This window comes from Ixodes scapularis, unplaced genomic scaffold (genome assembly GCF_016920785.2).
Source record: "Ixodes scapularis isolate PalLabHiFi unplaced genomic scaffold, ASM1692078v2 PGA_scaffold13__105_contigs__length_92229423, whole genome shotgun sequence".
Lineage (NCBI taxonomy): Eukaryota > Metazoa > Arthropoda > Arachnida > Ixodida > Ixodidae > Ixodes > Ixodes scapularis.
Window position 1 is genome coordinate 88,729,681 of NW_024609839.1, and position 102,843 is coordinate 88,832,523.

A 102,843-nucleotide genomic window follows, 5' to 3' on the forward strand; every position below is an offset into this window, starting at 1 on the left:
ATTATATTGCAACATAATAATATGACTTACAGAGAAACGGTCCTCCCAAGCACGTCACGTAGTTACTGCAGCACATCCAATTAATGTGAGCAACGAATATTTTCAAGCCAATTGTGAATAAGGGCGTCTAGAAAGCAGCACGTTAACATCAGGCCTTTGCCTTTCTTAGTTCGAAGTTTCAACAAAAACATGGTACAACATGTTCCAGGTTGCTGTTGAACGTGCCAAACAAACACAAATGCCAACGCTAATATGCTGCTCGACAGAACATATTTCTTTCCGAATTGCTGCCGAAAGTCAGACACTTTGTTTAATGTAATTGACAATGCCTCAGCAAAAGTGTGACCAAGCTGCATGAAACCCTTAATATCTACATGGGAATACTGCAATACGTTTGAGGAATCGTTATGCGTCTGCTACACCGAGCGTTTTTTTTTTTTTTTTCTTACAGTTTTGTTTAAAAAAAAGTCATGAAAGCTACACTTATCCGATTTGTGCGAGTGAGTTATACGCCCAGGGGGGATTTGGGGGTGGTTAATCTTCGCGATAAGTCGGCTAATTAATTAAAATTCGTTAATTAACTTTTTAATTACTGAAAATAGTCATATGGTTTCAATTAGAAATTTGCTGAGCGTCGTCCAAAACCCCTAAATCAGTAATTTTTAGAAAGAGTTTGGTCGCGTGAAAAGAGCAACAGTGCGCTGAAGTTACTACTCGTGGAGCAGGTACAAGACTGGGGCTAAATAAGAGACAGAAAAATCGCACAGGCGCCTTACCGCGACAGCTAGCTTTGTATGTGCTCCACGAGTTGTAACTTAAATGCACTACTACGCTTCTCACGCGCTGAAAGTCTTTCTAAAAATGACTGATTTAGTGGTTTTTGATAACGCTCAGCAAGTTTCTAATTGGAGCCATATGTCTATTTTCACTAATTAAAAGTTATTTAACAAATTTTAATTAATTAGCCGCGACTAATCGCAAAGATTAGCCACCCACATAATGTCCCCATTGGCGTATAACTCACTCGCAGAAACCGAACAAGTGTAGCTTTCATGGCTTTCTTTAAACAAATCTGTAAGAATAAAAAAAAAACGCCCTGTATATGTACAGTACTCACCAAAGGAACACGCTACTGTATTACCTCTGGAGATTACATCAATCCATGACGTAGCGCACAAAATTGTAGCATTAAGCAACATGTTATAGTCGTCGTTCGGCCACCGACAAGTTAGCACTTTTATGAGGTAATGAACAGTTGGTGTGTTCCTATAGACGATTGCAAGCTGGGCGACTGGCCGCCGCCATGTCTCTGCTCGAGCAGGCACGCCCGTGCGATTACGAGCTTGCCAAAGCTACGTTCACCCGCGCGTTGCACGCGCTTGCACGCATGGGGCACCACTTGTGGCGCCATGCTTGCAATTGTCTATAAGTTTCGGAAACATTGCACATTGCCAAATGAAAACAGAATTTGAACTTTTTTGACTTGTACCATATTATATAATGTAAACGAAATATGTTTCGAGGGCTCCATATTTCCCGATTGAGGTCAAAGTTGAAGTTTTGGAATAATTTGCGGGTTCTAATTTTCACGATGCGGTGGGATCTCAATATAGTTTCCAATGTGTTTATATTTTACCAGAATTGTTCGCGGGACCTTTTTTTTTTCAAATTGTAGGCGATTTGCGAAAATTAGGTTCTTGCGAAAAATAAGTCGATTACAGTCTTCGAAATTTCTAATTTTGAGCCAAATTGGCTTTGCCGGAAATACGTTGAAGAGCACACCATCATTCAAAAGTATGCCAAACTGCTTAGGATGTTGGCAAGGACACGATAACAGATTAGCTACATAATTTATTGCTAACGGCCTATTATGTCATTAACGCTGTCAAAAAGTATTTAGCAGTTATCGCTGTTTCCCAGACAAAAAAATCGCCTATTTATTTCTTCATGAAATGCAATATCCACTAGACAATTCTACCACCTGAAGGAATTAGAACTGTCCATACGATACATTTGTCCAAAGCAAATTCACAGCGCACATTTTCAAGGCACATCTATAGTTACCTCTAAACGAACTTCAACGCTGCTATCAGCTCAGCAGGGTACTTTAGGTATGTGGCGTACATCAGCTCCATGGCAGAGAGGAAGCTGACTCCTTCGAAGCACCTGGTGCCATCCAGTGGCAGTCGAAGATGCTTCTGCCTGAAAAAAAGTCGATTTTTTTAGTCATAAAGGAACGCTGAACCGAACGTTTATGATTTTAACTGTGTTTGAGAGCATTAATACCTAGGACTTCGGGAGTTATAATTGTTTTCAAACATGGCACACCTTTTCAGTTTTTATCTGGGGAGGAGATTCTCAGTTTCTTCCGGTTAACATATATATCCACGAGTTTTATCGCTTTATTCCGGTGATATATACAGTATTTTCCTTTAATTCACAAGGAGAAATCGCACTCCGTTGAGGTGAATGAACTTGATAAGCGATAAAAACAAGTAAAATCCCATCCTCAAAAAAAAAAAAAAAAAAAGTGAACTTGACATTTAAAACCCAATTACAATTCACGAGCATGCTCCTGAATGTGTGAGGCTGCATGCATAACGCGCGACTCTGGTCGCATATTCACGAGCAAGCTCGTGAATTGCGAGGTTGGTTAGGTCATGATGGGGCGAAAATATTTGTTTGAGGAGCTCTACAGTAATTTTTATTGGCAGAGCAAAGCTCTGCCACTATGGCCAGGATTCGGGTCGTCCAATCAAAGAACATCAACGCGCGTCGTGCGTACAGCCACTTCCGGTTGAGCTGCACGACGTCGTGCATGTAGCATTACTCTACATAGAAAGGGTGTCCTCTGGCCATAAGCGGGAGTTCACTCTGAGCATGCGCAGCGTTCAGAGAGCTCCGATGTGGCGTCCAGTGAATACCACCTATTACAATAAAGGTTTCAACTCGACCGGGGTAATTTCGAAGTAAATTCGTTTATCAGAAGCTCAAGTTATTTAGGAAATATCAGTCCTGAAAAAATGGCATTAATTTAGTACGCAAAACGCCCGGAGCATCCGCGGCACGCACACGAGTATTACCACGACGATGATTGATTACTGGCTCAGCGCGGATAAGTTTACTGGGCGACTCAAAATATCGCACGATAATGCGTTACTATTCCTAAGATGCAAAAGCCTGCACTATTTCTATGCATCAAGCAGGTGCCACCCTTATTTCACCGCATATTTAGCAAACTGCCAAGATCGCTCACACGGTCGAGTAGCAGAGGAACGCAGTGCTCCATTATGCTTTCAGACGCATTTAAAAAAAGAAAGTTAAAAACAAGCTCCGTTTCTCAAACGCTGTATTGAGAATATATTACGCTTTCGACCTTATGAAAATACTTCGTTCCTTAAAACATAACTGACCAATGTTCACGCCTTCTAATCCAATCTTCCCTCATCCTCCAATTGCCCCATCCCCCTCCCCGATCAAGCGCTAAACTTTGAACCATGTGAGGTTGAACTTGGCGGCGAAACAAGTTTAATTCGACGCGCTGAAGCACGCATGTTGACAGCGGCTTGGCATAATAATGCGGGAGTACTGCGAAAACTGTGCCCTCCTAGTGCCCAACTACTAAGTAGGAATAATGAATGCTTGGAGTTGGGCTAGTTGGTTTGACATTGATGGTATGCTGCACTGCGTAGTTACGCGGAAAAAAACTGGAGAAATGAAGTTAATGCAGAAGGACAGACAAAAACATGCATGGATTGGCGCAGACTAACAACTGTTTAATTTCTTTCTCTTTTTTCTCCCCCGACCCGTATTTCCAAAATTGCGGCTAAGAAAACGAATGGTTGATGTCTTGAATTTGTTGGCTTCTGAACTTGATGGTGTTTGCTGTAGCTGTCTCTTTGATATACGGACTGGATGGTGTTTTTTTTGTAGCGTTTACCTGGGGCCTGATGTTTGCTCCGACAAGTTTGGTATCTTATTGAGTAGATCTATTTCTTCTTGTCGCAAAGCTAGTGATGGCTCACTGACGCATGCATGGCAATTGTGATTTCACATACACTTCACGACACTGTTAGCGCTGTTAAGAATGGAACCTTCGGCGACCTTCTTCCGAGTTTCAACGCTGCGGAAACGAGTCAAGACGAGTCCGGGACCGTCGCCCGCTTGTCGGGGCCTGCGCGAAACGAGTCCCGACGAGTCCGGGACCGTCGCCTGCGTGACGGGGCCTGCGGCAACAAGTCTCAACGCGCCCGTGACGTTAGCGGGACGTGTGTGTGTGCGTGGTGGTTGGTGCACAATTTTTCACACAGGATAAAAAACATCGCCGCAAGGTACGAAGTCAGAGTGTCACTATCTGCCCCTTTCAGGCTCAAAGGATTATGCAGGAGGGTCAACAATGAAGTGGACGAGACTAACAGCAAGGCACTGTGTCAAGTGAAACACAGGAGTAAATTTGTTGAATGTGTCGAAGGTGTGGTATACAAAATACCACTGTTGTGTGGAAGATCCTACGTCGGGCAGACAGGGAGATGCCTTAACGAGAGACTAAGGGAGCACAACCATGCGTGCGGACAACTGCAAGCACCTGGCAACCTTGCAGCGCATTGTTCAAAATGCAACTGCAAAGCTCTCCTTGACACTACTTCCATCTTGGCCAGATCAAAGGGCAGAACAAAGCGTGAAATAATCGAGGCTTTTCACATGGCCTCGGGTAGACACGGAGCGTGCGTCAGTTAGCTATCAATAGCTTTGCGACAAGAAGAAATAGATCTACTCAATAAGATACCAAACTTGTCGGAGCAAACATCAGGCCCCAGGTAAACGCTACAAAAAACACACCATCCAGTTCGTATATCAAAGAGGCAGCTACAGCAAACACCATCAAGTTCAGAAGCCAACAAATTCAAGACATCAACCATTCGTTTTCTTAGCCGTAATTTTGGAAATACGGGTCGGGGGAGAAAAAAGAGAAAGAAATTAAACAGTTGTTAGTCTGCGCCAATTCATGCATGTTTTTGTCTGTCCTTCTGCATTAACTTCATTTCTCCAGTTTTTTTCCGCGTAACTACGCAGCGCAGCATACCATCAATACTAAGTAGGGTCGGGCAGTATGCCGCCTTGAATCAGGAACTATAAAAGGCCTAGCTTTATGCAGCTGGGAAGACGAGACGCTACACGCTGGGCATCCCGAACTTGGAATATACGACTCTCTTAGAGATAGTAAAATAACACTGCGTTAGGAACAACTTAACGTATACGTACCTTGGAAAAAAAGCCGTCTACGCACCGCTGAACGCCTCTGACGACGCGATAACAACGTCGAACTCGGCTTCCGAACGGGCAACAGCACTCCGCAGCTCGCTGGCCCACACCGGCCGGCAGCGGCTTGCGCATGCGCGGGTGAGAGATGTCTTCCTGCGCGTGGCGTAACACGGCTCACGGGCACTGTACTTCCGCGGTCTGATAGAGTTCCATAAAAATTGCTGGATATCCGGCACTTTTGGGCGCGTTCAATCCGCTTATACCAGTTGAACCGACTATAAACTGTAGTCTTGTAAGGCTTTTTTTATTTATACGGATAAGCTCATACTTATTGCCTAAATAGCACATTTCAATGCATATGGTACAGTTCCCGTTTTTGAAAGCAAACAGCACATTGTATGCATTTCCAGAAAACGGGACATGTTCTATTCGGTTTTTCCACGTAGATTGATGGAATTTTCTAACAGTGTATTTGTAGCAGTGTTGGCATAAAAGGTCAGATTCATTCACTGTCCAAGGAGCCAGTAGCTTTCTGACCGTACTTTGTTAAGTCTCCCTACCGGTACGAGGTGCTTAACGCTATATATTTTCTTCTCGTATCTCCGTAGATAGTCCACACAGAACAATCACACGGTGCTCAATCATTGGGCCATAACTGTTCGACCCGACACTAGGCTCTTACTCGCTTCGTCAATGACAAAACTTGAAAAGTCCTCGCCAACGCCTATTTGAGAGGTTCTAAATCCCTCTCTCCCGGCTCCGAATATCCGGTTAGAGCGACAAAAGAAAATGTCCTTGTGGTTTTCAACTTCTGTCTTCCCTTGTAGATATAATCGGTGCGTCGCGCACGGTTAAGCTGGTGTTGTTTGTTTGCGTTCCACTCATTGAGCACCAAAGGCACAGAGTCTCCTCTAAGCATAGCGATAGGCAGCCGTCTTTTGTTTTGCATTACCCTGTAAATGTTTCTTTTATGTTAATGCTTTTGGCGTTTTTGGTGTTGGAGTGCAGTTTGTGTGTGTGCGCGTGTGCGTGTGTGTGTATTGGGGAAGGGGGTTACGGCAATAAAATGGGAGAGGGGGTTAGGGATTCTGTCTCGGTCGGTTCACATAGCGTGGTGAAACTCGTCTGTTTAGGTTCTTGGGAGAGGTGCCCGTTCCCGTTGCTGTCCTTAAAGGGAAGGTGAACCGAAATTTGGATTTCAGAAAGCAATGCAGGAGCTGTATGCGGGACGCTACAATCCCTACAACACTACTCGTAAGGCGATATTTCGGATGGACGACCGTATTTTTGGAAAAAGAGGTTGAGATTGAACGAAGCCGACGAGGCGCGTGACCTTCAAGATATCCTCGCTTTCTCCTCTCTCCGCTTCACCTCGTGTTTTGTGGAATCCAGATTTCGGTTCAGCATCCCTTTAAACTTGGAGTGGCTTAGCTTGTCCGGTTAGGTTCGGTCAAGTCTTTACGGTCGCATGTTTTTACCTTCCTTATTCTCTCTTTCTGTGTGGACATGTATTTATAATCGTTCTTCTTGTGAAGAAGCTCAGCCGCGTTTGAGATTTCGTTTTGTCCCGTCTGTTTTTTTCCCTCGTCTCATGGTTTAGATTGCAATGTTTCCTGACCAACTGACCTGCATAGTTTTCCTTACAACTACTCTCGCCTTAATTTCCCGTAACTGACTGTTCACGTTTTTAGCTTTGGGTTTCAAGGTAATGTGTTGTGCTTACGATTCCTAACTGCCGCTAGAAGTGACGTTTGCAGGCATTTCTTGTTCGAGATGACGGACGTGGGAAGAAGGGGGTAGGGGGGGGGGGGGGGGGGGGGTATGGTCACAGAACAATAAAGCAATGCTCAGAACAGCAGGACTTTCCACTCTCTACGACAGAGTCCCACTTTCCAGCTTTTGACGCTTCCATGAAGGCGACGTTATGCGGCAAACCACTATAACGAACACGTCGACTTACTCCCAGTGAAGGTTTGTCGTAGCTTTTTCCGTGCGGAGGTCATATGTTACTCAATGTTTTGCCATCACAGGTCAGTTCAAGCCACTGCAAAGTGCCGAGGAGAGTTTAAAAAAATAAAACATGGAGTTTTCTTTTTTTAATAATGACGCCCAATTTGGCCACATTTTGAGAAATTAGCTGCATTTCCGCGTTTATAACAAAAAGACAATTAAGAGTGAGCATATTATCTTTATATATTCGGAAAGAACATTTAAAGACGCGCGCGTTTGTATGTTTTGTGAAGTATTATAAAAGATGGTTTGTTTACAAAAAAAATGTTGAATATGTCTCTAAGACGCAGTTTTATGGCATGTTTGATCATTTTGTTTGCTTAAAAATATTTTATTGATAATTTTGATTTTTTGTGGATGTGTTGTATACCTTTCTGTAAAATGTATTAAAAAAGTTACGGTGACGGTAAAGCTTTGATGAGAAAATGACGACTGTGCAAAGTAGCATTGTGAAATCTTCTCAATTTCCACGCATCGAGCTTCTCTATTTTATATCTCAGCGAAGAAAAAATATGTTGCGGCGTTAATATATAGCTGAATGTTTCTCCCAAGAACTTGGCTTTCATATGCAGTTTTAACAAATATATCTAAATTATGACCCGGACCATCATTGCATGAACTGACGTGGAATCACCCAGCTATAAAAATTATGCAGCGTTTTTTTATTCGGAGCATAATTCGTCCACCCTTAATCAATGTTAAGCATCTCATAGTTTAGCGTGGAAAGTGATTGAACCTAGCGGCCCATGGCTTTGGCCTTTAGTCCATCGTAGGATGAGACAAAGTGTAAGTGCTAGCTTAAAGTAGACTTTTCTCATTGACATACCTACGAGAAAACTTATCCGAGAATTGGAAGGCTTCTTCTCAATCTGAAAAAAAAAAAGACAACTTCTCTTGCCGGGCTTGACTGATGCGTCCGGGTTTCGCGAACCTCTAGAATGCCCTCACTGACCACAAAGGGTCCGCGGTCCCCCATTTGAGAACGACTCATCTAGAGAATGCTTTTTTTTATCCTCGTGTGCTCTAAGGGGTGAACCAAAACATACAAATTAATGTTTTCTTATAAGAATGCATTTCAGTGACAGTATTTCAATCCCATCAAAATGCATTCCTCTTTTCGCATTTACAAATACTTTTTTTTCAAATGTATTTCTGATACCTGTCGCGATACATTTTTAAAAATGTATTTCAGTATCAGTATTTTAGCTACATTTTCGATGTATCCCAGTATTTCTTTTCCACAAACGTTTGAGGGTATTTCGGCCCAAGCCTGCGTTGAAGGACAGTCATCAAAACTACAATTATAGTGGAATGTGCTCAGACGGCGTAGCAACCTAACCAGTAAATGGTGATATCGGCCAGTAATCATTCGAAGTAAAAAGCGAAAAAAAAAACCGACAAAGTCGTGTTCCCGCAAACATTACCCGCCCAGTGTGCTGCCATCTATTAAACTATGTGTAAGCAACGTGAGACTCCGATTATCTACTGTGATACACTTCAAATGCCAAAAGTTGTCAGTTTTACTGCACTTCACTGACGTTCCATCCATAACAAAGACACCAGGACTATTTTTAAAGTCAAACGTTATGCTATTTATTGAAACATTTATACATGTTGAAGGGAAAACAGTGCTAACGTCAAGGACAAAGCTAAGAAGCATACACGACTGTACAGGCGCTAACTCACAACTCCACGATTTATTTGAAGAAAACGAGGATAAAGCATAACACCACATATCCTTCACACGTGCGTCCGGCACACAACCCCCACGATAGCAGGTCCCCCATTTCACGGAGGTACGTGCGAAACCTTGATCGGACTCCTTAGAAATTCGAACTCCTTTTCTGATAATGCTCAATTCAACAAACATTGGGTTTGACTTAACTTCTGCGTAGTGAACGTTAAATATCGCAGGTTATACAAGCAGGTGCTAGATTGCCCTTAAAATCGGGAACGTACGACTAGAGATGTCGTAGGATAAACACATACAATGTACCGATAGTAATCTCTGGAGAAGGGGAACAAAGGTGGCAAAGGACAAACACAAAATCCTCAAACACAGCTAGGTGACTGGCGAGTGACTGAAAAAATCGACCTGCTCCTAATAACCACGACCAGGCGGATTTTTTCAGTCGCGCACAAGTCACCTAGCAATGTTTGGAGATTGTGTGTTCGTCCTTTGTCCTCCTTGTTCCATTTCTGAGGAAATTATTATCGTTATTCTCGTAAAGCTCGCTTGCACATTTGCATTCCTTGATTATCATATGATGTAGATCGCCTTTAGAAATTGCCACAAAGCTGATTGGGCATGAACAAGTTCACCGTGTTGGTGCAGAGTTAGTGAATTTGGGTTTGAACCTCAGCGAGAGTAGGTGAACTCATGACTCATCTGTTGTGTTCCAGCGGCTCCATTATATTCCCGAGGTTTCCTTTTTTTTAAGTTTGCAGATAAAATTAAAAAGTGGAGAATTCACAACGCATATGAAATGACAATTTTCGAACAAATTAGGCGTCTCTCTGCTATTGCACAAATCAAATATCGAATTAATTAGAGTCGGTGACAGGTTAAGAATTAAGGGGCAACCCCTCCCACAGTTTCGCACTTTCCCAGAGCTAACGCTGGAGAGGAGGCGGCCTCCTCTCCAGCGTTCGCCCTCTGAAAGTAGAAAAAGGTGGGCCTGCATTCTTAATCTGTCACGGACATATAGGATGCCATTCGTCCCGTGCAGAATTCAAAATCGGCATCTCTTATCTTCATCTCCACCTCGCCGAAAATGTAGATGTGGATACCATATGGGGTCAGTCCTCTGTGCCACGTAATATCAAAGGTCGGTTCAGGTTTCCAAGGATCAAGAATGCTTCTACGTCCATTAAGATTCGAGAAGCTGCAGCCGCCGCTAGACCACCAGCCACCACTTCGTACTGCGTAGCAATTGTAGTAGCGATATGTGTTTTCACGACTCCCGATGACGAACGTGTTTCCGTTCATTAATCCAAATGCGTCGTAATCTGCACGTACACAAACACAAGGTTCATAAATCAATGATGTTATCCACTCTGAGATTACAATATTCTCACAACACGCAAATACGAACTGATATGTTCTAATGAACGAACATATATCAAAACCTCTTGCTGCATCAGTGGAGTGAAAATGTTATTTTTAACATCCCAACTCTTTATAGAGTGCCCGTTCATATGTCCTGAAATGGGTTGTTGCTTCTACTATCCAACTCTACACGTATGTCTGTGTACGAGCTAAATAGTTGAATAAATTAAGCGGGCAGAAAAAGTAATACTTTAACATTAAATCACATTTCTACCGTTTGTTACACGCAACCTACACGCAACGAGCTCGAATTTTTACCAGAGGTGTACCTTGGGGCGTGATTTTCACTGTGTGAAAATCTAAGGCGTTACATTGTTTCTTTGTTAACAAAACGCCCTTCAGATTTTCAATGGCGTGCTTGATCACAGAGCTGTGCTTCAGACTCCATCTCCAGACCAGTGCAAAGAGCAAACTGGCGTTGTCTAGTTTCGACTTGAGTGCTCGCTATGGTTATTGGATGATGGCGCCACCAGCACAACTCTTACTTACTTTGGTCGTTTGCGTTGGTGCCATTGTGTTAGATATCTTACACCGGTGTTGGAGCTCGCCGACGAAAATGTAAAGGTTGTTCTAATTTTGTTGCAGGAATGGAACAGCGTCGTGAAAAAACATTGGGCAAAGTTTACCAGCAAAGATAAACCTTTGGAGAGAGGATGAGCTTATTACATGGAGGCGCTGATATATCCAGTGTATTTTAGAGCGACGCGCTAAGCTGATAACACCCTAATATATACAGGGTATTTTGTAACACAATACATGTTTATTTTCACCGTAACAGTAAACAAAAAATATAAAATATAATAAAGAAAGCCCACACGCTGACGGTTTGTGCCAGAGTGCATGTCTCGACTCTCTAACCATGACGCCGCGTCACGTGACACCATTACGTCACGTCACAATGATATCATGATGTTCCGTGACTCACGAAACATACAGGGTGTCGTCACGTGAGATAATGTCTTTATAGTGTCACATGACCTGACTCGACTAGGCCACGTGACGCTAAGTGGTGACGTCACGTCAGGGGACATGACGTGGCGTACTGATGCCAAGTAATATTATGGCGTCAAGTGACTTCAGTTGACACCATTACATAAAATGGTGACGTGATCACCTGACGTCAGGTGGCACCATTACATGACAAAGTGACATGCCGCCACGTGACGCTCCAGGTAATGCAATAACCGTGACGCCATGTGACACCATGGTGTCCCGTGGCACCGTGATGTCGCATGACGCCTTGTCGCCACAGTGTTACGACACACTGTGATGCTGTTTATTCACTGACCCTGGTGATGTGCCTGCCACAGAAATTATTACTCTGCCCGCAAAAAGAGGGGCGTGGAGAGACCCTACCAATGCTATGCATTTGGGACGCCTTTGGAAAATGCCAAAGAAAGCCAGTGTTGTCCGCCTTAGCCAAGAAAGGCGTCCTCTGTGACGAAGCAGTGAAGTTAGTTTTGCATGCTGCTGCAGCCTTTACATAATCACGGCCCGATAGGCTACCTTAACAACGCAGTATGCGAGCGGAAATTATGTTCCAAATTCGCGATCGCGGGAATCTGCCACAGAGGGCCAAGTGCAGTAAAAGCAGTTCTCAGCAGACTTGTACGTAATTCGTTACAAGTAACGAAATTCCTTGTAATCCCTTACATTTATCAGTAATTTTAGAAGGGAATATTGACATATTTTACAAAGTAATTTTAAAGTAATTTTCTTGCTTATTTACGTAAGGGAAGGGTTGTATTCCGTTACATTTCGTTTTCATTCACGGGGGAAAAAAACTGGAACATAAAACACGAACCACGAAAAATTGTTTCTAACAAAAATTGTTTCTTTCTAAGGGCAAGTTTTACCGGAAAATCATTTTTTTCACGTCACCGAAAGCCTAAATTCAAATTTTTTTTTTTTTTGCTGGCTTGGTGGTTTGCAAGTCGCAGCTCGTAATCTTGCTCGCCCAAGGCGCAGGGAAGAGCACACTGATAAAACGAACCACACTCCCGGTGCAAACAATATTAGGCAAACTCCCGAAGTCAAAATGCTCCCCCCCCCCCCCCCCCCCCAACCACAAACAACAAAAAAAAAAAAAAACACTGTCAAAGTTTGCGCGAGCGGGTTTGGCGGATCTGTGCGCGCCTTTCCTTTTCGTTCCTTCGCTCCTTGTTTGATTTCGAAGGCGCTGCGATGACACAAAACGATCGTCGACAGCGGGCCTTCCGTAAGCTCGAGACAATTAACTATTCCCTTCTCGGTTATAGTGACTACGACAGTTTGCATAATGTCACAACAGGAGGGGATGGTCCATTTTTCGCCAAATAAAATTCAACACACAAATCGACTGAAAAGGATGTGACATTGACTGGCTTGCTGCTCAAGATATATTAGAACACTTATCATCTTTTGGGTATACGAATGTTTATTTGATATTAATCTGCTTTTCACCTCATCTTCCCAAAGCTTCAGGTTGCCTACGTCCTTGTCACCCTTTTCGGACCGCATGTTTTCTTCTTTTTTTTTTCGTTTTTTGTTTTTTTACAACAGGACACGTTTTTGGTAATACACTGCAACTTTGAGCGTGAGAGAATCGCGCTGCCTAGGATCCTGGAGGATCGGCCTCAAAATGAAGGTGTTATTTACACCCCCAGACGTGGAAGTACGAGGAAATACTTATATAGACCCTTTCGATAAAAGAGCGCCATCTGTCGCACGGAAAGGCAACTATAGCCCCCGACGTCGTCTTGAAAGGCACCGTGTCGCTCAAGCCAGCCGGCGCATGTTTCAATGTTGCAACACTAATCGAAACACACTTGCGGTTTGTTGTGTAAAGTCAAATGAAGAGTGGCTTGGTTGCCCGAATCAGTAAATAAACTGTATTTGTCCTAAGTTTCGCCGTGATGTTCAGAGTGAAAGTCATCCACAATGGGGTTGGTGATAGCCCGTTCGACGTGACCGAAAACCGCCCGTTTTCCGCGTTTGACGCGGAGATTTGGAAGTGGGCCGGATGCAATACAGGAAGAGTTACTATTGTTATTCGCGAAGGTTTTTTTTTTAAATTTCTTAAGACGTTTCGATTACGGCTTTTTTTGTTTGGAGGTTTTACTCGTTGAGCGGTACGATATGTAAAACTACGGCCCCGCGTGCTTGTCTGGCAACAGCTGATTAATCGCAGCGTACAAACTTACAAGTATAATTCACATTGACGCTATCAAAATATTTATTACGTGTAACAATTGTTTTCCAAGGATCGACCGTTTTAGCAAATGCGTTCGACAAGACTTGGGAAAATTATTCGGACGTGAATACGACTTATTGATCAATAAATTAAAATTAATTTCGTGCAAAAGATTTTAAGTTGGTACTTTATTTGCGCAGGGCACTGGGTGAGTATGAAATTGTTCGCACGTTCACAACACAGACACCGCAGCTACCGCCGCTGCTGGTGCGAAGGCAGCCCACCGGGCGTGCCACTGGGTGTCCAGTCACGATGGTCTAAAAGTACATCAAGTACGTTTATGAAAGTACTTGAAAGAAAGTACAAAGTCAATCAGAGGTTATGTACTTCAAGTATCGTAAGTAGACCTGGAGCAATGTACTTGAAGTAAACTACTATAAATACAACATACTTTTTAAGTAAAGTACAAATACTTTTTTAAACAGTCTTTCACGATGGCCTTTCACAGTCTATTTTTTAACTTTATTTTATTTGGTGTGATCCCAGTCGTCTTTCGGAAATGGTGGCAAATATTGGATAAAATCAAGTCGCTACAGAGTAGTTATTTTACTCTCACTGACGAACTATTTAACACAATCTACTTATAAGGCACGTATTTCTATCGGTCTTACAGTTGCCATTACTTCTGTCAGAGAAATGACCAGATGACGTCTCAAAAGAGGACAGCGCGTTTTTACATGAGGATACGCCGTTTTTTTTGTAGTTTTTTTCCAGATCTGGGGATTGTACTTTAAAGTCGCGAATTTTACTTTCTACGGAAATTGCCAGAAAAAATACCTTAGCAAAGTACAAGTAGATGCTCAGAGAATGTACTTCAGGTAAGGTACACGTTTTATAATCTGACTTGAAATAGTACTTTAGGTACCATGTTCTTGAATTACTTCCCACTCCAGCTTGCATTTTTTTTTTTTTTTTTTTTGTAGAAACGTTAGGGGAGGTATTAAGCTCCTCGAACGATCCTTTAATCTTGAAAGACCTGTATATGCTGAGTTTTCGGAGGGATGGCAGCGCAAAGAGGTCACCTTTGCGTTCCCCTTTAGCACGCGATCCTTCAAGTACAGCCCAAACTACGGGAGCACCAGATGGGTTTCAGAGCAGATGGTGCATTTTGCTTCCGCCTTTGAGTGACACTGCAGTGTACACACATCCTGTATCTGGCGAGAATTCCTATGTTGGGGAGAACAGGGGACAATTTTTTTTTTTATTTAAGTGCGTCGAGTTTCATTGAGCTTCGGGACAGAAAGAAATGTGTTTTCAGCGCTAATCCCGCATTTATAGGGCCTCACTTGCGACGGTCTGTCGGCTCATCTTTGTGCAATAATGTTTTTTGATCAGCAAACCTACCTCTAAAATTGAAAAGTAATTTGTAATTTCAGTAGAGGTTACTCGGAAAAAGTAATTAAAGTAAACTACAAATTGCAGAAATAAAAATGTAATTGAGGGTTACTAAACTACTAAAATAGTTAAACTACAGTAACTTGAGTAGAGTAGTTAAACCATGTACAAATCTGGTTGGGAGTCGGGACATCCCGTCGCGCGTGCCTCAGTGGGGGGCAAGTTAACCCAACCGGTCCACCTATTCGCAGCGGCAGTCTGCAGCGGCTCATAACCGACTTGGCCCACCCGTACACGCCGCTTCGTGGCGACAGTTTGAGGAGAGTTGATACAAAGAAAGCGAATTTCAGCTGTCGATCTGTCGATCAAACGATCTGTCCGTTAAACAATTTGTCGATGAAACTTCGTTCAATGAACCGGTTGCTACTGCTGAGATGGACCCCCTCTCCAATCTAGGCTCTCTACTCGTGCGTCCCCATCACCACGATACCATCGGCAAGCTGGCAGCAACGCCACAACGGCGAAGGCCAGTTTATTCTTTGCGAATTCTGTTTGAAGGCCTCTTGATAGCCGGCCCTCTCCAGTCTTCCCCATTGTCTTTTTAAAGACTGCTCCATGTAATGGGTGCATGACCTTTGTAGAGCGTTCTGAGTCAGAGACTTCACTACCCCTGCCTTTACAATTTTAGAATGAAAACTCCGCTTTGATAGGACGGGTTTCGGCACCTGCTTCCCGGATTCCTTACACAGCCCACTGCCCACATAAATGCGTAAATCCAAAAATCGAATGACATTCTCCCCCAGATTTTCCACAGTGAAACGCAACTCCGGGGCCGCTGAACTTATTACATTTTGTGGGGAATTCGAAAGGTTATCTTGAAAAGTGCACACTATTATGTTGTCTACATATCTTCGAAAAAAGCCTAGATCTCGAGGCAACCCTCTCAGCTTCTCAGACAACAACTCTGTCTAGGGTGTTTAGATAAAACTCGGCCAAAAGCAGCGCGACCGACGAACCTATACAGACGCCCTCCTGCTGTACGTACACCCGCCGGGAATATGAAGGTGAACGCTGCGCCGTCGACCGCTCCGTGCTATCAGCGCGATGCCGCGGCTGCCGTGACGCCTCGCTTTCTTATCGCGATATGAAGGTGAACGCCGGACCGTCCACCGCTCCGTGCTATCAGCGCCATTACGTGGCGGCCACGGCAGCCGCGTCATGGCGCTGATAGCACGGAGCGGTCGACGGCCCGGCGTTCACCTTCATATCGCGCACGACTGTACATCCGTTCATTATACTGAATAATTGTTGACTGCAGGTATCGGTCCAGAGCTATGAGAAAACCATCTACCGACATCCCGACTCTGACTGAAATTTCACTAGATTTAGCTCTAACTGTTCCTTCACCGCCTTCATCAGTCTTTTTCTTTTCAAGAGTATAATATAGATCATTTATGCCCATTGAGAAAATTCCAGGAATGCAGTGCATGTCCAGCGAACTGGTCTGAGACAGAAATCGTACACAAAGAGCGGGAGGAGATGAGACGTGTTGTGCGAGCACTGTTCGTATAAAAACATGGGAAAATCGCATCAGCCAAGCGTCACAGCAACTTGGAAGTGAGTCAAAAACGTTTCTTCGACTGTAAAGACCTACTGTGGGGTGATCTTAGGAGGGGAGGGGTTTGCTTCGCAGAGTTGTTTGCTTTGTTGGGTTTGGGATCATAAGGGGGGGGGGGGGGGGGTGTATTGTTGGCGATTGTGTGTGATACATGGTTCAGTTCAGAGGAAGGGAAGGGGGTTAATCTTAAAAACGGTCATTGCGTGTTTTCCTCTGCTTCTGTTACACTGTCCGCATGGAAGTCCTTCCGGGTGCGGTGATGAGGACCTTGTGTTTCTGTTTGTATTGGACCCCGTGTACTGGGTGAAGGTGGAAACGATAGGGCACGCTTCTCTTTTGTTTTTTTATGTATTGTTTGCGGTTCAGTGTATTATGATTCTGGTGTATTGTTTGCAGTTCGGTGATCAACCGTTGTGGTGGTGGCGACGTTCGGGGGAGGTGTATATAAGGCGTAGAGGCAATAAAGTTTTCAGCTGAGTTTGAGACGTTGCCTGTCCCTTTTTCTTCCCACTTCACGAGTTTCCGGTTTCCAAACCAGCCTCAGGTTTCAATCATCATGTATAACTTACACCAGCTCGCCTGCACTTTAACCGTTCTTTCATTGACGTTTTACGCCTAGTCAAAGTCAAAGGAGATTAAACGCCATTTCGTGATTGTGTTTTACCAATCTCACTATGAAACCAGAAGGAAAACCTTCACCCCCAGATCGAAATTAGAATCTTGATTATTAATGCGAGAAGCGTTGTAAATGAACTGAAGAACTTGAGGCATGTTTTTTGAGTACCCAACCGTACGTAGTCATAATCCCTGAAACTTGGATATCACACGATATTCCTGATAGCGTGGTAGTCCAGCCAAACTGCTGATAATACGCAAAGACAGAGGCGGCGTGGTGGTGATTTTTATCAAGAAGTGCTATAAATTCACTGCAATGCCTAGCGATCTTGAAATTGATAGTGTATGGGGCAAGTTTATCTTTCAATATTATGCACGTTTTGTTGTCGCCCTGTATTGGCCACCAAGTGCGCCACCGAGGTACTTTGACACTTTGCACACACACACACACACACACACACACACACACACACACACACACACACACACACACACACATATATATATATATATGTGTGTGACATATCAACACTGAAGAATGAGCCATTTTGCCTGGGGACTTGAATGTTCCTGAAGCTTATTGGTACCGCCGCTACTTTGAGGAACCCTTTAAAGCCGAAACATTACTTGAATTCTGTTTTTGCTGTACGCTCGGTTAATCCCAACACATCGCCTTTTCTAGTTTCTGTAAGCGAACCTTTCGAATATCGCGATAGCAAGGTAGATGTTCTCGATGTCATTTCTGACCTAGCAAAGATCTGGCGTCTTTTTAAATACAGTAATCAACTAATAACTTAACTCAAAGATTTATAGTGGCAGATTATAACAAGGCAGATGACGTTATTATTCTCGATCACATTGATAGAGAGAATGATTATTTTTATAAGTTTCATTCGACGATCACTCTTCCGTAGACGGATGATGGAAAGTCTTTAAAGAGACAGTGAGTAGCTGTATAAGTACATCCTGACTAAAAAGAAAGGAACTAAGATGGCTACCCCTGCACGATTCGAGAGATCATTCAGTGTTACTGGGGTCAAAATTTACGTTCGGCACACGGGGAAGAAAACTCGGAACTTAAAGGGTTAAGAAGAAGCGTGATGACTTTATCGTGACCTGTCCACTTCCGAATGTTGCGACTTTTTGTTCTCTCTAGCACGTGACATACACGGCTCCCTCCAACGTTCTACTAAATTCTATTTTGATCTAGTAAGGTTGGCTGACACTAAAGTGACCAAGGTTCAAAACGTCGATCCTACAAAAAAAAAATGGGCAGGGGGAGGTAGGAGGCTTATAACCCGCTGATGGAAGCCTCTGAATTCGGGAATTTGTTTTCAAACCGCTGTAAGCAGTAGCTCACAAACTTCCAGCAATTACCGAGAAACGCAGCGCGTCAGGCAGAGGGAAAGGTATGGCGAATGCGCCAATACGTACCCGCAGCACCTCTGTGCTTGGAAAAGAGTATATTGTAGCCCTCCTCTTTGGAACCGACTTGAAATATACCATAGTCCACAGTGGTGTTCTTCTGTTCAGTTGTGGAGTTCATTTGGATCCTGAGAGCTTGTTGTTTATGTGGGTGGGTCGTGAGTGTATGAATATGCTTGTTTCCTTTAATAGAAGGTAGAAAGTACGTTTACGAATAAAGCAGGAACGCCTCTTTCAAAGAAAAATCTAACTTATCAACGACTGTCGTAGTAAACTATTTTAGGGCTGAGGCAGGGCTGAAGTATACTCCTAGCAAAAGCTGGATGAATAAGCGTCACGTTTTAATACTAAAATCGTTCGATCGTCAAAAAATACTCCTTGAATTCCTTAACCTGGCGTTGAATAGAGTTCGTTTCATAATAAAGGCAAGCTAAACAGAGTTAGAGGTAAATTCTAGCGTATTTTTGTCCCGTAAATTTTGAACATCACAAGCGGTTGGCCCAAATGTGCCAATGGACGCAAAAAAAAAAAAAGAAATCATAAAAACCAGCCGCTGAGTGTGACGTCATACCCAGAGGTTTCAACTGCCTCGCGCGTGCCTCTTGTGAGAAAACGCGTTGCGAGGTTTTCACTGCTCGGTTAAGGCTTGCGGAAAGCGAGGAAAGGTTCAGATCTCTGCATAATACGTCATGATATTAAAAGCAAGTGCTGTTGTAGCTGCTTGGCGCATTAATCTGAAATATAATTATGATATTAGTAATATTTGAGGCCAAACAAAGACGATTGAAGTGTTTGTTTTTTTCTCTCAAATACAGAGCCTCTTCAGCTTCCCTTTAAGTCAGAATGCAACCGAAGCAGCGAGTTGAGGGGACCAACCAGACGGCGTCAAAGGGGCACCATCATGGTGTTCGGCATGTTTCTCTACTTGTTCTATCATCGCTGAATTAATCGTAAACAGAAAAAGGAAAATCATGAGCCATTCCACTCTGTGAAGGTAGATGACCATCGAAGCTGTTTAGCACACGACACGGACGTGACAGAATTTTTAACGGAGGTACGAACACATTTATGCAAGATCTTCATCGGTGGTGTTTGCCGCCCGCCGCCGCCGCTGACATTCTCGTTGCCGCTCCCGCCGTTTCTCTTCGTAGGCGCTTTCCTCTTCGGGGGCCCGGACTATGCGCGGCCTCCCCATTACGACGGGAAAAGGGAAATTGGAAATGGAGAACGGCAACTTGTTTTCTGTATTTTTTATCTACATTCGCGTAAACGACTATTCCCGCCCCGAGGAGCCGGAAAAAACAGGACACGAGCGACGGGTCCGCCAGGGGTTTCCCCAGGAATTGAAATTAGGAAGAGGGGGGGGGGGTCAATTTTTTTTTGTGGGGAGGTGGGGTTTTGGGTTTTGGAGGGGGGGCATTTAGTACTGAGGAGTCGTTGCGAATGAAGGGGAGGCCTTGAGAATAGCAAGGGGGCTGTACACCCCCCCTCCCTCCCCCCCCCCCCCCGCCCCTTGTAGGGAGTCTGTAGGGAAATCACTGGAGACCGCCATTCGGGATGAGCGGCTTGAAACGAGGGACGCAATCGCATGAAACGACGACAAAGAGAGCGCGCTCCGGGTTTTTGTTGACGCATGTGAAAAATCCACGTAACCTTAGACATAAACAACTCCGCTGTAAAAAAGCTAGTGACTTGCTCTTTGACGCCGCTCGATTGGTCCCATTAGCTCGTATCGCACGCTAGTTTTGGACATAAGCTGAAACGAAGTATAGAAGCAGAGATTGAATCAAGATCAAGATAAGGCATTGAACGCAATACATTTTTACCACACGAAGAGCTATTCATATTTTTCATCGTAATACGATATATTTATATGCTCCCATAGCAAATGCCGACTCATGATAGTTTCATGATTGTTTGTATTCATGAGCAGAATCATATGCTCGCGAAGTAAATCTAATAGTGGGAGCTTGTTTTCAATCATAAACTATATGTATGCATATGAAGGCTACATCACCAGTCAATGCTGTCAGCTTACCGTAGTTTTACTAACTGGTTTTGTGCTAGGCCCAGACCTTATTTGTTATGCAAGAATACTTTTTAGTTTAACGCAAGCATACGTTTATTGGTTCGGCAGTGATTCTAGAGGGGCATCCACATGGGGCCGAGCTTTTGCGCGGCCAACACAAACGCTCCTCTCCTTGGAGGGGATCTCTTCGCAAGTGGCGATATATCCACGTGCGCCGCTGAGCGGGCGCGTACGTGGCCGAATGGTTACCGTGCTTGGCTGTCGCGCGGAAGACCTGGGTTCGAGTACAGGCAGCGGAATGTTTTTTTTTTTTTTATTTATTATTTCTCCTTGGCGTTCTCGCGAATTTAAGAACTTTCTTGTCTGATCGATCTACGGATGTTCTACGCGCCGAATGTTTTAGGCCGAATGTTCCAGAGACCAACGCGGCTACAAAAATTGCTTCGCGTGGCAAGCCTCAGTAAGTCTCGCCCCAGCGTTGGACCCTGCTGCCACGCCGCCATCGACACCCGCAGCGCTCAATTCTTATTATCTTCTGGTTCCTTTTTATTTTGGGCACAAGTTCGCCCCATTAAACGTTTAGTTTGTTTCAGTTTTCGTCACCTCATCAATATTGGTAACATATTGGTGGAGGCGCGGGGTAATGCATTCTATGCTAGTGAAACTTACTCCTCAGAAGATCTGTCGGGCGCGATTTTTTGGAAGTCCCGGAGGGCTGATTCCTGTTGACAAGCCCGAACCCCGAGCCAGCCGCCACACCTAGGGTCAGCCCCCTGAGTTTGAAACTTTACCCGACAAGTCGAAGACCCAGACGACGACGATGTCCCAGCAGAATCCGGTCGCCCTTGCCATCGTCTACCTGTCCGTCGCTCTTCGTACGCCGACACGCATCCACGGCGAAATTCACGAAGTCGTCGAGGACTGGATTCAACATTACGAGCGGTGGCACGCCACAACAGATAGACTGCGCAGCAGTGCCTGCAGAACCTCAACATTTCGCTGGAGGGTACTGCGATGCACTGGTGTGAGAAACACGAAGCTTCGTTTACGTCGTGGCACACCTGTGCGGCCGAGCTGCAGCGGACTTTCGCGACCCCACGCCGACGGGAAAAGGCAGAGGTCTGCTCCGAACTCTAACCCAAGGCCCATGGTAGCTTCGTAGTAAGATGTCCTGCACTTGAGCGCCCGTGCCGATCCACAAGCCACAAACGACAAGACGCTGCGGGTCCTCATGCGCGGAGTGAGGGACGAACTTTTTGGACGCCTCGTGCGCAACCCGCCTGTCAACCGTCGAAGCCTTCGTCACCGAGGCAACTAACATCAAGCGCGTACCCCAGGCGCGCGCTTCCCACTACCAGCGACATCCAAGCGTCGCTGCATAAACGCTGGTTAGCGGCGCAAACTCTCCTGGTACGCCGGACATCCGCGAAATTATCCGAGAGGTCGTCCGGGAGGAACTGCGAAGGTTGCTACCAACCGCAAGTTGTCCGTCAACCCTCTCAATTGTCAAAGTTGTCCACGAAGAAGTGCATCGGGCGCTCCAACCAGAGGTTCCCGTCACCATGGTGGCGCCAGAGGAGCCGAAGGCGAGCTACGCCACCGTTGCCGGAGGACCGCCGGAAGCTCCCCGCCAATCCCCGGCACCTCCCCGAAGAGACGCCCCCATGTCGCGTTATCCTCAGCGTCAGGAAGAACAAGCCCAGTACCTCCACCTGGAACGACCCTCGCCGAGAAAGACCGACATTTGGCGAACGGCCGACCGACGCCCACTCTGCCACCACTGCGGGAGAGAGAGAGAATGAACTTTATTTGTACTCAGGAAACCCTGGTCCAGGTCTCCTAGGGCCGACCACAACTAGCGTTGATGCCCCTACCGTCGACTTGGGCTGCGTGGTTTCCACCCGAACGATTCACGCCTGAGGTACGGCGAACGCCCTCGCGACATCGAGGAGTACCTCCGACGCTCGCCCTCCCCAGTGTCGTCTCTCCGCCGTGAAGCCCGCTCCCCATCGCCACGACGTTCAGCGTCCCCAGTGCCACGACTCCGCCAAGAAAGCGTGTCTCCCCTGCGTCGCCGGGAAAACTAAGTGCGGCAACGCCTGGAGGTGGCGTTGCCGAAGACGACCAAAGTAAAGAGCCTCCAAGGACGCCGGAGCGCACCCACTTTTCCGACGCCACTCATTGCCACGACGCTCCTGCAAAGGCGCCCAACAACTGAAAAGTTGTTATCGACGGCCACGACGCATCTGCCCTCGTGGACACCGGAGCAGACTACTCAATCTTGGGTGGGAGGCTCTCTCGCCGCGTGCGAAAAGTTACAACGACCTGAGAGGTCCATAAATTCGAACCGCTGGAGCATACCTTATTCCGGCCGTCGGAAGGTGCACTGCGCGAGCCGAGAATCACGGCGAGATGTGCACTTTGAAATTCGTCGTTCTACAAGACTGTGCCAGAGACGTTATTCTCGGCATAAACTTTCTGTGTGAGTACGGCGCCGTTATCGACCTTGGTGAGAACCAGATTGACGCTACGGACGCCTGTTCCGATTTCAAAGAAACCCGAAACAGCGCCAGCCGCCGTCCGCGTCGCTGCCGACGACGTGAACCTGCCGCCTCGATCAAAAGTTGTCATACCCGTCGTGACCGATGCAGCTACCTGTGCGCGAAGTGGTTCTGGAAGCAACCTTCAATTGCCCCTGGGAAGAGGAATAGGCGTCGCAAGAGGAGTGGCGGAACTTCAGGATGGGTGCACCGTGGCCCTTGAGCCGAACTTCCAACAAGAAATGCAACGCCTGACGAAAAGTGTCGCTGTGGGCCACATCAAGGAACTTCGGAACTCGGCCGAAATCCCCGCGATTGCTGAAGAATCATCACCACCTCTGCAAAACATTACGCCGCCAGCGCAGTGCGACATTTACCCCTAGCTTCCACGCCCAAAAGGACTGCAGCTGAGTGACCTCCATGCCGACTACAACAACTGCTTCGTGACGTCGTCGAAGTTGCGCCAAACCGCCGCTGCGCAGCATCGCATCGTTACTGAGGACGACGCGCTCTCTGTGCACCGGTCGCCGTACAGAGTCTCCGTAAAGGAAAGGAAGGCCATCCAAGAGCAAGTGCAAAAAATGCTGAACGACGACGTAATCCAGCCTTCAAGCAGTCCATGGGCCGGAACGCTTAGGTTCTGCGTGGACTACCGGCGGCTGAACGCCGGCTGACGGCTTCGTCAATGGTCTCTTGCGTCGCTGACACTCATGGCATGGTCTAGTGTAGAGGTGAACGGTCTTCGGTAGCCTCGGCCAGTAGTACTATTCTTGAATCCTGGCGAGCGTCTTGCTGTGGTCAAGGTGTCCAGCCGTTGGGTCGTCATGGCATCCTTGGAAGATTTCTTTTCGAAGACTCGGAGGAATAACCAACAGCCACGCTGTGTTGTTGTTGACGAAGTTCTTTTTGTACAGCACCTCTTGCCGTAGGAAGAAGCTAGGCAGGATTCGTAAGAAAGCACGGGGAACCGCACTCGTTTGTACCTCTATGTGTTCAATCAGCGCTCGAAGTTCAGGGTCGTCTTGTTGGAGGGCTGCCATGTCGCTGGCATTCAGAGCGCCGAGGAAACAATCATCGTCGTCGTGTTTGATGCAGGCAGGACAGGCCTCGACTGGGGCCCTTGACAGGCAGTCGGCGTCATTGTGCTTCCGGCCGGACTTATACACCACGGCCATGTCGAACTCCTGCAGTATACAGGCTCTACCGGGCAAGGCGTCCGGAGGGGTCCTTCAGACTCGCGAGCCAGCAGAGCGAGTGGTGGTCCGTGACCACGCGAAAAGGACTTCCCTAGAAATATGGGTGGAACTTTGTTCGTGCCCAGACGACAGCAAGGCACTCCTTTTAAGTCGTTAAGTAGTTCTTCTCCGCCTTAGACAGCGTCCGAATCGCGTATGCGATGACCCGCTCTGCGCCATCTTGCATTGGGCCTAGAACTGCGTCAAGTCCGCTGTTACTGGCGTCCGTGTGCATCTCGGTTTCAGCGAACTGGTCGAAATGGCCAAGAGTCGGCGGCGTCTGGAATCTTCGTTTCAGCTCATCGAATGACCGCTGGTTATCTTCTGTCTATTCAAACTTCACGGCGTCCATCGTGAGGTGCGTCAGCGGTGCAGACAGCTTGGCGAAATCCCGAACAAACCGTTTGTCGTAGGCACAGAGTCAGAGGAATCTTCTCACGCCCCTCTTGTCAGAAAGTGGCGTAAATGCTGCTGCCGCGCTGGTCTTCTCGGGTTGAGGGAAAACACATTTGTTGTTCACAATGTGGCAAAAAAATTTTAATTCACCATAGGTGAACCCACACATTGTTGGCTTGAGTCACAGGCCGGCGGTCTTGATGGCTTAAAGCACGGCTTGAAATCGTCTCAGGTGTTCGTCGAAATCCTGTGAAAATACCACGACATCGTCCAGGCAGACTAGGCAGTTCTACCATTTCAGACTTGCCAGCGCGGTGTCCATGACACGCTGGAAGGTGGCTGGTGCTCTACAAAGTCCGAACGGCATCACTTTGTATTCGTACAGTCCGTCGGGAGTGACGAAGGCAGTTTTCTCGCGGTCGCATCGTCGACTTCAATCTGCCAGTAATCACTCTTCAGGATCATCGACGAAAAATATCGGGAGTGGCGCAGTCGGTCTAACGCATCTTCGATGCGGGGGAGCGGATAGACGTCCTTCTTCGTCACAGCGTTCAGTCGACGATAGTCCACGCAGAACCTCAGGGTTCCGTCCTGCTTTGTTACAAGGACGACTGGGGACGCCCACGGACTTCTTGAGGGTTGATTGATGTCGTCGTCGTCGTTTGTCACGAAAACAGTTTTACGTTCTTCTTGGAGATCTGTTACGCCACGTGCGACGCCAATTCCTTTTTGAAGGAGCAGCTGGACGCTGCCTTCCAGAAGAGCTTCACCGTGCGTGGCCACGTCGGTTTTGAAGGTGACGAAAACACTCGACCGCGGCGAAAGGTTCACATGGTTGGCGATAACTCGGAATGCGTGTTGGTGGAGACCAACACGACGTTAACGTCGTGTTGGTCTCCACTAGCGGCAGAACTGGCTTTCGCAGCGTCAACTGGTTTGCCCCGAGGTCGATGACGGTCACTTCATTCGATTGAAAAGGTTCATAGTATGATTCTAATAATGTTTTTGTAAAACTTGTTGCAATCTTCTCCGCGTGTCGCGATTGTGGTGACTTTGTTGTTTCATGTTCGCGAAATCGTTTTTGTTCGATTGGTTGTCTTTTTATGAATGTTTCCAATGTAGTACCTGTTACGTAATACTTGATTTTTTGTGTATAACCCCCCACTGTAATGCCGAAAGGCGCTGTGGGTATCAAATAAATAAATAAATACTCGCAAAGAAAGTCCATTCCGAGGGTAACGTCGCTTGCACAGTCTTGCAGAACGATGAACTTCACAGGGCACGTCTTACCGCAGATCTTGCCGCGAGGAGTGCATCTCCTGACTGGTGTAATGAGGTGCCCTCCGGTGGTTCGTATTTGAGGTCTACCCCACGGCGTCGCGACTTCTTGAAGGCGGCGAGAGAGCCTCCGACTCAAGACTGAGAGCTCTGCTCCGGTGTCCACGAGTGCCGATGCGTCGTGGCCGTCGATAAGAACGTTTGGTTGTTGGTAGGATGACCACCTTTCCGCTAGCGAAATGCGGAACACTGGAGGCGGGTGGAAAGGGGGGGGGGGGGTCGGGGGAGTGGAAGTTTATTAACACACACACCACGAACCGAGGCTCTGTTAAGACATTTCTTATCCTGTGCTGTTTACACACCTGCTAATTGTATTGCAGCAATTAAGCTCAATTAAGTTTCACTAGGAGTGAAGTATTTTTTATGCCAAATGTGTTATTAAATGTGTCGAAGTTGAAAACATATAAATTGACTGTAGCAGAACTTAATGCATCAAATGGAAATAAGAAAGAGTAAACCTCCTCCGGGTTATTGTTTCCTGTCCATGCCTACTTTTATCAGCATTGTCCTACACAAATTTTTAACATTATGTTCTTTTTCGACCGTTGCGAGTTGCAGGCTTTCTGCCTTGTGTGGCATGTGTTCACAAAACAAAGATCCACAGCAACGTTTTCGCATTGACAGAGCGATACCAAAATAATTACAATATTTTATGTTGAAACGTTGGCGAGCAATTTTTCTCAGAATATTTTGCCACCAAGGGGAGAGGTACAACGGAGCATGCGCGTCGGGTCTCCTGCAAGAACGACGGTCGCATCCCGCGATGCTGGGATAGAAAATGGCGTACCATTGCGATTCATACGATTACCAGCGACCTCCGCGTTTCCCCGTGCCCCGTTTTTCGGCAGCGCCACGAGCTGCAGAGTGAATTTTACTACATTATGAAATGCGGGACATTTTGAAGATTTGGGAATTTCTTGCGGGACGCGGGACACGAGCCATCAATGCGGGACGGGTGGTCACCCTGGTTGTTGGGCACCATTGCAGGCGCGTCGTTGCAATGCGTTGCGTCGAGAGAGTGGGAGCGCTCCGGCGTTCTTGGAGGCACTTTACGTCATCGCTGTCGCACTTAGTTTTCCCGACCAGATAGGGGGGAGAGGCTGTCTCGACGAGAGCGGTGGAAGGGCGAGAGCACACGTCGAGGCGAAGGCGAACGGGAACATCGGGGTGGAGTCGGCACCGGGGAAAGGGGTCGTCGGAGGTACTCTTCGATGTCCCTTGGTCGCTTCCCAAGGCGGGGTTGAGGGTCGCTCGTCGCAAAACCTCGCAGGCTCATTTATCGGTACGGGCACCTCCGGTAGACGTGATCGGCCTCGCCGCAGTGATAACATAGTGAACTAACATAGCGATGCAGGCCAGTTGGTTATGCATGTTGAAAAGTAGTGAAAGCGCACAATAAAGACAAATGCGAAAACGGAGAGGCAGCGCGCGCTCCTCCTGTTTGCCTCTCCGTGCGCTTTCACTACTTTTCAACACGATAACATAGTGGTCGTCGATCGTCCGTGCGCCAGACACCCGTCGTCCTAGGCGCCGGTTGTTCAATGCGGACGAGCTGGGGTTGCCCTTCCCAAAATCGAAAAGTCTGCGGCTCTGGTAAGTCACGTCGAGATGGCGTCGAATATTTCCGGACAGCTGAAGCCGGTCTCCAAGCTACCGCGGCGTAGGATCAGAGAGGGCTCCTCGGGTACTGCTATGCTGGCAGGAGCCTCAGGTTGGAACGCCCGGTGAACTTCTTCGTGGACAACTTCGGCTATTGACACCGAAGCAGGCTGGCAGGCAGGAGGCCAGGAGCTTCTTTATTTCTTCCCGGATGACGTCCCGGATGATTTCGCGGATGTACGCGGTGTTGGAGTTGTACGGCGAGACGGCAGCGAAGCCGGGAAGTGTCTGGTAGTGGGAGGCCCGTGCTTGAAAGGCACGTTCGGTGTTTGTGGCCTCAGTGATGAAGCCTTCGACTGTGGTAGGCGGGCTCCGCACAAGGCCTCCTAAGTTGTTTTCTTTGACTCCCCGCATCAGGACTCGCAGCTTTTTCTTTTCGGGAGAGTTTGGGTCGGCGCGGTTCATGAGGCGCAGAACGTCTGTGACCAAGCTTGTGACGCTCTCGTTTGACCCTTGGCGTCTTGCATGGAGACGTTCTTTGGCCCACTGACGTCGCTGCTGGCTGGCAAAGGTGCGTCGAAGCTCGGCCTGGAAGTCTTCCCGTGACGAAATCGACACTTCATGGATCTCCAAGCAGCTGCGTGCCGTGCCTTCCAGAGCGAAGTAGACATTCTGAAGGCACTGCTCCGGTGTCCATCGGTTATGGACACCGGAGCCAATCCTCAACGTCCTCGTGGATCTCCCCGTGGAAAGGCGTCGGGGTCCGGGGTACGACGGGAAGGTATACGACGGCGGCGGCGGTCTGCGGCGACTGGTTGTCCATCGACGGCCTTGTTCACTGCTTGGTCTTGAGTGGCAAAGGTCCAAATTTCAGGGGTAGTCCTCGGTTGCGGCGACTTGATCGGGTTTAGGCCTGGTCTTTGTTGGGTCCTCGGGTGCTTGGGTTCGAACTTGTACTGCGGGAACTCTGAGCGATGCGCTGCACGGACATGCGGTACCTCCACTAAAATGTCACGAATGACTAGGTGACAAAACAAAGAATAGCTCCGTAAACTGAAACGTTTCATGGGGCGAACTTGTGCCCAAAACAAAAAGAAAACAGAAATAACAGTAGAGCGTCGCGGGCGTCGATGGCGGCGTAACAGCAGGATTGTACGCTGGGGCGAGACTGACTGCGGCTCGCCACGCGGAGCCCCTTATGTACACGCGTGGGCTTCTTGAACAATCGGCGTAGAAGGTTCGGTGTGTAGAATATTCGGACCTCGAACAAGCCCCCAGCAGGGTTCTCGAATTTTCCAGAAAGCTAAATTTAAATAATAAATAAAAGACGCGTCGCTCCCACGAATCGAACCCTGGGCTTCTGAACGAGAGTCAAGCGCGCAACCAGAAGGCCACGCACGCGCTCTTTTTTTTTTTTTTTTTTTTTTTTTTTTTATTGCCTGTTTAGACAAGAACACAAACAGTCACATGGATAAAAACACATGCACGACGGATGGCCGACGTGCATGAGGATTAAAAATTTCTCATATTTTCTAGCACATTCAGAACTGACACACAGTCAGGTGGACACTTCAGCGTGGCATAAACTGAGTTCAGTCTGCGGACCGTTTCCACGAAATACATCCACACAGGACGCGCATCAACATCCGCATGCCTCACAGCCATTCTGCTTTGCCAAATCGCGTGCAAACCCAAAACCATAATAAAATCAACAGGAGTTTCACCATCTTTGTCAACAGGAAGGAATCTAATGCCTTGGGGCGTTAACGGTAACTCTTTTTTGATAGTCCTCTGAAGGACATCCCAGAACAGCAAAGCGTCCCAGCAGTCTAAAAAAACATGCTCTATGGTCTCAGATTTCTTGCACAGAAAACAATGAACACCCCATGGAACAAAAATATTTTTCTGCTCAAGCCAAACTTTCACAGGGAGGGTGTTAGTGTGTAAGTAAAAGAAAAAAGTTTTTATACCAGGTGGGATTGCCATCTTTTTAACCCGGGATAACACGTCTTGCCCAGGACTTGCCTGGAAAATGGACCGGTACAAAGGGACGGGGAAAACAGTTTCAATGATATCACGCGTTAAGCGCTTACGCGTGACACCCGACAGGTATTCAAGAGAAAAACGAACAGACAGAAAACGGAAAGCCTCTACCACTTCTCTAAGAAAACTACCAATGTGGCGCTGTTTCCGACAACACGATGAAACGACAAACAAAGGAATTTCTTCTGGCAGTCTGGTCTGAATTACAGCTCGAAGAAAAGGATTTGATTGGTCCCTTAAAAACATGAAGCGTGACACAACTTGCCTGACAAAAATGTGTGACAATGACAACCCGCCGTTTTTGACGTGACGAAACAAATTGTCCCGACAAATCCTTTCCCATCCAGACCGCCAGATGAACTCAGCAAAAACGCGGTGCAGCTTTTGCACATTTACACGCGCGCACGCCATGACTTGAAGCACATACCAAATTTTTGCAATTAAAAAGATGTTACAGACGGTGGCGCGCGTAAATATAGACAACTCCCACCCACCCCACTTACTACACCTATCGCGTGTTTCCTTGACAACATTTGACCAGTACGCCTTAGAGCTTTTATAATGCTGCAACGGTACTCCTAAATACTGCGTAGGCGTTGACATAAAATTGATATCTTGAAATACACGAGGCTTCATGGCCCACGTTCCATGCCAAAGCCCGCAACACTTTTCCCAATTAACTGCCGCACCGGTCAGGTCGCAGTAATATTTTAGGTCACGAACGGCTTGTACAATACTTAATTTGTCTCTACAGAAAATAGCGACATCATCTGCATATGAAAGTAGTTTGACTTCGGTTCCGTGGAGCGAAAAACCATTAATTAATCTATTCTTCAATATAGTTCTACAAAAGGGTTCTAAATAAATACAAAATAACAAGGGCGACAAGGGGCAGCCTTGCTTGACGGACGACTGTACGCTGATGCGCGCAGACGGCTTCCCATTAATTATGAGTTGTGTAGTACATTCGGTGTACGCCATCTTGACAAAGCTAGTTATAACTTCACCCACTCCTACATATTCTAAGATTCTGTACATTACCCTGTGCTGAACCCGGTCGAAAGCTTTTTCCAGGTCAATCTGGAGCATAGCTACCTGGTCCGCTTCCTCGTCGCACAGCTCTAATAAACTTCTAGCAATATGCACGTTTGTTAAAATGGATCGACCTTTAATAGCACAAGTCTGATGCTCCCCAACTATTTCAGTAATAACATTCTGTAACCTACGGGCTAGAACTTTCATTAAAACTTTGTAATCAACGTTACTAAGCGCAATCGGTCTATAATTTTTAACGTTCCTTAGCTTTTGGGCGTCATCATTCTTGGGTATGAGTACGGTATGCGTGTTTAGAAAAGACGGCGGCAATTTTTTTGTCATGTTTGCCTCACGTATGACTTGATAAAGCTGCTCAGAAATTTCGCTTTTATATTTTTTATACAGTGCCGCTGTCAAACCATCGGGACCCGGAGACTTTTTCGTTGGCAGTTCCTCGATGGTGCGCTCGATTTCGGCGACGCTTATCGGCTCTTCTAATCTTTCTTTCATCTCGTCGTTTACACGCGGCATCACCGACAGATAGTCGCCGAGTTGCGAGTCATTGCCACCGTCCTGCCGCTGCAACATTGCGCTGTAGTAATCGACAAAAGCCTTTTCTATAACATCGGGACGACTACTTACAAGACCACCATATTCTATTTCGACAATGCTTTTCTTTTTTACATACTGAGCCTCGCTACTTAATGCCCGTTTGGTTGGTTGCTCACCTAAAACATACTTTTCTGCCCGCGCTCGTACAAGTGCCCCTTTATATTTTTCAGTTTCGAAATCCGCGATATTGGACTTTACGCATTTAAGCTCCTCTGTGAATGTGCCGGGGTTCTCACATTCAAGGCGATGTATCCGTTGAAGATCTTCCATGAGTAGCTTTTCCTCTGCTTTCTTCCAGTACGCGAGAATACCGGAGCGTTCTATCGCACACAATTTAAATTCAGACTTAAACCATTCCCATCTCTCACTCGCGCTTTCACTTACTCCAGCCATCTTACTAAATAATTCCTCAACGGTCTCATTAAACACATCGTCCTCGAGAAGGCTATTATTAAGCTTCCACATCTCCCACCGAAAGTTGGTTTTCTTTTTTCCCCTCCCACCGAGAACAAACGAAACCAATGCATGGTCCGAAAAGAAAACTGGGGCCACATTGTAACCGTCATTCCCTGACAAGAGACCAATAGACACGTATGCCCTATCGAGGCGAGCGTGACAAGAGGATTGATAGTGCGTGTAACGCAAACTCGTGTTGTTCCTCTGAAAAGTCGCGACATCAACTAAACTGAAATTTATTGTCAAATCTTTCAGCACCTTCGTGCTGTTATCGTCATAACGTATTGTACTAGATCTGTCTCGCGCGTCACAAACACAGTTGAAATCACCTATCATTAGAATACTACTTTGACAATCTAAATATGATCCCATACTCTGAAAAAATATTTTCCTTTCACTTGAAGCGTTTGGCGCGTACACATTGATTATTCGATATTCCACGTTATTAACATTGCAGTCACAAATAACGAATCGACCTGCATTGTCGGCAATCACATTTTGAACTTGCGCGTTTAACGACTTCCTCAAAAACAACATGCAACCTCCTGACAGACCATTTGCGCGTGACACGCAAACCTCAAAGCACGGTAAAAAAGGCGCCAACAGGCGTACGGTCTCTTCATCACTGTGAACTTTTGTCTCCTGAATCGCGAGGACGTCAATGCCTTTATCAATGAGAAGCCTTTGAACCTGGTATTGCTTACGGCGCGAGGCGAAACCTCGCACGTTCAGCGTTCCTACCTTCAGGATATCGGCAACTTTAGGCGTCCTCGCGAGTCAGGGACTCACCTCGTCTAGAGACCCAGAGGCGCTGCACCTCTGGGTCAGCGCCTCTGGTCCGGTCCCCTGAGATCGGACGCAGGGCTGGAAGGAAGTCGCACTGGCCTTTTCTTTTGCAGGGCTGTCTTCACAGGAGGTTCTGCCGCGCTCGAGTCTCCCCCGATCTTTTGGGCGTCGGTCTCCTGGTCCCGAGGCCGCTTCATCGTTGGCGCGTTGACACTAGCGTCCACCATGTCAACCTCATTCACCGGCGGCACTGCAGTTGCCGTCGTCGACTTAACGCCCGGTGATGCAGCCTTCGTTGTCACACCTCCCTTGCTCCCTGTCGCCGAGTCAGGTTTTGTCGCAAACACAACGGCCGACTGGTTCACCACGGGCTTCGGCTGTCCACCTGATGCGACTTGGTCAGGTTCCTTTGTAGCCTTTTCCACGGGCCCCTCGGCGGACGAACCCACTCCTTCGACCGCCTCTTCCGCGTCTGCCTCGTCCATGTGGTGTTCACTATTGGCCTCTCCTCCTCCAGGACCTGTAGCAGCTGCGTACGTTTTCACGCAATGCTCGGCGTCATGGCCAAACCGGTAACAGCTGCCGCACTTGGGCACCCGACATTCACGGCGGATGTGGCCCGTCCGTTCACAACGCAAGCAGAGTGGAGCCCTCCCCGGCACCACGACGAGTACCATCCCGCCAGCGATGCGTATCTGATGAGGCAGCTTGTCTAAACTCAGCCCAGGCTTGAGCCGGATGACAGCGGTGCGAGTCATTGACCCGCAGCCCACAACTCCCTGAACTCTCCACTTTTCGGTCCCTACCTCGCTCACATGTCCGTAGGGCGCGAAAGCCGCCCTTACCTCGTCGTCCGGCACGTGGTAAAGTAGCCAGTGCAGCTTGATTCGAATGTCCCGGTTTCCCGGGTCAATGCTGACGCAGCGATGGCCTTTAACGACGAGGTCTCCGGCCGCAAGGATCTTCCGCTTTCCGTCGAGTGACTTGAAGGTCACGGCCCAGACGTGGTTCATTTGGTATGCCCCCAAGGCGAGAACCTCGGGGAGCAGTCCCAGGTGGCCCAGGGTGTCGCGGAAGTCCTCGACGCGGTACGGACGGCCACGAACATCAGCATGAAGAAACGCGGTGTTTAGCACCGTAGGCCCAGTTGGCAGGGGAGGCAAAATTATCTTATATTCCTGACTTGCAGAATCGTTCCTGTCACCGCGGCCCGGCTGGGCCGTTATCGCCGCTCCGACGGAGCTCATGATTCGCCGTCCGTACCCAACGAGTGCCGGAAGAAGAATGCCACGCACGCGCTCGCTTGCCGGACGCGCGTGGCAATGCTCTGTTATCCCGTGCCCGGCAACTTCACAGATCGTCCTTTTCAGGATACCGACGGTGGCATGGGGATCGCCTAGCTTGTAGTGGCGTGCGCAGATCGGCGGCTCGTTGAACGTTTCTTTTAAAGCTTCATGAGGGAGTTCTCGATATTCGTCGATCATTCTCAAACAGCGCTCACAGAACTGGTATTGAATTCTCTCCTTTGTGTTGCACCTTTCACCCAACATAGAGCGAGATGCAACGCCGCTTACAAATGTGACGCGCTGCAGGAAGTTAAATGTTCCCTACTCAATTTATCAGGCAAACTTACCACGTGGCGTTACCAGGTAGCGTGTCACCGCGTCACGTGACACCTTAACTCCTGTGAACGTAATGGCCGTTCACGGGAGTTTGGCGGGATCCTAGGCATTTTATAGTAGTTTCTGGTTGCATTATGTAAGAAAAAAACACTCAAGCGTTCGTATATTTGTACTTGCCTAGCCAGAAGGAACCCATGACGTTTCCAAATCCATTCTCGTATTCTTCATAGGATTTGTCGAAGAGGTTCTCTTGGGGAGTTTCCTGCTTTTTCCGACGTTGAATCACCTGGAAGCCGATTCAAAAGTCAGCACGCAATGGAGCTTGGTTCCAGAATCTTACGCTCCTCAGAGTTCACTTTTGGCATTTACGCCTGAAAATACTTGCTTTTCTCTCACCCGATTCGGAGAAACACACAGACACTTTGGAGCTGACTGTCAAGGGCGGCTTGGGGCTGCCCTTGCGGCCCCCAAAACCATTAAAACAACAACAACAAGAGGACACTTGAAACGGCTTACATGTAAGAATGGGAGAGCACAGGTATGCGTAGCATATTCCTAGAAGCTGCGCCCCGCAATCCTCCGCTGAGGGCGGCCGAGCAGCCTCTGCGGAGGCCGGCCGGCCGGCCTCTGAAGAGCGGCGCAACCCCCGCTCTCCAGAGCGGTGCCGCGGCGCGCGGGCCGCAGCCAATCGGGCGTGGCCAATCCGTCGCAGCCATTTTAATTGCCTTCCGCAGAGAGAATTTCTCTGCCGTTTTTCGCGGTCACAGACAACGCCGGCTCCGTTTCATGGAACAGTTAATGTTTTCTTCATCAAGAATGGTTTCGTATTAATATAATTGATGAAAATGACTCATGTTTACTAATAACAAATCAAGCTGCGGGTCAATTTTGCGTCCTGCTGGTCGCAAATCTCTATGCCCTGCACCGAGACTAGAACGCAGCCGGTGCTTTCGGGTGGTGTCTCTTATCCCCGGAACACGGCAGTGACTCCTCGGGTCGGGAGTTCAATTTCCGTGTGTATAGTGAGTAGGAAACAACGACTCTTTCTTTACGTGGCGTACACAGGGACGCTAGTTGCACGCTACACGCCGGCATTTGAAAGCATGCGCCTCGAATCATGCGACGTGACTGCGCCTCTTAATCCAATCGCTCCTGCCCGTGGGCATTTTTACGACCTACGTACAAAAACAATAATTCTAGCTACAAAACCGCAGTCCGCCTCCTTTGTCGTCTGTGAATCTTTTTCTGACCATCTCCGATCGTTTTGACGTCCTGTAAAAATATTCAACTTTTCAACAATGTGTTTTAAAATGCTGCGATAGTCTCAATTAGACCTGATTTCTCGCTTTATAACATCAAAGACCCAAAAATAGTTCGAGACATATTTGCAGATTTCTGTAATACACACGGCAGCAAACGTTTGCGGGCCACGGGAGCGTCAACCGAAAAATCTGGCTGCGTCTTCTCAAGGCTCGTTGCCGCTCTCATGACTCACGCTTTGCGCATGCGCTTCCTTCCGTGTTTGCAGTCTTATTTTTGCAGCTCGCTGCCATTCGACGCCTACGATATAACAGAGACTGGCGCAAGGTGCCGCGAAATATTATCCGTAGCATGCGAGCTCCGTCACCCACCATGGTGGCTGAGGCATACGCGCCACGTGACGGCTGGTAAAGCGGCACCTTGCGCCGGCCCCGGTTATCTTGTGAACGTCGGACGGAAGTGGATAAAAAAGACATGACTGCGAGCACGAATGGAAGTGCATTCTCGAAGCGTGAATCTCGAGAGCGGCCGTGCGCCGTCAGGGGGCGCAACCAGTCATTTCGGCTGGCGCTCCCGCGCCCAGCAAACGTTTGCTGCCTACTGTACGTACCATATACCGGGTGATTAAAGGAGACGGCAGGCTATTTAAATCGAAGATAAAGTAAGTAGGCAGGCGAGCTGGTTGATGTTACACATTTTCGAAAACCGGAGACGACGGACGAAGAAGGGGACAACAAACAAGACGTCTCAATTGAGACGTTTTGTGTGTTGTCCCCTTCTTTGTCCGTCGTCTCCGGTTTTCGAAAATGTGTCTTTAAATCGACCGGAAAATTTGGTTTCTTAACCTATCGCGCTACGACTTGGTGCAGCGTTGCCCACAGATGGTGCATTTGTTTTGTAAAATTTTGCAAAGAGCGAACTTACCTGAGGAAAAAGTAAAGAAAGAAAAAGGCTTCGCTCCTATGGAAACGCAGCGACGCCACCGGTCTGCAAACAACACGGCGCCGTTTTGCACGGGAGACAAGAGATGGCGCAAGTGGTCGCGACGCCAACTGCCGCCAACGAACGAGCAGACGACGCCGAGAGCCGGCGTATTTAGCAGACAAGGAACTGCAGTTCCTTGTTGTTACCGCGCCTGTTTTTGTTTCTGCGACTGTCGCCGCCCGCGGAACGCGCTCCGCTTTTGAGTCGAAAAGATTGTCTGCTAAAGACGCTGGCCCTCGGCGCCGCATGCTCGCTCGTTGGCGGCGTTCGTTGCGCCATCTCTTGTGCCTAGTGCGAAACGGCGCCGTGTTGTTTGAAGACCGGTGGCGTTGCTGCGTTTCCATAGGAGCTAAGCCTTTTTCTTTCTTTACTTTTTCCTCAGGTAAGTTCGCTCTTTGCAAATTTTACAAGAAAAAATGCACCATCTGTGGGCAACGCTGCACAAAGTCGTAGCGCGATAGGTTAGGAAACCGAATTTTCCAATCGATTTAAACAGCCTGCCGTCTCCTTGAATCACCCGGTAGTTTAAAATAGAAGGGTTAAAAAAATTTGAAGATAATCTATTTTTAATTGATTTTCAAAAAATATCGCAGTTAGCAAAATGGCCCCGTTTGAGCGCTTCTCGTAAATTTGTTCCGCTAACCAGAACAAACTTTAACGCGAATATTTCCCAACTAGAGTGAAACACGCTGGCAAGGTCGGAAAGTCGTTGCGTTTATAGATGTGACAAAAATCATCAGAATGCAAGGAAACACTCTGGAAAGGTCGAAAAGCTCTAGCGTTTATAGATGTGACAAAATCATCAAAATATAGCATTGGTGCGCAATGTGCCGTGTTTTCCACTTTTCGTTGCAGAATAACGACGCTGTTATTCTGTGGTAAATAGTTTAGATCAATGCTCCTTATGCGTATTTTATCGGCAAATATTTTGAAACCCGTAGTAGCAACAGTTCTTTTGGGGAGGGGGTGCGCCTAAAGTGCCAACTTTGCGCATTCCGCAGAAAGCACTTCGGACTGTATCGAGTCAATAAAACTTCTCTTTTTTTCGCAAAAATTAAAAATGGTTACATGACATAATTGGCTGAGCATATCTTAAAAAAAAAAAAGAAAGAACAGGGGCTGACGGTCACGACAAGTTTGCCAATAAAGCGAAATATTAATTAACTTATTATTTGGTTAAATAAACAAATGGTTCCTGCCGTGGATTACGTGCGTAATTTCCGTGTACCACACGAGCACAACCTACGGAGCCCAAACAACGGCGGATGCAACCTGAGGCAGCGGGACGGGAAAGCCGGGCGGCGAGCCACGGAGAACCACGGGACGCCTGGATACAGACTGGGGTCGGTCGCAGACCAGAAAAGAAGTTTCTCATAACACCAATCGATTGTAATCTAAACAGTTAAATAAACAAATCCCTGCATAATCCCAAGTTAACCGGTGCATCACAATTGAGACGAGGATAGGAATTACGGAACAAAAATATACACAAACAACTGAGCGACGTCGGAACAAAGGAGAGAGCGGTAACTTGTGTGACGCCCCATTTCAAACCTAAAGAATACCTCGCATCAGGAAAATTGAAGAGTTTGATCAGAACTCGAAATTATGGTCTTCCTACAACGAAAATATAGAAGTGTTCGCTGCGAACGACATTCCGGAGTGAAAGCGAGCCGATGTTCTTCTCACTATCGTCGGACGAGAAATGTGCTGACCAATACGGAACTTGGCGGCACCTGCCAAGCAAAGCACCAAGACGGACGTGCAGATCCTTCAACTAGTGCAGAAACACACCAATGAAGCGTTTGAACGCTACAAATTCCATCACAGTAGCCAGAATCCGAAACCATCGCAGGCTACGTAGCCGCGCTCAAACAGCTTTCACTGCAATGCAACTTCGGTATTTCCTCAACGACCGACTTCGAGACAAGCCTATTGACGGCATTAAGGACGGAATCCTTCTCGAAAAGCTGCTGGCTGAACCGACGCTGAATTCAATACAGCGGTGGATCTTGGCACATCGATGTAGGTAGCCATTAAAGATGCAAAGGAAATAAGGAGCGAGACTGAGACTCTGCAAGATGTCAATCGCCTGGCATAAGGACGGAAATACAAAACTTAACTTCCGATAAAGGCAACCCTATGTCACCTCTGGAAAAAAAAAAAAAGAATCCCGACCTTGAAAACTCCTTTGCAATGAAAAATACTTGTAAATTGTGCGAAAGAACAGAACACTTCCAAGTGGCTTGCTGCGGCAGGAAACGATATGAACAAGGCTCAAAGAGAAAGGATAAACAAAACTTCACCAACCATGTCACCACACAGAAATCTGGAGAAGAAAATCAATCTTATTTCATCGACTAAAGCTACCCCATGCCCATTACAGTAACTGTAGAGATTTGCAACAATCCTCTTCAGATGGATATCAACAGAGGCCCACCCGTGACTGTGATCAACCCGGAGACGTTTTGAAAAATTCTTCCGGACATCCAATTGAAACCTTTGCGAATAACACTGAAGCATTACACCGGCAAGCCCATCGTTCCACAGGGAATGATTCAATTGAAGATGCGGTATAACGAGCAAGTCAAGAGTCGTGAAATTCAAGTGGTATAGATTGGGGGACCTACCATACTGGGAAGGGCATGGCTTCAGGACTTTCAAGTGAACTGGAAGGAAATACACAACGTGCGAGCAGAAACCGTTAACTCTCACAAGTGTGCTAAAGAAACACGATTTTATCTTTGAAGGTCCGCGAGAACTGGAAAACTACGCCGTAAAACTCTGCGTGAATAAAGGTTCTCAACCAAGGTTTCTAAAACCAAGATCAGTTCCATACGCCCTCCGACAAAATATCGAAGAGGAGATGGATCGTATTGAGAAAAAGCACACAATTACTCCTGTGATGAGGGGTGAGTGGGCGACTCCAATCGTTCCAGTGATGAAGCCAAATGGACAAGTGCGCATATGCGTGAATTACAAGGTTACACTCAATCCAGCCTCAAAGCCAGATAGGTACTAGGGGTGGAACTCATGATATGTACTTGGGAGCAGCCACGGGAGCAGCTGAAACCGCTGTTTTGGAGCAGGTTGGGAGCAGCTAAAACTACATCCTGGAACAGGCTACGAGCAGCTCAGGTCAGTTTTCATTGCACTTCACTTTGTGCCTTAGACGAGCACGGGAGCAATTTCAATTGTGCTTAGCAGCACATATGAACATGAGTGGTTAGGAACCTAGGTAGATGGGATAGCAGTGTAACCGATGTGAGAACTTGAAACTTTTCGTGCCTTAATGAGAACCAAAAAGTAAGTATACCACAGGTTTCTGAAGATAATGTCATTGATATTTTCTAAGTGCCTTTCAGCTGCTCAAAATGCAAACCAGCACTGCTTATCGCACAACCCACACATGCTCGACATAGTAATTATATGTGCGAACCACCTGTAAGGGTTCTGGGAAAGACGGCTGGTTTCTCGATCGGCCGGGCGACGGTCGTCTTGTCCGGCGGCGTGTATGATGCTCCCTCCCCGGTCGTTTTGTGTAGTTTTATTTTTCTAACGGGAGACCGCGTGGGCCTTTCTGCCGTCGCGGCCCCCCTGGAGAGCGTCTTCCTGTGTCTCCCCCATCGGGATGACCCCTCGGGAAGAGATGTTGTTTTTTATTTTGAATCTGGAGGCTTGCGCATTCTACGGGGCTTCTTGGGTTTCAACCTGGGGGTTCCGGAGAGGCACCGCTATGTCTGCAACGGGATGCACGGACGAAGTTACGGAGCTGTCGGCTGTAGTCCGTTGGCAAGTTAACGAATGTGTATTGACGCCCTTGCCAACTATTGGACGGTGGATATCACGTGGCTCCAGCAAAGCTTTGAAATGATTGGTTGATACTCGCCCGAGAGTGAGGGGGTCAGCGTCTTCAAAAGTCCGTGACGGGGGAGAGAGAAGCCCCTTTCTGGCTTGGACTTGGACTCATTTGGAGGATGGCGATTTTGCTTTGCTTTGTATAGACTGTATACAATAGCTCGTAACGTCTAAATTAACGGTTTAGACGAAGTCCTCTGGCATCTGTCGCACTCTTCTGATCACCCACCGAACAAAACTCATCAAACGACTGGCCTCGCAAGACACCGCTGGGCAGTCATCATCTGAACAACCAAGGGACGAACCTTTACTCCACCTGACGTGCGTAAGCAACGGGCGTGCAGTTGCGCGGAGGAACAGGGCAACAAATTTCGAGTTTATTCTATTGTGCAACTCAATATCGAAGCAGTGTACTACATTTAACGGAGCTATTTACCGCTCGCGTGAGAGCTGCTGGCCGGCAAGGTTTCGGATCGGACCGCGTTTCAGTTCTATCAAATCACGATTTATCTTGCGAAAATGCGGTTTCAACTTCTAACGACGAAGTACTAAAAGGAATCTCTTGCTCATTTGTTTCCAACTGGGTGACGTCCGGATCCCGGGCAGCAGAGCCTCAGGCAATCTGACGCTTAGCGACTCGACCTCACCTGGCCGACTTGCTTAACCACTCATGGTTGAAGAAGAACAATCAAGTCGCAGCTGGTGTAGCGCTTAAAATCCGACCCCCGAGTTTTTTCGCGCGCTTCCGACTCGGGATACACAGGGAGAAGAAACAGAAGAAAGGATTGCAATGTCGACCAAGCTAAACGCGCTCATTGTTGCCAATCGAGTCGATGCAAACCGAAACCAAGGCAAAATAAAATTTTTTTGGCGCACGTTTTGAGATTTGATGCATAATGACGCAAGGTATTGGCTGTGGCGCAGTCTCCGCAACATGGGGCAGGATGGCGCAGACAAATACGTCTGGCGCAAAATGGCGCAGCCGTTCCACCCCTGCAGGTACCCACTACCGAAAACTGAATCTCTCTTTGTGAAGATTGCCCATGGGGAGACGTTCTCCAAGCTGGATTGCAAACAGGCCTACTTCCCCATCCCCTTAGCGGAAGAATCATAAAATCTCACTGTGATCAACACACAACGAGTAATCGAAGAACTCATTGGGAACTTGCCGTTCACAGGTGCATTTCAGGATGACAAAGTGGTAACTGGCAAAAACGATCAACATCACCTGCGGAACCTAAAGATCGTACTGCAAAACCAAAACGAAAAAGAGGCCTTCACTTGGGAAAGGCAAAACGCTTCTTCATGCAGGACTCCGTCCAGTACCTAGGACATGTCGTAGACAAGCAAGGAATCCACCCAAATCTTAAAAAGGCGGAGGCGATGCTACAAGCGAATATGCCGAAAGATTTAAAAAAATTCCGAGAATTTCTGGAACTGCTGAACTACTACCGACATTTCACCAGCAACACGGCCGACATCCTACATCCGCTACATGAACTGCTGCGAAAAGGTAAAAGGTGGGAGTGGTCGAGATCATGCCAGAGAGCCTCAACGAAACGAAGAAGAAATTCACATAGCAGAGTCTGCTAGTGCACTATGACCCAGCACTTCCTCCGGAACTGCACTGTGACGCATCGAGCCATGGCATTGGTGCAGTACTTCAACACGTACTGCCAACACGCAACGGAGGCCGATCGCCTTCATGTCATGAACGCTTTACAAATGTGAACGAAACTACTCAGAGATTGAAAAAGAAGCGTTGAGCCTAGTTGAAGGCGAAAAGAAATTTCACCGGTTTTTGTTTGGACGCCACTTCACGCTGTGGACGGACCACAAATCAGAGTTATCGATTTTCAATCCCAGTAAGGGAATCCCAGGCACGGTAGCAGCAAGAATAATGTGATGGGCGATCATCTTGTTAGGGCATAAGTTCGACATAAAGTATCTGTCGACCGATTGGAAAGTCGTTGCAGACATGCTGTCAAGGCTCCCAATGATTGACAACGGCGCAGCAGAATCAGAAACTACAGAAATGGACCAAATAAAATGTCTCTATTTTGAAACGTTTCAAGTACTCCCACTGACACATGATCAGATCAGCAGAGAGACACGAAAGGACACCGTTTTAAGACTCACCATGGAAGGATGGCCGGAACAAGTAAATTCCGATGGCCTCAAGCCTCAATAACGTCAGAGGACGAAACTCACCGTGGAGCTCGACTGCTTAATGTGGGAAGCACGCGTCATCATAACATCCAGGTTCCGAAAACACGCTTTAGAGCGACTTCCTTCGAGGTCATGGGGGTGGCAGAGATGTAGGAACTTGCACGACACTACGTGTAGTGGCCGCTTTTGGATAATGACATCGAAACGATGGTCCCAAGTTGTCGACAATAAAAGGAAGAGAGCAACGAGGCACCCAAAGTTCCCATACACCGGTGGGAATGCCCCAAAAAAATGGCTACCCCTGCATGCAGACTTCGCCGTAACCTTTCAAGGAAGGAATTTCTCGCGGATCATTGATGTATACTAGAAATGGCTCGAGGTCGTAAACATGACCTCGAAGACTTCGGCAGCCACCTTAAAAGTGTTTCTAACTCTTTTTGCAAGATATGAACTGCCAGAAAAAATTGTGACAGAAAATGGCCCACGATTTTGATCAAGCGAATTCCGGGATTTTATGACAAGAAACAGAGTTCTGCAGTCATTCTTGTGGGAGCCACTGGCTTCCATCCCCCGACAAGGCGTAAGCCGCGGACGTTCCGGGCGAAGCCGAGACGACTTCGAGCCCGGTCGCTCCGTATTGGGTCGGGGAGAGTATGTCACCCATGCTGGCCTACTCTCTCGCACTCCTCCGCGCGTCTCCAATTTTCGGAGACGAGAAAGATCGTGAGGGAGAGTCGGGCCTGCCCTCCGAGTGGACGGCCGTGTGGTCGAGGGTTCTTGGATTGGGCTCCGGGCGACGGGTCGAGTCGCGGCGTACGAGCTCGTTCGACCGGCGGTGACTCCACGCTAGCGTTCCCCCTGGCTCTGACAGTCGGCGTCCCCTCTATCTAGTGGACGTCCGTCTGCCGAGAGTCCTGGCCCCGAACACCTGCGACGACGGTTAGCGGCGTGAGCTCGGCCCACCGGTGATGACTCCGCTCTTAATGACCCCTTTGGGTCTCAGGTCGGCGGATGCTGCGGGCACACTGTGTCCGCGGCTCGCTTGACCACAGTGCCTTGTTGGGGACCCATTCGTACTCGATAAACGCTGTTGGATACCGGGATCATTGTTGTTGGCATGGCGTTGGATGAACCCGGCGCGGCGACCGTTCTCTCTGGTAGCCGTAGGCCGCGCCGTGGAATGGGCAGAGGATTCCCCCTTTGACCACCGGTCCCCGGACGCAAAAGGTACCTGATCGGCCCCCTCATCCCCCATATCCTCGCACCGTCGAATGCGCAAGCACTTTGTACAACCAAATATGAGTCGCCGTTATGCTGGACCCCGCGCACCACCACAGACCACTGCCGGCCATCGTGAACAAAACCACGTGATCCCCGTCCCAGCACCACGTGACGGCTGCGTCGCTCCGCACTCCGACGGCTAGAGACGTAGTGCTAGGGAGCGCTCTGAGAGGGAGGGGCGCCCTCGGAAAGAACCAGCCGATCAGGCCATCGCACCCTCTTTCCACCAACATGATCTCGGGCGCTCTGGAAAGAGCGCTCGAGAGCGCGCAGAAAGAACCACGCGAATTCGCCAATATATTACCGCGATTTGGCATCGCGGATGCAACGCTTGTTTCTTTATTTCTTGATTTTACGAACAATAAACACATAAGGCTAGAAGCTAAGGCTAGAAACATCTGCCAACCTGGTTGAGATCAAAGTTCTAAATGTATTCTAGTGTGGTTAACTCTTTAAAAGGTACACACTCAAGGCTAATCAATTTAGACATATATTTCCTTCAGGAAGTACATGTCCTTTATAAAATACCTATGAAAGTATTTTATAAGTGCGAGCACATGTACTCTATAAAAAGAAGATACTTTCTAGAGTTCTATTCAGTATTAATAAATACTTTATATTCGCCACATACCGTCAATAATCTAGTAAAATATTTTTAACTTTTGTAGAAATCTCCCGTGGAATATAACAGCCCTGAATTTATTCGGCTGAAATAAATCTTAAAAATGTTTTGCTTAAAGACGATTCTTCCCAGAAGCTTCAAAGTGTGCTACCGTATAGGTCAAATTTATCACAAGTGGATTGGCCAATATAACAGATATTCAAAATATATACGATATATATATATAACTTTACCATATCATTATCAGATGTCTATTTCGGTGGGGAAAAAATCATCTAGGCACCCATTTTCAAGGTAAACAACAACAAGGTAACAGCTTCCTGTTGTCATATTCATTTCCGGTTACTAAGCGTGGTGTGTGTCTTTCCAAGGGGCTGGAGAGATTACGAGAGCGTATTACCGCAGCTTGTGTCCGAATGATCCAGCTCATTACGAGCAGAGGTTATCGTGCCTACGTCCTGAACTCATCGATTCGTACCAAGATTATTGGAGTCTTCGAAGTAATGACATCCGATATACTGGATGGCTTACTGTATCTAACATATTCCTAAGGTAAATTAGGACAGCGTTCAGACAAGGAAAAAAAACAGACAACAGGATTTATTAAACAGAGCAGATAATTAAAGAATCTGCTCATTCGCTGCAACGTATACCTCGTGATATGGTTCCCATAGTCGCTATTGCGGCAGCGGGTTGCAAAATACTGTGTTTTTTTTGTTTTTTGGTTTCCAACTGCACGGTAAAAGCAACGTACTATTCTAGTGTGAAGCAACGTGTTTTGTTTTACTTTTGCTAAGCTAAACAACAACAAAAAGAAACGCTTGCGATTACGAAATTGTTGGTCGGCCTCTCTTAATTACCTTTTTCCTTTTCGTCAAAATAAAAAGCAAAGTCGCGCTTTCTCTTCTCTGTGAATACGTATACCTCAAGTAAGTGGTGACACTTACAGTCCATCCGCCGCCATCGGTCTTCATGTCACAATACACTGTGATGTTTTCATTGCCAGGATTGATAACATATTGCCCGCTCTCGTAGTTTCCCTTCATTAGTAACTGGGAACAACTGACTGCTCGGCCGCCAGCTGCAAAAAATACACCGTAAAGTAAACGTTCCTTGTCAATGTTGCCAAACTAGGGACTGTGCCACAACCCACCGGGACTGCGGTCAGCGATGCGACACAGTGATTACTAATGTCACAATCTGTCACAGATGGAAGGGAAGAGGCACAGAAGTTCAGGGTATCCCCTCCAAAATAATTTGAAGGGTTGTTTTTTTTTTTCACCGCAAAAGTAAACTACACATCCCCGAACGCTCATTCGCCGCCCAACGGTAGCGCTAGAGGTCCGCACGAGATGACAAAGTTCAGCCCGAACCAATATCCTATTCAAAAGGTATAAGTGATTTTCTTAAAAGTTCAACGGGAAAACTGCGGCCGACGGAGCTTTCGAATACATGGAGCTCTATGGGCGCCGGAAACTGAAAAAGGCCGAAAATGGGCCCCATTTTTCCATTGAAAGTTTCAGGAAATCGCTTACGCTGAGCTCAAGTTCGTCTGCTTCTTCTGCAGGCGTTGTGGTGACGTCAGGAAGACGCTGACCTTTGATTGGCTCTGATTGAAGGATAGTGGCCAGCCGCCTTGAGGTCTACCCACTATCCTTCAATCAGAGCCAATCAGAGCTCGGCTTCCTGATGTCAGCACAACCCATTCAAAAGAAGCAGACGAACTTGAGCTCCGCATTATGTTTGAATAAAATATCGGTTCGCGCTGAAACTTTAGCCTGTGGTTCGAACCTCTAGCACTCCCTTTTGGAAGAGAATGAGGGTTCAGCGATGCGTAGTTTAATATTGCGCTGAAAACAACCCCGTAGATTTTTTGGGGGGGCTTCTCTTTTGCCTAAAGGGCCTTCAATGACCTTTTAACGTGGTACACATTGATTCATTGAAGCGTTCGAGCAAAGCGGGTGGCCAACTGGCTGCGGGTTAGGTTATGACTGCCGCGACGATGACGGGCCCCTTCCTAGATTAAGGCTTAAGGTTGTTTCACATGCTGCGATTCTGGCCTGAAATCGGTGCGATTTCCAGTAGATGTGCGATTAAAATCGCAGTCGCACTGTCGCCGCGGCTCTGCGACTGCTTTTCACAAAGTTGGTATGTTGTCCCAGATTCGGTGTGATCGCTTCATCGCCAAGGCAGCCGTTCATTATTAGGCAGCTTTCATCCCGATCGCTGCGCATTCGAAAATAAATTTAGACACATTAATTTTAAGTATCAAACCCTCACTAAATTGAACAGACCAAAATGCCATCTGCAAATAATTTGACAAAGACTACATCCTAGCACCGGCATGGATTGAAGGAATTGCATAATTTTCCAGTCTGACTCAAGACATTTCTGACAAGTTACCACAAAGGGGAAATTAGCGATCCGACACACTCCTATGCACTTTTACCTTCAAATTTGAGAGCTTTTTATTTAAGATACAGTTCTGCTAGCTAAAAAGAATATGAAAGAAGTGAGGAGGAGGGGAGCTTATGCCCCTCCTCCTCCTCTGTACCCTCCTCTCCTCTTCTTCCTTTCCTCCTGCCTCTGAATTTGTTCATGGGTGACGCGACACGAAGTCGTGACGTCATTTTCCCCGATAAATTTAGCGAGAAAACTGATTTGGTGTTGAGGCCACTCGACGTCAATTTGCCCACTAAATTTAGCGGAAAAATTTCCCCGCTAAATGTAGTGAGGAAACCGTCCCATAATGCAACGCGCCCGGTTACGTCGACGCTGATACCGCTCAAGGCTACCTAAAGGAGTAAGCACATGAGCGACAAAAACAGGCGCCCGCACGGTGATTCCAATAAAAACAGTAAAGGACGCTGTGACGTGGACCTATGCCAAACCGCCACGTCACAGCGTCTGCGCAAGTTGCGATGGAAACTGTGGCGCCCGTTTTTGTCGCCCATGTGTTTCTTTCTTAAGAGCTGCGCCCTAAAACTTCCAATATGTGCCCGAGCTAGACGAAAAAAACTATCAGGTTAGCCTCCATACATCATCTTGCCCTCTAAAGAAACTCCGGTTGCTTCAGGAAAAAATATATATGCCCTTTATGTCAAGTGACATCACTTTACAGTTTTGTTGGTCAAAATGTTTTAGAGGCCTTCATTTCCGCTTTTCGCGGCGCCGCCGTCAGCGTCGGCGTCGCCGTCGGCGACGGCGTAGCCGCCCTCCTGAATTGAGCGGGAAATTGAATTGGTTTTCAGGTCACGTGACGTCAATTTTCCCGCTAAATCTAGCGGAGAACTTGAATTTGTTCATGGGTGACGTGACACGAAGTCATGTGACGTCATTTTCCCCGCTGCATTTAGCGGAAAATTGAATTGGTTTTGAGTTTACGTGACGTCAATTTCCCGCTAAATCTAGTGGAGAAACTGTGGGAGGAGGAGGGAAGGTTACGGAGGAGGAGGAGGGAAGGTTACGGAGGAGGAGGACGGGAGAGTACGGAGGAGGAGAGGTATACCCTCCCCCCCTTCTCCTCAAGAGCTGCGCTCTAATTTTGCATTTCGGAGCTCTGTAGACGTATTGCATTTTTCGGAACTCGTAGTTATTTCATCGAATCACGATCAGCTCGCCTAGCTCCTAACCTTGTATTCAAGAGAGTGTGGGACTCATTGACACAGTAAGGTTCTAGATAGTATTTTGGATGTTCCTCCTTCTTGGTGGTAAGGAGGAACGGTCTTGCGCTGGACCTTGGCGTCAGTAAGTGAATTAGACGGGACAATTTCTAGTCTTAAACGTCATACATTTAATAGTAGACATTCAGAAATGAATTAAAGTTGGCGAAACGAACACACCTAGGCCTCGACAACCCGAGCAAGGGACTTGGTCGTTGTCATAAAGTGGCTTGTATCTCTCTGACGTTACCGACCCGAAGATGCCCTCTTTCTCTCTTGTGCTCTTATAGTCTTCCGCCTTTCCCTCTTCCCCGTTTTCCCGTAAGGGTCAATCCGGAGCCCGAGCCCAGAAACGAGATGGTGTCGGGCATAGCAAACACAGGGAAGTGTGGCACTCAAACAAAACAAATCACATCTGCCACTCCGAGCATCGGAGAGCGGAACAAATGCGGACAAACGAGGCACAGCGCCGAGACACTTCTACGGAAGCGGTCTAACGCTTGACAACGGAAAGCGGCAAACTGTTCTTGCCACATAAAAAAAAACATTGAGTGGTAGCACTAGTCGCCAGACAAGTACGTTGTGCGTTACTAGTAACGTGTTACGTTTGCCTTTTACTTTTTCGGTAACGAGTAATCTATTTAGTTGCCTTTTTAGAAAGGAAACAAGTTATTTTGTTCCTTTTAAGGCCAAGTGACGGGTATCGGTATTTCGTTACTTGGTAGCAGCAACGTGTACAACACAGTTTAAGAAGCTTCATTTTAATTCTGACCTGTGTGTGCGTCTGCTGCATCAAAAGCAGATGAGGAGCCCGAAAAACGACTAGATGACACAATAGCAACGTTTATCGCTTAACACGTCAGTCTAAGAACTGCTGAGAATGTCCTTCACCCAGCGAACGCAATAAGGTTCGTTGAAGGAGCCTTCAATCGTGTACAGACCGAATGTAAAACCGGAGGTTTCCAACCCGAGAAGGCAAAGAACCTATTGTCAACCTCGATCCCTACAAGCAGATATATCAAAACAAAGACAGGAATCCCAGATTCTCCAGCTCTTCCTGAAACACAACACTGCCGTTCCTTAGAGCGCGTCAGTAGAACGACCCTTCAGCGTCGCCGGAGATGTGTTCTCAAGGAAGCGGGGAAACACAGCTGATGAAAGCATTGAGAGGCAGCTGCTGCTTAGGTGCAACAACTACTTAAAAGTACACAATAAACCATGACGGAAAAGCAGTTGGGCATTTGGTCGCTAAAACAACATGAAAAGTAACTCGCTACTTTTAAACTATAATAGCGCGTTTTTTTTTTTTTGACATTCGGTAACGAGTAATGTATTGAGTTGCCCTCTTAGCGAGTAACGAGTAATGTTATTTAGTTACTTTGGAGGAGGGGGGGGGGGCGGTAACGCGCAAATGTCTACTGGTAGCCCACCAAAGAAAATCCATTACGTGGAGAGCCTTCCCAGCCGCAGCCAGCTTAGCAAGAGGCGGGTGGGTCGCCCTAACCCCACGGGCTGTTCCCGAGTGACGGGACACCCGTAACGCTAGGGACTCCTCACCCCACGCACAAACTCCTACCGTTTATAGTTCGATAACATTGGGGAACCTTACAAACACCCTTGGAGGTTAAAAATTACTTAGCTCGTAAGAAGCCTGCAAGAGTTAGGGAACTACTCAAACACGCAAAAGGAAATATATATCATTAAAAAAAATAATAATAAGCGGAAACGAGAATTCATTGGGGCAACCTTACGATGGTGATATTAGCGCGATGCTAGGGCAGATGGAAGAAGAGTTCGCAGTGGCGGAAAACAAAATAGGGAACGTCAACTTCTCGACGTCTCGATATTCAAGACGTTGCTTGTCCTTTTTTCCTACCGCTGCAATTTTTTATATTTTTCTCATTCTGCCCCTTGCACGTTATAATATCAGTGTGGTAAATTTTCATCCGCTCGTTCTCATTCCCAGGAAAGCTACGATGCCTCTATTGCGAGGTTCGTTTCCCGGAAAGAAAAAACAGTGCGCAATTTCTTTGACGAACAGTATATACAGTTCAAGACGGGAGTACTACAATTCAGGGATACACGCAGCAAATAAGAATTCCCATATAAAGCAGCCACCAGTAAGACATTTCCTTGATTGCGACGATCGTAGTTTTACAATTGTTTGTTCTAGAAACCTCACAACTTGACAGCTGCTGGTCCCTTATTTTACTTTTTTTCTCTAGTATCGCGAGGAAACAAAAAACGAAACAGGCAAACATATCCATTTAACCCTCAAAGAAGGCCAGATACAGTGAAGAAGGAAATCATAGTGGATTTGGGGAATGACTCCGAATATTGAACGCCATTACAACTTGCCTCCAGAACTCCTCTCTATTACCTCATCATCGGCTTTCCTACGTTTTGGACCTAGAGTGGCAGGCTTCAAACAGCCGATTATGTAGATCAAACGTTCATAATTTCAATAAAACTACAAATTGAGAGAAAGTATTAATTCCTTTGTTTTGTATATGGAGATTAAAAAAATTTTGAAACGCATATTTTGAAGTAAATATTAATTGTATATCTATAACTTTATGCTGTGTTCCTTTGTAATGTAATTTATTGCAATATAGCCGTATCAGGCACCGTAAATTGTCGAGTAATTTAGCTATAAAGTAAAAGTAATTTGTCACCCCTGGTTACGAGTAATGCTTTTGCGTTGCACGGCCATCGCGCCGCTCCCGTTCCTAGGCCACCGGACACTATGGCTGTTGTATTCAGCGCCACCAGGCTGAATGCCACCCACTGCGGTGGCCTTCAGCACTTTTGCCTCCCGGGGCAAAAAGAGGCGCTCGGCTGGCCTTTCCCAGCGCTGCGGAGAACCAGAATCGAGGTGCCTTGGAAACAGAGCCATCGACGCTCGCGAACGCGGCGACGCACACACTGATCCGCCAGTCTTTTGCTCCCGTATTCATCTGGCCGTCGCTTGAAAGAAACTCCTTCTTGGCGGAAAGAGCTGATATTACAGGCTTATTTGCATTTAGAGGGAAAAAAGTCAAAATTACATTGGATATACAGCAAGTATAGCGAGAATACGATATATCTCAAAAGTCTAGGGAAATTTATATCTAAAAGCAAATTGCGCGACACTGTTAGCTCGAACAAGCGATCCCCGGCTTTTCTTCTGCCTCGCTCCTAAAAGCTAAATATTGTCGTTAAAATTACTCGGACGCTGGTAAGTCCTCACTGATGAATCTCGCGTAACTGGTAAAATTTGGTGCCTAACAAAGACCTTTCGAAGTCAAACTTTAAAATGAAATGTCAATCTCTTGTTCGAGCTAACTGTGCCGCCCATTGTACATTACGCCCGATGTGTTGCTACAATTAACCATAGAGCTGCTGATTCAACACTGTTCCTTCTACGTGGTTCAATAGAAAAAGTGGTCTTACGTTTGCGCGTATTGCAAGGGTCAAATATCGTGTAGGTTTTTCTATATCCGCTTCTTTCAGTTACTTCCGGAACTCGCTTAGAGCTGTTTTCCGTAAAGACGTTCCCGGCTACAACGGGAAGGAAAAGGACCGCTACGAACATGTCGCGATTTTTCGTCGGCGGTTCAGAGGTTTGCACAAGTCGTAACCAACGCTATATATGATTTTTGTCCCGTCTTATATAACATAATAATTCCACAGCAATAAACCAGATGAGCACGTGCCGCATATAACAAAGAATAAAAGAATTTTCTATATGATTGATACAGCTTAATGGCGTATATTCCGCAAAACAGAATGTTTGAGCAGAGCACTACTGTTGGCTACGGTAGGCGAGGCAGAGATCCGGGTGCGTGCCAGCTGTGATTTAGAAACATGTTTTCTATAGACGTCTTCGGCACCTATCACCCGGGCGATCAAGGCGCAATCACCGAGCCCTTGACGCAAGCAAAGCGTCTGTTATGTCGTACAACAGACCTAGAGCGTATGCTCAGAAGGCGTTCCACAGCCCAGCAGCCTCAGATATGGAAGCGCTGAGAAGGCGATTGTTTTCAAGGCTTTCAGACCGCTTTTTTGTGACAACCACCGTGGCGATTTTTGATGTAGCTTATTTGGGGCAAAATAGCGAATCCCTTAATTTGCCGAATGGAAGTCGCCGAAATTCAAGGGGTTTGCGCCGATAGCTGTACTTTTTTTTCATGGCTGTACTTTTTTATTGTAGTTGGGCTTAAACTCTTTATTTTTTTGTAGCGTAACCAAAGCACGTCAAATGGAAACGGTAACATGAAAACGGTCTTTAGCCAGCCGGCAACAGCAATTGGGCGCCAGCAGAGTAATATCCCTAAAGGGTCTTTAAAGAGCCCATGGTTATACCCTGCCTCAGCAGGACTTGCAGTCCACACTCACGTCGAATTCTCGAAGTCGAAGACCACCGCGCGAGACGTCTTGAGGGATGCTTCAGGTTTGCGAGTCAACAGAGCGAGTGGTGGTTTGTGACAACACAAAACGGGCTTCCGTAGAGGTACTTGCGGAATTTTGTGATGGCTCAGACGACGGCAAGACATTCCTTCTCGCTCGCCGAGTAATTCCCTTCCGTGTTCGACAATATCCGACGAGCCTAGGCGATCACTTGCCTGTACCCTCCTGTCGTTGGAACAGTACCGCGCCGAGTCCTGTATTCCTGGCGTCCGTCTGAAATTCTTTATCGGTTGATTGTTCGAAGTGGCCAAGAATCGGTGGCGACTGGAGTCGCCTTTTTAGCTCGTAGAATTTCTTTTGTTGTTCTTGTCCCCATTGGAAGTTCACGGTGTCTTTCGTGAGGTGCGTGAGTGGCGCAGAAAGCTTGGCAAAATTTCAAACAGGGCGCCGGTAATACGAATAAAGTCCCAGAAATCTTCTGACGGCGTTCTTCTCGGTGGGCGGAGGAAATGTCGCTACGGCGCGAGTCTTCTCAGGGTCAGGACGAAGACCTTCGTTGCTCACAACGTGACCTAGGAACTTCCATTCATCATAGGCGAACAGGCGCTTCGTCGGCTTGAGGGTGAGTCCGGCGTTCCTCATTGCTTGAAGAACGGCCCGAGGGCGTCGCAAGTGTTCGTCGAAAATGGCCGAGAATACCACGACGTCGTCGAGGTAAACGAAACAGCTCTGCCATTTGAGGCCTGCCAGTGCGGGGTCCTTGACAGGCTGGGAAGTTGCCGGCGCCGTGCACAGTCCAGAGGGCATCACCTTGAACTCACTCAGTCCATCGCGCGTGACGAAGGCAGTCTTCTCTTGGTCCCGTTCGTCGACTTCGATCTGCCGGTAGCCGCTCTTTAGGTCCATCAACGAAACGTATCGGGAGTGGCGCAGCCGGTCCAACTTGTCGTCGATGCGGGGGAGCGCATACACGCCTTCTTCCGTCCCCACGTTGAGCCGCCGGTAATCCCTTCTTTTTCACCAGTATGGCTGGAGAGGCCCAAGGGCTGCTTGAAGGCTGGATAATGTGGTCGTTGAGCATTTGTTACACTTGTTCATGACTGGCCTCTTTTTCCTTTGGGGCGACCCCGTACGGCGGCCGATGCATAGGGAGCGCATCGCCATTGGTAACGGTGCGATGTTTCGCAACTGTAGTTAGGCGCACTTCCGACGTAGTCGCAAAGCGGTCGTTGAATACGGCGAGGCGGTCTCTGAGCTGTCCGTGGCACTCAGCTTGGGGTTAACGTCACGCTGCGGCGGTGGTGTACTGTACGGCTGAGATGTCGAGGGCTCGTCGGAGATTGCAGGGATTTCGGTGGCGTCCCGTAGTTCTTCGACGTGGCCTACAGCGGCACCTATCGTGAGGTGCTGCGCCTCCTCACGAGCGTTCGTCAAGAGTACCAATGTACACCCGCCGGCAATATGAAGGTGAACGCCGGACCGTCGACCGCTCCGTGCTATCAGCGCGATGACGCGGCTACCGTGACGCCTCGCTTTCTTATCACGATATAAATGTGAACGGCGGACTGTCCACCGCTCCGTGCTCTCAGCGCCACGACGCGGCTGCCGTGGCAGCCGCGTCGTGGCGCTGAGAGCATGGAGCGGTCGACAGTCTGGCGTTCACCTTCATATTGTCGGCGGGTGTACGTCCATCCTGCAGCTCTCTTATGCCCCTTGCGACGCCTATTCCCCTTCCGAGAAGCTGTTGAACGTTGCCTTCAGAAGAAGTTCCCCGCCGATGACTGCATCGGTTACGATGGACAAAGGACACTCGATTGCTGCGGCAGGTTTACATGGTCCTGAACGGCTGGGACGGCGGCTGGCGTCATTTTGGATGCTTCCGGAGGTAGGACGGGCTTTCGCAGCGCCAACCTGTTCTCTCCAAGGTCGATCACGGCACCTCATTCACGCAGGAAGTTCATGCCAAGTATGACGTCTCCTGCATAGTTCTAAAGGACGACGAACTTCACCGTGCAGGTTTGCCAATGAACCTCGACGTGAGCAGTGCACCATGCGGCAGGTGTCATGAGGTACCCTCCTGCGGTTCGGATCTTTGGGTTATCTCTTGGCGTCGTTACATTCCGAAGGCGGCGAGAGAGCCTCCCGCTCAAGACTCAGTAGTCTGCTCCGGTCTCCACGAGAGCCGATTTCTTGTTGCCGTCGATAACAACGTTTAGGTTGTTTGGCTCCATTTCAAGAGGTCGTGATGCGTGCACTCGAGAAAGTGGGAGCGCTCTGGCCTTTTCTCAGGTCTTTATTTCAGTTGCCTTCGGCCACGCCAACTCCAGGTGTTGCCGCACTTAGGTTTTCTGTCGAGGCAGAGGAGAGAGGCTTTTTCGGCGGGGTCGTGGTGCTGGAGACGCGGAACGTCGTGGCGAGGGTGAGTGGTACTCACGGCGGAGGGACGGCGCTGGGGATGGCGAACGTCGGAGGTACTTCTGTCTGCGACGGAATCCTTGCCTCCGAAACCAGTCGTTGTCATCGCGGGCTTCCGCGAAGGCATTCAGCGTACACACAATCCTGGCCCATGCCCCACTAACAACGAGGTGAGACGGGCAGCCCGACATCTCGAAGCACATGGACTCTCCATCTCGTTTAAGTGGGTCCTCTCCCATGTGGGCCTTTGCGGTAACGAGATCGTGGACCGCATAGCCTCTTGTGCTCACGACCTCATTCCTACGGTCGGTGCGGCTTTTGATCCCCGACGCTATCATCAAGCCGTCCGGGCCTTCTCTGATTTCTCTCCCTGGGGCGACTCAAAGTGTCCACCTTGCCTGACTCAAGGCTTGAAAAGGTCCGACGCGACGCTGATCTTCCGACTCAGGACAGAGAGCTAATGCATACACAGGGAGGCTGCTCCACCGGTTTGAACGTAGAGGCTCTCCTCTCAGCCTGCGGTGTGTGGTCACGGAGGACAAGGCTCACGTCGACTGACGACGACCCTCTCTAAACGATGATGTTTCTTTCCACCCTTTCCTCACAGCAGACATGACTAACCGCAGCATCGGACGTGGTTTACCCTGAAGGTCCCAGACATAGAAGACCGATTATACAGACCCTCCTACTGCGTTTCCTACCAAAGACCGGCCTCGCGAAGCATCCATGACGTTCCCTCTTGTTCTTCCGCCAAGTCCCGTCAGTCCGGCCCTGGCTCGCCGTCTCGCTGACTGAAACATGAATGCTACTGGCTTCTTTGGCCCCTTCCCTTCACCGAAACCTCATAATTTTTCCCCTCTCCGCGCCCAGGTGGGAACAACGCTTGCACTTTCGGCAAGGCTAACCCTGCTCTCCCCCACCTCACGACACGCCCCCCCCCCCTCCCCCCGTAGAAGTCAGTCTCGTAACAGCGCTTGAAACCTCTGTTTCGCCGACACCAACGCTTGCGACGCTAGTTATCTTTCTTCTGTATTGACACACGTTCACTTTAATAAACGATCCCTTATTTTCCTCATCCATTGTGATATTTTTGGTGGCGGTGCGGGGTATATATTGGAACGACGCCAACAACATGACACCCTGATAAAAAGATATCTGCTGTAAAAATCTGAAGCGAACGGACGTCAGCTTCCCACACTAAAAACTGTAACAGCATTTTTTTTTTTTTAGACGTATAGTGAAAGTTTATATTGGTTTGTGGTCTGCTACCCGATAACACCCTACAGCGATGGGCCGTCACACGGCAGTTTATTTGGTGTTCATATAAAGTGGACAAGAAGGATACAATATTTCTGTTTCGCTTCTTTTCTGGAAACAAAATCCTCTCAAGCACACACTTCCGAATATTGCAATTTTCACCACGCCGTACAAGTCAGTCTCGCACTAGAGCTCAATTCTGTTTTGACAACATCGGTGCCTGCGACAATAGTCTTTTTTTTTTATTTTCGTTATTCCTTGTTGTCTCGCCAGTCATCGCTTGCCACGCATCATGTGTTCGGTCCAACGGGTCAAATAATCTTGAATCTTCTCACCGCGCTAATTTTTGCCCCTAACCAGCTCAATCGTTTAGAGAGAAACTTCGTCAACACGAGCTCATAATCTCGCGGGCCCTATGAAAAAACAAACACAATCTAGCAACCAGAAAAATAAAGCTAACTTCATTTACCATGTAAGTATCCTCTTAGTTCAATAAAGACTGTTCAAGCAGCATGACAAAGCATGGGGGTGTGTATGCCGAATACAAACATCCAAGTTCGCTGGCGTGTGCACGGTCACATCAAGAAAAATAACAGCAATGCAGTTGTATTAAAACGCTAAACATTGATGAGGTCGACAACACAAAAATTTTTGTGCAGAAACCACTATTGTTGTTTGTCTATGAGTTCCGGTTGCATTCTTCGTGAGATATCAGCCTACCAGGCAGATATCTGTCGAATATGTTTACTTTCAAGATTTACGACACCTAGAACATACCTAGAACAAAGCTGCTCGAGAATAGCAGCTTTATTTGCTGCAGCCTCATCGCCTTAATTTTTTTATTTGTTACTTACTTACAGTTGCGAGAAAGCAAAATCGCCAACAACCCGAAGAAACATGCATACTTCTTCCCAAGGAGAAAATTCATTTACAGCTGTTTGACTGAGCCCTAATCCTTCCACGAATTTTATCGAACGCCTTAACAAAATTCGATACTTGTCTGGTGCTCCTGCAGTACGAGCTGCACGTTTTAGGGCCCGGCTTATTTATTTTTGACTGAGAAAGCAGATCACTGATGATAACGTAGGATGGTAGAGCCTCAGATGTAGTGTACAACAACAGCAACTAATAAATCCAAATGTGTATGGTTCAAAATAAGCAGCAAGTGCGGAAACACTCGGGTTCTTTTTTTTTTTTTTAATGTCATAGAAAAAATAAAATACTTAGTGATTGAGTGAATGAAAGACAGATGATGAAAAGATGGAGACGCTTGGTTGGACCAGTTGTCCTAGCGGTCAACTTTTTATTGGGGTAGGGGACAGGAATTTAAACGAGAGAAAGAAAGGGATGGGGGGGCGGGGGACAAAAATAAAACTTGAAGGATATCGATGACGAAAAGTGCAGCATCATGATACAATAGTTCGAATTTCAGTTTTCGACGCTCTCGGAAGAATGGTGTTCAAAGCCGCCTAGTCATTACTGTACTTTTGAGAAAAACTAAGATAGCCCTTGGAGCCTTGGCGGCATTGGCATCGGAAAACACCAAGTTGCCGTGTCAAAACCACTGGCAGGTCGCCACTTCTTACTAAGTAACGAAGAACGGAAACACACAGCAGCTTTGAAGCCTATCGCATATCCCCAATTATGTGAGGTTTTGACTGGCTCGGGCTTGTTTTGAGCACTGAAGGAAAAGCATTTACTTGAGCTCTGGAAATCTGGGGCTTTCGAGAAACCGTACGTCACGTGGGACGTTTGTCGTGTATATGCGCTGCCGCATATTTTCTCCTGGCGGCATTCACGAATCTGTTTCATAAAGCGAACGAAACGCCGCTACATGTGCAGCGAGCACGCGATTGTCATATTGAAGGCTCAAAATTACACTGTTGAATCATACAAGTTGTTGTGCCGTACGTGTGTTGAAGATGGTGCGCCTCAATGTCTTTTCCTTTACGGTGATTATATTATTTGTTGCACCCGAGGGCAACATAAGCGCGGTCACAAGGAAAATACAAGGAAATGATTGCGTCTAGAAACTGAGGGAGAGGAGAAGAAGAGAGCAGCGCGGGGGGGGGGGGGGGGGACGTCAAAATGTCGAGCTGTCGAGTTCTGGTTGGAATGATTATTGGATAGACGTATAAGTGGCTACTCTTCTCTCCACTTCACTCGTCGGACGCCGACGCACCTAATATCAATGTTTTCAAAGATGCATTTCAATGCTACTTGAGATTTCGCACATGGCCCATTCTTGTCATTGTCATAAAAAAGTATAAACTAAGACCTAAGGTGCCTTAGGTTAGACTTTCACAAATGAAATCAAAAGATGCATGTAAAACTCAAAATAAAACTTTATTGCGGCGAACTTGTGCCTAACACCTAAAGATGATTCCGGTCAAAAGTCAAAGCAAAATAAGTGACTGACATAGATTTATGGAGGATAAATAGGAGCACTGCCAAGATATTGTACAAATGGAAACCGCGATATATTTTAAAGCCGCCATTAAACACGCTGCCATCAGCATCTCAGCAAGCTGGCTGTTTGGGAAACAAACTTGTGCCACGATGTCATGTTCGTACTCAAGTAGGTTACTTGTTCGTGCTGCCACTTCTTCCGCCATGTTGTTTTGCTGGGTTTTCAGTCGTAACAGCGGGTTTGTAAGTGCGCCTCAGCGATCCCGCACGAAGATTGTTGGTTTTCTGATCGCTTAAGCGCGTCGTGGTGCCGAAGGTAGCTTTCAATGGCGCCATAATTTAGTCTGTTCCTGCTCAGCACGAGCTTACGATTAGCTTCCACAACGCTTATGCAACGCGCATTGCACACCACCAAGATTGTAGTTGTTCTCAAAACATACGCGGGGGCTGGTTAGGATCCTGAGTTGATCGTGGCAAGCTCGCTTTTCCGACGGCCACTTCATGAATATGTTTTAACCTATGCTGCATAGGTTTGATATCTACGAAGCAAAGCAGTAAAGCAGTCACGGCGTTTTACTTGACTGGTCGGAACTGCTCTTGCGACTAAGCCAGTCGTATGTTTTGCGGTGCCGCGGTACGAACTTTACGTCACACGATGGCCATGCAGCTGGTCACACGGGCTGCCATAGTGTTCAATCCGAAAGTTTCGAATTCGCCGTAAACCCCTAAAACAAAACGTTCAGATAAAATATCTACAACACTAAAGGTGGCAACTAAAGCAATTATACTTTTTAATACAGGGACACTTTTTTCACTAGAAACATTCGTAACCCTAAAATTGAGGAAATATACTGGAGTGACCCTTTAGAGAGAATGATAGAGCGCACGTCTTGCGGAGGAAGCGCGACTGCCCCGAAGCAGCGCGCTACCGCTGCTCTTACACACACGGTACGTTCAAGAATGTTCTCGACGAGAGAACACGTGGGCAGCCCAAAGTTGGTTGGAACTGTTCAGAACATTAATAGGGGAAAATTGTTGCAGGTTAGTTCATTCGACCAAACGCTATAAAATGCTGTAGCGTTTCAGGAACATCTTTGGTGAAACCAAAAACTTTTGACGTCGAGGATGACTTCGATGACGGCGCGTAGGACATCTTCAGGGACGACCTCAAGGACAAAGTCGATAGGACGACATCCAGGACGGCGTCCAAAATAACGTCCTCGCAGACGTCACGAACGGCGTCTAGAGCCACCTCTAGCACGATCTCTAGGACGACCTTAAGAACGACGTCAGGGACGACTTCCTGAAAGACGACGTCAAAGACGACCTCTAACACAACATCTACGACGATCTATAGGACAATATCAAGGAAAACTTTTGGGGCGACGTCGAGGACGGCGTTGAGGACGACCGCCGCTTATGCGACCGGGGCTTACGCCACCGACGCTTAACAGCTTACACTACCAAATCTTACTTTTAGTAAAATTTCTTAGCTGCGACCGACTGATAGCAGGCTCGGGAACACGTGTGGAGACGACGAACATCCGGTAAATGACAGACAGAAGAAATGCATGGTTGTCGATTTTGCTCGATTTTTTTTAATTCATCTTTGTGCAAGAAGCTTCTTCTTACACAAAACGTTTGCGTGCTGAATTTCCGCACGCGCAATAACCCCACTAATGGTCTGTGCGAGTAGAGCACTAGACGGCACAAGCTGTGTCGAGAACTGGCTCCTGCGTCCCATGAGCTACAGTAATGGCGGCGTCACGCATGCGTGGAACGCTTAGTGAGATCGGTGTTTTCGAATTTTTTCAAGGCGTGCCACGTGTGCCAACTAGCCCAAACAAAAGTCGTGTTACACGTGTGCTCCTTTTCATGTTCGTTCCCTGTGAGTGGTATTGTTCGCCCCGAACGACCTGCCAATTTCAGACACGTGAGGCTCGGAATGTGCTCAAGAGGCAAGAGTGCAAAGACACGTATTCTTTTTCAAACGCCTACGCCGTTGCTATCACACCCTCTTTGACAACGTCATCCCCAAGCTGAAGAACAATGCGCGACCAACATCAAACGCAAACCGGCAAAAACATATTCTAGAGGCTATGGTGGTGAATTAAAATTAATAATGTTTTTTCCCATTGAATACAGGAATGGAAGAAACAAGGGGAAAATCTGCTTAACCGCTTGACGGAGCCCTCTGCTCCCGTACAGTTCCATATAACCAAGTAAAATACAAAGCAACAAAAAAAGTCAACACTGTATACAAAAACTAGATTACAACCTATCACAGAAAAACAATATATTCCATTCATATAAGAAATAAAATCTTGCATTCTGACAGACATTAAATCAGCATTTTTGTTTAAGAGGAAATTGACCAAAGCAGGTAGCATATACTTTAGAGACTGCAGGGAATAGTTGTTATGCCAAAGAGGCACAGCCCAAGGTGCCGCCGAACGAGTTGGATAAGAGGTAACATGTCCCCTTCGTTTAGAAAGTTTGGCCAAAATATCCAGGTTTCTTTTTTTTTCTACCTTAAAGCGGACCATCAGTTGATACATATACATATCGAAAACAGGGAATAAACTATGTTCGTGCCCCACCCCTGCCCGTTTCGATCTGGATGAGCATCGTACCGGCGTGCGGTCGTGTATCACTACTGCGTGAGCACGTTAAAGACCCCAGGTTAGCAGTCGTACTGCACTGGCCAAATTGCTCATCTACAGTGTAAACCAGTGTCGCCTCATCCTGGCAGACCAACCTTACACTGTATAAACACTAAACGTCCAATTTGACTTTGGAATAAACTATATTTTTTTTAAACAAACCCTGGGTGCTTGAAATATAAGAAACATTCGCAATAAGGCGAACAAATTTATTTTGTAATAGATGTATTTTTATAGATTTTAACCAAAGGTTGTTCCCCAACCAGGTGGCAGTATTAAGTGAGATATATATAGAGTTTGATATATAAGTAGTTTAACGTTCTTTGGTAAAATAATACGGTTTCATGAGATTAATCCAATAACCCTGAACAATCTAGGAAATATATCCCTTACGTGGTCGTCCCAAGAAAAATGCTGGTTAAAAATAACGCCGAGACTTTTAAAATTCTCCCCAATCTCTATAAAATTTTATTACGATACTTCTCGTCATAAAACACTGCTATTTTTTGTTAAAAAAAGAATTGCTTTGGTTTATTACTATTAATTTTAAGTGTGCGGACTGATGTCAAATTTTTCAGCCCTGTTGAAGTATCATTTGCGCAGTTGATAAGTTCAACACTAGTCTTAAATGAAAATAAAACGGCTGTCCCATCTGCATATATAACAAATTTAACAAGAGAATCTATGTTAACAATATTGCTAACAAAGATTTTAAATAGCAAATGTCCCTAAATACTCCCCTGAGGACCACCGGAGAAAACACTGTTTTATATGAAAGCCATTTAAATAGACAAACTGCTTACAATTACTCAAATGACAGAAGAAATTTAAGTGGTTAACCCCGAATTCCATAAGGACAAAAAAAAAAGTTTAGCAATGGATTATAGTATAAATAATTAAATGCTTTCGTAGAATCAATAAATACGGCTAATGCCATGTGGTTCGCCTCAAAACTATCTAAAATAAATTATTTTGGATCTAGTAATGCAATAACTGTCGAACGATGCTTCATGAACCCAAATTGATCATTATTAATTACCATTACACGACACTTATTAAAAACATTAAACAGACAAATGTGTATAAGTTTTTCTAAGTCCTTAGAAAAAACCGCCAAGATGGGGATAGGTCTATAATTATTTATGTCGGTCTTGTGCCCCTTTCTAGAAAGTACAGACACTCTAGCTTTTCGTATAAGTTGCGCAAACACCCGAATTGAAAAACATAAATTAAAAATGTAAGTAAGGAAGGGAGTGATCAGCAGTAAAACATACGTCACCGGCTGAATCCGCACAGCATCGGCATCACATCTATGGCTATTTTTTTTTTTTAATTCCATAAAGACAGTGGACATCTCTGCATCAGTAACTGGCAATAAAAAAATTGAATCCCTAGTTTTAGGATATATTATCACATGCGGCGTCTCTACACTTAATTTGACGCAAACTTACAAACCTTTCATTAAATGCGTTTGCCAACGACACGCCCGTTAATTTCTTCCTTGCAGAAATGCTGCATTCTACACGATGCGAAGTTTTGCCCTCAATAACTGAATTTAAGTTATTTCACATAAGGTCAGACTGACTAAGAGTTTCTAAAGGAATCATGATGATAACGCTCCCTTGTCGTTGTTGTTTTTGTTTTTTTAGGGCGTTTGTCAGTTGATTGGGGTACGATTTAAAAGTCTGAAGGTCATTGGGATCTCTAGTTTTCGTGAGCTTTTTTTATAGCAATTTTTACTTCAAGTAGATCCATGGTTTCCGAATGCATTTCCCCACTTTAACTAGTTTGTAAGGAAAATTACACTTATAAAAGTTTTTAAACCGCTCAAAAAATAAATAGTACACCTCACCGGGATCGCTTTTTGAGAAAATATCATCCCAATTTGTATTTGCTACACATTCCGCGAACCTCTCCAAGCTATCTGACGTAGCACACCGGACCTGCGTAGAAGTAATTGGAACTTTTTTGTTTATGTTATTAATTTCGCCACACATAAAAATCGGAAGCCGATTATTGAGGTCATAATTTATTATTCCAGACCTTATAAAACTTCCCTGCCTACGATCTTACACACCAGTTGCTCAGCTCATGTTTGACAAGTCGTGCTCGCTCTTTATTGTTTTGGCAGTGTCACCTGTCTTCTTCCTGACAAAGATGTTACCATTTCAATGCCAAACATACTGAGAATTATGTTCACATGCCCATTGTTTGGGAGCCCACAAGAGCGCCTTATCTTGACGAGTCATATTTTCAAGGATATTCTCGTTATTTTTGGGGCGTTTAAGGTTACGTATCTTGTCTAGCCAGCGATCGCGAATCTATGGTTGCGCGAAGTGCAAACAACAGACTCGCGAAGTGCAACAACATGAAGAAAGGTTTTGAACACCATGGTCTCTAAACTCAAACGAGTGATAAGGCGCAGGCGAGCTGGTTTACGTTCATGACAATTAATGCAACCCTGAGACAGTGAAGACATGAAGGACAAACAAGACGAAGTATCATATCATCGTGTTGGTCCTTCTTGTTTCCCCTGTCTCAGGGTTGTCTTAAATCATGACTCTAAACTCGTCAAACACAAAGTTGGGACCGAATTTTACGGAGTGCAGGGATTGGACGATGACTTCGCATTTTGACTTCGCAATTCTGTTGCCAGCCCCCAATCGCCGCTCTCCGCGAACTTTAGGCTCCAACTTTGTGTTTGACAAGTTTAGGGCCCCTGGAGAATGCCAGGCCCTTTTTTAGTTTGGAGGTTCTAAGAAAAGCGTGTGTATAATCGAGTCTAGAGGAATGAACATATTTCCTCCAGTCTTCTTTTATAAAAAAAAAAAAAAAAAAAAAAAAACATTTATCGACTCGTAAGAAAATTGCTCAATTTTTCGTTCACAAATGAAAGACGTAACGAATTGCATTAAATTACATGTTTGTGGCCGCGGACAATCGCGATGCGAAAAACGGGAGCTGCTTCTGCTCCTTCTACTGCGCGTTCCACTTGGTCCGAGCGCAGCCAAGGCTACGAACCCAAGCAGCCAATGAAGCGGCTCCAAAAGGGCCTCGTCACGTGGCTCGTTCTCTTTGTGTTTGCTTTCACCGACTAAAGCAATCACCAGCAATGAATACGCCATGATTTGAGCTTTTTCGTCAGCATGATTGGGTTGACGTCTTGGCGAAACATTTTGGGCGCTGCTCGATCGGCCACTGACCCGCCTATTCCTCTAGAAAAGGTTCTCTGTCGCAGGGTTGCTTCAGAAATAAAAGCGGACGTTTCCTTTCAGTCTCTCCTTCGAAAGATACGATGGCAATGTGAAATACTTCACTAGGGCCGTCACTATTGCCGTCCTTGAATACGCCCCTGGTCACGAAACATTTCCGAATCGCTATGGGATAGCTTGGTACGCGACCACGCGCGGCGCTAGCGTCGAAAAGGGAGCCAGGAGCCGACAATGTAGCCTGCACTTCTGGGGCTCTGGCACCCCCCTAGTGTGTAGGAATTTCAAACCCAATCTGAACGCTGCACTCTAAAATGAAGGAGGGATCGGTGCCCGAGTGGGCTAGCGCACACCAACTCGGACCACGTGGAGCGAAAGCTGGCGCTGCAGAACCCAGGGATCCTGGGTTCAATCCCCACCCCTGCCCGTTTCGATCTGGATGAGCATCGTACTGGCGTGCGGTCGTGTATCACTACTGTGTGATGCAAGCTAAAGACCCCGGCTAGCGGTTGTACCGCTCTGGATAAATTTAGCATCTACAGCTGGGAGACTCGTCGCCCCTGGAGGCAGACCAAGTTCTAGGATGTATAAACATACTCAGAGCCCATTTTGTTTTGTAAATTGAAGGTGACTTGTTGCGCAAAAAAGGTGCTACAAATGACACGTGCAACTAAAGTCCAGTATCAAAACTTTTACTTTTTTAGAGGGCACTGGAAATAATTATTTTAAATCAGTTTAGTCACTGAGTAGGAACGTAACCTTTTAACTAAATACCAATTTGGTTTCCGTAGAGGTCTCGGCACAAAAATCTGATTTGCTCGCGCAAAAGAAATTAATCCTGACTGCGCTTGAAGAAAGATAATTAGTTCTTCTAATCTTCGTGGGTCTAACTAAAGCATTAGATAGTGTGAGTCATACACTACTGGGTCAAAAACTTCAGTGCTATAGTTTCCGTGGGAAGGCTGCATCCTCCCCAAGGAAACACTTTCCGAAATTATAAACGAAAGCACTTTTCACTCGACTACCCTTCTCGTAAGAGGAGAAGACATGACGTTAAGTTGAAGTAAATAAGGTTGTTGACTGGCATTGATCTTTTAGGTGGTGTGGGCTAAGTCCAAGCTTCCAGGCCGCGTTTGCAGCGTGCATTCCACGCCATCAAGATCCTCGCTTTTAACAGCCCCTGGGTGTGAGTTCTCCGAGCACGTGGTGTGAACATGCTACGGAAGGGCTAGAATGACAGTTCAATAGACAAATGAAAAGGATACTCAATTGTGACGGCCGGGGCTCGCCTTCCCATTAACGTCATCGTGTGGCAAAGAAGGCCGAACTTCCTCTTTTCAATTAAAGGTTCTTGACGTCTCGTTTTTTTTGTGTTTTTTTGTGATTTTATTTTTATGGTGGCTCCCGATTTCTTTTTTCTGCATAAAACGGATCGAAACCGAAGCATGAATCGACAGCGAAGAAGGAGACTTAATTACACAATTTATAGAACGGGTAACATGGAGCAACGTTTTCAACTTCTCCTCCTTCTCTTGTTGGTAAGCGTAACACTGAGTAAATGAACGCTGTACGGCGCTACGAGGTAATGGGACCAATCAAGCAGCATAAAAAGTGCAAGTCATTAGGCCTTTTTTGTTTGTGATTGGTTGGGCGATGTAAGGACACGTAGAGAAACAAGACGAACACCATGGCGGTGCGATTTGGGCCCTTTCTGATTAATCCCATAAGCTCGTAGCGACAACTGCATATGGATTTCAGGTGCAAATAAGTATACGTACTGATAAACCTGCCTGTTTGTTCCTTCGTAGATAATCTTTTAAACTTGCTCCTTCGAGAGCGATCACGAGGCTTCACCATCTTTATATAGTGAGCCAGTAGTTTCGAAATAAATAGTCTGTTTAAAATGACACGTCTATTGCGCAAACAAAAGGAACGAAATTCCGCCACTGTTACAACAGTTAAAACTTCTATACTTGTACCACGCGTCAGGTAGCAGGGCATGTAATATGTCGCACACAAGCGATGGTCGGCGTAGTCATGGTGATAACAGCTTTACAATCGAACAATCTTTAACCTACTTCAACGCCGTAGATCTTTTATAAGCATGAATAATGTAGCACCAGTAAAGTTTGAATTAAAAGGTATTCCAAGCTTTCATTTAAGCGGAAGCGATGACTCCATTCTGCTTTCAAATATTAATTTCAGTTTGTTTACTTTTCAATAGATTCCCATCCAACAAAGTAAGTACACACAATTTGGCCACTCACTTCCCAAATATGTTATCATTTGTAAGAGTCACGCAAGTAGTCTTGACCCTGCCTATTCTTCGCAAAGTAATATGATGTGATTTTTTTATAAATCTATTAGCTTGACTCAGGGACTACCTGAGTGACCAAAAGCAATGTTTGGTACTAAAAAGTAAAAAATTCGAATGTGTAGGTATCACTTTTGTGTCCCCCAGGGTTTTGTCTTGGATCCTGTGCTCTCCCTGGAATATATTAATGGTATTACCAACGAAATTCAATCAAATATAAGACTATTCGCAGATGACTGCATTGTTTATAGGGTATTTAAGCATATGAACGATATCAATATCTTACAGACCGATATGGACAACATTTTTGTAATGCTTCAGTTGGAGGATGAATCTAAACGTTAAGAAGTGTGTGCACATAAGATTTACTAGAAAAAGATGTCCCATTTTATCTGACTAAGTAGTAAATAATGAAATAATCGAAACCGAATCAAAGGTAAAGTACTTGGGGGGTTATGCAGTCTACTGATTTAACGTGGAAATCGCATATGTAGATACGATAGCCCTAAACGCAGTAGGTATTATTAGTTTTATAAGACGAAATTCCCGACAGGGATCAAGAAAATTATGGAAACGTTGTATTTTACTTTTGTTCGCCCATGTATGGAACATGCGACAATTGTTTGGGACAATAATTGAATAGACAAACTTGAAGATGTTCAGAACTGGCGTGCTAGACTTGTTTTGAATAATTAGCAACTTGGAGAAAACGTTACCAGTATGAAGGCAACCCTAAATTTGGTATCAATTGGTGAAAGGAGAAAATCTTTTTCGTTAAAATTTCTTGATAATATATATATGTCACAATTCCCTACTGAAAAAAACCATTTGAAATTCAAACGGGTGACAAACTGGTAAATCAAACGGGTGCAAACTTGTCGACCCGTTTGGATCAAACGTGATTATGGGATACGGGTAGCCGTTTGAAACGGTACCCGCTCGAAACGGTACCCATTTGATACAGGTGCCCGTTTGATACGGCTGCCCGTTTGATACAGGTGCCCGTTCGACCTTGCACGTGACCACATGTTTGAACGTGCCATTCGAATCGGGAAATTATGCGCTAGCCCTAAACGGGGATCCTCTGGTAGGTTGGTTATCTTAAACTTATTTAAGCCGTTCCGAAACTCATAAACCTATTTATAACATGCAGGAAACACGTAGAACAAATGTGCTCACGTAGGTGCTTGCAAATGGACAGGCAAACAGACACAAAAGATTGTTTTCAATTCTCCTCAAAGTTTATTACGTCTTCTGTGGACAAGTACAAACGTGCAAGCGATCTGTGAAATGTGAGAGGCACTCTAAGCTTTTATACAACTGAGAAGATATCAAACCATACAAGAACCAAGGTAATTCTAGACTATGAAGGTAGGCTTTCGGGAAATTATTCGCCCGGCTGCCGCGAGAATAGTGGCTGCATAATTATATAGATAATCTGGAAGAGTACGAGTAGAAGAACGGTCAATCGTTGCCAAGAAGTAGGTTGCAGTGCACTTACCATAAAAATAGCGGACTTGAAAGACGTAATCCGTGATATTTGTCGAAACGGTCAAAGCAGGACAACCACACAAACACAAATGAGAGGGAACGGCTTCTTGGATGTTTCAACACGATGTGGCGCACAAGCTGTCCAGTTGCCGAACCCAACCATGCCGCAAGAATTCCTGACTTCTTTGAAGAATCGCTTGTTGCCGATATAGACCTAGGACTTTTCAAACACTGATAGCTTTGGTGCACATCCAATACGTTGTCGAGACACATCCTAATAAGACCGCAGTGTTAGGCGACAGATCGAAGCAGGTGGACGCGCTAAGTTCGAGCTGGAACTGACAACAAGCAGACAAAGAAAAAAGCGGCTGCTAGGCGCACCCTTCCGGATCTCGATGCTTATCAGCGTGTAGCTCGCGCGCGGCTGTGGGTCACGTGACGGGTGACAAGAGGAAAGGGAGGGGGCGAGGGCCACAGGGAACAGTCCCTCTCCCTCTCCCCAGGCATTCCAGAGCGATGTGTTTTTGTAACCCCTCACCAAAAATAAATAAAAATAAAAACACGCGCGCGCGCGCGCATTTTAGCAGGTTTGAACTTTGGAAATGGCGGCGGGGCGGCCAGAAGCTCGGCTTGCGCCCGAGCGAAGAAAGTAGTCAGCGCGAGCTCGTAGTTCGACTGCTGCAACGGCGGGCGTGCTCTCGCAATGCTCGATGTTCTTGCAGCCGCGTGTACGCGTGCTACCTTCGCTGCGTCTTGAATTAAAGTGAAACGGAGTCTAGACGTACATTCTTTCACGCGGTCGCGTCTTCTGCGAGAGGGATTCGAGCTGAATAAGTAAATTGAGGCAACAAAGATGGACAAAGTTTTAAAGTTCTGTCAAAAATATCGGCTCACCGACGCCGCGCGTTTACGTAAAACAACATCAACAAAAGAGGTGTTAGTCTTAGTTGCAGTATAAGCGAACATCAGCGCAATTGAAATATAAATATAATTACTTGCATTACGCGGACGATCTCAAATCGATGAACCGGCGCTCCCAGCCTTCCGGAAACATTGGCTGCCACGGCTGAAACGCTAGGCGTGCCCAGGCCGCCGATCTGTACGTTCAGTATCTAACGGGCTCCGGAGAGCCGTTTGATTAAACCGGTGCAGTTTGCAACATGGTCACCGGTTTGAGCAAACGTGTGACAACTTTGCCCAAACGAGTCGCCCATTTGCCCAGACGAGCGACCCGTTTGTCAAAGGAGTGACCTGTTTGTCCAAATAGGTGACCGTTATGGCTCATACGGGGGACCCCTTTGAGCCATACGGGCGACCCGTTTGACAAACTGGTGACCGGTATGCTTAAACGGTTACCGGTATGGACCCGTTTATTTTCATATAGGTGCCAAATGGTTTTTTTCAGTAGGGTTGCCTCCTAATCAGTAGGGGCACATTTCTGCATGATCCTTTTTATGTATCAGGAAGAGCAGACAACCCAAAAAGTATCCGACCATACTTTTGTCGTACTGATATTTTTGCCTTTTCATTTTTTTTTTCCAAAAACAATCGAAGATCGGAAAAAAATTGCTGAAGGATGTAAATTTGCCTAATTTTGAAACTGCGGTTTATTCGATTTTGGTGTTTTTTTCAGTACTAAGCGAGCTTGGCCTGATATTGTTCATAGTTTCTATTTGTGCAAAATAAAAGAAAAATTGAGTTTTATAGTTTCGACAAGAAACATTCTGTACACAACGTACTCTGCAATTATGCCAAAACGGTGATGCAGTTTTCCATGCAAGCGATAAGATTAAAAACCTTTAATAACGAATTACGTTTTCTGTTTGCGTTGCCCGCCGTAGATTTATTAATTGCTCCCCATTTTTGCTCAAGAATGTTTTCCTAGAAGTGCAACCTCATGAGTTGCTTCTCTCCAGACGCACTCGTAGTTTACAAGCGTTGATTAGTTTGTTTCCAACTCACGGTGAAACCCTTTACCGACACCCCCGAAAGACGCCTATAAAAAAAATAAAAGGCTTTACTATGAAGTAGGAACTACTCTAAAAGCTTCTAAATAGGAATTCATAAAGGCCTACGTTTTAGCAAAACCCAATTTACAAGTTTCTAATGATCGAGAATACTTATTTGCGGCTCGATATATGGCTTTTTGGCTCAAAGTCAAGCAGCTCCGAGCGACAGCGTGCTGTAATATTTCGGCGAGGTCATGATCCGTATGTGAAACATTTAGGTCGTAAACAATACTATGATAAAGAATACTCATTGCGATTTTAATGTGCATTTTTCTGATTATTCAACTGGATGTGCCTTCCAAGGCAATTTACACACCCAATGCAGCGCAGGAGCGATAAGAAGTCTAATTTTTGTCGATGAAAACCTCTGTTCAGTCGCGTTGCTACGTCTGTTCAGCGAAACTGCTTCAGTAGTAGATTGATATAAGTGCGTGAACATATTTTCACATGGCAAAATTGTAGTATTTTATATATTCCAGAGATAACTATAATTTTAACGCAATTGAATCTTCACAAGCGCCGTAAAAATATGCCGCAAACAAAAACAGAAAGAAAAGGGAGAAATGTTCTTTTATCCTGAACTTCAGCTTTTACTACTTTCAACAAAAAAGGAGAGCAATGATATTCATATGGGAAGGGTTAGTCAATTAACTTTTGAGTCGATTGCATTTTCTTTCGAAACGAGGGTCTGGGATAGGAATGAACCTATGGTGTTGACGTCTAAGGCATGGTGTTCATGCTGTGAATAAAAAGACCTTCTGGTGAAGGTGTCGGATTATGATACACAGGTTTTGAATCACGCTATTGGAGAAGAAAAAAAAGGTTTTCTGAGACCCTCTTCCAGTCCCTGCTTATATAATCCGCAAACTAGACTTTCGTAGTTTGTTGTTTTGTTTTTTTTTTGGCATCCGACGATGTGATACAAAAGCACTTCAACTTTCCAAAACCTAAGTTTGTTTTATTGTCTTTTTTGTGAAGCTTCGGCGGTCAATTTTAGGGTTAATGGGGATTCGTTTCAAGTCCTAACCAAACCTTTTTTATTTGTTTCTAAAATCAAAATTTCCACGCATTTAACACGCTTACAACTCTTGGCCAATGAGGTTTAGCTGCACACTCTTAGAAAAAAGTTAGCAAAAAGTTGGTAACTGCAGCAGTTAATTACTACCTTCTTTACCGCTACTACCTTTTGACTCGCTATACATTTACTACATGAAACGCGCGGTAGGTAGTAAAACGTTATTAACTGCGGCAGTATACCTTTTCCTGACCATTACTATATTTTTACTATCCATTTACTACCTCAAACGGGCGACTGAAGCGAGAACATGACAGATGAGTACCTATAGGGACGTTGTTTTACAGACTGCAGGAAATAATTACTATGTTTACCGTTCCTTGTTAGCATGAGAAACCATCCTTGGTACGTTTAGCGAAAATCTTCGACAATAATTTTGGTGCGAAAGCAGCATCACGTTTGTAACATCGTTGACGTACAAGGTGATCACTAACCAACCGACTTCTCTAAAATTATCAGCATGAAAGACGCATGGGTAGCCATTGAGAGCAGCGATTGAGTTAGAGTATTGTCGCGTGTGTGCTGTGCGTGTTTCATCTATGCTGCTTTACCGTAAATGTCGTAAATAATTACTGCGTGTACCGTTACTTCTTACTAAAAGTTAGCGTGTCGTCGCATGTGTGTTGTATGTGTGTGTCATCTATGTTATGAATGCTTGTCAGCGTTAAATGTATAATACGTATGAAAATGTGCATGTAAGCAGCGTGGAAATAAAATCAATTTCTGCGCTAATACATTTCTCGCCAATTTTGAATTGGACGTCGACTAGTGCCACCTGGGTTCGGGGGTTTTAGAGCAATTTGTGAAATACATGGGCTCTATTGTTGAGGCTAATAAACATTACTAGCTTGGCCTTTCCTACCTACGGTTACGAGGTATCTTGTAGTATAGTTGACAAGCAGCTTTAGCTCTTACCTAGTAAATTCTGCTAGTTCTTAAAAGAGCACAAACCTTCTTTCTTTTATTTTTAGGTTGCGGCTACCTTTTTGATGTTCAAGATGCGATCTACGAATTCCTCGTGACGAACTGCTCTAACAATGAAAGGGTGTTAACTTTTGATATCGAAGGAGACAACAAAACCCGAGGTGCCACTGGGAACGCCGAAAAACTTGCAGAGTATGTTGCGCTATGTTTTTGGCCCGAATAAAAACACAGCTAAGCTACAGTCACTAGAAATTGAAAGCACGTGCTTGCCAAGATTATTATCTGACCAACAGTCGCTATTTAGCACTACTGACTTTCCAAATTCCCGATATGTAGTCTTGGGCTGCCCTCGCAATGATTGCCTCTATCGTGTCGTTTGCTTATTTTCACACTGTTCAAAGCAAAGGGCAGAATCCACAGATTTCTTGCGTTAATTATTCACATCTACCAGTAGACATGTCATTTCACTATAGAGAAGTATAGCGAAAGAGCTCACCACTGAAGATGTCGTTTGTCTTCAAACAAACCAAGGCAAGAGAAAAGACGTGGAAACACCGATCAAAAATAATAACTGCATGCTTTTCTTAAAACAAGGTTTGCTCCATTTTTTTTTTACTCTTCTTCAATTAATTGGTTTATTTATTAAGGTTGTAAAATTCTAAATAAACTTTAGAATTCAATTTTTAAAAACAGTGCGCCAATCATAACGTACTTATGAGCTAATAATTAGTGTTTACTTCTAACTAAATGCCCTATTTTTTGGTCGCCTCATAGTGTGTCAATATATATTTACATGTATTTCTTTCTGTTTTAAGTATCATTATTGTGTAAGTGCACTCGGATGCACGTTCAACGTCCATTCCAGGCAATACAAATATTTTCTCTTGCTAAACGATAAATGGGAGCTAGTTCTGGGCATGCGCTGCAAACCAACCTAATAATATTGTGTTGTGTGTATGTTTACACAGCCGGAACTTATCATTCCCAATGGGCGTCTGGTGAAGTTCAAGGACACTTGACAAAAGTCGACGAGGAATTTGACCGCCGTGATTTGCCGGCCCAATGGTCAAGCGCGGCGCCAGCCAATCACGGCCGCTGAATTCCTAGCCGACTTGTGCGCCAAGTGTCAGATTAGAGCATCTGGTCTGGAATATTCGACGGTTCCCGCCCTATTCTTCGTTTTAATTTAAAAAGAAACTGAATCGTTCTGTATTTGACCAAAAACTTTTAAATTATCTTCATTTGGCGTCCAGAATCACGAATATCAAAATTATTCTTCAATTAAATGCACGGAGGGTGCAGAAAGTAATTTCTAAAATACCGCCCAAGCCCCTCCTTCCGGGGCGTGACGTCATATTAGCAGTTTCCGGAATCTCCGCTCTCTGGCGCTTCTGCAGCGGCTATCAAAGATGTGCACGCGCACTCTCGCTAATTTCAGAAAAAGGTAAAAAGGAGACGTCGCGAGTGTTGTCAGTGCGGGTGAATATACTTGGCAAGCTCGCAAATGCACGCGCTGCCCACACGAGCGACACGCGCTTGGCGCACCAAAGATCCTTGTGTGACTTCACGACTGTTAGAGGTTTTTCGTGTTTTCTCGCGTTTAAGTACATACCCTGTGAACACGAACGTGATACTCAAATTCACGGGATAAAAATACGTCTGAATACACCTCTAACTCGTTTTCTTTTTTTTTTTTTTTCTTTCTAAGAATTGTCTTTTTTTTTTTGCCGTTATTAGAATCCTATGGATTGAATGAAGCGGCGCCAAAAGTGCCTCGTAATTTTGGGCGTTAGCTATGACTGGCGAAACGAATCGACTACTCTGAATCCGCTCTTATCATGCGCTTCTTTTCTGGGTGTGATTGGTCTAGCCGATGATAGCGAACCCACAAAACGAGTAAGCTAATGACGACGCACTGTTGGCGTTCATTGGTTGGCTTCTTCAGATCGCGGCTTTGGTTGAGGGCGGACTTAAAGGAAAACGTAGCGTAGTTAATTTATTCGCCAAAAGAGGGACTCAAGTAAGTCCGAGCAACAAAAAGGGAAAAGTAATTACGAGACATCAATTACTAAACGTATTTTATAATTTTGTAAGCGGATAAAGCACCCTTCACGTGGCGTTTGAAATCGTATGAAAAAATAGGACCCTTAGGTCCGGAGCATTTCTATACTGGCGGTCAGCTTTCTGTGGTAATGCATTCAATGCTAGGGGAAAGGGTGCACCAAACGCCGTACACGTGCTTTCCTCCTCTCTTCGGATTGCCACAGAAAGCAGACCGCGAGTATAGGTTTTAGTTTTTTTAGTTTCATAATTAGTTTCATAATAACACGATTTCGTGCAATCTTCGCTTTGTGCTCATCTCTAGTCAGTGTGTGCTTGAGTTTTGTCTGGTTCGTGGGCTCTTTCTTCCATCCGCATATTGTGTTTATCGTATTTTTGTTTAGTATCCCTGCACAATAACCGCAATGTTGTTGCTGAATACCATGAAACGTATTGATTAATTTACTAATAACATTATTGTCAGATAATTATGATTTTGGTCTGGCCCTGAAAGTATTGCCTCGTTAGCGGTCTTATAATGAAGAACAAAATGTTTTTGGTGATTTTTGCGATTGATTTGATAGCGCAGCGAGAACCAAACTTCTCTCGCATGATGGAAAATCGTGGTTATATGCTATCGAATGTATCGCACTCCAAAGTTATCTGAATGTTTCTCAATGCAGACACCCACCTGTGAAGTTCCACGTCGGCCCGGTGACGTACGGCACTGCTAAAGTACAATCGCTAGAGTTGTCTGCTGTCTATGTCCAGACTTTTCACAACAACCAGTCTGACGTGGAGGACAGGGCTTATATATCGGAACAAATAGAACAGGAAGACGAGTACATGTGGACCGTTACCAGTGGAGCAGAATTATCTCTTAAGGTCAAGTTCAAAGTAGAAGTTCCACTAGTATATAGTTTCAGCACAGAATTTTCAGGAACACTGAAGACTAGTTCTGGATCCACCACGGTCGAAACACGCACTACGCGACAATGGATTAAACAAGATGTAAGAATACCCCCTGGAGCCATTATTGAAGCCAAGTGGTATGTCAGCAAAGCGCAAGTGGTGAGTAAAATTTAATATTTTTTTATATAAACCACCCGTTTAAAAGTTACAGTGCGAACACGCTCTTGTATAATTGCACCGTGTATTGAACCATCTCTCAACGAAGTTATATTGAACGAAACTGTATTTGCCTCCCGCAAAACGCAGAACAGAAAATATTTAAATAATTACTTTCGTTTCGAAAATATTCGCTTCTTTTATTAAAAATGCAGACTGCCGGATGTTAAAAAAAAAAAAAAAAAAAAGAAAGAAAGAAAAAACACGCTTCCGCTAAACACTGTAAAAGAATTCAACGTTGGAGAATATCAGTCATCCGCTTTGAGGTCCTATAACAAACTAATATTTTGCTCATGTTCAGCCTCATTGAAAAGCACGGCAAAAGAAGATAAACACGAAACCTATGTCGCCACACCCCCGCCCCCTTCTAAAGAATGATATCCGCCTGCTTTCGTCACCGAATGTGAATAGACACACACGCGAAACGCGTGTGTCTATTCACAAAATGGTGCCCACTGTTGCTCTCTAAAGCCAGGAACAGTGGGCGCCATTTTTCGAAGGCTGTATACTATCAACGCGTCAACGCTAGCTTGAAGCTCTAAGCTTGGCTTCCACAGATGCTCCGCTCGAAAGAAGTGGAATAGGATTTCAGGTCGGAGCTTGCACTAAGCCAACGACGGAACCGCCAAAAGTTGGTGGTTCCGCCGAAGCTTAGTGCAATAAGATGGGCATAACAGTTAACGTGGACACTAACAGAGTAAAAGAAGACTTCCAGAGACGTTTGCTAGCGTGTCCGAAAGTGACGTCAGGCGTAAGGGTCCTGTAATGGACCTTTTTCCACTAAGGAGTGCCTCCATGACGGTTTCGCCGCCTACTACAAATGGAGGGCAACCGGACTTGCCTTCTCCCGTAGGAACAGATTAGTGTCGCAACAGAAGAGTGCCCCCCAAGAATGGCGAAAGAGCGGTCGAGGTCAAGGGAAAGGGTGTGCGCGTGCGCAGACGCTTACTGGAAAAAGGTTCATTGAACTTGTCTCGGGAAGGGTCAACGAAAAGCTATCGTTCGTCTCTCATGCGTTGCTTCTCACGTCACCCAAGACTGTTTCTTAACCGCTTTAAAGTAACTCCTACAACCGGAGTCACTGCACGTATACATCATACAAAAGACGGTCTGCAGACAGATTCGAACGCGAGTCACCGCGAGATTCGTGCTTCGAATGCCGCTCGGCGATGAGATCATGGAGAAACTTGGCACATGGCATTCGAACCACGGATATTGTGGTCACCCGTGTTTGCAGACTGTCTTTTGTATGAGGTGTGAGTAGTGTGACAGCGACTTACAATAGTAAGAAGCGTAATTTTGATTGTTGTTTTGCTCATTAAGTGCTCAATAAAGCAATATCACTGTTGAATCTCTACGAGCCGTTTAAAGAACAACCAGAATTACAGACAAACCAGGTAAGGGGTTAACGCTCCTTATGGTTGAAAGTTTAGAATCAAGTAAATTTGAACGTCCAGGAGCGCTTCTTGAACTGTTGTGCCTTTCAATAAGGGTCACACTATAACAGTCTTTCCCATTTTTATTTTTTTAGGAGGTGCCATGGGAATCAAACATTACCATGAAGGGATACGTCGCAGCGTTGTTTGAATCACCCACTGGGCTAACATGGAAGTACTTTAATGTGAACGACATTAAACATGAACAATTAATACACGAAGAAGATTCCGTCATATTCCAGGCAAAGGGGCTGTTTAAAGCAAACGTAGCTCAGAGCTACCACCTTTCCACCACCGAGAGAGAATTAACGCATCACACTGCGAGCTTGGCTAAATATATTTTCGAGGAATAAAGTTGGTGCACCACAACCGAGTGACTCAAACAGCCTTTTGAAGAAATAAAGATCCGAAGAAAGCAGTTCCAAACATTACTCTCTTGCGACTGAAGAATTGAAACGTCCTCCAATAAAGATATGAGTACACCTTAGGCCATCCTTTTCGGAGTTATATCTTACGGCACGGCATCATTTTCTTCATCTACTATATGGAATACACAGGGTGATTTTCTAAGAGTCACACTAATTTAAAAACAAAACCCGTCAATGCTACATTTCCGCGATTCCTGCTGGCGAGTTATACGGCCAGGGCGACATAGTATATGCGGCTAATCATAACGATACGTGGGCTAATTAAATACTATGTGTTAATTAAACTGTATTAGTCAAAATAGACATAAGGTTCCAAGTAAAAATTTACTGAGCGTTATCCAAAACCACTAAATCAATCTTTTGTTTTTTTTTAGAAATACTTTAATTGCGTATAAAGAGTAGTAGTACGCTAGACTCTTGCGAAGTATAGTAAACGGGCTGTTTTTCCACAGGTCATCCAGCAAGAGTCTCTCTCTTTGCATCAGACGTGTAGCAATTCCACAGAGTTCTATACTGAGTCTCTAACTCATCGCCTTTTGTATACGCTCTGCTGCATATTCCAGTTCCCGCTGTAAAGCTGCGCAACTTGGACCCCTGGCAGATATTTTGCAGCAGACTTTTATGGTATCTTATTCACAGTGGAATATACAACAAAAAACAATACATTGAAAGCTCTTCTTTTGATAGATTTGAGAAGTGTTTTACTGGCAGTTGCACATATACTTAGTAAGACAAATGTTGTTGCGATGCATGTACCTCATGAAATAAATCAGGCTCTTCCATCTGGACACGACATTACATTTTTCGGGGAACCTAGTCATGTGGGCATTACAGGCAACTATAAGGCTGATTAATTGTCTGCATTGTCTACGATCTCGACATAGCATCTTTAGCCTTGCCCCACCAGGAACTTAGACCTCTGTTAAAAACAGCATTTCATACAGCATTGCAGTTGGAATGAGACACTTAAGTTAAGAACAAGCTTCAGTTGATCTTGGCTACTTTCGGAATCTGGGAGGGTTAATCTCACAGGGAACGTTATCTTGAGGTTATTGTGTGTCCCTTGAGAATTGGTCATACCCGTCTGACACATTTGCACCTGCTTTGTTGGAAGGATGTAAAACAAGGTAAGAAGTGTGGAGAAGTGTTAACACTTATGCAAATCGTACTGCATTGTGGTGTTCATCACCACATACTTCCTTCGTGTTTCCCTGAACTTTTTAGGTGTCATCTTCCATTCCACCCTTTGTTTTTACTTGGCAATCACCCTCTAATACCATTTACCCGCGTTCCGAACTTTTTAAAATGGCTTGCTGTTTATATCTGTTATAACTGGTATAACATTTTAAAATTAAATGGCTGTTTATACCAGTTTTAACATAGCATTGACTTAGCTTCAGTTGCTTTTCTTCTCATTTAATTTTTTTAGCCTGACAAATGCAATTTGGCGTATTATGGTCTTCGTTGCTGTACGCCATAAAAATCCCAAAAAGCAATCAATCAAAATACCCAGTTTTCAACAAAAAAAAAGTATAAATGTCGTCGCCCTAGAAATATACATTCAACGGTTATATATAGTGTACAGTTTGCAAAACAAAGGGGCAAATGATAAAACAGGTATTTTTAGAAGCGAACAATTTTTGAATTTTGTTTATTGCCAGTATTGAAATTATTGAAAAATCCGCAATTTTGTAAACGAAAGCCAAAAGGTACGTCTAGAACTACATAATTTACGCCCATGTGTAGCGTGTAACTAAGGCAATAAACGAGCAAAGTTTGAATTAAGTATTCTTTTCTGAGAGCGGGACAAATATGTTTCAACATGTTTACATAAGGAAATTGATGGCACATGGCGGAGCTATCGGTCCAGCTGCGTGGGGATGTCCTTGTTTGTCGTCTATTTCTACTTCTCTGCGCGTGCACTAACACCGGCAAGATTAGACTGAGTACTTTATAAAACGTGTCTAGTTCGGGTAGCTCGAAAGCACGCCAGATATATAAGATTCAAGTTATTAGATATATAATATTAAACGAATTAAAATATTGAAACTACGTATGTTTCATTTTACACACGAAAGAGTAAACAGATAGGTTTCATTCTTAATGTTTCGTTTGTTCTCTTTCAATATTGTTTGTTGCTACGGGATGAGGACGATTCGTCACATGCGCACTCGTCACAGGACGATTGGTCACAGGACGATTCGTCACATAGGAACATTCGTCACAGTATGACTCGTCATGCGGGCAACTGGTCACATCGATCGGGCAGGGGACGATAGTAAACCACAAGTTTCAACAACAGCCCACAATCCGTGATGGCGAGTTTCACGACTTCCCACTGTCACATAAACCAATGGTTAGGAAAACTAATCTTAGGATACTCCTCCGCTTTTACTTTCATTATATTACGAGTCTTCAGCAGGTTGATCTCAGTTGCTGGCATGAACGAGCAATACTCCGACTGGCAGCCAAATCAGTTTTTACTTTTGCTTTGCATACACCTATTCGATAAAATCAATAAGTATCGGAAATCTTTCTTCTGAATGTGTACGAGTACTCCTCGTGCGGCATCGTGGCTCTACCTCTCTCTGTTGCGATCACCTCCATTATTTTGAATCTAGTCCGAGTTCAAAAATAGTCGCTCTTATATGACCTCCGCATTCACCATTCGGGACGGACCCAGAAGCTAAAACGTCTGTTACTAATTGTTTGACCTTGAGAAGCAAAATACATGCTAAGATATGAGGTGAGCCACATTGTTTGCCCGAACCAAAATGAACAATACATTTTTTGGGGGACGAACTATTGTGGGACCGGTTGGCCGCGTGACGAGTCATCCTATGACGAATGTTCCTGTCTGACGAATCGTCCTGTGACCAATCGTCCTGTGACGAGTGTGCATGTGACGAATGGACCGTATCCCTGTTGCTACATAAAAGATGTCTTGTCCTGTGCTCCGTCCTCTTTGTTTATATTCCGTGCGTAAAATTCAACCTTTTTAACACGCACAGTTTTCATTATAAGGAGTTAATCCTTCGTAGTTTATTTACACTAGTATACTATTGCTTCCTTGCCATCTGAGAATGTTCTCGTAGTTGGGATGCTGTCGGCTTGGGGAGTTGCGTGCCGTGGACCGATGTCGCTGATCGCTCTTTCTGGTGACGTGAATCGCGTAGCGTGCGTGTGACCTCACTTCGTGAGTGACGTTGCCATCTTCTTCGTGCGCGCTGTTTCAGTGGCCGTTACAAGTTTATACGTGCGTGTCTTTCTCTGTCTGTGAAGATCGGTAATCATCTTTATAAAATATAAAATTATTTACTTTGTGAATTATTTGATACCGAAAAAAAATTATTTTTTTTATATATAGAAGTCGGACAACACTGTCCATTAATCGAACTATAATGTTCAAGTTTCACTAGAGCGACAAACAGAAACAAACAGCGACAAGCCTCAAACCAAGGTCTTTTGCGATTTGATGGGCTTTGAAGAATAAAGGAGGATATATGCCCAAACCCGAGCGTATCTATGGCAAACTGGGATCCGTTTGGTTTTTTCCCGCCAAAAGACGAATCTCCAAGTCGGTTTTTAGAGTAAAACGGAGCATAGCAAGGATGCACCTTCATCGAATGGAGCGGAAACTTGAAATTCAGTTGTCTAACCGTGTTTTCTTTTTAATAAAAAACACCGCTTAATTTTTTATTTTAATAATCAAATGAACGTATTAGGGTCACTTCCAGTCGCTAGAACCTTTGAAAAAAAATATACTTCTCTTAATTCGCATTGTGTTAAGTAGCCAACTCAGTACTTTTTCCGCTGCCTTATAACCGCCTGTAACCTTGAATGTACCGAAAAAAAAAACGGTTCTCAGTTTATTGATTATTGCCCCCCCTTCTGACACCATGTATCGTACGAGTGTGGGCTGGTAAGAATAGACAACTCGGGTGTCAGGATAACACTGCCTTAGTTTACTCCGTGTTGTTACTTATACAGCCGAAGGGGGAAAGAGGTTAGTGTAGTAGAGGGCAAGGAAAAGGCACGTGGCAATTGAGCATACAGATAGCTTGTCCGCCTTGATGTGATACGATACAATTTCGACCAGATTTCAAGTGACGCAAACGCAAGGATACAACACTTTGTATAACGTATTTGATGTTACGCAAGGCTGCAAAGGCGGGTGGCAGGTTCGCCTCAATTCTCAACAAATTCACAGCTGCGGAGCAAACAATGACTCGAGGCTTAATAAATACTGTGGTTGCTTAGACTGACATCTATTGCCGCCTCGAGTCTTGTGTTGTCGGTGTCAAACGCTGAACGCACGCAGTACAACCATGATCGCCCAAACACTGCTGTATGGCTTCCTTCTCTTTACTGCAGCTTTGGTAAGTCGTATTAATTACTTCTAAAGCAATTCGTGCTACTAATTTTGAAAAATCAATTAAGTTTAAGAGGTTAATATACAATTAACACGCAAATCGGGGTTCAATTTGTTTTTGGTACAAGGATTATTTGCGGTTGAAGGCAGTGGAATGTCAAGTGTAGTAGTATATCAATATTGTAAATGTTTTTAAGATTCTAGGGTGTAGTCATACTTCAGGTATTACGAGCTTTTTAGAGCATATGTTTTGAATTATCGAAAAAGTAAATAAAAATATTTAGCACTCAAAGACTTTGATATTAGCAATTTTAATCCGAATAGCATTATTAGGGAAATCATAGCTCTATTCCACTTGTAAAATTAAATAATATCACTCCACTAATTTGCAATAATTTTATTTAAGTGATAAACAAAAATGTCCCGCTGCTTTCGAATAAGATCCAAGAACGCGACAAATTTCCCATTATGTAGCACATAGAGGCACCATAAAGGAAATTTGCGAGGTTTATGGATCAAACGCCATGAGAAAAAGATTGATACAGTATCAAGTTTGAATGTGTAATGGAATGCTACAAAGCAACAATAATGCAGTACGGAGTCACGGCCCCTCAATAGACCGGAAGAAAAGAGATTGAGCGGCCGTGGCGTTTCTGGTTACGGACAATTTGGTGAAGGAAGTGAACGAAAAAGGTCTCCAGAACTGAGGTCTTAAATTTTTTTATATCAGATCATATGTCCTTCAAGTTTCAAAATAAATACCTAAAAAACGTTACAAACCACTTGAGTATAACAAATCATGTTACAATGAATGATCAAATGTTGGCTCAGGATTCAGACTGCATAAATCTAAGAGACGGCTATTCAAACTCTTGTGCCACAATGTGAAGTATTCCGTAACACCGACGAGAATTTCATCGTGAAATGTCCCAGCCTACGCACAATTCATTAAACATAACGTATTCCACATAGATTTTCTTAGTTTCTTTTTATATATTTATTCAATCAGTTATTTACGTGACAATATCCAGGTGGTCGGGGCAAAGGGGAACACTCTTTTGCAGACTGTACAAGTGGCGATTTGGGCCTACGGGATCGGGCTAGGGCGCATCAGTTCGGAGCACGTGGAGTGAAATCTCTCGCTGCAGGTGCACGCAGGGTGGAAGGTCAAAGAACTGGGAGTGAGAGCGAGAGTAGCGTTGGAGTTGCCGGGTTCCGTGAGAGCTAGATTTTGACCGTACCATGGCGAGGCGAGCGTGGGCGACCATGGGAATGCCTAGGATGAGAGAGCGTTCATGGTCACGTGTTTCATGGGCACCATGGTGCGACTAACTTGGGCAGTGTTGCCTGGTCGCCAGATGAAAATGACCAAAATTCGTAAATTGATTATTCCATTTATTGGATCCCTATAAATCACAAAAACTTGATGTATATACTATGTTGCCTACGAGCATTTCATTTTCATTTGATTTTCGTGTTTTAAACCCTTTAAAAACCCCAGGCAAGCGATAGTACTGCACTGGCGAAATTTCTCATCTACAGTTAAAATACCTGACGCCCATTGAGGCTGACTGTCGGCTGTACAGACACACACACAACGTTATTATTTTGATTTGGGCCAGTGGATTCATAGCTGAGGAAAACAGCGTCGAAATACCACAATGAGCACGGCAAGAAAAAAATTGCGGTGGCTTAGCACGGCTATGCCAGGATTTACGTAGCGTGAGCTAAGGTTCAGCTGGTTATTCTTAGTTTTCCTGGTTGTCTAGGATTAGCTTGATTATCGTGCGTACTGCTGCTTCAATGACACACACACGGTGTACGCATTATGTGACACATGTATATTTATTTGCGCACAAAATGAGAGGCGCTATCAAGCGGCTCCGGTGCAGCGTCAGACTTGGCTACTGCGCAACGGTGGCGCACAGCTGGGCACGCTGCGGCGCCTGTGCGTCTGCCGCGGCTATAACCTCAGTCCTCTGGAATACGCAGACAGGCGAGGCGGGCGCAGTGGTGGCAGAGCGCGTGGCGGCGGCGGCTCCGGCGCGCCAGCTGTGCGCCGTGTGACGTCACTGCTCCTCGCGCATGCGCAGCACGGCTCTCCAGGCCACGCGAAACTGCTCAACCTCGGCCAGTGTAGCTGACGCTACAAAAACAAGATAAGGTGCACTCTCAACTAAGGTTTATTTGAAAAGTAAAGTAAATATGGCCACCCAAATACGCTAAGTCATTACGTATTGTGCAAAGCCGGCATTTCCGAATTGTGTATTCATTTCTAGATAAAACGCGAGACACATAGACGGCGGAATTGTCCGATCCGACGTCCGATCCGACAGTCCGAACGCCGCTCCGAATCGCCGCACGCGACAGTTTGAGACCCACGCTTCCGACCTTGCATGCAACACGACGATCCGCTCGGCTCCGCCAAAGAGATCCAAGCGCTCCAGCAGAGGTCCGCGTTCCTGTACAGATCTTTGGTCCCAGATTGAAGGTTCAGCTCGCACGAGCGAAATTTGAAGCTCGTTCTCGGTAGCGCGTTCATTCTTTGCTGAGAACATGTTTCTCGAGTGGGTCAGCGGGATTCATGCGTCCGGCTTCCCGTCGCCTAGGTCAGTCCCGTTTTCTCGGTTTTCATGTTCGTCCCGCCACACCCAGCACGTCATCATGACGTTCGCGCTAGCTGGGCTGTCATTGGCCAGACGCGTCCGACAGTCCGTCCGCCGTGCGAAACTATCTGGCACGTCGGACGCACGCCGGATTGCCGATCCGACGTCTGAAGCGACCAAACTTTTCGGATCCGGCAGTCGTATTGCCAGATCGGACGTCGGATCGGATAGACTTTTCGCGCATGTGTCTCGCGCTTACGGCTAAAGACGTGTCAATTATGCACGGTTCTCTTTTAGGTTTAATCTCAAACGCCTCGCGAATTCCCCGCGACATTTCCCTTTATAGCGTGCCGAACTCTTGGGGTCACTGAAGGCAAGGTTGCATGAGCATCTTTTGGATTGGATTTGGATTGGATTTGGGGCTAACCCCTTTGTATCGGGGGATCTCAGCAGCGCTGGATCTAGCCTGGCTAGTAGCTACACTAGCCAAAAACGTAGTTGTGTTCTTTTGCTCTCCTCCACCAACACTCCAGTCTCCTCTTTGTCACCTCCACTGGCTGCGAGCTGTCGGCGTCGTACTGTTCGTCAACGCCCCGGAAACCCAGCGCCACCGCCATGTCTGGTTCGTACGTCACGTCCGGCTTTATACCCGTGCATTCCAGTATGACGTGTTCCGCCGTCTCGTCTGCTCCCTGCGCGCACATGACGCACTTCACTTCCATGTACATGTACTTCGCGCGGAAAACGCGGGTCCGCAGCATGCCGCCTCGGGCGTCCGAAAGCAGTGCACTGCCCTTGCTGTTGTCCATGAAAGGTATTCACTTCACCTCCTGTTTCTCTCTGGCATACAGGGCCAGCGCTGGTTTCAGACGTGCCGCTTCCGCCCATCGCCGTGTCTCGCTCTCGATCACCCTCGTGCGGATGCTCTGCTGCAGTTCCGGCTGCTCCGCGGCTGGGTAGAGGAGTGGGCCGTTGACCTCGTATCGCTGTGCCAGCTGGCGCGTCCGTCGCACCCACCGGGTTGGGACGGACCGAAGATGTACATACTTGAAGACCTGTCTGGCCCAGCGCTCTTCGCTCATCCGGCTGAGGCGTCGCTCGAAGTCCAGCTTGGCTCGGGCCTCCCTGGCCTCAAAACCGGACCAGCCCATGTCTCCTTGGACGGCTTCGTTTGGTGCTGTTCGGCTTGCTCCCAGTGCCGTCCTTCCCACCTCCCTCTGTCGGACCTCGAGGTATTGCCTGGTACCTGATGACAGGCACAACACTGAGTTGCCAAAAGTGAGCCCCGGCACCGCCACCATCTTCCAGACCGCTCGGGTTACCTCGTATCGGTTATATCCCCAGAGGGCCCTGGCCGTTGCTATGCCCTTGTTCTTCCTGCTCTTCGCCTTGACCTTCGTCTCGTGCTCTAGGAGGTAGTGGTGTCCCTTCTGTAGGTTTACACCCAGATATTTGTAGTGGTCCACCCAAGGTACAGGATTGGCTTGAATGGACAGGTTGGCGGTCCCGTTTTCCTCTGCTGCCCCAAAGGCCATCAGCCCAGACTTGTGCGAACTGAAACTAAGCCCCAGGGCCTCTCCCATTGCACCACACTCGTTCATGAGCCCCTGCAGGCCCTGCAGCGAGTCCGCCATCAGCACCATATCGTCGGCGTAGATGAGTCCCGGGAGTTTTCCTCCCTTCCTTTCCCCGCCTTCCGAATATTCCAGTGAGAAACCCTCCCCACTCTCCTGCAGCCGCTTTTCGATTCCTGCTATGTACAGCACAAACAATAGCGGCGACAGCGGGCAGCCCTGTCTCAAGCCCTTGGAGCAGGTCACTGGATGTGTTGTCTCCTGCTGCCACTGTGCCACCACCGTCGTCCCTCTGTACACTTCTCGCAAGAGGTCTATCCACTCTCTGCAGAGTCCCCGCTCTTCCAGCTGCGTCCACAGTTTTCGATGTTCGACCGTGTCGTAAGCCTTGTTGATATCGAGAAAACAGAGGTAAAGGGGGCGGTTCTCCTTCTGGGCAATCTCGATGGCCTGCGTCAGCACGAATAAATTGTCCTCAAGGCGTCTCCCCCACCGGAACCGATTCTGCAGCTCCCCCAGGACTCCTTCTGCCTCTGCCCATGTCTGCAGTCGGTCTCGTATTATTTGTGTGAACACGCGGTAGAGTACCGATGTGATGGCTATGGGGCGGTAGTTTCCGAGCGTTGACTTTTGCCCTTTTCCCTTGTAGATGAGTCTGAGTCTTGAGGTTCGCCACTCCTCCGGCACCCATCCCTCCTTCAGGATCTGGTTGAGGATCTCGCGCAGCAGTGCTCTCGTCTCTGGCCCCAGCTCCTTCACCAGCCTCATTGGGATTTCGTCCATTCCAGTGGCTGTGGTTCCTCCTATCCTCTTGACTGCTCTATTTAACTCCCTCTCCGTGATTTCCTCTCTGCTCGGTTGCTCCTGCAGTTCGTCCTCCGTCTCCCCCTCCTCACTGTCCATTTGTCGGCTGTCCCCTGTGAACATGTCCCCTATCCACCTCTCAATGTACCGGTTGGTCTCTCCAGGGTCCAGTTCCTTTCCCGTTGCATCGTCTTTGATTACAGCATCCTCCCTAGGTCGACCTGTTTGGCCCTGTACATGTCGCCAGAGCTTCAGCGGGGCCTCACGTCCTGCCTCTCTCAGTTCTTCCAAAAATCTCTTATCTACCTTGGCCATTTTGCTTTGAATCAAAGCTGTCACCTCTATTTTCCTGCTCTGGTACTCCCTCCATTCTCTTGAATCTTTCTGTAGGGGGGCTTTCTTCTCCTCCTTTCGTTTTCTGATGGTCCCTCGCAGAGTCCTGTTTGCCAGTTGCCTTCTTGTAATGGCCTCCTTCACCTCCACATCCCACCATCGTTTTCTCCTCCGCTTCCCTCGTGTCGGTCGTTTCAGTTTTTCCAGGTGGTCCTTCCACCACCGCATGAGGTTCCCGTACGTCTCCACCTGCCTGGTTTCCACCTCTTCCTCCAGTTTCTGCGCAATGGTTTGTGCTTCTGCTTGCGTTATGTGGTGTGGTCTCATAGGTTCGCTGACTCTCTTTTCCGTCGGCTTTCCTCCGAAAGTGATCAGCAATCTGTTGTGATCACTTCCCAAGCTCTTGTCGCCTTCCTCGTCTATCTCCATGTAGTTCAGTTTTTCATACAGGTCCGGAGACACCAGGCAATAATCGATTGTAGAGCTCATCCCTCTGGCCGTCCATGTCGTCTTTCCTATGCATTTATCTTGTGTGTTGACGATTAGCATATCCAGGTGTTCCGCCATGTCCTGCAGCAGCTTTCCATTACCGTCTGTTCTCCCATCAAACTCCTCTAGGTGTGCGTTGAAATCGCCTACCATAATGGTAGGTCTCCCAATGTTGTGATAGTCTTTTTCAATGCACTTGATTAGCTTGATGTTTGTCTCCCTGCTGTCTGCCCCCGTCCACAGGTACACCACTGCCACTGCCACCTTTCTCCCCGCCAGTGTTCCCGTCAACCACATGTGCTCTCTGCACTCTGGACTTTCTCTCTGCCAGCCTGGCCCGCTAAAGCATCCTACCCCCCCTCCCCTTCTCTCACTGTCCTTTCTGTTTACCCCATCCCAAAAAAGCCCTTCGCAATCCGGGGGTCTTTCTTCATCTCTGAGGTGGGTTTCTGTGACTGCGAACATTCCAATCTTATCATCTTGTAACATCTGAAAGGCCTCTTCCCATTTTCCTGCTTTCCTTCCTCCCTGTAGGTTTAAAAAGGCAATCTTCACTTCCCTCTTTTTCTTTTTTGCTCGTCTGTTTTTCCTTCTTTCCCGGTCAGGTGCCTTTTTGTGTTTTCCGCCTCTCGTGTTTTTGCAGGCACCATCCCTCCTACTTTCTCTTCTTAGTGGGCATGTCCCTGTGGGGGACACATCCTCTGGAGTTGTTCCTCGAGTCGCTGTAGTCTCTGGTCCAGAGTCAGCCTGCCTTCCATTCTTTCCTGTCGCCTTTTCATCGGTGTCACGCTTTTCCCCTTGCATTTCAGTCCTAAAAAACTCTTTAGTCTGTTACCCAGTGCTTGTCCCTCTTCAATTGCCGCATCTCTGTTGTAGCAGCCATCTTCCATGTCGTTTCCCGTTCCTGTGCTACACTGAACAACAAGGTGGCCTGACTTTATTGATCGTGTGGAAGCTGCACGCTCAAAGACACGATTGTTAACGCCGGGCACGGTTTAGAGGAAATAAAACTGGGTTTATTAATACCTAAAAAGTGCGGCCTAGGCCGGCATATCTAAAGCCGCTCGATCCTAGGAAAAGTGGCGCCATTCATTATTGTGGAAATGCTCGAGACACGCGCTGCGCGTCACTTCTGGGAAGAACATGGCGCCTGCAAGCTAGCACAGTGCTGCGCTGTGCCGCCATGATTTTCCCAAGGGCTGCACGTTGGAGCTGCATCGTGCATCGACGCACCTTGCGCTACTTTTAAAACACGAAGGGGTTTTAAACATATATTCAGATCCTGCGGGACGAGCGCGAGTGTGTGTGTGAGTGCGATTCTTCTTCTCCTTAGGATCGCGCTGAGCGCGCGCCCCCGCACACTCCGGGTATATGGCGCCATCTCGTGTTGGAAACACGTGGACTACGCAATCCTTCACACACCTACCCGCCTTGTCTTGTGTTATTTTGGCGTCGTTTTCCTGTACAAGTAAACATGGCAAAATACAAGTAAATTGTATATACCAACAACCACAACGCACGATGTATAAATGGCAAGATGTAACGGAGTTACAACAAACGAAATTTAAAAAAAAAAGATATATTATTATGCTTGAAACATATAGCATAGCGAACTGTAAAAGAAGTTTGCAAATAGCGCACTACGGGAAAGAAATGAAATGCGAAACGGCCGCTGATATTAATACCTTGGCGTGAAATAACGCAACAAGTAGTGGATAGCATGAACATAGGATGAGTATAAACAAATATTGAAGCAAAACTAATCTTTTTATAATACTAACTGTTTTGTGAGTGCAGTAACAAATGTAGGAGTTGTTTGTTTACTGATAATGATTAACGGTAAATTATGTCATTCTCTAATGGTACGAGAAATTAACTAACACTTGAAATATTTTTGTTTTTGCTTTGTTTTTAGCATTATTCTGGTTTTCTCACGTTTGCTGCGTGTGCGTCTATTGGTATTATATTGCATGCAGTTTTCAAACTGAAGTTGAATGTTGCCATAGTCTAATTCATGCAGTAGACTGAGGGAACTGATATTTCCGACAATTTCGAGTAGATCAAAGGCAAAACTTATATTCTGGATGTACTGCGTATATATCCGTAGTCGCACAAACATTTAATTCCCATCGTGTCGCTAAACTATTCAGCATGTAGAATATAATGTTCAATTTACGAAACAATACGCATTCTTTTGTTTTAATTTCAGGTCAAGAAAACCAAAGGTGAGTCGAGGCTTTATTTATTTATTTTGTTTTTTGCAAGTTGCCTCAGTTTGATTAAATTCATGCCGCAAATGAACAACTGCCACTTTTTGTTTTTCATTTTTTTAGCCTGTGAAGAGTGGAAGGAACATACGTAACGAGCAAGTGCGACTATTTCGCAGCTCAGAAAAAAAAATAATAGAACTTTTACACTACCTCGATTATAATGAAAATATCACGCTAGTTCCTGAGAACCTAAGAAATGCGGGGCGTGACATATTATGTTTACGCTTTTTGATTCGTGATTACCCACCACCATTCTTAACGCCTAATTCCGCATTCACCGAAAAGCGATAAGAATAGAGCCAAAACTCGTCACGTCCTGCGTTCCTTAACCTATCGGTGACAATAGCTTGATCATATCCTCCGGAGCGTCACATTTTCTTGGTCACGGTGAAGGCCTACACATGCCGGCTGGAAGTTCGCAGCACTCTGCTGCGGTCCTCAAAGAGAAACTTCCAAGTTTTTTTCGCACCTTCTGAACTACCAAGCAAGATTTTTATAGATGAACGATAGTTTTTTCTATCAAGATAAATTATGAATTTCAGTTAAGAGATTCGGACACAGGCGGTGTTACCTTATGTAACTCAACAGTGCTAAATAAGTAACTAATGTTAAACAGGCTTGCATACATTTTATACTTTGTTTTAGTAATGGTATAAACAAGTTAGAGCCCAGTCAAAACGTACGTGACACAAATGCACAGTAGAACAAAAACAGCAGAATCAGGTCCTGTTTACTGGACTTGATTAAGTTAGCGAGGTTTCAACGTACGTAGAGAACAAAGACGAATGCAGTGACGCTGCGTTTTTAGTGCTGATTGACTGAACTTTTTGTTACGTAGTGTCGGCTGAACTCTCACTTATGATGAAAGGAAGTACAGAATACGAAAGCATTGATCACCCCTGCGAAAATAAAAACGAAATAGTAAAAAAACCTGACGAACAAAACCGAGCGCTAAGCGCTTAGTTTAATAAGGGAAAAACACCCACGCACAGCCCTTCTAATATGTGTGAATGAGCCTGTGTTCCTGTTGCCTCACAGCGAAAGAAATGCAGGGTGAGGTGACAACACGGTTCTTGATATATCTTCGAAACAAATGAGTTTGCGGCGTTTGCTGACCAGAACTCCGCAGAAAGGTTCACTAAGCAAGCTGCATGAACATAAAAATACGCGCTGTGTCTTTCTTAATTTTTCCGTGACTATGATATCTGGCATCCTGACACTAGAGTACGTAATTCTCATTTTCCAGCTCGAGGCAACGTTAACAAAATGAACTTAGTGGAAAGAGAACGAAAACTATGCCAAATATGAAACATGACATCTCATTATCTAACGAAACTATAGGAAGTTAGTTACAAAAGTGGATCCCTTATTATTCCTTTTCCAATTTATCGCCTCAACTATCTCCCTTGATGGTTTGTATTAGTGTCTGAAAAGTGTAGCCGTGTCTCTTGATCCTGCTTCCTTTTTGTTTCTCTTGTATGGCCCGAACTTTGCTACGGGCGTTTCTAGTTCGCCCATTTGCAGACTTGTACGTAGTTCAACTACTCTACTCAAGTTACTGTAGTTTAACTTCTTTTCGGAGTAGTTTTGTAACTTTTGATTACATTTTTATTTTGGTAATTAGTATTTTACTTTAATTACTTTTTCTGAGTAACTTCTACTCAAATTACAAATTACTTTCGAATTTTAGTGGTTGTTTTGCCTATCAACAAACATTCCTGCATAAGAGATAAGATGTTGGAAGATCGGCTGCTATTTGCAAAAGGGGAGAAGCATGTGGCGTAGGAAAGAGGGGGGGAGGAGAAAGTGGATTAGAGAGTCCGAAACCCCCCCCCCCCCCCCCCCATTTTCCCGAGCCCCCCACTGCAATAACCCCGCTACGAGGCGCGGGGAGCGAAAAGACACGACGCAGGAGAGGCTGAGTAACTGTGAGATTAGCGCCGAGGACTGGAGTTTCCTTGTGTCCCGAAGCTCAAGGAGACTTGAACCATTCGAAGAAAGGGCTGTTCCCGCGTCTCCCCAACGTAGGAACTCTCGCCCACTATAGGAGGTGCACAACAAAAGGCAGCACCTGCTCCTAAGCTCATCTCCCGTAGTTTGTGCTGTACTCTAAGAATCACGCGCTAGAGGGCAACAAAAAGGGAACCTTTTTTGCGTTGCCTTTCCTCCCAAAACATAGAATATCCAAATCTTCAAAGATCTTAAGATCGCTCGAGAAACCTTAGTAATTCCCCCAATGTTTTTATATAAAAAAAATAATAAACAAGCAGTGTTGGGAAGTACTTTAAGTACATGGTACTTAAAGTACTACTGTTTCGAAAACTTGTACTTTACTTGAAGGACATCCTCTGGGCATGTACTTGTACTTTACGAGAAAAGTAAAACTTCCCACTTCAATGTACAATCCCCGAATTTGAAGACAAAAAAATGGCGTATCGCCGTGTGAAAACGCTTTCTTTCAAGACGTCCTCTGGTCATTTCTCCGAGAGAAGTAATGGCGGCTATAAGACCGACACAAATAAGTGGTTTATAAGTTAAGTGTGTCAAATAGCTCGTCAGCGAGAGTAAAACTACTACTCTGTAGTGACTTGACTTTATGCAATATTTGCTGCCATTTCCGTGAAAAAACGGATGCACCTCCTATTACCTCTGGAGCAATGCGTACCAGTTAAATAAACACTCTATAGGGAATGAAAGGGCATCATGAAAGACTCTGTTAAAAGCACTGGTACTTTACCTTGAAATGTATTGTATTTATAGTACGTTACTTCAAGTACATTGCACCCGGTGTACTTACTACTTGACTTGAAGTACATAACCTCTAATTTATTTTGTACTTTGTTTCAAGTACTTTTTAGATGTACTTTACGCGACACTGTAGACAAGCAAACAATGTCTAAAAATCAAGCTCAGGCAGTGCTAAACCTCAAAGTAGAAATGACACATTTGCAGTACATCATTGACCTAACAAACAAGAAAGAACAACAACAAAACAATTAGGAACGCAGAAGCAGAACCAGCTAATAAAGCATTTCTTTGAAGAAAAAAAAAATATCCGACCCATATTTGCTTAGCACAATTTCGCTAACGGACCTATGCACTTTCTTTTTACCATAACAAAAATATTTAAAACTAACTTCAAAAGTAATTCGCAACTTTTTTATGGTAATTAGTAATTTTCTCAATTACTTTCCATTTGAGTAATTTCTACTCTACTCAAATTACTTTTGAGGTCAATACTCAGTAACTTAACTTAATTACTTTTTTTGAGTAACTTGTACATGTCTGCCCATTTGTCCCCTCACTGGCGAAATCACTTTTAACGTTTGCGCAGTATGCAAATTAAAGCCAAAGCCTGACTCTGTGCCGCATGCAAAGTGCAGCAACTTCAGAAATGGGTGTTGAAAATACGGCGAATGTGCAGGCGAGCTGTTGATAGTTAGTCATGAAGTTTAAAACCCGAGGACTTTATAGATATACAAAGATCGGAAACTTAGAAGTCGAAGAAAAAGGGCACCGGAGAAGACCTTTCAAATGCAGCTAAATCGTTTATTTTTTGTCACTCCCGATGGACACCGACAACTCCTCTCCCGGACATACACTTCATTCACAATGCACCGACTGGACTCTTAAAACATATAAATCAGCCATCGAATGGCCTCGTAGAAATGTCCACAGTCATTCTCCATGCAATCATCACCAACTTCCCTTCCAGAAACACCAAATTCCCTTTGTTTAAAACGCTGATATTGACCTTTAAACAACAATAAGCATTAAAATCGCCCCTTCCCATTGCACAAAAAAAAAATTAAACACAACTAACCGTTCATCTACAAAAGGAAGACGTTGTTTCCTTTTTTTTTTTCTTTTTCGCTGGTCACATTCTTTCTGTACATTTGGCCGCAGGTTCAAATATAGGCATCTGCGCGCGCTGCTTCTGGAAACTTTTTGACAATAACCCTAGCGCTAGTTAAGGGCGGATAATTAAATGTAACACCTTTGGCCACATCCTGGCACTGCGGGAAACATTGAAAAATGAGTCGTTTTTGAGAAGATCGGTCTCACAGATTTTTCGGCTGTTTTTACAGATAAGTTTGCCCTTTGAAATTCGGACACCCGCTCCTCGCCAGGAATCTCTTTGAGAACAAACCAGTCACAAACTTAGGGAGGAATATAAGGTTAACGCCCTCTATAACGTGCTAATACTCTAAAGAGAATAGTTCGAGAGGGGTTGTTTTTAAAATAAACGGGTTAAAACTGCGGACCAATCGTCCGTAGTTTCACATCAACTACGCGTTCTCTAATTTCTTTAAATTTGTTCGCCAGCGACCCATAAGGAAACCTTTCGAGATCAATTGAGTGCACCACTGCTGCAGAAATATAAAATTACTCAATTTCTCAATTTCCAAGTGAGAGCCAAAGAAAGGAAATCAACTGTTTTTCTTGACCTGCACCACCTGACGTATATGTTTAATTCAATTAAAAAAATTAGGGCCTTAATTGGCCAAAGTTTTAGTTCTTAAAGCCAATTAAAAAGAAAAACACGGAGGTAGCTGAATATTGGCAATGGATCGAACTTGGAAAAATCTTGCCGCCATTTATGAAAGCTGTATGCTTGGCTAGTTGGTATTGGTCTTGGGTTGCCAAAGGCAACCCAAGACCAATACCAACTACAAAGACAGACACAGCGCTCGTGTCTGTCTTGTCTTTCTTTCTTTTGTCCTCGTCCAAAAAAGCGCTACCATGCATTTGGCAACCCAACGCCATTCATGATTATTTGTTTGTTTTTTTTCTTCGGTATTAAGGTATTAATTGTTGTTCCGCTTGGTCTTGTCTCTTGTTTATTTGACGACGAGGAAGTTGTCTTGTTCTTGCTTAGAATTTTTGTACTAGAATATATAAGAGATTGAATTGGTAAAATTTTTAAATCTTTTTATTTTTAATGTTTTTAACTAATTATGTATATCTGCGGTTCTTTGTACTCTCAGGTATGTTTTCATTTTATTTATTGATTGTTTTTCTTCTCATTTTATTTTAGTAGGGACCAGAGATAGTTTTATTTCTTCGTTGTTTTTAATTTTTTAATGGTTATTTTCATCACAACAAGAGATTATTTTATATGTATATACCCTGGTATTTACATATTTACATGTTTATATTTTCCCCGAAGGAGAAGGATCACACTTCTCACGTCACGTGACCTTAGGTGGTCACGTGACTTCAGAGGGACACGTGGCCTCAGGGGGGTCACGTGGCCTCAGGGGGGTCACGTGGCCTCAGGGGAGTCACGTGACCTGGCGGTTACGCCGACGGCGACGCCGCTCAAGCCGGAAACCGGCCCCTAAGAGCTGCGCTCTAAACGTACTAAGGGTGATTATAGGCTGATGTATTACACAAGAAGCATTGTGCTCCTGCACAGGTCTGTTCTGAGAGCAATTTTCTTTTTTTTCTGCGTGTATTCTGCGATTTCTGTGAGTATTCTGCGAGGCCCTCACGCCACCTCCGATGGAACATCGCCAACCCCATGCCGGGAGGACGCTAGCACAGGCACTGTGGTTCCCGTTAACGTCAGACACGGGCAATGCGCCCAGAAGTGGAGCAGGCGGAGTATGGGGGAGGAATTCCAACATCCAACATGGCCTGTTTAGCAGCATCAGCAACAGCTAGGCCGGACACTGACTCGTGTATGCAGTGTGATTCGCAGATGAAGGCAAGACGTGAGCATTGTTGGCAGAAGATAAGTGACATCAGGCGGTGCGGTGATGGTTTTTTTTTTTAATATTTTGGTTAGGGCAGGATTATTCGAGCTCTAGCAAAATTATTTGTTGGCGTAGTTGGTTAAACATTACGAAAATTAAAAAGCGCATAAGACAAGGACAAGAGGGAGAGAACACAGGACAAGCGCTTACTCGCAACTGACGTTTTAATTCGGGAGATGAGGAAGATGAAGAACCCTAACGTTAAATGCTAGAAATATTTGTGAGAAAGGAGTGAAAGGATCTGAAGAGACTGAAAATTGAAAAAGAAAAAAGAAATTAGTAAAAACAATAGGAAATGGTGGGCATGATTAAAGTAACAGTGAAAGAAATGACCGTGAATATATTAAGAAAAAGAAAGAAGAAGGTAAAGCAAATTAAGAATATCTAAGGAAAATATTTCATGTACTCTAATTCTTTTGATGACAGAGTCACCGAAGGAGCACTGATGCAGGCGTCTCCTTTGGTCGCAATCACTTCAGCCTCAAGAATTTCTCGAGTTCGCTTATCTGGACACCTCTTCGAGCTCGCCTGTTACGAAGGGAACAGTCAAAGTAATATTATCATCATCTGCCGCAGCATCAGATTTCTGAAGAGGGTCATCGTTTTAATACCGGTTGTTTTAGCGCGCAGCTCTAAGACGCCCGTTTCCGCGTCTCCGCGTTTGGCGGCGTCGCCGTCACCGTCAGCGTAACCACCCCACTAAATTTAGCGGGAAACTGAATATGTGTTGAGGTCACGTGACGTCAATTTTTCCGCTGAAACTAGCGCAGGAACTTAATTTTTCATGGGTCACGTGACAAGAAGTCATGTGACGTTACTTTCCCCGCTAAATTTAGCGCTAAATTTAGCGGGGAAAATGACGTTACATGACTTCATGTCGCCCCACCCATGAACAAACTCAGCAGGAGGGGGAGCGGAGGAGGATGAGGTGGGGGAGGAGGAGATAGCAAGAGGACGAGCAGAAGGAGGAGAGGAGGGTATGGGGAGGAGGAGGACGCTGCCCTTCATAGCCTTCCTCCTCCTCCTCAACTGCTACCCTCTAGTGTCGCATTACAGAGATTTGTAAACGTCTTTTTTTTAACGTGAATTTTTGCCAAAGTCCCAAAATTATCTCTCCCTCTCTTTCTCACTTTTTCTCTCACTTCGATGATGGCAAAGTATATTAATTCTTAAGATATGTAAATCGAAACAACTAAACCTCCTACTTATTAACGATTTCTGAAATAAGTGTAAAAAATATTGTACATGGAGAGCGTAGTGCTGGATCCTTGAGAATGCCCCGTCCTAGAACGAAATACGGGCTTCAAATGGTACAATATACGGTACTAACAGAACGATTCTTTTTAGAAGACCAAAAAGCTTGCCTAGGTGCGCTTAATACGAAAACAATACGACAAAAAAATTCACCTAAAACATTTAATATTTTCTCTTGCACTGCAGCGATTATTTCTTCCGTCCTTTCAATTAGTAATATTTTTCCTGTTGGCCAATCTGCCAGTAGAGAGCAGGTTCTTTGTCATTCTGCACTTCTGCAGCTTTTTCCCCGTCTCCGTCACCCATATCAAAGATGGGAATAAATATACGAATTGAATTTAATTGAAGTTGCTTCTCTCCTCTGCAGAAGACACCCCGAAGGTCTTCGATCTCGAAACTGCAGTGAAAAAGTTCGGTAAAGTTTTTGAAGAAGTTTACCATGTGAAAGTGAAGTGGACTGATACGAAGTCGGAGCATGAAGAATTGAAACAACATTTCGCTACTACAAAGTATCTAAACCTTATACTAAACTTTTAAACAAATGAACGGATATTGCGACATTTGTATTTTACGCGTGTTTTTTCTGGAAGCCGTACTTTCATCCCGGTGTTATTAATGAAGTGCTTCAGCAGGCGGTGTTACCCTATACCTCGTTTTGCTTTAGGTCCAGACACAGCCGACGCTACGAGCTGGTGCACCGATCAGAGAGCGTCAGAAGCGCATAATCACGGTGTTCGTCATGTATCAATACGTGTTCTAACATCGCTGAACCAATCTTAACTAAAAATAGGCCTAGTAACTTGTACTTTTGATGCTACCCGATTTGTCCAGTTACGTCGTAGCGTCGGCCGCATCTCGATTTACGCTGAAACGTAGCATACCACGACAGTGGCACAAGGAAATTTGACTGCAACTTAGCAGCGCTTGATTTCATGCCTCACTAAAAACGACTACAAAAAAATCATTCACTAAAGCACCTTAATACGGGCTGATCATTTTATAGGAAATTATCGGTCGGATTAAGGAACGGAGGAATGCGGAAGGCAGAACTCAAAGGGGCATACAACGATTTTTTGTACTTTGCGCAAATACCGCTTAAAACGGACTCCTGCCCCACCTAAAAACCCAGTATAACTTTTCACTATCTGCATTATGGAACTGGAAATCTAGCTGGAATAGTTTCTGGAAACCTAAAATCCAGATTGCAGACAAAGGAAATAATTTTTTTGAAAACATGAAATCCAGATAGAGTTCAGATAGATTTACAGTTCAATAATCCAGATAGCGAAAATGTATAATGGGTTTTTCGGTAGGGTGGACGTTAATGACCTATGAAACACTCGTTCGTTTTTCGCCACACGCAATCAAAGTCGCAGAAAAGAAATTACAGAAAAAACTTTCAGCCTTTCCACTCCGGTGAAGAAGGAAGAGCATCGCAGCTGTTGCTTCCGTTCTCGGTGGTGGATTTCCAGGCCAGCGATCTGCTCCTCTTTCGCAAGGGAATCTGAAGCGCTCGATGCAGTGGAACTTAAGGCGATAGCGGCTTCGCGGCAGTTGCGGAACTATTCGCGCTGCTGCGCAAGTCGCCACTCCTTCCGCTCGCGCTCTTCTTTTTCCAAGGAAAGGTTGCCGCCATCTATGAGCGACGGCGGTAACCAGTTGTCTGGTTGCCGCCATCGCTCATAGATGGCGGTAGCTGTCCAGAGTTCGCTGTCATCATTTCTAATCTGGCGGACACGACCTTGGGGAAACTAGCCCTTAGCAGCTCCGCTATAAAAACGAGCACCGTTCACCCCCTCAACCCGTAGCCAGATCAAGTGGCCATGTAATCTGGAACCGATAATATGCCGCCAATGTTGATCATAGCCACGGGGTTGGCAAAGCACGGAACACGTGCTGAGATGCGAACATTGCTATGGTTCGGTTATTCGAGCGATGGGACACGGGCTACTACACCCGAATGCTTCTCGAGTTATCGACTATCACGAGGACAAATCGATTGTCCACGCAATGCTCGGGTCCAATCTATGGGCCTTAATCAAATATCGTCACTGGGAGGTACTGCGACCGCCCAGCTACGTCATCCAGTTTTGCGCAGGAGAGATGGAATGAAAACGTTCGCTTTTCTCCTTGAAATTACACCGCAACAAAGTTTCTTGGTCAATGGCGTTGCGTGCAAGTATCCTTGAGTCCTACTATACTTCGTCTCACCCTACGATGAACTAAAGGCAAAGGCTACAGACCGCCACATCCAATCACAAGCCACTTAGAAATTGTGCGGTATTTCGCTTCGATGCACGCATCGGTGCCCGCGTCTCGGATCACTGATGGGGATGGGCGGACAGTGGTTCAAATCGAATGGCACCGAATGACTCAACAATTTGACATTGCAAAAAAAGTCATGACATACAGGCTGTTTGCAGTGTCCTAACTATAGAAATGACGCAGCGCTTTTGGGTTCGGAGTATTATTTGTCCGCCCCTAGCCAATGCTAAGCATGCCATGGTTTAGCGTGGAACGTGATTGGACCTGGCAGCCCGTGGCTTTGGCCTTTAGTCCATCGTAGGATGAGACAAGGTATAGTGCCAGTAAGCTCGTGTAAAGTGAAAAACATTCGATGTGAATATCGTTTCACAGCCCCTTTAAAGACTGAGAGATGTTCAGCCTAGAACACGTACTGTCCCGATCATATAAGTAAATGCCGCGCCGCGTCGCCCGCGAAACTATGCGCTTAAAGTCCCTTGATATTACTTTTACAAGTAACGACAACCAACGCAAATGACAAAGCACTTTCCCCTGGAACAAAATGGCGGCATTCAGTTCAAACTTCTGCTGTACGCTGCCATTCGCTTCCGAAAACCTGCACCGTCACGCAGTCGGCGCTTCAAAAAATGTCGCTACTTGTAGGGAGCTCTTATCTAGGGACTTTGTGTACTCTAAAGTTTCTATATAAGAGCTTCTACAAATAGCGACATTCTTTGAAACGCGGACTGCGTGACGTTGTAGGTTTTAAGAACCGAATGGCGGTGAACACCAGAGGTATGAACTGAATGGCGCCATTTTGTTCCAGCGAAATGTGCTTTGTCATTTGTATTCGTTGTCGTTACTTGTAAAAGAAGTATCTAGGAACTTTACTATACTCTCTTTGAGATCAGGTTCAACCGCAGCCGATGCAACATCCCATTAGCCAATCAACCAGCACCAAACATGCACCGTTACGGCGTTCGCCACACCCCGCGCCTCTAAAGCAGCCAGTGACTCTATAGCAGACGATCTGGAAGTGCCGAGTAGTGCAACGTTCGTTGGAGGCCACGTTTCATCCGCAAAGTGTCTATCTATACGGAGAATTCGACAGAAGGCACCGGTAGTATCGTGGATCATACGGAGTGGTGTTCGATTAGATTGGTCGCCATGGTACCGCTATACACAGAGAAGGATATTAAACGTTTTCCGATAAAAAATGAAAGACGTTTAATCCCCTTTACCACCGAATTAGAGCGCAGCTCTTGAGGAGGAGGAGGGGAAGGTACAGAGAAGAGGCTATGCCCCTCTTCCTCACCTCTACCGTCCTCTCCTGCTCCTTTCCCATTTAGCGGGAAATGTTCGTTAAATTTACCGCTAAATTTGGTGGAAAAAATTCTTCCTAAATTTAGCGGAAACATTTTTCCGCTGAACTTAGCGGTGAATTTTTTTTCGCTGAATTTAGCGGGTACATTTCTTCGCTAAATTTAGCGGGTAATTTTTTTCGGAAGCGGGGAAAATTTTGGCTAGCTTTAGCGGGGAAATTTTTTCCGCTAAATTTAGCAGGGAAATATTTCCGCTAAATTTAACGGGTAATGTTTTGCTAAATTTAGCGGGGAACATTTTTCGCTGAATTTAGCGTGGAAATTTACCCATGCAACGCGCGGTGACGTCATGAGTGACCCTCGTGACGTTACACGTGACGTCACTATGGAAAACATCCCATAATGCAACGCACGGTTACGCCGATTCCGACAGCGACGCAGACGCCGCTCAAGCCGGAAAATGGCGCCTAAAAGCTGCGCTCTAAAAAATAAATTAATGCTTGCCGATATTCCTAACGTGTAGTGCACACCAGCTTTTGTCTTGCCCGCGCCTGCATTGCCAGCAATGGTACAAAAGTTGCTCATTCACTGATCAACGGTTTATTGATTGCTTCGTTTGTTTGGAAATGTATACTTGGGTCGATTCGACGGTGTCTTTTACTTCGCAGATTTTATCTACAAGTCGACATGGACCATATAAAACTGGGGAAGCCAATACCAAGACACACTGTCCGCACTCTTCTCTACGCCAATCTCTATGAAAACAAAGCGAAAAAAAATCAAACGTACACCGTGACGCATACTACCATTCGCAAAGAAAAAACATCTACCACAGTGAAGAAAGGATTCAGCGTGGGCCTTGAGGTGTCGGGAGGTGTCGGATGGAAAGAGAAATTCGGACTGAGTGCCACAGTCGGCACCAAGTACGACAGAGAAACCGCCTCGACTGACACTCAGACGAAACTCAAGACCTTTGAGGTCGCCACGGCAGTCAACGTGTTTCCTAACAAGACCGTCGAAGTACTGTGGTACGCCAACACCGCCACAACAGTGAGTGATTTATTTTTATTTCTAGCCAGGCTGCCCCTGCCGCCCTTCTAAAGTAGGTGAGAATAGATGTTTACGAGTAACAAACCATATGGACTATTTACATTACAAGTCGTGTTTATTTTTATCATATAGTAGGTTGTTTCTTATTGATCCGAATCTACGTTTGTCCGATCAAATATTTCTATACCACCATCAATAGTGTTTCTTCATCATTGTTTCCTAACATATTACTCTTTTATATTGTGATCAAATTGAAGTAGTTTTGTATTAACGTTCTCTACACGAAAAGCTAGGTGACAATTCTGCCTGTCATTATACAAAAAAAAAATTGCGACTTGTTTATACGGGAGGAAACAAGTGTTGCTTATAGTATTATCTAGGGAAAAATATCAATCACTTTTTCATTTGAAAAATAATGTTTAAAGGTTGGTTCATGTTACTGAAACACAAAGTTAACGACGTAATCATAAAGTGTATTGCTAGGACATCCAATATTTTAATCTAAATTTTAAAGTCTCTACTGAAGGCATGAGTGAAAAATTGAAGGACCCAGCATCGACTTCCTACGTACGTCAATTACACGAAAAGTAGTGCCTGCAAATTACAGCAACACAGCATTGAGGTAGGAAGAACTCAAGTTTTTTGAGACATATCTTTAAGGGTATCACAAATGTCTCACCTAAGATTTATGACTCTACGAATGTTTTTTCTTTTCCTTTTCAGGATATTCCCTGGACTTGTAATGTGATCATTAGTGGATACTTTGCTATGGGGATCGACCGAGCTCTGCAAGGCACCCGCATTCTCATCTTGCCAGCGACTTACCTCGCCCTTGCGAACAAGGAACTGGAAGTAGTGGGCGCCAGGCACGTGCGCTTCCAAATGTCTGGTGTATTCACAAAAGTCAACGTGCCGGAGTCTGACATCTACTCAAATGACGTGACAGACACTCTGAAGGGCAAAATAATGGAGACTCTTTGAAGGTATCGATTATTTGGGTAAACTTAATAAGCAGGTGGGCGCTTTTGACGCAATAAAATTCCTCTTAAACCTCCGCAACGGTAAGACTGGTGAAGGCTGTGTTCAGGTTCTCGGTATAACTCGCTCTTTAGGCGTGCGTAAGGCATTTCCTTTTTATTGCATGGAAAGCCTAATGTATCGTGAAAATCTTAGTGCAGTACACAATAACCATCTTAGAAGACACCGCTCCCAATAATAAAGCAAACAAAATTAGTAAAACTTTTGATATTATCGAAGACATGCTTCTAAGCAATGAATGTATTTCGGCTTGTCATACAACCGCACTATTAAAACGTTGCGCGTAAAATGAAAAATCACCCTTGTTCGTCCCCAAGACCATACCGCCCTCTATTCAAAATCGATAATTTGAGCTATGTGTTCCTCGGACAGTTCGTTGCTCTCAGTGGAGTTAATCCCATGTCAAAG

At 45.7% G+C, this 102,843-nt stretch overlaps 3 protein-coding genes across 3 annotated transcripts; 2 read left to right on the forward strand and 1 right to left on the reverse strand.

Moving 5' to 3' along the window:
* Nucleotides 1-18,113: 18,113 nt before the first annotated feature.
* On the reverse strand, nucleotides 18,114-51,707 carry LOC115322012 (fibrinogen C domain-containing protein 1-like). The gene is made up of 5 exons (XM_040212890.1): nucleotides 51,566-51,707; nucleotides 45,419-45,552; nucleotides 34,475-34,583; nucleotides 18,616-18,789; nucleotides 18,114-18,181 (listed from the first exon to the last, which is right to left on the reverse strand). Exons 1-5 carry the CDS (start codon nucleotides 51,705-51,707, stop codon nucleotides 18,114-18,116), a joined length of 627 nt encoding a protein of 208 aa, XP_040068824.1.
* Nucleotides 51,708-65,974: 14,267 nt separating this feature from the next.
* Nucleotides 65,975-77,258, forward strand: LOC115322015. Its single transcript, XM_040212901.1, has 5 exons — nucleotides 65,975-66,013; nucleotides 66,700-66,715; nucleotides 72,336-72,480; nucleotides 75,012-75,399; nucleotides 76,988-77,258. The coding sequence occupies exons 1-5, from the start codon at nucleotides 65,975-65,977 to the stop codon at nucleotides 77,243-77,245; spliced, it is 846 nt and encodes a 281-aa protein (XP_040068835.1). The 3' UTR covers nucleotides 77,246-77,258.
* Nucleotides 77,259-81,648: 4,390 nt separating this feature from the next.
* On the forward strand, nucleotides 81,649-102,378 carry LOC115322016. Its single transcript, XM_040212889.1, has 5 exons — nucleotides 81,649-81,699; nucleotides 89,708-89,723; nucleotides 97,149-97,290; nucleotides 101,016-101,397; nucleotides 102,121-102,378. Exons 1-5 carry the CDS (start codon nucleotides 81,649-81,651, stop codon nucleotides 102,376-102,378), a joined length of 849 nt encoding a protein of 282 aa, XP_040068823.1.
* The last annotated feature ends 465 nt before the right edge of the window (nucleotides 102,379-102,843 follow it).

Coding starts and splice junctions, on each gene's coding strand:
- LOC115322012 (XM_040212890.1), bottom strand. CDS start 51,707: ATGTTCGTAGCGGTCCTTTTCCTTCCCGTTGTAGCCGGGAACGTCTTT. Junction 18,790..34,474: donor CATGGGTTCCTTCTGGCTAG/GCAAGTACAAAT, acceptor CTTCTATTAAAG/GAAACAAGCATATTCATACA. Junction 18,182..18,615: donor CAAGCACAGAGGTGCTGCGG/GTACGTATTGGC, acceptor CGAATCGTGCAG/GGGTAGCCATCTTAGTTCCT.
- LOC115322015 (XM_040212901.1), top strand. CDS start 65,975: ATGGAGCAACGTTTTCAACTTCTCCTCCTTCTCTTGTTG. Junction 72,481..75,011: donor AACGCCGAAAAACTTGCAGA/GTATGTTGCGCT, acceptor TTCTCAATGCAG/ACACCCACCTGTGAAGTTCC. Junction 75,400..76,987: donor ATGTCAGCAAAGCGCAAGTG/GTGAGTAAAATT, acceptor TTATTTTTTTAG/GAGGTGCCATGGGAATCAAA.
- LOC115322016 (XM_040212889.1), top strand. CDS start 81,649: ATGATCGCCCAAACACTGCTGTATGGCTTCCTTCTCTTTACTGCAGCT. Junction 97,291..101,015: donor CAACATTTCGCTACTACAAA/GTATCTAAACCT, acceptor TTTACTTCGCAG/ATTTTATCTACAAGTCGACA. Junction 101,398..102,120: donor ACGCCAACACCGCCACAACA/GTGAGTGATTTA, acceptor TTTCCTTTTCAG/GATATTCCCTGGACTTGTAA.